This window comes from Camelus ferus, chromosome 10 (assembly GCF_009834535.1).
Source record: "Camelus ferus isolate YT-003-E chromosome 10, BCGSAC_Cfer_1.0, whole genome shotgun sequence".
NCBI lineage: Eukaryota > Metazoa > Chordata > Mammalia > Artiodactyla > Camelidae > Camelus > Camelus ferus.
The window spans coordinates 57830554-57934128 of record NC_045705.1 but is presented as its reverse complement, the minus strand read 5'-3'; the positions used below and the strand labels follow the sequence as shown (position 1 = coordinate 57934128).

The 103575-nt window shown below is 53.5% G+C and overlaps 2 protein-coding genes and 1 pseudogene across 13 annotated transcripts; 2 read left to right on the top strand and 1 right to left on the bottom strand.

The window, feature by feature from the left end:
• Positions 1 to 5869: 5869 nt before the first annotated feature.
• Positions 5870 to 37716, top strand: STARD10 (StAR related lipid transfer domain containing 10). 3 transcript variants are annotated; one of them, XM_032489320.1, is made up of 9 exons: positions 5870 to 6071; positions 8755 to 8835; positions 14721 to 14823; positions 15206 to 15516; positions 33457 to 33604; positions 34218 to 34321; positions 35022 to 35139; positions 36993 to 37045; positions 37297 to 37716. In XM_032489320.1, the coding sequence occupies exons 4-9, from the start codon at positions 15310 to 15312 to the stop codon at positions 37540 to 37542; spliced, it is 876 nt and encodes a 291-aa protein (XP_032345211.1). In that variant the 5' UTR covers positions 5870 to 6071; positions 8755 to 8835; positions 14721 to 14823; positions 15206 to 15309; the 3' UTR covers positions 37543 to 37716. The 3 variants fall into 3 exon arrangements, with proteins under 3 accessions (XP_032345211.1, XP_032345210.1, XP_032345209.1); XM_032489319.1 differs by lacking the exons at positions 5870 to 6071; positions 8755 to 8835 and adding an exon at positions 13928 to 14071 and having other exon boundaries at positions 37262 to 37438; XM_032489318.1 differs by lacking the exons at positions 5870 to 6071; positions 8755 to 8835 and adding an exon at positions 13930 to 14071.
• A 1759-nt stretch (positions 37717 to 39475) lies between these two features.
• On the top strand, positions 39476 to 101338 carry ARAP1 (ArfGAP with RhoGAP domain, ankyrin repeat and PH domain 1). 10 transcript variants are annotated; one of them, XM_032489295.1, is made up of 35 exons: positions 39476 to 39625; positions 57384 to 57465; positions 61773 to 62324; positions 73370 to 73530; positions 74117 to 74184; positions 74779 to 74909; positions 75095 to 75205; positions 75559 to 75628; positions 75942 to 76062; positions 76485 to 76687; positions 77290 to 77399; positions 79793 to 79992; positions 81725 to 81810; positions 83174 to 83356; positions 84447 to 84621; positions 85833 to 85967; positions 87649 to 87784; positions 88059 to 88161; positions 89026 to 89221; positions 89474 to 89525; positions 89635 to 89798; positions 89957 to 90190; positions 90554 to 90659; positions 91063 to 91210; positions 91300 to 91386; positions 91473 to 91541; positions 91829 to 91946; positions 93338 to 93451; positions 93654 to 93799; positions 94355 to 94387; positions 98022 to 98104; positions 98849 to 98899; positions 99070 to 99133; positions 100372 to 100521; positions 100750 to 101338. In XM_032489295.1, exons 3-35 carry the CDS (start codon positions 61816 to 61818, stop codon positions 100765 to 100767), a joined length of 4335 nt encoding a protein of 1444 aa, XP_032345186.1. In that variant the 5' UTR covers positions 39476 to 39625; positions 57384 to 57465; positions 61773 to 61815; the 3' UTR covers positions 100768 to 101338. The 10 variants fall into 10 exon arrangements, with proteins under 10 accessions (XP_032345186.1, XP_032345183.1, XP_032345182.1 ...); XM_032489292.1 differs by having other exon boundaries at positions 39477 to 39625; positions 75050 to 75205; positions 89978 to 90190; XM_032489291.1 differs by having other exon boundaries at positions 39477 to 39625; positions 75050 to 75205.
• Positions 78874 to 79500, bottom strand: LOC116666471 (annotated as a pseudogene).
• Positions 101339 to 103575: the final 2237 nt, after the last annotated feature.

The window sequence follows — 103575 nt, the reverse complement described above, 5'->3', positions numbered from 1 at the left end:
AAGTTTCTCAATGTTATTATTCATTAGGGAAATGCAATCAAAAACACAACGAGATACCAGCTTATGCCTACTAGGATGGCTATAACAAAAAAAAATTTTTTTTCAATGGAAAATAACAAGCATTGGCAAGGATGTGAAGAAACTGGAACCTTTGGGCATTGCTGGTGGGAATGTAAAATAGTGTAGCCACTGTGGAAAAGTTTGATGGTTTCTCAAAAAGTTAAACATAGAACCTACAATATAACCCAGAAACTCCACTCCTAGGTTTACTGAAGGCAGGGACTCAAAGAGATATTTGTACACCTAGGTTTATAGTAACATTATTCACAATAGCCAAAAGGTGGAAACAACTCCAGTGTCCATCAACAGATGAATGGATAAACAAAATGTGATTTATACCATACAATGCAATATCCTTCAGCCGAAAAAAGGAATAAAGTTCTAATACATGCTACCACCTGTATGAACGTTGAAAACTGATGCTACATGAAATAAGTCAGACACAAAAGGACAGATATTTTATGATTCCACTTATATAAGATATATAGGATAGGCAAATTCATGGAGACAGAAAGTAGATTAGAAATTACTGCGGCTAGAGGGAGGAAATGGGTAGTTATTGCTTAATGTTTACAGAATTTCTGTTTGAGATGATGAAACAGTTTTGGAAATAGTGGCAATGGTTGTACAACATTGTGAACATAATTAATGCCACTGAATTATTGCATACTTAAAAATAAGGTGGTAATTTTATGTTATACATATTTTCTCAGAAAAAAAGGACACTATATACAAAGTAAAAGAAGAGTCAGTAGATGAGGAGCAAATACTTTCAACATATTTAACAAATTTTTAAAATCCAGAAGATATATACAACTTCCTTAAGTCAACTAAAGAACAGAAAACCCAATATAAAAATGAGCAATGACTTTTATCAGAAGAAGAAAAATAAGTGGTTCACAAAAAATAAAACTCTGCACAACTAGGGAAATTTAAGTTAAAGTACGAATGAGACGTCATTTTTCATTCATCCAGTTGGCAAAAATTAAGAAATTAATTTTCAGATTTGGTGAGGGTGTGGGGAAATGGAACCATCATTCCTGCTGGTGGGCGTATAAGCAGGTCTAACCTCTCAGGAGGGCACTTTGGCCATGTTACACACACACACACCCATACACACATAGACACTCACACAAACATAACCTTGGCCCCAGCAGTTGCACTCCACAGTGTATGATAGGATGAATGCTTATATATAAGGTACATCCACAAGATGGGATTCAGTGCAATCCAGAGAAGGAACTGGGTGGGAGTGTATATAGCTCAGTGGTAGAGTGTGTGCCTAGCATGCATAAGGTCCTGGGTTCAATCCCCAGTACCTCCATTTAAAAATAAGTAAGACCTAATTACCTTCCCACCCCCCACCCCCACCTCAAATAGGTAAAACAAAGAAGGAGCTGGGTCTGTGTGTCCTAACATTGGAAACATATGTCTGAAATATTTCATACTTCTTAAAATCCTACAGGTTTATTTTTTGTTTCTAATGTTTATATTTTGTTTCTAAATGATGAGATTAAAGGTTCAAACTGCTGCTTACAAGCAGTTTTCACAAATGACACCTGTGAGAGTAGGCTGGCTTTATTCTCGATATATGAAAAGCCAAATGGGATATGATCCACTTTTTTTTTTTCCGTTTTTCTGGCTGTGACTTTGCAGTCTTAGCGGCATCTAGATATGCTATGTATGAATTTTGATTGGGTAAATGCAAGAATCTGCATCTTAGAACAATCATCTTAAAACAAAGGTTTATTTCTATGTTTTAAATAGTTGTTTATGTCTAATCGATGGCCCACCAAGGATTATAAATTAAATAATATAGAACTAAAAATAAAATGGTTTAAAAGTGTGAAATGGTCAAAACACTCAGGGTTTGAGGGAAGTAAGTTCATCTGTAGCTAATGGAGTCCTGAGACCCCTAACCTTCCCTACACCCCATATATGCACACTGTTGACTATTGCTTTAAAGGAAAAAAGAGACTATTGCATTTGGAATGGGGTAAAGTGAAACTATACCCACCAAGGAGAGAAACTTGTGATTTGGGCATCATTCAATATGGGTGAATATAAACAATGCTTTGAAATGGGCAGGAAAGGGAAGAATGACCCCTTTTTATCTTCTAAGAAGTTAGATCAAACTTCTTTGGTAGCTGAGATGTGGCAGAGGGGAGTGGGATGAAGGGTTCTTCACAAGGAAGTTAAGTCGCCAAGATGTTGAAATCTGTTTTGTTTTAGATGTGCTCAAGAGAAAACCAAGCACAGCCCAAGAAGAAGCTTCCTCCTACGGTTCTCAACCTCCCTCCCCGCAGCAGACAGGCCACACCTCACCCCTCTGTAGAGTGGGTCCAGGCTCAGTGAAGGCAGGTGGCTGTGAAATTCCCAAGGTACCAGTAGGGCCTGGATGGGCTGGGGATGACACTGGAAATGCTTCAAGGGAGGGGACCATGAGAGATGAGGAGGAAGAGACAGGATCCCTTCAGCAGCCTCCTTCTTGAGGCCCCACCCATTACCAAAGTCTCAGGGAAAAGGGGCAGAGTAATTCAGACCTGTATTCCACCTGCACCCCCATTCCCTCCCAACTTTCTAAGGTTTTAGGATGCTGGCCTATGTGAAAAGCAGCTGATCCAATGTGATGCAGTTTGAGGACAATGAGTGAAAAGGTACCTGACCCAGGTGAGGAGTGTCCCCACACATCTCACGGTGAGAGGTGGTCAGTACCCAGTTCTTACTTGGAACACAGCAGTGAAGAGTGGTCACCAAAACAAAACAAAACAAAACAAAACAAAAAAAACAAAACAAAAAAACCTATATTAAACACACTGAGTTTAAGGAACCTGAGCCAACCAGAAGCAGATGTCTCAGCAGTCAGAGAAAGGCCTGAGCCATAAATTGTGGAGCCATCAGCTTATAGATGGAAGGGAAAGAGGTCATCCAAAGAGAGTATGCAGAGTGAAGAGAGAGCCTGTGACAGAACTTGGAGGACCCCAGTATTTCAGGGTGTCCTAATCCAGTCAGCCAAAGACTACCAGAGACAAATCCATTGTCCAGCATAGTCAGATTTATTGACCCATTGCTATGAGAAAGACAACACACCAGAGGAACCATGCAGTGTCCTACCAACACAAAGGAAAAGAGAGTTCTTACAGGATTTGAGAGAGTGGTGGGATTAGGTGAAATTTAAATGAAGCAATATTTTGATGGCTCAAAGCAGAGCTGTGTGTAAAGGGGCCAACATCAGGTCTGGACTGCTCAGCAGACCCAGGGTCCTATTTCCTTGGAAACAGTGAAGTTAAGATAGATGTGGAATATGATGTTCAGAAATCCTTTATCTGAATCTCTGCACGTGGGTTGTAAATCCTGTCCATTTAGTGATTTAGCTCCTCTAGGCAAAAGTTTCATTCTTACTTATATAATTTCAAACAGCAAAGTTTCTGATAGTCTATTACTTTAGAAAACAAAGTTGTTCAGTGAGTAAGAAAGAAGTAGTCACTCAAAGGAGGGGGTTGTTATGACATTTTTATAGCTGCAGTTATGTCCCTGGGAAAAATATTATTTCCTATTAATTTTGCAGCTAGCTTTATCTGTGTCTCTTATTCCAGCCGGATGAATACCACAGTAGATTTTTACAGTCCGAACTATTTTTAGGTTTTCAAAGGACACACAATGGAGGAGGAATCTGCAAAGACTAAGTGTAGTGAGTAGGCAGTGTGGACAAAAAAATGTTGCCTTCCTCCTCAGTAAACAAAGAATGTTGCCTGCCATTGAGCCATCAGCCATTACAGTCACCCAACAGTGCACCCAGAGGGGAATTCAGGAAACTGGCCCTAGATATTTAAGATGCATATCAAAGCAATAATTTCAGTGAGCTCAGACTCTTGCATCTTCTCATACATAGAAAGGCACTAAAATCATTAACTTGAGATGTCTGGTTTTTGTTTGATAAGCAGTAACCTTTTGATGTTCAATTACATCAACTTGGTTGGTTGTTTTTTTCCAGAAAAACTCCTGCCTCCTCCCTTACCTCTTAGGAACAGTCCCCTCAGAGCTATCTGAGAGGCTGCCATTCCTGGCTATGGATCTTAGTACCGCTGAGAATAAAACATAATTCTCAACTTTTAGATTGTGTACTTTTTTTAGTTGGCAGTAGGAAGAAAACTAAAGTTTTAAGTCTCACAAAGCAGGAAGGTAATTGTTGGTACTGAACACTAAGAAGTCTAGTATACGGTGCCGCTGCCCAAAACGGTAGCCACTAGCTACAGATAGCTATTTAAAGTAATTGTTTTCAAAATATTTTAAAAATAAATTCAATTAAGTTTTTTCTTCCTCCACCGCACGTAGCCTCATGTAAATGTCCAGTAGCCACAAACTAGTCGCTACTGTATTGGACAGTGCAGATATAGAATATTTCCATCATCACAAACAGTTCTTTAGAACAGCAGTAAGAGAACTGAGAATCCCGGGCGACAGTGACTGCTGTAAGTGTAGTTTCCAAAGAGTGATGGGGTGGAAGCCGTGCGGGAGGTGAGGACAGGTAGTGAGTAGTATTCTTTCTAAAACTCAGCCCTAACAGCGCTACTTTTTTCCTGTGACAGCTACAGTGTAACTCATGCAGACCTGGAACCCACAGCCCAGGCTCAGAACGCTTGGCTCTACCGCTTCGCGACGTTTCCTGGCCGGTACAAACTCACTACGGTTCCCAAACTCCATCTCCCAACATGACCCGGGCACTTCTTCTGCAACTCTGGCTCTTGGACTTCTGGGAAATGTAGTTTTCACAGCGCTCCAACTCCACAGAGGTTCTAGCGGAGAACTAAGGCTCCCGTAAGGCAGTGCGTGGGCCGTTCGCTGCGGCCGCCATGTTTGCCCTGAAGGGTGCCAGAATCGGCCCTCGCGGGTTAGCGCAACCGTGACCAACTATAGCCACGGATATAGCCAACTATATCCGGGGAGAGGAGCATCGCGACCGTGCTGTGCCTCCCTCTGCCACTGCTTAGATCCCTGCTGCTCTGGGGTTGTGGAGACGTCTCAACAGAAGCGGAGCTGACAGGGCCCCGGGAAGCCATGGTGACAGAGCAGCCACAACCTCTGGGGGACTTGGGGTCAACATCAACCAGCCCGCTGCCCGAGGGCCATTGGGCGGGCCTGACGGGAAGCGCAGGCGCAAATGCAGGGCCTCGAGGCGTCTGTAAACACCCAAGAGCGCCTGCGCAAACGGAGTGTTTCGGGATGGCCACGTGGGGGCGCCCTAGCGAAGATAACAGTTAATAAATAGTAACGTAACGGCCCTGTTATCTTTCTGTTGTCTTTTCTCATGATTTGCAAAGCACAGCCCCCTTCATTGCCCCTCTTAATTTGATTCTCAGAGCAGTCATTTTACCTGTAGGGCAATGGGTCAGAGAACGTCACACAGCCAAAGTCCTAGCATCATAGAGTGTGAAGGACTACAAATGATTCAGGATTCAACGACTCTAGCAAGGACTCTAGTCCTGGTTCTGACTCTGACTTGCTTAGGACCCTGGGTAATTCTGTTCCACTGAGGACCTAAGCCTTCTCATTTATAAGTGGAAATAGATTATTGGAAAGATCAAATCAGATCCAGGAAACAAAATTCCCAAGCAATCTATAAAGGCAAAAGGTTATAGTTGGGCGATTGCAGATTGAGGGGCCAATTCCTCATTCTACAAATTGCAAAACTGAGGGCCCCAAGACGGGGAGGAGCTTGCCCCAGGTCTCAGAGTCTATGAATAAGGGCTAAAGCCCAGCCTTCCTGCCTTTGGGCCTGGAGCCCCTCCCTGCACCCTAAGGATTACTGTCTTTGGATACAGGCTTAGAGAGACCAACTGTACTCAGAGTCTGAGTCCCTAGTCCCAATCCTTCTCCTACCTACCTGGACCTAGTGGAGGAGGGCCCTGCTCTGTTGAGATGACTGCCAAAGGCAGGAAGCTAACGAGAAGCTGGAGAATCCTGGAGAAAGAGGACAGTGTTGCTGGAGCTGTACAGACCCTGCTTCTCAGGTGAGTGGCCCAGGTAAGGGAAGGAACCCAGGTGTGACAAATGAAGTGGTGATGTTAAGCAGACAGACCCTGAATGGAAAAGAGTGGGAGGGCATTGGGCTCTGTTTCTCAGCCTGGGAGGCAGTAGTGCTCAAGTGATTCCAGTTGGGGCCAGTGACAGCTGGAGGTGATACCTGGGCTGGCCTGGGTAATAAGGAGAAGAAGTGATGCTCACTGAGCTGAGGCTGTAGGAGCCACTCCCCCAGCCACATGGAGCAGGCAGGTGGCACTGTGGGCACACCATACCACCCCCTGAATTAGGCAGCTACCCACCAGGGAAGTGAACTTTCTCCGTCCCTTGGAGCTGGGCTCCACAGTTGTTACTCTCCAGAGTGCTCTGAGAGATCCTGGACATAGGTGTGGGACGGGGCTGAGAGACCCTAAGGTCCAGTTGCAGATGGGACTTCCTCAGGCAAGTCATGAAAGGCAGTGTTTGTAGAAATAGAAATTCAAGATCCTTCCCACCTCCAAGTATCTAATTCTCTGGACCTTCACTTACCATCTCTGTTTTCAGCCAGGGAAACTGAGGCCAAAGGAGGAAAGGACTCTTTTAAGGATACACAATGGGTTGGGGTAGACTAGACTAGGACAAAGATCTTTCCATTACATGGCAGTAATCAAACATCTTCATCAAACATTTATTGAGTGTCTAATGTATACTCTGAGAAGAGCTACCTTAGGGTAAAACAGAAGGCAGGCTTGCAGTCAGACCTACCATTTAATCAGCCTTCCCAGTGACTTAACGTCGTGACCGTCGGCAAGTCACTTCTCTAGTCTGAGCCTCATTGTCTGTAGAATCGGGGTGGTAAGCCTTATCCAGGGCTGTCTGGATGTATAACTATGAATTAAATGAGTTAAGGTCTGTTAAGTGCATAGAACAGCACCTGGCTTGTGGTATGCACTCAGTAAACATTAGCCACTGTTGTTACTCATGAACACAGGTGGAGGCTAGATGCGGATAGGTTCTCATAGAGCCCAGCAGGGGCAGAGATGCAGCAGTCCCACGTCTGTCCATCTCCCAGATACCTCTACTCTGTGCCCTGGGAGCCTGCATTTCTGAAAGTGGAGGGAGGCACTCACATATCCATTTCCTCCTCTGGCCCTGGGAACCTAGCAGGGAGCATTTTACACCTCTGCATGTGTGTGATTCGTTTCCCCACAGCCTGAGTCCAGAATTAAGGTGATTCTTGTCCAAAGCTGCACAATACAGCCCTGGGCAGTGAGACCAGAACCAGACCCTGGGCTCTCTCCAGCCCCTTCAGTGTGTGAGGTCATGCATGATCCTTTCCTCTCTTCAAGACAGAAGTCCAAAAAGGCTGTCAGCAGGGGCTTGTGTGTCCCTTGTACAGAGCAATTGCTGGGGACAGAGAGAAGCCTGGGTAGCAGGCAGGGCCCAACATCAGATAACCCTACCCCCAGCCCCCTCTGTTTGAAGGTAGAGGTCTGTGGCTCAGTGGCAATTCAGCTCTGGTCCAAGTCTCCGTAATGGAGATCTGGTTCAAACCCCTTATTTGTAGAGAAAGAAAGAGAAGCCCAGAGAAGCCAAGAACTCATGCAGAGCCCCACAGTCAGAGCCACTCCCCCAGCCACATGGAGCAGGCAGGTGGCACCGTGGGCACACCATACCACCCCCTGAATTAGGCAGCTACCCACCAGGGAAGTGAACTTTCTCCGTCCCTTGGAGCTGGGCTCCACAGTTGTTTCTCTGGAAGTGAGTCTGGGCCAGAACTCAGGTATCTTGATGTTAGGCCAGGGCTCTTCCCAGAAGCTGATTTGGAAGGGGCAAGGCTTGGCTCCACCTCTCCTTCCTCACTGACACCACTGACTGCTTGGAGTCAGCCTCAGGTGCAGTCACCTGCGTGGACAATGGTTGGAGAGTAGCAGGGTGGGCGTGGGTGCAGGGACAGGTAAAGGGAGGGGGAGCATAGGACCTGGTCAGAGAGACACCCAGAGCTGACCTGGGGGCGGGTGGACTGGGGAGCTCTCCTCGTGTGTGTGGCTGCTGCAAGATTCTAGGCCCTTATTAATCAGTCTGAGGCAGCAGAAGATAAAAATACCGTGGGAGCATACTCCTGGAGGAGGGGAGCAAAGCAGATTCAGGAATGAGTCACAGAGCCCAAGCCCTAAATTTAGAAGGTGCTGAAGGAGACAGCCTCCCCCGGGGGAGCACTGTGGAGATATCCTCTGACCGGGGGCACCAGGCCTCAGGTCAGGGGGCAGGGATTGGCAGGAGTCCCCTGCTCAGCAGAGCCTCGGGAAGCTGAGTGTGTTCTAGGCATGTTCCAGGTGTGGATTTTGCCCCCAGAATGAACCATGACCCAACGCAGAGCCTTCAGCCCCACTCTCTGACAGAGCCCATACTGAAAACCTTCCAGGGAACCAGCCCCTGGAGTGTGGACTCAGTACTATCCTGCCTGCTGCCTGGGAAGGACCAGGCTCCCCGGGGCCTGCTGCTGTCCCAGCATCCAGTTGTCAGTCACTGAGGAGGGGGCTCTGCTGATGCAAGGAGCTTATGCCATTAAGTGCAGGTCCCCCCAAGGGGACCCATCCAGGCCTTTGTAGCTGTGTTTGGAATTGGGGAGTGAGGGAGGGGGACAAGATGTCATCGTGCGTGCCCACTTCTGCTTTATTCTCCACCCTCCAGGCTCCAGGAGAACCCACTGTTTCCTTTCCTCCAGGTCAGAAGAGGGAGACACTGCCTCCAGGTCAAGGAGTAGAGACTTAGGTAAGAGGCCATGCCTTGGGGACAGCTGCCAGACCTGGGGGAAAGGGGCTCAGGAGACAAGAACTGATAGCAGCTGTGGTGCCTGTTGAGCATCATCGCTTGCCTGGCACTGTGCTAAGCACTCTATGTGCATTAATTCACTTCATCCTCATTGCAATGATACAAGTCCTACTAGCCTGTTCATTCTAGAAATAGGAGAACTGAGACCCAGAGAGGTTGAGTAACTTGTTCTAGATCACACAGTAATCGGTTCTCACCCAGGCATCCTGGCTCCCTAACCCAAGCTCTTAGCCATTAGGCTAGACTGCTGAGCAGGATATTTTACTCGTTCTGTCCCACCTCCTCTCCTGTCCTTCCCTCCTCATCCTCCAGTCCCTGTACTCAAGAGCCCTGGGAGCTTCCCTCTGGGCTTTGCAGGGTCTTACTGCCCTCAAGAGCACCCTCAGGCTTGGGGGAGAAAGGAGTCTAACACAGCTCCTTCCCACCTCCACTATGCCGGACTTCACAATTTACAGAGCCCTCCCACCTACCCCAGCCCAACGGAGAGGCATCTGGAGCACAACCTGAGAGGCATCTGGAGCACAACCACCTGGACAGGAAAACAGGCTAGAGAGAAGCAGGGTCTTGCCCAAGGTTGGCGCAGCCCAGTGTAGAACCGTGGAGACTCCTGTTTTGGGGGGCCCAGCCCAGATGGCCAGCACTGCCCTCTGCGTGCTGAGTCCTTCTGCTGATCATGTCTATTGGGCACTGCTGCCTGCAGGAATCCAGTTCGATTGCTGGGTCGATGCAACCTTCCGAAAGCCCTGGAGTTTCCTGTCAGAGGCTCCTAATCCATCTGTCTGACCCCAGGCCCTCCCCTCTGCTCTATGCTCAGGCTGGATGGCAGTGGGGGTATAGGCGTCTTTGTGTGTCTTTGTGTGTCCTCGGGGAGGACGAGGTTGTCTACGACGTTGTCTACCAAGGCAGGAACTCCAGCCCTGCAGCCACGGCCTCTTTTCTGGAAGCCCACACAAGTTCCTTCTTTTGGTTTCTTATTTTTTTAATATCAAAGCTGGGCCCTTGGCACCCTGACTCGGGACAGTTTCCACCCTCTGGGACTAGAGGGGAGTACTTAGGGTCACCCTTTGGATGGAGTGGGGTAGGGCGGAGGGTCTGCCCCCAAACTCCCTAGGCTATCATTCCTGAGGGGAGAGGCTCCTCTGAGAAGTCTGCTTGAGGAGCTCAGACCCACCCAAGGACACAGCCTGGCCCAGGTATAACGTGACTTCCCTCACACCCCCTCTGCCCCTACCAGGGGACCATTTGCTGGGCCTTATTTTCCTCATCTGTCAAATGGGGCTAATAGTCCCTGCATGACCTTCCACCTAAGGTTGTTTTGAAGGTTAGACAAAATGAGTATGGAAGACTCAGTCTGGCCCAGTGCCTCTTCACAGAGAGGATGTGTAGGTCCATGTGTCGGCGGGGAGGGGTGGGGGTGCAGCACATGCACACATGCGCTCAATACCTGTGAGTCATGTGCTGACTGCGCCTTCCCAGGGCAGGTGAGACTGAGGTCTGTGGGGGGCCTGGTGTAGCTCTTTGAGGTTTTGTGATGTGGACATGGCAGTGCCTCAGGTGTAAGGTTGCCAGATTTAACAAATATTCGGGACATATACTAAAAATGATTCTTTGCTAGTCTGAAAATCATATTGCACAAGGTGTCCTGTGTTTTATCTGGCAACTCTACTTGGGTGACCTGGTGTACCCAAGCCAGCGTACCTGTGTCGGGCACCCACTCAGGAGACTGAGATGGTGTGTGGCTGCGAGGGACTGTGACAGGACATCAGTGTGATGGTACACGGCTGTGACAGAGTCACCAGGAGGAGAGGGGATATGGGTGACTCTGTGTATACCTCTCTGTGACTCCCTCAGGCTCTAGCCACTCCCTCAGGGCAGTGTTTGGGCTGTTTGCTCAGTGAGGCCCAGCAGGGGTAGGAGACCCGCCCTGGGCAAACACTGAGATCCGGCTCCAGGTGGGACCGGGATGCCTATTGCCACCTGCCACCTAACTGTAAAGGATTTGTCTCTCTCAAGGCCAAGGCAGCCCTGGGGACTTTAGAGTGTTCCGTCATGTGCCCTTCCCGAGGGGCCTCTGGAATCACCTCTCTACTGCTTCCTGGTGACATCACACAGGTCATTGCCCAATCTTCTAGAATGGTGCCCCCAGGATACTGCCTCATTACCCTAGGCAACCTGGGAATTTTCTCCACCCAAACTGGCAGGCCCGGTGACTCCTGAGGAGGGGGGTGGGGGAAGTGGGGCCAAGTTGGGGGGCCTTCTTCTCATCTCCCAGAGGGGAGATTGAGGCAGCCATCCATCTGTCTGACTAGATGGTGAGTAGGAGGGAGCACCCAGGAGTAAGTCAAGACTTGCTGGCACTTCATTGTCCAACATCCTGGGCAGGGCGGGGGCCCTTGGGTGGAGGATGAATCTTGAAGCAGAGAGAGGGCACTGACTGTCCGAAGGTCACCCCCAGGAGAGTGAAAAGGATGGCATATAATGGGTGGCAGAGACAGAGACTTGGATTAGTAGCTGGGAGACCTAGGATCTTATCTCTGTCCCTATTGGCTGGGCGTTTGTTTCTCCATCTGAACAGTTCGAGGCTGGGGCCAGATGACACTAGTCTGAGGGTCTTCAGTTCTGAGGGGGGACTCAGGGAGGGCAGTTAAGGTGAGTGCTAGGGACCAGGTCATGAATGGCTCCGGGCAGGTACCCTGACCCTGTTCTACAGCTAGCAGGGGGCAGTGAGCAAAGTCTGGTGTGACTCTCTCCAAACGCCCCCTACCCCATTCCACAAGTCCTGAGGTACTAGAGGTCCCCAGATGGGCTCTGACTTGCTTTGACTCAGGGGTGTCCCTGTGCCTCCCACACCTCAGCTGCTCTCTCTGTGAGGGGCACATGTAAGACCCAGCACCTTCTCAGTGCCCTGGGTAATGATTCCTCACATTCTCATGACGCCTCTCAGTTTGCTAAGCACCTTCTCCTTGTACTCGCTCCTGCCTTCCACACCCACTCTGACTCCTGTTCAGTGATGCCCCGTTCTGAGGCTGGGGCCCAGAGAGGCACCTCGCCCAATCCACAGCCTATGGAAGGGCTGTGTGGCTGCGGCAGGGCTTGCAGGGGACAGAGCAGGGTCATGCCTTGCCAACGTTTTCCACTGTTTAATCTTTCGTGAGAATCTTAACAACCATCCTACCAAAATGTTACCTTACACTTTTTGTTGGAAGTGTGCCATTTTTGGACACTGTATTTATTCCTCCCTACCCTTCCCTCTCCAGTTATATTTTAGGTTACTTACTTGGGGGTGAAACTGACACTTGTACAACTCTTTTCTCTGCAGTAATTCTCAGAGAGTAGGCATTATTATTCTAGATGAAGAAACTAAGGCTGAGAGAGGACATGTCACTTGCCCTTGGTCACATATTTAGGAAATGGTGTGACCAGGATTTGAACCCAGATCCACAGGCCTTTTGCACTGCTAGGCTGTGGGAAGCAGGGGTGGCTGAGTCCTAGGACTCCTCTTCAGACTCCCTCCAAGTCCCCATCCCAGCCCTCCCAGGCTCACTCTTCTACCCTTGAGCAGACCGGACCCTTCCTCTGCTGCTCAGGGGTGTTTGAGGCAGGACATGAATCTGCTTTGGTCCAGGCATATTTGGGAGGCTGTCATGAACCCTTGAGTCAGAGATACCTAAATTCCTGGGGGTTGGGAGGCTTGCAAGAGCAAATTAATAGTGAGTAGGATGATGACTGATGCTCCAGATCCTGGCCTAAACCTAGGACCCAGGCAGGGATGAGCCCAGGACATGGCCATCTGAGCCCAGGGGTACCAGGTGACCCACCTTTTCTGCCCCAGGGCCCCAAAAGATTCATTCTTGGTTAATCTATATTTAGATTTGAGGGATGTTTTGGTTTCTGCCATCTGTACCTCTCTGAGTTTGTGTGTCTCCCTCAGACTGGCAGTGCTCTGGGGGTGGGGAAGTCCTGTCAGTCCACCCTCACTGCTATCTCCTGCTGTCACCCCAGCCTTATCTCTTCTACCCTGGACTGGGTGATGGGCTAAGAGATGTACTTCCCTGGTGCCTGCTGTCAGCTGACATGTGTGTCATTGGGGCCCTAAGAAGGCAGGAGCCACCAGGCCAGTGCTCATGGCAGATCCTACAGTTCACAGAGCAGTCTGTATACCCCTCTTTAGACACCAGCCTGAGTGTCTGTCAGATGAAACTGCTGAAGCCAGGGGAGGGGCAGTGAACTGCCTAGAGTTGGGGTGGGGGCTGAGGAGGTGCATAGCAGAGAGCTAGAGCCCTGGCCCCCTGAGCCCAGAGCCAGCCCCATGCCACCCATGTCCATACCCTTTAAGAATGAGTTAGAAGGGGCAAGGGTGATCTGGCCATGCCTCTCACTCTGGAGAGCTAAAGTCATCACACAGGCTTCATGGGTACCTGCAACTCATTTTATAGGATTTACTTTGCAGAATGCCTCTTAGGATTGCTTGCCATCACAGCTCCCTGCTCACCCCCTCTACTTTTAAAGTTGGGCCTGATTCACAAACATCTCAAAGCCCTAAGCACTTCAGGAAGAAACACCTCTATTTGTGAACCCACTGTGACAACTCCTCATCTTTCTCTAGTGCCTTTAGGAAAAGCTGTTTCATACCAGAGCCCTAAGATGGTGAGGCTAGAAGGTTGTACATTCTGATGCTCACATTCTACAGATGGGAAATGAAGACCCAGAGAGATGGGAAACCCTGGGGTGGGAGGAGGCTGAGACCTGGTTCTGGGCAGGATGGCCATGTACTCGCCATCTGACATGGGGCAAGTGGTGGGCACTTGTTGTGCCCTGTTGGCTGCCCATGCAGGGGAGCTCACCACGGGCCCTCCTCAGCCCTCTGTGGTCAAGGGCCAGTCACTGGGGTCAGTGAATGCTCAGCCTTGGGCCCATTGCCACACTCACATTGGCTTGGCTTCAGAGAAATTAAACTATTGGCCTCAGTTCACACAGAGCAGCTGGAGGTACAGCTGGCACTAGGACCCAGCGGGGCAGGTAGTAGCCTCCCAGGCTGGAAGGGGTGGCTGGAGTGCTGGTGGACATATCTTCCCTGTGGCTATGGAGCTGTGGCCAGCTCTGGCTGGGGAGGGACAGGGGAGCACCCAAGCTCTGGAGCCAGATGCTGTTGAGAGCCTTGTCTAATCCATGGGAGGTGTGGACACGTGCATGGGTGCTCAGGAGGGGTGGTAGTGGACAAGGGCCAGAGTCGGGGGCTGGAGGAGAGCCTGGTTAAAGCTCCCAGTTGGGAGTGAGTGGAGATTTTGCCTAAGCCCAGCTAGTCTGTGAATCTTGAGGCTAGGGTTGGTGAGGGATGCAAGCTGTGGGCATCTCTGAATTGTTCTTGATTGTGGTGGGGGGAGTATGCCCATCTTTGGGTCTCTGGGTGCTGCTGGGGACAGCGTGCTTGTGTGAAAGTATGTTGTTGCAGAGGTGCGTACCTGTGAGCATGGGAGGGGGGGTCGAGAGAAGGGATTTATAATTAACTTTCAGAATCCCTCTTCTAGTACCTCCTCGCCCCTCCTCTCAGATCCCGCTCTATTTTGATCCCTCCCCAACCCCTGCCTGAGGACCTGTCCCTCCCGCGCCAGGTCTCCTTCGGGGGCGGGCGGGGGAGGGCGCTAGGACCCTGCGGGGCGGGGCGGGGCTCCGAGCTCCGTCAGCTGTACCTCTGCAGCCTGGAAAATACCGAGCCCCAGCGAGCGGAGCCCCCGGAGCCCCCGAGCCTAGCCCCTGGAGAGGGAGGGGTGGGTGGGGGGCGCTGGGCGGGGCCGGGCGGCGGGACCCACTGCTCCTCCCCCCAGAGCCCCCGCGCGGCCCCGGTTTCCCGGGCAGCGGCAGCAGCGACAGCGGCAGAGGCGCTCGCACCCCCGGCCCTGGCGGGCCCCGGCGGAGAAGCGGGCACAGGTGAGCGACTCGGCCTGGCGGGCGCCCCCCCCCCCCCCACTGGCCCGGTGCGCTTCCCGCGCACGCTCTGCTGCGGAGTTAGTTGAGCCGGTCCGGCCAGCGCTGCGCGGGCCCCGCCGGACCGTCCGTCACCTCGGGTCTCGGCCTCCCACAGGTCCCGACGGGCTCCCTCTACCCGATACGCAGCCCCTACTCCGGCCCCCAAACCGGAGGTCTGGGGTCTTTCCTGGGGGGTGGCCCTCGTGACTGCCCTGTGCCGGCTGGTGCGTGCTCACCTGGGGACTAGCCCTTGCCTATCTCGAACTCAATACCCTCCAGGACCCCGGACAGTCGCACCCGCGCCCCCAGCGCACTGACTCTGGTTCCCAAACCGGTCTTGCAGGTCCCTGGAAGGTGGCGTCAGCATCTGCAGCCGCGTCGACGTTATTGGAGCCTCCGTGGAGGACCCAGGAGAGCCGGACTAGAACCAGGGCCCTGGGCCTCCCCATGGAGAAGTCAGCCGCCTCAACAGAACCCCAGGGGCCTCGGCCAGTCCTGGGCCGCGACAGCGTCCAGGTGCCCGACGACCAGGACTTCCGCAGCTTCCGGTCAGAGTGTGAGGCCGAGGCAGGCTGGAACCTGACCTACAGCAAGGCCGGAGTGTCTGTGTGGGTACAAGCTATGGAGATGGATCGGACTCTGCACAAGATCAAGGTAGGGTTGTCCTGTGGCACCTGCAGCCTGCACTGTGCCCTTGCTGCCTCTGACAGGGAGTCTCCTGGTCCTCCTGCAGGGATACGGGCACCTGGTTGTGCACCTCAGTCTTTTGCCAGAAACCAGAAGGAGGCACAGTTTGCTGTGCAAGCCCCCATCACACAGGTGGGCCAAATGAGGCCTGGAGAGGGGGTGTGACTCACTCTGGCTCACCTACCCAGAACCCAGGCTTCTGCATGCCCCTGCCTGCTCTGGGTAGGTGGGCTGCTGCCAGGCTCACCTAGGAGAGGGGTCTCCCTCAGGGAGCTCTCTGTCCATGGAAGCCTTCACTGGTTTCTGACTGGAGTCATCTCAGGTGGGAGACTGAGCCCTTCTCTCTCTAATTCCTGGTTCTCTTAGCCTGAGCTAGGTCTCTTCCCCTACTCTCTGCACCCTTGGGTGCCAGGGACCTGATTCTTTCCTGCTTGATGTGCTGCTCTTCCCTCTTCCCTCCCCAGCTGTTTCCTGAGTCTCTCTTGCAGGGACTCAGGATCATGGCTGGCAGACCCCAAAGGCAGGGCCCCTTACACAGGGCCAGGCTGAGGGTGGGGAGGAGGGGGCCAAGGGAGGTTAGCAGATGCAGGCACATCAGCCCCCCTCACAGCATCAACCTCACTCCTCATAGCCCTGTGACTTTCTTCTCGTTGCCATGGATGGCATGGCCAGCTTGGTGTTTGGGACCCCATGAGCCCGCCTACCCTGGGGAACTAGATGGGGAATAGGCTGGTGAAGACCGATTAGAAGCCTCAGTAGCTTCCTCCAACACAACACGTCTGGCATTGCTGCGAGGGTCCCTTTTCAAGGGGGCAGGTCTCCTTTTCCCTTGCCTCCCGCTTCCTGCTGTCCTTCTCAAACATGTGAAGAGTGTATTCCTGTGGCAAGGCGGGGGGATGGGCAGGGCAATGGACTCAGAGGGCACTCCTACCCTCCCCCTCTCCAGGCCTTCCTGCCTGGGACCTGCTCTTGGACTTGGACTTAGCTCTGGCATCATGGCCACACACCAGGACCAGAGATGTTTGACCTTCTGTCTCTGACCCTGTCTGTGCCTTTCTGCCTCACTTTATCTCAGTCATTTAGAGCTTTGTCCATCTATCCCTGGGCAGCCTTTTGGCTCACCCTTTCTGTTTTCCCTTCTCCCTTCTTTGACTCTGTCAGCACCCTGGCTATCTGGCTGTCTTTCTCTCTGGGCTTCCATGTGCATCTTCCACTCTGGGACTCTCTGCTCAGGCCTAAGAACCCTGGGCTGGGGGTGTCCTTGGGCCTGACCTATGTCTGAACCTCAGGAGCAGGAAAAAGAAGGGCAGCTGGTGTGTCCCAGCTTGGCTCTCTGAGGACAGGGACAGGTCCTATCCTTTGCCAGCCTCCAACACAGACCAGGGATGTTGGTTGAATGAAGGATGGAAGGAAGGAAGGAAGGAAGGAAGGAAGGAAGGAAGGAAGGAAGGAAGGAAGGAAGGAAGAAACAAATTAAATGAAAAAAGTGAGCTAGGTTGATATCAAGGTTGTTTTCCTGACTGTAACCTGGGAAAGGCTCAAGGCTGGGCTGTGCAGCGGGATGGGGAAACGTAGTTCTCCCACCGAGGTGGGTCTCCAGAAGGGAGGGAAGGGGAAGACCTGAACTGAGACCAGTACTCCCACCCTCTGTGTCAACAGGGCGGAGCTGCCACCTCTATCTGGCTTGGTTAATGAATAAACCCAGCCCGGTCTAGGACTGGATTTGGTGGGTCTGGGGGCCAGATCGCCACAAGGGACCAGATCAGATTTGTCCGGTGGGAGTGGAGGGGACTTGGAAAACCCAGGGTATTGTGGGCTTGTTGTCACCCTCCTAGGCAGCCAGGACCCTGCTCTTCCTTCCCTCTCAGACTGAGCAGAGATTACAGGTACCTTTGCAGTTCCAGTTTCACTGGAGTGCAGATATGGACTCTGAGATCCAGAGAGGAGCAGGGGCCAGCCCAGAGTCACACAGCCAAGTCCCAGCAGAGCCAGATTTAGAACCCAGATCTCCAGCCTTCCTGCCTAGTCCTCTCTGTTCTGCTCCCCACAGTGGATGGAGGCTGGAGGCAGGAGGTGAGCTGAGCTGGGGCCTAAGGAGAAGGCTGGGGCCTTGGTTATGGGCATCTCGAGATCTCTGATCCCCTCAGCACAGCCAGGTGGAACTCTGGGGGATGGGCAGAAGTCTCTGAGCTCCCCATCCCCAAGATTCTAGGAATCTCATTTCTGATAAGAGCCCCTGCTCTGAGTCAAGCATTTCTCTCCATCATCTGATTTACCCTTAGACCAGTCTTTGGCAGTAGTAGGCTTGTCTCCATGCTACAAAGAAAGAAACTGAGGCTGAGAGAGGTGATGTCACTTGTTTAAGGTCACACAGCAGCTGAGGCAGGAGTGGAACCCAGGCCATCCTGGCTCCAGAGTGCCTGTCCCTCTTCACTTGGGCATACATCTTAGTCAACATTGTGACCTTTGAATCCATCAATAACTCTTTGAAGGACTCAAGTGTTCTCATCATCCCATTCTTGTTTGATAAATGAGAAAGCTGAGGCCCAAAAAGGGGAGTGGCTTGCCAAGGTCACACAGCAGGTCTGAAACCAGAGTCCCCAGGGATGACTGGGTCACTCCAGGAGGCTGGGACTCAACCACAGGTGTTTGTTGAGCTTCCCCCTCCCCCCTTGATGAGGCATTCTGGGCCCGCCCCCTGAGCTGGGAAAGCCAGCTGTCCCTGGATTTGCCCTGTGGGCGTGATCCCAGGGTGGGGGAGAAGGTTCACCAATCTGCCTACCTGATTTATTTCCTCTGCCTCACCCCCTTCCCCCAGACTTACCTTCTCCCTGTCCCTATATCCAGAGGTTCCTGGAAGCCACTGTGGCTCTGGCATAGCATTTGGAGCCAGGACAAAGGCACAGGGCTGCTGGAGGCCACCTCTAACCTATCCCTCCCTCCTGGCCTCCAGCCTGGTTTGGTCCCTGGCCTGCACTATGCCTGGGGCACTGGAGAGGAGGCTGACACTGCCTCCTGAGAGGTCAGGCCTTGTCCCAGAGGCAGACACTGAACACGGATCCTGGGTGCCAAATGGAGAGCGGCTTGGAACCTGAACTCAGATCTCTCAATGCACAGGCTAGGCTTCTCCATGGTTCCTATAGTGGTAGAGAAATGGGAGGCCAGGGTGTCTGCACTCCTTCAAGCAGGGCCAGCTGGGGAAGAGGCTGGGGTCCAGTCACAGCTCTGGTAACCTCTTCCTGTGTGTGTATGACTCTGGGCTATTTCTCCATGCCATGGGGCTCTCCAGGCTCCATGACCTCTGAACTCAACGCCTGTGCTGGGGCCTGTGGAGAGGCATGGGGCACGGGGAACAGGAAGCAGGAGATGACATGGGCTGCCCAGCCCTGCCCTGGATGCTCCTGTGCTTGGGCTCTCTGATGCTGCTGTGTGCTGAGCTGTGTGAGAGGCAGAAGAGACCTTGCCCCTGTCCTCAGAGGTGTCCAGACCCTGGTGGAAGGAAGACTGACAATTTCAGGCAACCCCCTGCCCAATGCATGAGTCAGGTATTCTCAGGCAGACCAAAGAGGCAGGAGTGGGCCCGGTGGCCAGGGGCATTGAGGGGCTTGGCGGCTGGAGTATGGGTGCGAGGTCTCCTGTGGGAGAGCAGCTGAGAACCTGAGTTTCCTCTTGCCACAGGAAGCTGGGCGGTGGGGACCTATCTCCTCCGACTTCCTGTCCTACAACTTTTCTTCCCCTTTGGAGAAAGCTTCAGTGACCCACCCCTCCCTGACCTGTCTCACTGTCCACCTGCTTCCACATCACAGGTCCCCTGGGTTCCAAGCTCTGAAGCCAATGCTCAGGCCTGTCCCCTCTTAGCACCTCATTCTCTCCCTCTGTGAAATTTGGGATCATCTCAAGGATCTCCAGAGGTTCTTCTCACTCTTAACAGTCCGTGGGACTCAAAAGGGTCATGAGGAAGGTGGGGACAGTCAACAGGACCAGGTGTTTTCTTCATGCCTTCTCACTGAATCTTCACAACTGCCCTGTGGTGTGGGTCTTGTTAACTGCCTTGAACAGATGTGGAAGCCAAAGTTCAGGGCAGAATTCACTTGTGCAGTCAAACAGCTAGAAGGTGGCTGAGGCAGGATCAGAATCCAGGTCTTTGGGACTCCAAGACTGAAATCTCTTTACTCCCTTGGGCCTGCTTATTAGCACTGGGCCCTTCCATCCCCAGGACTCTGTGTCTCAGAACCTTCTCCCCTCTCCTGGCTTGGGTCTCCTTGTGCTGTGTCACTGTGGAAGGGCACCCTGGAGGGAACCCAGCTGGGCAAACACCTGATTCTAACTGTGTGACCTTAGGGGTCACTTCACCTTTTCAAGTCAGTCTTCCTAACTGTGGTGGCGGAGGCAGGAGTTAACTGGGTTTTAGGGGTTTGAATTCAGTAAGTTCAGGTTCAGTCTGGGCCTCTGTCCCCTCTGGGGCTCAGTTTATCTATCTCTACAGGAAGTTGCTGGGAGGTGGTTTGTAGAGGCTGTCCTGGTCTTAGATTAGTCACAGTAAGGGCATCTGCACTGCTAGACATGGAGTAAGGATGGAGGGGTAAGGCTGTGCCATCAGAGAGGTCCCTAGATGGGGCTCCTCATTCCAGGCTGAGGCCCTGAGAACCCTGTCCTGGCTGGCTCTTGCTCTGACTTGGTGTGGGGGCAGCTGGAAGAAGTAGTCCAGAGCTGTCCTCAGGGAACAGATTCCCAAAGAACATGACGCCAAGTAGTCAGGGTCTGGACCTCCAGGTGGGGTAGATCAGAGAAGGGAAAGGTCAGAGATGGCTGGAGGCTCTGGGGAAGATTTCCAGGAGGTGCCTAGGTTGGCCTGAGGCCATAGGGTCCAGAGTCCTGGCCGTGTGGCCTTGGGCAGCGAGGCTTTAGCTTTGTCATCTGTCACATGTGGATAGCAGTGCTGTCTTGCCTGCCTCTGGGCACTTCATTCATTCCTTTGCTCATTCAGTGAACATTCACTGATAGCCTCTCTGCCTGGCCCTGTGCTGGATGTTGGGGACAGAGAGGGGTATCAAACTCAAACCCCGCACTCAAAGGACTCCCAGCTGGATGCTGGGACAGACACTTGTCATCACAGGAGCTGTGGAGACCCAGAGGGGAGCCTGTGAACCAGGGTCAGGGAGAAATGCTCAAGTGATCCATTTGGAATTGGGTAGAGAATGAAGAATACAAGTTTGACAGCATTGGGAGCGTTCCACCCAGAGGAAAAACTGCGCAAAGGCCCAGAGGCAGGAAACAGGGCAGTGCATTAGGAGAACTGCTGGTGGTTCAGTTGGTGCCTGGAACTCAAGGGGCTGGAGGTGATTCGAGAGCTAGACTAGGGCCCTGCTGTATTTGTCTGGGAAGACATGCCAAGGCCTGCGCTAAAGCAGGGGCTGTGGGGAATGGAGCAAGGGACTGCATCCAGAGAGATTTAGGAGGTATAAAGGATGGGACATGGTGGTTATGGTATGCAGACTCTTGTGCAAGCTGGAATGTGAGATGATATGAATGCGCAGCCCCCTGGGGGCGATGAACCAGTGGGGTGGGGTATGTGCCTCCAGTTAGCCTCCATGCTAGGGCTAGAAGAGCCCTCAGCCCTTGGGCTGGCTCTGTGCCCCCATGACTAGCTCTCCAGGCTCTGGCTTTTAAACTTTAACAAGCCCCAGCTCAGTTTCCAGCTGAGAGAGTCTTTAAAGTTTTAGGAGATGACAGAAAGGAGGGAGTCCTGGAGACAGATGGGTTTTCTTTCTTCCCCTGCATCTCCATGCCTGACTGGGCCTCATGGAGCCAGGGCTATGGGCACCATGACCCCAGAAGCCTGAAACTCTTTAGGGATCTGGGACCTCAGCTTGGCCACTCCAGCCTGTTCCCGAGGGGCCAGCGGCCACCAAGATAGACGGGGATATTCCCGCCTTGCCCCTTCACCTTTGCCCCTGACCTGAGCAGGTGAGCATGCTCCAGCAACAGGTGGGAGTAAAGATGCTCAGACCAGACATTGAACTTGAGGTGTCTTTGTCCCTCCCTGTACCTCACTGTATTCCCTCAGGCTTGCTGGGCTGGCCTCAATGCTCCAGGACCCCTAGAGCGTCAGAAACATAGGCAGTGTAAGACAGCAGCAGGCCCAGAACTTAGTGGTGGGTCCCATGCCAAATACAGACTCCTTTCACCTGTCATTAAAGGGAGACTGTGCAGGTGGCACAGGGCAGCTGGAGCTGTTCTCTGGGGGCTTTAGCCTTTCTGCCTCTCAGCCTGGCTCCCTGAAGGCAGCTACTTGCTACCTCTGACCTCTCTCTAGAATCCTTATGTCTTGGGGCAGGGGAACAATGCCTGCATGTTTAACCCCCACTCACCCCCACCCTCTGCCATGGGAAATGGTGTAACTACCACCTTTGGTCTCCTGCAGTGCCTGGGCCATTTAATCTCTTACGTTAGGTTTCATGTCACAGCCTGCATCCACCCCTGGTTTCCTGAGAATCCCCTCTACCATCTCCTAGATGCCCCTTCTCTGTTTCTGGACCCTTCCTGGTTACCTGGGACCTGGTGCTGAACTAGGGAAGTGATGATTCTTAAGGCAGAGACCTGACAGAGGGGATGGAGTTCCCTTGTGTGTCTCCAACATTCATTCATTCAACATATATTTATTGTGCACATACTATATGCCAGGTATATCCAGGAATTTAGTGGCAAACCAGACTGATCAGACCCTGTTGTCATGGGTTTACGTCTTGCAAGGGAGACAAGCAAAACAGAAGCAAACAACTAAATAACATACCAGATGGTGGTTGTGTTATGAGGACAGGATGACATGGTAGGAGTTGTCTGGCCTTCTGTACTTGGGCCCTCTGTGTGTGGAGCTGGATTGTGAGTGACTGTGTGTGTCATCTGGTCCTTAGTTGGGTAGACTATGAGCCCTCAGGGGCGGGCACCTGACAAGGGTCATTAAATCCATATTGGGTGTGTGTGTATGTGTGTATGCACCTAAGGTTTTGTGTCTGTGCCTCTGAGTGTGAGACTCTGTGTGTGTTTCTGTGTCTGGCGTTACTCTGTGTGTGTGAGTCACACCCCCTCACTGCAGCAGAGTTGTCTCTGATCCAATTATGTCTCCTCAGCTGTCTCCTGGTGGCTCCCACCCCACTGCTCAACTCTGGCTCTGCCTCGGTTTTCCCATCCCTGCTTCCTGCTTCCCTCCAGCTTCCTGTCTTTGCCCCTGGGCCTGTCTCTGGGTCTCAGAGTCTCCCTTTAGGGTGTATTTTCTATCCCTGTCTCTGATGGTTACTGCCTCTGCCTTTATGTGTCCCTTTTTCTCCTTTTTTTTTTTTTTTTTCTGTCCTAGTTATTTATTCATTTGATGAACCTCTTCTCCTGCTTCCCATCCACTCTGCCAGCCACTGTGCTGGTGCTGGGGACCTGGAGATGGATCAGCCCCAGGCCTTGCTATTAAGGCCTAGCTGGGAAGACCAATGGAGACGTTGACAGCCCTTCGTGAGGACTCAGGACGAGGGAGGCCAGTGGCTGACAGCATGGTGGAGATGGGGGGAGTGGTATCTATGTGGGACCTGGGGGGCCCAACAGGAGTCAGGTGGCAGGCTGAGAAGGTCTTGGTGAGCCCCTCAGTGAGGTGCACTCCCAGGAGCAGGGTTATAGACAATGGGTGAGGAGGGAGTAGAGGCAGAGCCAGAGTGGGGAGGATGTTTTAAAGTTAGGATTTGATCCTGAAGGCAGAGACTGCAGTTTTTCAAGCTGGGCAGTACCGTCATCACTGGGTTTTACAAAGCTCCCTGGCTGCAGGCAACAGATTGGCCTGGGAGCCAGGAGACCAGTGATGAGGATGCGGCTGCAGTGTTCCAAGCAGGGATGGTAAGGCCTGCCTAGGGTTGGCAAAGAGGAGCTGTTGGGAAGGTCATGGCTGAGTGGACCAGGAGGGGAGTGGGTGTTGGGGGTGGATGATACAACAGTAGCAGACATGGTGAATGTGAGCCTGCAGGCTGTCCAGGGGCTGATGCCCAGGAGGCTGCTGAAGACACAATCTGGAGCTCATTAGAGAGTTTTGGGGGCATCAGGCCACTGGCAGTCCCCAAAGCCCTGGGAAGTGTTTATCCAATTTGTCTTTGTCTTGACATCTGTGTGTCAGCCCTGGCCCCTGTCTTATTTCACTGGTCTCCTTCACCCCCTTTCTTTTCTTGCCAGTCCACCCACTCTCTGCTATCTTTCTCAGCTCTACCTCCTCTGTCTGGCTCCCCCATCTCCCCCAGGGCTGGAGCAGAGTGGAGCTCCAGACCAGGAGGTCAGCTTCTGAGAGGTCAGAGCTGAATGTTCCTCATGGTTGCAGAGCTGGGGCCTGGAGGTGGGGGTGGGTCCAGGGAGGCCGCTGGAGACTGGAGGGAGGGGAGGGGGAAGGAGGCAGAGTAGGGATGAGTCACTCAGCCCTGGGTTGGGAGCAGCAGAGAGGCCTGGCTTGGTCTTCCTGAGCAGACTGGGGAAGCTGTGTCTGGGGGAGGCATGGCAGTACCTCCCCATACCACCAGTCTCAGGACGGCTTCACTTTTGGAGGGAAAATGGGTTGGGGGTATCTGCTGCCAGATCCCCTGGCACTGGGCTTGTCTGGTCATTTTGCAGGTAAGAACTCTGAGCCTGAAGGTGGGGGAAACAGACCCTGTGTTGGGCCCACACCACATTTGTTCTCTGTGTCTTTCCAGCTTCCCCAACTCCAGGCAGAGCCTCTCCAACAGCCCCAGCCCCTAGAATGGACCCTCCAGGGACAGTCCTTGTTTGGCCAAGTGCTGGCCCACCTGCAATTCCTTGGGTTCTTCACAGAGCAAAGCCTGGTTCTTAGGGAACAGCCTCAGGGGTGGACTCTGGGTCATACTGGGTTCCAGGATGGTTCTTCACTTCACTCTTTTTAGCCACCATTTACAAATGGGCATGGTCTTCCCTCCTCCTGGTGACTGAGAGGATGGAATTAGGTGAATTTACAAGGCCCCTAGCACAGAGCCTGGCACAGGGCTGACACACTGTTAACATTAGCTGAATGGATGAATGAATGAATGGTCTGAGGGACCCAAGGGACCACTCCATTTCCTCCTGCCTCTATCCTTGTCCACTCGGGTTACCTCGTGGAACTGCATGAGCTCTCTCCTTCCCCCAGCCAGGCCAGGCCATTTCTAGTCCCCAGGCTCAGGCCAGCGCCTCTGCCAGGAGCCTGTTCCCTGTCCTCACATCTGGGTGCCATCTACTCTTCTGTTCATCCTGTAGGACTCTGCATAGGTGCCCCTCCCTGTGCCTGTGTCCCCTACTTGCCTTGGTCCCTGCCCTGAGGCTCCAGGGTTTTCATGCCTGTGCCCTGGCCGAGGTTAGAAGGGCCCTGAGTCCCCTCTGGCTCCGCTCCCGGCATGGCTGCACCATGCAGAGTATTTCTGAGGTAACTTGGCATCAGCCTGGGCTGCCTCAGAGCCATCTCAGCTGATTCCAGACTTCCTGGTCCAGGGAACCGGGACCTTGGGACTCTGGACAACACTCAGAAAAAAAAGTATCGTTTCTTTATCTTGTATAAACTCTATTGTACCAACAGTAACAAGAATCTAAAAATGGTAAATAAATCACCCAGAGCTTCAATTTCTGAGTGAAACTCTTCCCTGGTTCCTTCCAGCTCTCATTCAAGGGTGTAGATAATTTATACACAGTTTAGACCATGGCACAGCTACAAGTTTGTGTCCTCTTTTGTTCATTTAACAGTGCATCTGTGGAAGTTTCTCCTATTGCTACAGAATTATTAATTCATGAACATTTCTGGCAGCTGCTCCCTGCCAGGCCTGTTCTGGGTTCTGAGGGGCCCCTGTCCCTAACCTGGGGGAGCCCACTGTCCTTAGTAGCTGGGTGATACTCAAGGTGATGTATTATTCTTAACCTAACCAGGCCCTGCTGTTGGTGATGTTCCAGGTTGTCCTCCAATATACTGTGCTAATTACAAATGCAATAATATAGTCATGAATATTGTAACAGAATGTTTTTTCTTTGTTTTGTATATTTTTTCCTGAGTATACATTTCTGGTCCTGGGGTTCCAGAAACTGAGTTGAAAGATACATTTTTATAATTTTAAAAATATTTGCCAAATTGCTTTTCAGAATAGGGGAACCAGTGTTTGCTGTCACTAACTGGGTAACAGTTTTATCACGTCCTCCCAAGCAGTGGGTATTTTATATGTTTTTGCTAATTTACCAATTATGAATTGGTACTTCAGTACAGCTCTAGTTTACTGTTCTTTATCAGAACTATTAAAGATCTTACAGCTGGTCCCAGAATCTGCCCTGAACCTGTCTCTGACCCCCTCTTACATTCCATTTTATAAGAGAGTGAAGGCAGTAGTAGTAATCAGCCTCAGGTGCCATAGAGAGTTTTACAAGAGTCCAAGAGGTTTTCATGACGACCCTTCCTTCTCCACAGGAGCACTGAGGACCACCGGCCACGGCCCCAGCACTCACACAGAGACATTCACACAGGCATGACCTGTTTGTTGGCTCACCTATCCATCCTTCCATTCAGGCAACAGTTCTTTGCTAAATTATGCCAGGCACTGGGGACGCCATGAACAAGGGACCATGGTGCCGCAGGCAAACTGATACACTGCAGTGTGTGCTGATGGAGGGAGGTGCATTGGTAGTAGGGGTCGGGGGTAGAGGAGTAGGCCCCCAGCCCAACCTGAAGAATTAAGGAGCAGGGTGGGCTGTCTGGACAGGGAACAGCCAAGCCAAAGTTTGAAGACAAAATAGCACAGGAGCCAGTGAGGGGAGGTCTTGGGAAAGCAGGACTTATCAGATCTCTCTCCTCCTGCACACCCTCTCACCACTTCCCCTGATCCCTTGTGTTAGTGCTGTTGAGCTGCTCTTAAGATCTGGGGGGGACATTGGGGAAGGCCTTAGGGGGCTCCATTCTGGGGGAAGCCCAGAAACCGAGAGGCAAGGGCAGGTGCTCAAGCAGCTTGGCTCCATGCTGGCCCTCTGAGGCCTTTGGGAGGGGCAGTGGAGGGCCCTGAAGCCAGCAAGCAGGTGGTGAGTGGCTCCAGGAGGAAGACCCGGAGCAGACAGGGCAGAGGAGCCACTGGAGCTGAGCCCCTCATCTGCTGTGTGTTCTGGGACAGTCTCTGTATGTCTCAGTGCTTGGACTGATATGGTGGGGGCAGTGCCTCGCTGTGGGTTTTGAGGTTGGAGCCGGTGGAGGGCCCTGGTATAAAAGGGTCACCCACCCCTCCCTGTCCATCTACCCTATGATGGGATCCAGGACATTTTCGTTGTTTTAAACTTTGTTCCTTGTCCCTGTATGTCGTGCCCGTTGGTATTACTAGGAAAGCACTCCCCTCGGCAGGGCCTGAGACGTCAGGGAAAGCTACTGGAGCCTAGGGCGGAAGGGAGGGCAGCTGCTCTGGGGGCTTTACGTACAAGTCTCAGTTAATCCTCACAGCTCCACTCTGAGGGAAGGATTATCCCTGTTTGACAGATGAAGATACTGGGACTCAGAGCTGAAGCCCTTTGCCCAAGCCACGGCCACACAGGCAGGATGTGGCAGGGTAGAGGCCTGTCTGACCAGACAGCCTGGAATTGCTGAGCCTGAGGGTGCCAAGCTGGGCCTGGTGGGCAATGCAATGGCCTGAGCCTTCTCAGAAGGGGCTTCTAGGTGCAGAGCTCCAGTGCTGGGCTTTGGAAAAGCACGACCTTGCCTTTGAGCCCAGTGGGGCCTGAGGATGGAGTCAGGAATTTTGTTTAGAGGAAGGCTCTCTGAGCTTCGCCTCCTTGGTCAGCAAGCCCTTCTGAATCCAGTGAATATTGCGTAATAACCATCAATTAACTAAGGCAGCCTCCATTGCCAGCGTGTTTATTTTAGCTGAGCCAGTCCTGCCCCTTGTTGGAGGAAACACAGTTCTGACACTTTGGAGTCTGTCATACCAGGCTCTGGTTCTCCACTGTACCTCTGTTAACTATGTGGCCTTGATCAATCACTTTACCTCTCTGGGACCTACTTTCTGCATCTGTAAAGTGAGATAATGATACCCATTAGGATTTTGGGTAAGGGTAAGAACCAATGTCCGTATAGAATGCAGCTTGGCACCCTTGACAGCTGGCGGAGGTGGGTTGACCTAAATTTCAGCCCCTGTGGGGTCCACGGTCCAGGTGCTGCTGTCTCCTTTGTAGGATGATGAATTAGTGATTTGGAGCATATGGTAATGGTTATTGAGGTTGTGGCTATTGTTTGAGGCTATGATTGATTTGATAGTTAGTGCCCCACCCCTGGCCAGGAGCGCTTTCTCTGTTTTAAATATAGTTCTTTTGGGAAAGGGTGATTTACTTAACAGTTACTCCTTTAACAAAACTGCTAAAATCAGCATGCTGAGAAGTCAGCACAGCCTGAGGGATGTTTCAGGCTCTTCTCTGGGCCTCAGGTTCCCCAGTGGTAACCTGAAGACTGGTGGTGGAAGAGATCATCCGCTGGTCCCTAGGACTTTGGGATATTCTGCATGCCCCACATATCCCATGGGCAAGGATATTGAAGACCCGTCCACTGTGTGAGGTCTTGGGGTGAGGGCCAGACTTGGGTCCACCTGTCTGTGTCTCAGTTTGCTTGTTACTGCCCTGGCCATTGGCCCTCAAAGCCACACCACAGCCCCATGGACGTGACCTGCCTTCTTTCGCCCTACTCAGGTCAGCCATCTCCCTGGGTCCTGGGAGATACTGCAGCCCCTCCCCCACCACTTCCCTCCTGTGGAGATTCCTCTTCTCTAACACGGAGCCTGGGAAGGGCCTCCCAAAGAAGCACAGGGCAAGGGGTGGGAGAGAGGAGAAGGGTAGAGTGAGACACAGCTGGGGCACTGGACCCTGCTCTATACTTATTTATTTAGCCTCCAGGCCTTTGCACCCTCCAGTCTCTGCCTGAAATGCCTTCTCTCTCCTTTTGGGCTCAGTTGCCCTCTGATCCCCTAGTTCCCATGCCCCACCTCCCTCAGTCCAGCTCATTCTCTAGGGGGATTTTGTGTCCCCATCACTCCCACCGCCCACTTGATGGGACCTCTTTTGGGAAGAGCCCAGGTCTGGTTTGCCTCTGGGTCCCTGCTGCCCAGTTGCAGGCCTGGCACACAGCAGACTCCAGAAAGTGGAGTGGATGGAAGGGCAGGTCTAGGTGAAGAAAGAGAGGCGCCTGGGGCCCAAAATATAAAGAGGCCCATGCTGCAAATGTGACCTGGTCCTGGCCCTGTGGAGAAGGGTGCATGGCTACTTGTGGAAACCTGCTAGAGTAATAACAGCTATTATTTTGCGGGTATTTGTGCCAGGTATGTTACACATATTATCTCATTTAATTTAATCACAACATCCCCATAAGATAGATACCTTTATTATCTCCATTTTTCATATGAGGAAACAAAGATTCAGGCAAGTTAAATCTTGTGCCTAAGGGGAGGAGCCGGGGTTAGAACCTGAAATTGCCAGACTCAAAGCCTCTAGGAGCTTCCCTGATAGCCTTTCTTGCTTCTGACCTTGGCTCTGTGGGGTTCTGGGCAATCCTAAGTCTCTACCTCATGGAGTTTGGAGAAAGTGGGGTGCAGGGGAATTTCAGTCTAATTTCTCTAGTGTCACCTGCTCCCTCTGGGCCTCAGTTTTCTCAGCTGTAAAATGGCTGCATGTCAGACTTCCTGCTGTAAACCAGGCCTTAAGGGTTTTGCAGTCAAGCATGGCTCACTCCTTGGCTAAGCAGTCCCAGCACTGCCACCCCTTAGGTTCTGGTTTTCAGGGGGGCTCCCAGGTGTCCAGCCAAAGTGACTGACTTGCCCAGGCCCCAGTGGCTGTGGGTTCCAGTCACAGCCCCGCCCACCAGGTGCTCTCCAGTGACTCACCCCTACCCCCACCGGTCCCTCCAGAAGTCTCTTAGAATTACCTTGCCCATGTGGCGGCTGCCACTGTGGACAGGAACAATGCTGGATGTAATTTACCTCTCTTGGTGCAGCCCCGCTGCCTCCTAGGGGCTGTGGAAAGAGCTGGGCCCAGAGCCAGGGCTGCAGCTGCTCCACACTGGCCACCCAGACCACCTCAGTTTCCTTATCTGCAGCGCCACGGCCACAACCTGGGTTCTCAGCTTCCCAGCAGGCCCCACAGCTGACCTTCCTCCCCAGGAGCCTGCTATGAGCTTGGGAAACCTTTGAAGTTTCTCTTTTTTTCTTAAAGATAAAATATTATGCAGAGTTTATGTTCCACTCAGTGTCGGTCTGTCTTATAGCTCAGTGTGCTCCTCCCACTGCCTGCTGTCTCAGAGGGAGACCTCTGGTCCTACCAGAAAAGCTCTGGCCGAGGAGTCCAGAAGAAGAATGGGCAGTCTGGACAATGTGGGCCCTTCTAGTGTGCCCCCAGCATGGGTGCATCTGGCACACCAAGGCTGACCCAAGGGAAGAGGCATTCCCAGGTTGGATTCTAACCTACAAAGCATAATTCTGTTGTCACTGCCCTTCCATACACTCACTGTCTGGGATAACACATTTGATTACTTGCAAAGCCAAACCAGCTTCCAAACTTGGATTTAGAGAAGTTCTGGTTTCCTCAGAAGCCACACTTGAGTGCTCCTTGATGGTTAAGAGTGTAAGAAGATCCGATTTTGAAGCTCTGCTGCTTTCTTGCCGTATGATTTGGGCAGGTTGCTTCCTCTCCTGAGCCTCAGTTTTCTGTTTTGCAGCACAGGAATGACCCAGCTCATAAGCTGGGGGTGAAGAGCGAGTGTGTGCTGAATGTCAGGTGCAGCACTCGGACCATCACATGGCTGCTCAGTGGAAGGTTGTTGGGATGCTCCTGATGATGCCAGATCTGGCCTCTGCCATTTCTCCATCCCATCCTTCTCATCACTTTGCCCAATCACGCATTCATTCATTCACTCATGTTTCAGTAGTCTCTTTCAGTCTGATATAATTCCTGAGTCTTTCCTTGACTTTCATGACCCTGACACTTAGAGGCCAGATATTTTGTAAAAGTCCTTCATTTTGGGTTTGTCTGAGTTTCCTTATGATTAGCTTCAGATCATGCATCTTTGGCAGAAATATCACTTAAGTGGTGCCTGTATTGTTTTCATTGCATTCTGTCAGGCAACACCCAGATGTAACTTGTCCCAGCACTAATGATGTTTACTTTGATCACTTGATTAAGGTAGTATCTGCCAGGCACTGTGAAGTTACTGGTTTTCCCTTTGTAATTAATAAGTATCTGATGGGCAGCTACTTTGAAACTATGTAAATACACTATTCCTCATCAAACATTCAATTTATTTATTCATACCTGTATATACTTTGGTTTCCTATTTTATTCAGTAGAATATAATCTGCTATTATCATTATTCACTTTAATACACGGGCTGGCCCAGCTTTAGCCCCTGATAGGTGACCAACTGTCCTAGTTTACCCACGACTGAGGGGTTTCCCAGAATGCAGGACTTTTAATGCTAAACTGGGAGAGCCTTGGGCAAACCCTGATGAGTTGGTTGTAGCTCCTGTGTCTGCTGGGCAAGGTCCCTATCATTCTGTGCGTACATCATCTTTCCTTTCTGGCACAGTAAGATGTTCTAGGCTCATCTTATACCTACTCCAACCCCACCTCAGAATCACGTGTTTCTCCAAGACAACCTGGAAGCAGGACCTTTTGAGTGTTAGGCTACAGCACACCCTGGGCTCATTCAGATCCCCTGCAGGCCACACTCTTACCTGCCCCTGCATCTGGGCCACTTGCTAGATGCCTACCTTCCAGCCTGAGCTTCTCCATGAACACTGACTACCCCATGCCCCACCCTGCAAAGCTGACCCCCTCCTCTCTGCTCTATTGGGCAGTCTGGGGCACCTCTTCATTTCCAAGTTGGTCTCCTTCCTCAACTGGAAGCCTCTGAAGGACAGGCCTCAGAGTCATCTCTGACTCTTCTGTGCTCCGCAGAGCTGGAACTGGTTAAGTGACTGGTTCTATCATACCCCCTCATGGAGCAGAAAAGCAAACACAACGCAGGGAGGGAGGATGACACAATGAGTCTTTGTGGGCTGGAGCTGTCCTTGAACTTTGGTTTTTGTAACTAAAATGGGGCTGATACCTGAGAGCATTGCTGTAGGAATAAAATGCTTAAGGTAATGTGTAGGACAGTACCTGGCATGTGGTGAGTGCACCTCTCAGTATCTCTGGGGGACTTTTTTAAAAAAAACTTTTTTTCATTATTGCAGAAGCAGTACTATATATTCTAGAAAATTAGAAATACAGACAGCAAAAGGAAAATAAAACCATCATATTCTCACCATTTAGAGATCGCCACTGTTAACACTTCAGCAGTTGTGCTTCCCAAGCTTTTTCTGTGCTGATATTTGCCCCCAAAATGAGATTAGACCATGAATTCCACTTTGTAACCTGCTTTTCTTCAGGCAGAAATCTCCACCATTTTGTATCAGGAAATTTTCAGCGTATCTTATTAATACTCAGATCATATTCATAGTTCTCCAGTTGTCCCAAATATGTCCTTTATAGCTGTTGTGTCCAAGCCACTGTGCAATCCAGGACCACACTTTCTATGTGGTGGTTGTATCCTATAAGTCTCAGTCTGGCCCAGTCCCTTCCTTATGACACTGACCTGTAGAAGAGGCTACATTTACCAGTAACCCTGCAGAATGTCTCACCATCTGGCTTTGCCTAGCTGTATGCTTGTGGTGATACTTGTTCCTCTGTCCTTTGTATTTCCTGTAAAGTGAAGCATATCCAGGGCTTGATGAGTGCACTGGTGCCCAGAATACCCAATAGGTAGTGTGATGAGTCCTTCCTGTGTCCTCTCATCACCATTCATGGTGCCAAGGCCTAACCCAAGATTAGGGGGAAGGCAGTATGGCCCCTCCCTCATATTGTTGCATGTATTTCCTTTTCAGTAGAAGGTAATATGTGTGGTTCCCTTGGCATCATCTGAACACCCTGTTCTGGGAAACCTTAAAACTACACAATAAAATTTGTCCATTCACTGAAGTGAATTTGATCCTGGGATTTGGGCTTTCGGGTGAAAAAAATCATAGAACAAGGATACGGACTGAGTTTCACCTTGCTGAGTGTAAATCTAGTGAAACCTGGTTATTTTTACTTGCTTTCCAGACATGTGATCTAGGTTAAATGCCAGCTCTGCTATTTACCAGCTGGGTGACTGTGGGAAAGTTCCTTAACATCTCTGAGCCTTAAGTCTCTCCTTGGATTTCTTGCCTGGCAGAGTTATTGTGGGGGTTAAATTATAAAAGGGTATCCTAAGCTCTTTGCTCCTCTACATGGAAAGCTCTTTGAGAACAGGCTAACAAATAGTAAGAAATCCAAAGATATTTGTTGGTAAAAAAAAAAAAAAAATAGGGGGACAAATGGTATAGCCAGGTAATACACATATCATGGAGGAAATAAATCATCCATTTAGGCATTTGTTTGTTCATTCAGATTTTCATTTCATTTAACGTATAGTCATGCCAGGCTCTGTGCTGAATCGACTGTGAGCCTCTGCCCATGAAGTTCAGGGGCCTGGAGGGCACAGATAAAGAGACTCAGTGTATGGGAGTCCAGAAGGTCTGGCTGGGTAATTCAGGAAGACTTCCGAGAGGAGGAGACTGGGACGAAGGGGTAGGTTTGGTAGGGGCTGGGATGGGGCGGATGGTTTCTGATACAGTGACTGTCTATCTCCCAGCACAGTTGGCTTCTGGGAGGGCTGGACAGGGCTCATGGCAAGAGGCGAGCCCATGCTGGCTTTAGAGGTCACTGCTCTTCCCTGTCCTCCTTCTCTTCCTACCCGCTTTGCCTGTCTGCCCTCCTATCCCCTGACCAGGGCTTTGAGCCCCATGTGGCCCTGACAACCCATGTGTCTGTCTGCAGTGCCGGATGGAGTGCCGCGATGTGCCAGCAGAGACGCTCTACGACGTCCTACATGACATTGAATACCGAAAGAAGTGGGACAGCAACGTCATTGAGACTTTCGACATTGCCCGCTTGACAGTCAACGCTGATGTGGGCTATTACTCTTGTGAGCAGGCGCAAGGACGCTGATCCCAGCCCCCTCCACCTCCATCCAGGCCTCCAGCCAAGGCTTCTCCTCCCACCTTCTCTCCTTGTGGTCCCTCCCATGGCCAGGCTGCTCAGAGACCGAAGATGTAGGGCCACTCTCCCTGACATCCCTGTCCACTCCCAGATACTTGGGCACATATACATGTATACTCACAAACACATATGCACTCCCGTGTTCATGTATACACACTCCATACAAAAACATGGACACAGAGTTGTGTACACAACCCACAGCCATCTGCCACATACAGTCACACATTTTCATGTCCACACTCACAATAATACCATTGTTTTCTCATACACTCACATTCACATATACAAATGGTCAGGCCAGCAAGGTAAGGGCTATGTGAGGTTGTGAGGAGCAGGGATGGCTGGAGATAGGAGGGGAGAGGATTCTGTTCTGTCTCTTTCCTACAGAAACTAGGTCTGGTGGGTGGGTGGGTGAACCTGTTTGGATCAGGGGGAGCTGGCAGTTAACCAGGCATCCCTGGGTCTCTGGGCTCTGCCACGCCCTCCCTTTCAGGCAAGCAGGCCCATGGTGTAGCTGAACTGACCCTTGCCCTCCACAGGGAGGTGTCCAAAGCCCCTGAAGAATCGTGATGTCATCACCCTCCGCTCCTGGCTCCCCATGGGCACTGATTACATCATTATGAACTACTCAGTCAAACATCCTGTGAGTCAACTTGCCTTCCCTGCTGGGTGAACAGGGGAAGGTACCAGGTAGGGCTGGGCCAGCAGGCCTAGCCCAGGGAGAGGGCCCTGGCTGCTACCATGACTTCCCTGTGACTTCAGGCCAGGCATGCCCTCTGGCTCTCAGTTTCCTTTGTAGGTAGTGAGAACAGTGGCTCCTATCTCCCTGCTGGGGCTTTCAAGCAGATAAGGAGAGAGCAGTGTGGGCCATCACTGTGGATAAGTGGGTGGGATGGGCTGGCCAGGAAAGGGGAGAGTAAGGGGTGAGAGGCAAGGGTCTCTGGCTTTCCCTAAGGATGGTCATCTTGATCTCCATGGCAGGCAGGACAGGCAGTACAGCTGGCCTGGGCAAGGATGAGTGTGTAGGTTTATGTGTATGTGTGTGTCTGTGTGCCCATGTGTATGCTCATGAATCCTGACCACAAACTGGGGTCTTTCTGGAGGGGAACAGGGAAATCTTAAGAGGGGCACAGGGAAATCTTAAGAGGGGCAAGGAGGACCTAGTCTCACTCCTCCCTTCCTCCTCACCCCAGCATCAGGCCTGGCCTGGAGTGGATGCCAGGGGATGTGAACCAACTCTAGTGTGTGTGTATGTGTGCGTGCACGCACGTGCGCATGTACTCACAAAGATGCCTCCTTTGCACCCACCCTGAGTCTCACCTCCCTGTGCCTTCCATCCCCAGAAATACCCACCTCGGAAAGACTTGGTCCGAGCTGTGTCCATCCAGACGGGCTACCTCATCCAGAGCACGGGGCCCAAGAACTGCGTCATCACCTACCTGGCCCAAGTGGACCCCAAAGGTGAGGGCTTGGTCTTGGAAGCCCATCATGGGATTCTTCCCTAAACCACAGGGGATGGGCCTTGATCAGCTGGGATCAAAAAAGGCTTCTGTTAGGAGGTGTTTTGTATTTGGGAGCATCTCCATCCAAATATTTGAACCAAAGTTTGAGTCTTTACAATGGTTTGAAAAGCAAGGGCCAGGGTGGTAGCCATTGCTCCATGGCGAAGCTTAGAGCCCTCTTCCTGGGCTCCTACACCCCCATGCTCTGACTTGCTCCCTGCTCACTGACTGCTCCCTCTCCGTTTGTCTCACTGGCCCCCATCCTCTGCCCATCCTGGAGGTCTGGGTTTTCCAGGCCCCAGTCCTCTTTTCCTTGGGAGGGCTCAGCTCCTCTCCAGGCTTCTGTAGCCAGGTGACCACATCTGTCTCTGTGGAGACCCAGATCCCTGTGGCCACTGGCCTCTGGGATGTGTCCCCTAGTATCACTGAAACTCACTGTGACCAATGCTGAACTCACTATCTCCCCTCCTAACTTGCCCCTTCTTCTAAGTCTCCGCCCTCCAGTCACTCATGCCAAGAACCTGGGGGTTGTCTGGGGCCCCCTCTTCTCAGCTCCCAAATCTAGTCACTGATTCTTATTGATTCTACCTCCTAAATAGCTCCTGAATCTGTCATTTGTCTTCATACTCAGCCACCTTGTCTGTGCATACAGCTACCAGAGGAATTTTTCCAGAAGATTTATTTCCTTGTGACTCTCTTCTGCTTAAAATTCTTTTGTGATGTGACTTTCCATTGCCTTCAGAGGGGAGTCTAAGTCCTCTCCTCAGGTTTCCCAGTCCCTCCACACAGCTTACATATTCCTACCTTCTTGTCTAGGCAGCCCTTTCCCTCAGCCTAGAAACACCTCTCCTCCCTTACGCATCCCTCTAGGGCTGCTTCAGATGTCACCTCCTCTATCCCTGATACTCATAGGAGTCACTGACTCCCTGCCCTGTGGGACTGTCCCCCTCTAGCAGAGCACTTGGCACATTATTGGGCCCCTCAATCTTGAGGGGCCCTCTCTCTAGGTCTCCAGGGCTGGTCGAGTGTGGGTATCACTGAATGGATGTGGAGTGAGCGAGGGAATGGATGAATGACTAGTGGGTGGGTAAATAAGTCCTGAGTATCTTTGCCTGGGTATACCCTCAGCATCACTGAGGGCCTAGTGGCCAGGGCCAGAGCTCCCCAGCACCTCTGGAGGAGTGAGTCTGGTGTTAGAGGCAGAGTAGACATTCGAGAATGAGACAGGGTGGAGAACTGGGCCATGAATTCCAGGTGAGTCCAGGCTGGCATGCTCAGCCCAGAGGCCTGTGTAGCAGCTAGGCTTCCTGGGGCAGGGGGCTTGGAAGAACAGGCAAAGGAGGGGCTGAGCATCAGGGCCACCGAAGGTAGAGGGGATGAGTATGAGAAAAGAAGTCAGTGTGAGTTGAAGGGCAGGCAGCAGGTGGGAGTTTGACTGGCCAGGATTTCAATCCATGTGTTGCCTTTGGTCACCTAGGACCCTGTGGTTTTCTTCCATGCAGCCGTCTGGGGCTTAGCAGAGAGCCTGGGGTGGGGACTGGGAGCTGGGTAGGGGGAGCAGGGGAGGAGAGGGGGTAACAAGAGTTGAGCCTGAGGACCTTGGTCCAAGGTAGAAAGAGGGAGTGAAGATGATGAAGTTTTAAAGAACTTGGCTTCACATCACCTTCCCACCCACCCATCCATGGAGAAGAAGGTGTCCTCCCTGGAAGCCCCAGGCTGGAGGGAGGGGGCTGGTATGTGTGTTTGGTGGGGGCTGGGTCCCTGATGCTGCTTTTTCCCTTTTCTCCTCACTACCCTTCCCTGACCTCGTAGGCTCCTTACCCAAGTGGGTGGTGAATAAATCTTCTCAGTTCCTGGCTCCCAAGGTGAGTGGCCTTGGGACTTTGGGGTTATGGATGTTGGGGTGAGGGTTCCGGGATGAGGAGGGGGAGTCAGGGTTGGAGACTGGGAGTCACGGTGGGGAGCTAGGGCTGAGGGGCGGAGTTTTGAAACTGGGGCAAGAAGCAGGATCCTGGGAGCTGCGGGCTGAGCCGCTGGAGGGCGCGGGAGAGGACTTGACCAAGATCTAGTCCCGCGCCTAGCTCACCCCTGATTCGGCGGTGCGGCGGGTCCGCAGGCCATGAAGAAGATGTACAAGGCATGCGTCAAGTACCCTGAGTGGAAGCAGAAGCATCAGCCGCACTTCAAACCGTGGCTACACCCAGAGCAGAGCCCATTGCCGAGCCTGGCGCTGTCGGAGCTGTCGGTGCAGCATGCGGACTCGCTGGAGAACATCGACGAGAGTGCGGTGACAGAGAGCCGGGAGGAGCGCACGGGCGGCGCGGGCGGCGAGGGCAGTGACGACGACACTTCGCTCACCTGAGCTCAGCACCAGGGCAGGCACCCAGACAAGATGGGGCGGAGCCCAGGGGCGGTGGATTCTCCCGCGTTTTCTCCCCTCCCCCAGCCTCTGCGTCTCCTGGGGATGCGAGCTTCTGGTCCAGGCTGGCTCTGCGGCCTGGCTGGACACAGCCCCAATAAACGATCTCACAGCCTCGGCCGGCTCATCCCTTCCCTGCTTCCCACCTGTTCAGGGCACAGCCGCTGCCCTTGGTCCTTTAGTTCTACAGTTCATTTTGTTAATTTCATTATTGATCACTTGGCGTTTGCCCCTTTAGGCATCCCCTCATTTCCCCATGTGTAGTTGGGGGGGGGGTCACACCCTCCTGTCCATGGTGTATTCATTCTCCTTGTGTCTATCCATTAGTTCACTCTTCATCCATCCACCTGTCCTTGTGTGTTCATTCTGCCATTCACTCCAGGCTATTTGGCTCCCTTTCACTGCTCTAAGAGAAGGAGCAGGTTAGGCCAGAGGCCCAGGGTCAGGGGTCAGAGAGTGGGGTTCAACTGAAAGAACTTTAGCCTAAGGCCCCCCCTGGGTCCAACCTGTAGACTGGGGGGTCTGACACTCTCCAGCTGTGACTGAAGGAGGAGAAGAAGTCCCTGGGTCTCAGACCACAGGGTTGTGGGCCTCAGAGCTTAGGTTGGGGCAGCATGTTCTGGAGGGAGTTTGGGGGTTGAGGTGACTGTCATCAGACTCCAGTGCAGTGAAGGACAAAACCCTGTGTTTTGAGCCCTCCCTAGGTCATTTAGAACACATCAGGCCTGTGTTAACAGAAGGGGTAGGGCCTCCAGCCCCTTGCCAGTGGTCAGAAGCCAGTCCCCTGATCCTGTGTTTCACTTGGCTGTTTGAAGTCTACAGGGATGCCTGAGCTTCTGTTCTCTGTGGTCTCCAAGTGCCCTCTGCTGCCCCAGGGACACCCCTGCTATCAGGTGGGGAGGAGGGGCCTGTGCTTTGCCCCTCTCCAGTGTTTTTGTACCCCATTTGAATTTGGGGCCTGAAGCTCTCCCCAAGGTCTGGTCCTGCCCTCCTTTCCCGGGAAGTGACTTACCTTTGCCTTGTCAGGAAGACTCTTAGTCTTCTTTTTCCTAGAGGGGCAGAGTGAACGTCCAGTGTGGGTAGGCAGGAGTTTCTATAACTCACCAGGACTTAACCAGCTTGTCCAACACGGGCTTTGTAACTTTGGGCAAGCCCTGGAACTTCTTGGAGCTTCATTTACTAATTCATAACCTGCGGTGATGATTTTTACCTTCAGGCAGATTAAGTAAAAGGAATAAGTTGCCCAGCACTGGGCTTGGCATGTAGTAGGTGCTCAAATTAATGACTCCCAATCTCAGCCCTGGACACAGGACCCAGGAATGCCTACCAGCCCCAAGGCCCTTATCTGTGTGTGTGCTGGCAGGATGGCTGGAAATCTCCCATTCTCTAGGCCAGGGAAGGTGTCTGGGTGCCAGGACCTCAGGCTACAGCCTTTAGCCAAGGGATCCTTGGGCCTTCTAATGCATCTTCCCCACTACTCTGCCACTGGAAGATGTGGGCCCAGGGAGAGAAGTAAGATATCCTCAAAGAATGAAGTGGGGAAGGACTTCCTGGAGGAGGAGGTCAGAGACTTTGGTCTTCCAGCCTCCAACTGCCCCTAACCGCCCTGAAGTAGGGGCGGTTTGTGGCTTGTCCCTACGAGGGGCAGAGTCACCAGGGAGAAGGGCGGCAATGACGAGTCAGGAAGACATGGAAACTCAGAGGGCGGTGGTGGTAAAAGTAGACTTGAGCCTCAGGAGACAGAAACGGACCTGTGAGTAGCGAGAGGATTGGAGACGCACAGACCAACCTGTCCGCAAGGCGGGCCAGGCTAACCCACTCAAAGACGGCGAATAGGCGTGGCCGGGAAGGGGGCGGGCCCCTACCCTTCCCCGCCCTCCCCCTCCCCGGGGCGTCACGTGGGGCGGGCGGAAGCGCCCGGCGGGGTGGGCGCGCCCGGCCTGTGGCCGCGAGTTAACTGCTGCGGCGTGAGTCAGTGGTGGTTCCTGGACCCTGGTTCCACGCGTGGAGTCTTCGCTCAGAACAGGTCAGTGCGGCTGCCGGGTCCTCCCCGTCCGCCGCCCCTTGGCCAGGTGTAGCCTGGAGTTCCCCATTCCGCAGAAGGGAACGCCGAGGCCGCTCGGCTACTCTGCGACCGGCGCCTACTTCCGCGGGCGTTTCTCTGGGTCACGGCGTCTATTCTGACTGCTGGTGCGTATGGGGGTCGGCTCCTGAGAATGCGAGGTCGGGCCTGAGGCGGTAGGGCGAAGGGCGAACCGGCAGGACAGTGGTCCTTCAACCCTTTAGCCTTTTGGCTTGAAGGCTCCCAGGATTCGGAGCTAACCTGCCCTCGTGCGCCTTGGTTTTCTCATCTGTAAAATGAAGGCTCCCACCTCGTTGACCGCGGAGACCCTTACAGGTCTGCACGTTCCTATGACCCTATTCGCTGAAACTGGGGCTCTAGTGATCTTGGGCAAACTACTTCCGGTCCCTGCACCTCAGTTCCCCACCGGTAAATGGGGCATGGCCTCCCAAGAGCCCCTACTTGGCCCAATTGCTGTAAAAAGAAGGTGTGTGTTCACTGAATGGGGTCAAGCGTGGAGTGGGTTATTGGGACTAGAGAGAGCAGACTTGGAGTGCAGCCTGGGGGCACGGGGTGGGTGTGTGGTCCCAGGTGGGTTTTGGTGCTGCGGAACTTTGGTTGGCATCTGGCATATGCATCCCTCTCCCCCAAAGCTCCCGTCCTGGGGAGCTTTCCCCCATACCCAGGCTTGGTGGGGAGAGGGCTGCGGGGTTGGAGAGATATATGGTGGTACTCAGGGAAGGATTTAGCTGTGTGCTGCGCATCGAGGTCCAGAGGCACCTAGCATGCCTAGCATAGAGAGCAGAACGTCCAGGCTAGGAGAGACCTCCCAGCAAGCTCATTACAGAGTAGAAAATGCCCAGCAGAGTCAGAAGACAGGTGCAGACAGGTACTGGGATGGAATCAGGGGCTGAGACTCTTGGAGGCTCAGGGAGGAGGAGGTGACTGGAATGGGCCTTGGCAGTTAAGTAGTAATTCACAAGGATAAGGACCTCAGAGGAGGGCATAGCTTGTGCAAAGGCAGCAGCTTGCATAATGTTGCAAGTTGAGGGATGGCAAGGAGATGGGTGTGGCTGGAATGGGTAACAGGGGTAGGGTGTAGAGAGTACTGATTCCCCAGTCCCATGGCTGGTTGACGATTGTCCAGACCTTGGCCTGGGAATCCTGTCTCCCCATTTGCCGCTTGCTCCCTGGAGCAGGGCAAGAGGAGGGTTGTCCCAGGCAGAGTCCTGACAGCTGTGATGTGGAAGTGGGCAGAAGACACCAGAGGCTTTGATTGTCCCCAGGCTTTGTTGGGGCATTCAGGCCGCCCTTATCAGCCCCAGCCTCACCCCCACCATCTCTTGGACTCCAGCCATACTTTCCCACACATTAAGCCTCAGCCCTTTGTGCAGGTTGCTTGTCTTCCCCCTATCCTCCAGAAGTTTTCTCCCCATCCAAACCTCCTAGGTCCTTTGGAACTTCAGAGGTGGGCTGCTTATTGCCTCCTCCTGTCTAGCCTTTCAGTCTTGTATAGTGGCACAGCTTGGGAAGGGCCTCCTTGGAGCTCTGTGGGGAAGGGGCTTGCAGAGTCATGGGGATGACTGGGACTTGGGACAGTCCCTGTGCAACCACCAAACACTATGTGACTCTGCAAGTTCCCAGACTTCTCCATTTCCCTGTCTGTAGGGTTGGTTGAGAAGCCCTGGTCTCACACTCCAAAGAGAGACTCTGCTGGGGCAAGAATTGGACCTATCTGAGTCTAAACCCTTCCCCCAGCAGTGAGTGTTTGAATGAAGACAAGGAGAACGTAGGGGGAAGGGGTCACTTCAGAGGGGTAAGAAGCCTCTGAGAGCCCTAAGGGCTAGTGGTGGACTAGCCTAGTACTAAGCCCTAGGGAATCAGCTGGAGAGAGGGGAGTCCCCTCCGCTTCTTCGGGGGCCCTCTCCCCTCCCCACCCTCTCTTTGGCCAAGCTCAAAGCCAGCCGGCTGATGCCCAAACAAGTGGCCTCTGTTCCCAGGGTGGGGGGAGGGGAGACAGGCCCTGGGCTGCAGGCCCGTCTGCCCAGTGCTGACCCTGGCCCCCCCACCGCCCTTCACTCTAGATCTTAACCCTTGGGGGCCTGGGATGGGCCCTGGGCTGCTTAAAGGCTGATACCCCTTGCCCACCAGCTGTTCCTTCCACTCTGCTTTAGGCTCCCAAAGGTTCTGTTGCAGCAGGAAGGGGTACAGTAGGACATGAATTGGAAATGGAGAAGGAAGGAGGGAACGGAGGTGGGAGGGAGGCTGGAGCAGATACAGCCACGGCCAGTCAGAGACCGCTCAGCCCTGAGGCTTTTTTCACAGGAGAGACTGAGACCAGGGGCCAGAGATCAGATCAGAGTCACACAGCAAGCCCTAGTGGAGGTCAGGACTGACCCTGCCTCCTATCTGGGCTCTTTTGTGAGGAGGGAGGGAGCTCTTCTAGATTTGAGTACCTACTGTGTACCTGGCACTGCACATTTGTTACTTTATTTAACTTTACATCATTCCACGAGACAAAAGTCACCCTCCAGTAACAATAGGGGAAGAAACAGCCTCAGAGAGAGCTGAGTAGTAACATCAGAGAGAATGATGCCAGCAAGTGTGCACACAGCACCTCTGTTTCATCCTCCCTAGAAGCCTAGAAGTTAGGTTCCATTCTACAGATAAGGAAACTGAGGCACAGAGAGGTTAAGTAACTTGCCCAAGATCACAGCAAATAAGGGGTATTGGCAGTATCAGGACTCAGGCGCTTGTTTGCCTCCTTTGGCCTGATTTCCCCTTCCCTAGCCTGACGTCACCCCTGAGCTCAGTCCAGGGTCCCACTCAGTGAGAGGCATTCTCATGGGCGGTAGCCAAGGCAGCCTTGAGTGGAGTGTGACCCCAACAAAGCAGACGTGGCCCAGTCCCTTGGATGGCCCCTGTCAGCCCTTCCTCTGGTCTCAGTCAAGCTGACTCGTCCCCCTCCACAGCTCTGCACAGAAGGGCATTTCATGTTTCAGAAAGGCGCTCTGCACCAATGGTCCAAACAGCAGGAGGCCCTTCATATAAGGGCCCTCAGAGATCCCTGACAAGTGCACTCCCCGCAAAGCTCAGGGCCTGCCACTGACTCAACACCAGCACCCCCAGCCCTGATCAGAGAGGACATCTTGTCCACTTAGCACCCCCATCAGGCCATCTTCCTATACATTCCAACTAGGGTTCTGGGGGCTCTGAGGAGGATAGTCCCAGCCCAAAAAGGCAGCTGACCCCAGGTTCAGGGGTGGCCTGGGGCTAGGGGTGGGCGGGCAGTGTGTGGCTGGTCTTCTGTCTGACTTTCCTGTGGAACTTCTCTCTGTCTCATCCTTTGAAACAGTTTAGACGGGGAAAAAAATTCTGTCCCATAATCAGGACATCTGTCCCAGACCATTGGGACAATCAGAGTCACTGGGAGGGGATGTAGAGTTAAGAGACCAATTCAATAACAAAATTACTATTTAATAGTAGTAATAATAATAGCAGTAGCTACTATTTCTTGGAAGTTTACTACATGCCAGGCACTATGCTAACTAAACGTTTTATGTACTGATTTTATTTAATTCTCAAGAAGTCTTATGGGGTAGGCACTGTTCTCATTTTAGAGATGAGGACTGAGGCCTAGAGAAGTTAAGTGATTTTTCTGAGATCATTTATTATATAGGAGAGCAAGGAGTCTGAATTTCTATTGCTTCACAGTGGGAACCCTGAGTACTGGGAGACACTACAAGCAGAGGAGTCCAACATCCTGTCCTACTCTGCAAACTCCTCACTGGGGTGGCAGGCAGGGACTGGAGGGCCACCTAGACAGGTGACATTACTGGTGACCAGCTGTGGGGATGGGATGCCTGCAAGGGCATCCTGCTTGCAGGCTGGACTGGCTGCTGTCAAAGTCCTAGGTGAGCAGCTCCTGGAGGTCTGCTTACTGCTCTGGTCCTGTCCTGTCCACCCTTGGCTTTGTTGAATACGGTAGTCCTCCTGGATCCCATTTTGCTAAGGAGGAAACAGATCAGTAGAAGTTAAGTGACTCAGCTACACTCTTTTAGCTGAAGGAAGGGAGAGCTGGGACTGGCAGCCAGGCAGGGAGCTCTGAGGCCTGTATTCTACCTGCCCACCTGGGGCCTGGTCAGGGCCTCCTGGGCCTCTGAAGCCCTGAGTTTCCTTCGGATACTGCCCACCCTCTGTTGTCACAGAGTCCAAGTCTTTCTCTCTGACCAAACCAGGAACCTGACTCCTCTCAGTGCCTGGGGTCTGGTACAGTCAGGTGTTTGTGACTAGATGAACAAACCTAGGGAACATGGTTCCAGAGCTAAAAGGCTAAAAAGTAGAGATCAGCTGCGGTCAAGAGTGTGATGCTTACGGCCAAAGGGGCCCAGAGGAGGATTCAGGGGTCAGATTTATCCCCACCGCACCCCAGGATAGAATGTGGCAAAATCTTCCTTCTCCTCATTGTCTTCATTGTTGTGAGAGCAAAAGATTGTGAGGGCAAGGGGGAGGGAGGGGAGGATTGGGCCCTCTTACGGACACTCCTCTGTCCCCATTCCCAGGGTAGGAAGCTGGAAGTCACACCTGGATTCTCAGCTGAGTGGAGCTCCTAGGGGAGCCTGGCCTGGCCCTGCCTCCTTCTGCCCAGGCCGGTGCTGGGGTGTGTCAGCCCCCAGGATAGGGGAGCAGTAGCAGGGCTGAGCTACCATTGCTTATTGCCCTCACCCCCACCTCCACCCCCAGGAGCCTGGGTCTCCTCTGCCATCTTCCCTCCTGCCCCAGAGGGCACTGCCCTGCACCTGGGCCTTCTCTTCTCCCTTCCCTTCCTTCCTACCATAATGCTCTGGCCAGAGCTCTGCCTGTAATCAGGCCTAGAGTCAGGAGCCTTTGGTCTGACCCCAGCATCTGATTCAATGAGAGGCCTTGGCCTGGTCATGGACTCAGGATCCCTGCAGCTTCAGGGAGGGAGCAGGAAGCAGCAGCTCCTGGGACATCCCAGGCTCAGCAGCCTCCAGATGTGGACATGTCAGGACAGGAACCAACCAAACAGGGCAGTGAAGGGTGAGATGGGTCAGGGGGAGGGCTTCTCTGTCCCTCTCTACTCCCACCCTCCCTCTCCCCATATTGGGCAGCTAGGATTTTAGGATTCTGAGTCTAAGCTTCTAGGCATTGGGGATCAAGGATTCTAGGGTTTTATGAGCTGATGATCCCCAGCTTCCAAATTTCCAAAATTCTTGGTTCCAGGAGCCTACCCATCCTTGAATTGGACTGAGTGGATCCTGAGTTGAGGCTGAGCCCTGTGTCACACGTTGGCCGGCTGGTATCAGACAGACAAGGCTTGGAGAGTTTATCAGAGCTGCTTGGGTCAGTGGCTCAGCTAGCCTCCAGGCTCTTTGCAACCACCACTCCCAGCAGGCACACCCAGCTAACACACACCTTTCAAGAGATCTGAGAACCAGATCCTAGAAGGGACTCAGTGGTAACAGAAGAGATAGCCATCTTGGTGAGGGGTACAGAGAGGACAGACAGTGGCCAGGCTTCCACTTCATTTGCTGGTGGTGTGGCTGTTCTCCTGGATACCAGGATGGGTTGAGAGGAGGCCCAGGGAGGGCTGACTGGGTCACAGTAGAGTCTGGACCACACTGCTGGGTGAACTAGGTCCTCCCAGGACCGGCATGGAATGTGGCTCAGCAGGACCAGATCTAGCTTTGGAATGTCAGAGCCAGGCTCAAGGACCCTGACTGGTTTGTGGACAGAGCCCTGAACCTGGGAGCCCAAGGGGAGGCCCTGACCCTCCTCAGGGGGCAAGGAGGCTGGGCCTTGGCTGAGGGCCTTGAGTAATTCACCATGCCTCTCCCAGTTCCTTCTCTTGCCCATGTGGGCCTGCGGGCACAGCAGCTGCCCTCAAAGGGTCCTGGGCATGGAGCTGCCCTGTGAGAAGGAGGGCTGTTCCCTCCCCGTGAGGAAAGTGCCCTCTTCCTGGAAGACTTCCTGGCTGGGTGAGCCCCTTTCTGCCACACATTCCTCTGAGGGGCACTGTGCGTGTTCCTGTGTGCACACTTGTGTGCTCTTGGGCCCAGACACATCCTTGGAGGACCCATGCTTTTCCTTTGTGTTGTGGGATCAGCATTCCATGTCCCAGTGGGTTGGTGTACAAGGTGCCTGGCTCTGCACCCATTGACAGGTGAGCTGGGTAAGTCTCTTACCCACTTGAGTGGGAATCTTCATTGTGTGGCCACTGTGTGGTTCTGCAGCTAAAATGTGGCAGTTTGTTCCCAGAGGCCACCGTAGCCTGGTGGGGAGAAAGGGCCTCGCTGAGGGCAAGACTGGGGACTGAGCTTTTCCATATGGCAACAGGACGGCTATGGGGTAGAGTCTCTCTTGTTTGGTGAAGGGGTGCCAGAGCCTCAGCTAAAGGCCTGCCTCTCCACTCAGACTGGGGCTGTTCTCCCTGCTGCCTCCATCTTACCTCTAAAGATGGATTGCTAAGTCTAGGGAGGCCAAAGATCTAGAGAGCGGCTAGTGGTTCTAGTGGTTCTGTTCCAGGACATGAACCAGAACTCTCATCTGCCTCTACTGCCTGTGGCCTGAAAACCCACATTTCTTAGAGCCTGGCTGGCCTAGCCCACTTGGAGATGGGGTGGAGGGGCGGTTACTCCAGTATCTCTGAAGCCACCCAAAGGGAACTATCCCTCCCAGTTCTTCCAAGGAATAGGCTAGAGGAAGGGGATGAGGTGCTAAGGCTGGGGTCCTGGGTCCTGGTCCTGACTTGTGTGGCCCTGGCTAGTTTCCTGTCCCTTTCTAGGGCTCACTTTCCCCTTCTGGAAGTGGGGAGGGTTGGATTAGGTGATTCCTGAATGCCTAAGGAGCAGGTGGTTGGGGATGTGGAGAGCTGAGAAGGCAGGGCAGGGGTCCGGCAGGCATGAGGCTGGAGCTATAACTGGCAGACATGAGCAGGCTGGGAGGCTGGAGGCCAGGTTCCAGCCACACTTCGGCCACTAATTGCAGTGTGACTGTGGGCAAGTCATCACTTGCCTGGGCTACTTGCTCTCCACGTGTAAAATTGGAAGATTTCATTCTATCAATAGATATTCAGTGTCTGCCAACCCTGGGCTGGGCTGGGGATACAGGAGAATCAGACCCTAGTCCTGAGCTTCCAGCCAAGGCTGGGATGAGAGAGAAAGAGAGAGAATATGTGACACAGTCACAGATAGTGACATCCCTGTGTGATCCAGGCTGTGACCATAGTAGTTAGAGACTGCTGCATGGAGCAGGTGACACTTGAACTTGAAGGTAAGGTAGAGAAAGATGTTCCAGGCAGAGAGGACAAGATAAGCAAAGTCCTGGAGGTCAAGTGTCCAGCAGTGAGAGTGGAGGGAAGAAGACTGGAGAGGAGGAAGAGGTGGCAGGAGCCAGATGATGGAGGCCCTTTGAGCCCTGCTGGCTAATGGGGAGTCATGGAAGGGGTAGGGGTTGGTCTTAGAGACTCCTGGAAGTCTGGGATGGTTCTGACCTGCTCCAGCGAACAGTTGAGGGGTAGGTGTCATGAAGGGGTCTGAGGGTCAGGACTTCCCCTGTGTGGGTGAGGGTTCCCCTAGCAGTGTTTATCAGATCAGCCCAGCAGGAAGTGGCCATGGCAACCTCAAAGGTGGGGGGGAAGGGGCAGGCCCAGCCACAGCCGGTTGCCAGGGAGCCTGAGTCGAATCTCTCACTCCTAGACCTCCGGACACGAACCTTGAATCTTGACACCTCATCCAGCCATCCCTCACCCTACCCGTGTCACGGCTCCTGTCCCAAGCTCCTGATTGGAATGAGCCAAAGCTTTGTAGATGTCCATTTATCTATTCCCCTAGGAGCCCAACACTTCTCACCACTGGGGATAGAGCTGTGAATCAGACAGACAGTGAACGAATAAATACCTAATATGGTGTCTGCTAGTAATAAGGGGGATGTTGAAAAATGATATGGGATCAGGAGAGAGGGACTGGTGGCACTTTTTTAGGTCGAGTGGTCAGGAAGGAAAGCTGTGCATTTGAGAAGGTGCTGGAAAAGTATGGAAGTGGGTCATGCAGATGTCTGGAAGAGCATTTCAGGCAGAGGGAGTTCCAGGGCCCAGCCCTGAGGTGGGAGCACATGGAGTGGGTTGAAATAACAGCAAGGCAGGGACAGACCTCACTGGCCTGGTGGGCCTTGTGCTGGCTTTGACCTTTTCTCTGAGTGAGGTGGGAAATCAATGGGGAGTGAGAATGGGTGAAGGGGTACATTCATTCCCCACACATCTGCAAGGTGGAGCCGTCCTAATCCACATTATACAGCTGATGAAACTGAGACTCAGGGAAGTTATGTAAATGCCAAGGTCTCCCAGCAGTAGGACCCCTGTCTGCCTGCCTGCCTGCTGCCCCGTGCTGCTGCCCCGAAGCACCCTGCTCCTCTTCGTGGCTTCCGGTTTGGACAGTAAGGCTGAGTGTCTTAGCATGACCTTCATTGCCCTTCTCAGCCTGCACTTATCCTCCTCCTCCTCCCTCTCCTGCCTGACTGCCTTGCTCCCTGTCCCTTCTGAGGAGATGGAGTGGAAAGAGGGGCTCCTGTGTGATCTTGGGCAAGTTACTTAACCTCTCTGAGGCTCAGTTTCTTCCTCATCTGTAAAGTCTGGCTAAAACCATCAACTTTCTTGACTGTCGTGAGGATTATATGAAACAATCCATGTAGCATGTTCAGCACAGCGCCCGGTGGATGGTAAGCACTCCATAACCATGACGTTTTGTTGTTTTAAGTTGGGATGACTGGTTCAGATAAGTGGGTTAGAATGTTCCCTGTGAGTGAGAGAGAAGAGTCCTGTCTGTTGTCTGATTATAGAGTGGGGGAGGCTGAGGACCCACATCAAATTGGAGGCCAGAGCCCATGGGGCTGTTCCCTGTCTCCCTCTCCCTTCCAGCGCCCACCCTGCCCATCTGGTCACCTCCACCCCGCAACCTAGGAGCTTCCCCTTTCAGGTGCCAGCAGCAAGGGGCCCGCTTATGGCCTGGCTTCTCCATTCTAGGGGCCCCCTAGGGAGAGGGCAGGGTGGGGGCCCCTGTTCCCCTGGGCTGCTTGTTCTGGTTGCAGAGGAGCCCCAGTCTCCCCTTCTGGGTGTGCAGGCCTCAGAGAGGATGGAGTCAAGCGACCTTCCCTTCCCCTCCCCCATCAGGCCAGGGTCAGCCTCAACCCCTCTGGCCTGTGCTGAGGGTGTGACATGACTCTGCTTCTGTCCACTCCTGCTGCCTGGGAGTCCCTTGTCAGCCCTGTTTCTTCCTGTTTCTGCCTCACTTTCGGTGCTAAGAGCTCCCCACCACTCCCCTACAGAGGAGGGGCAGTGGTCACAGAGGAGTGTCTTCCTGGAGTCACCCTGTGGCACCTCAGGCCTCCCCTCTGCCCAGCACCTTGGTGGGGGAGGCGCTCCCTGCCCTGGGAAGTCTCAGCCCCAGAGGGTGTGTTTGTGATGGGGAGGGCAAGGGGGTTGGAGGGGAGGTCTCCACAGATGCTGTGGGGCAGGTTGGGCCACCCTTAAGGCGAGAAGGGTCTGAGCTGGGGCATGAAGAGTGAAGGGTTGGGGGCAAATGGAAGGTGGATGTGGGTCAGGGCTGTGGTTTCAGGTTTGGAGCTCTGTCTTAGGTAGGGGGGTTAGAGGAGCAGGTAGAGGGTACTCTGGCCAAAGGTGAGGGAAGGGCAAGAGGCAGGGAAGAGGGCCCAGGGTCAAGCAGGCTGGGGAGGCCTGGGGTGCATGGGGCAGTGGGGAGGGAGAGGAGGAGGCAGTTAGGGGAAGGGGAAGGAGTGGGCCGGAGTGATTCTTTTGGAGTGTTGGTATATGCTAGGGCCGAGGGAGCTAATATGTCATAGACTTTTTGACGAGGCCTAAATTTCAAACCTTTTAACTTCCAGCTCCATTTATGGTGAGTGAGGTCCTTCAGACATCTACCCTGACTCCTCACCCTTACTCCCTATCTGACCCTCTCCAGGGTGGGGCTTGGGCATTACGGGGGCCTGGGTGAGATTGGGGAGAACGTGGGTGCGGGGCAGGGCTAGGGTGGGGTCAGATGCTCTCTAGAGGACAAACCACAGGGACCCTGGAGTCTCATGTTCATAATGGACCTCAGTCTGTTTCCTGTTTGAAAGTCCGTGGGCTACAGCCAGGTCCCTCGTGAGGGGGACATTATTCACTAAGCTGTGTCCTAGACCTTCGGGAGGGTCAGCGGTTGGGGGAGGTGAGCACTGGGGCTCGGTTTCTCGTCCTGCAGTCCAGATGGCCTAGGAAGTCAGCGGTTTTGTTTATGATAGTTCTATTGGTAGTCTATGCGTGTTATATTTAAAATCATAAAGCTACTTTATAATGATGGTTTAGGGGGAACAACCTGGGACAAGCGCAATTCTAATAGACTTAAAATACTTTTTATCATTTTTTCTTCTAATTATGAAAGTGATACGCAACTGTAAAAACTTTAAACAGTACATACATGGAGATTGTAGAAAGTGATAGTCTTTCAAGATTGGAGTGGGAATTAGGGCTAGGCCTGAAATTGAGGTCAGGGATGTCCACTGCCCCTTAGTCTTTAATGTCCATTGGTCATTGAAATTTTTTTATTTATTTTAAAATTTTATTTTATTATTATTGTTTTTTTAATAGAGGTACTGAGGATTGAACCCAGGACCTCGTGCATGCTAATAAGCACCATGCTCTACCACTGAGCTATAACCCACTTCCCCCTCCATTGGTCATTAATAAAACTAGTTTTACATTTTATTAGGGTGATACTGAGAGAGGCTGCCTTGAGGAGGTTGCTAAAATATCCTGCCCTCACCTGGTCCACTGGGTGCACATGTGCGTGCTGTACACTGCCCAAGGGTAGCTGGCTGGGGAGAGCCAGGAGAGGAGGACTGAAACCCAGCCTGTCCTCTCTGCTGCACTACATGCCCTGCTGTGGGGCTCCTGAAGCAAGAGGCATTTTTTCTGATTTGCTCAAAGACCCCACCTTGGTTGGAGGCAGCCCTGCTTTCCCCCGGAGAGGGGAGTGGGTGAGTTCATTGTTGGGTGGGGAATGTGTGGCGTCTGGAGCCACCCAGGAAGAGATCCAGGGGGCAGTGGGGTATCTAGTCGGGAGCCTTGCTGAGAGTTGTGGCTGGAAGCAGGGTGTGGGAGTCTTTGCTGTCTGGGGTAACTAGAACTCCAGGGTGCCGAGGGGTCCAGGCTAGAGCCTGGCTACAGGGCCAGCACCAAGGGCCCTCTGGTAGGCCCCACTGAGGCCTTGGTCATAGGAAGAGGAAGTGTCTGTCTTAGCAGCGGAGGAGTGATGTGGAGTGTGGCCTCTAGGACACACATGGTGGTGTGTCACGGTCATCTGGGTGACAGCACTGCTTTGTGGAGGGAGAAACTGAGGCTCAGAATGTGACCTGCCCTGCCCAGGGCTTCAGGCAAGAAATGATGGAACAAGTCCAGGAACCTGGACTTGCCTGCATCCTAGGGGGGACAGGGCTCTGGCCTGGAGCCAGTGGCCTCCAGCTCCCCACCAGATAGCTGAGGCAGCTCTTTAAACACCCAAGCCCTGGGGAGTTAAGACACAGTCCTCACTGCCCTGAGGATGGCTCCTTATCAGCCCCCACTACTTCTAGGACCCCAGAGGACAGGCCACATCATAGATGGGATGGGGCAGAAATCTCTTACCTGGGCAAGTGATAGGGCAGAGATTCGGGGCTGGGGTTAGAGCAGCCAGTGGCTACCAGTCCCTGAGAGACAGAAAATGGGCTTCTTGGTCCAGGGGTTAGTCAGCTGCCTGAGGGCCGCACCTGCAGCTTGGTCTGACAGGCCTGGAGGGAGCTGGCTTCTGCAGAGGGGCGGGGGCCACTTCTGCACCCTCCGGTCCCAGCCCCCACCCAGTTCCTCATATCTAAGGGAAGTGTCTCCAGGTCCTCTTGCCTGCGTTAGCAGAGTCCTGAGAACAACAGCCAGGAGGGCAGCAGAGGAAGGTGCCCCTGCCCACAGGTATCACATGGTGATTGGGGGGCACGTGGGGGTGGAGGGGTGGGCAGCATGGAGATCTGGGCAGTTGTACACAGTCAGGTTGTTGGTAGGGAGCGTGGGGACCGAAGGCTGTGTGTGTGTTGGGTGCAGATCTGCCCTTTGGCTGCTGAGTGGGGCGGGAGGTGTGTGTCCCCAGAGGCTGTGCGAGGTGCATGTCTGTGGTAGGGGTGGGATGTGGTTAGTGGAGCTGGGCCTGGCTGAAGCTAGACCTGTGCTGCTCCTACCTAGTTCCTGTATAGAGAGCTCTGAGGGCTTTCCTGAGGTCTGGGTGCGGCGGTCCCTGCCCAGCCTGCCTGGGGCAAGAGGATGTGAGGGGGAAGATTGGGGTGGGGGGGATGAGCACAGGCCTCAGGTCCAGACCCCTAGGCCTATCTTCCTCCCCTTCCACTCCCCCTTCCCCTCACCGGGCCTTCCCGTGAGTCCAGAGCACAGCTCTGTGAAGAGGGGGCTCTAAAGATGCTGTTGGGGAAGAAGGGTCCTGGTCAAGGGGACTCCCGAGCTGAGTGTGGAAGAAGTTAGGACCTTCAAGACCGCCTGATCCAGGCCTGACTCATTCATGCAAATCAGAATGCAAAGGCAGCTCACACCCCCATGGGCCACCTAAAGGCAGATCCCTAAACCTCTCTGGGTGTCTGTCACTGCTGTCCTTTCACATCCCACATTCCTGCCTCACTGAACTTTCCCCGTCTCTGGATCTGCCAGGTCCTTTCCCATCCCTGGGCCTTGCACTCAGTTCTCTTTGCTTGGAAGTGCAACCTCCTACTTATCCTTCAAGGCCCAGCTGAGGAAGTACCCTCCAGAAGCCTCGCTGACTCCATCAGACAGTCACGTCCTCGGAAGGCCCTGTTGGCTCTAGCAAGTGACATGGGCAAGTTTCCACCTCATACAGCTTCCATGAAATGGGGTAAAAATCCCAAGCATGCGGACCACTCAGGTGAAGGTGGACATCTAGAAGGGACTTGGGGTGTGGTGGATATTTAGAAAACGAAGGAAGTGGGAGCGTGCCTGTCCTTAGCTCAGGCTTGGGGCCACCTTCCTGTTGGACTGTCAGAAGTGGGCAGGGATGGCGTGAGAGAGATGCTAGGCTGGCATAGAGAAGGGGTAATGAGATTTAAACTCTGCCCTTGGGGGTTGGAATGGTAGTTAGTTAAGGAAGGGCAAAAACTTTGGCTTCAGCAAGAGGGACTCAGGCCAGACTTGAAGAAGGACTGGCTGGCAAGGATTAGAGGGATTCCAAACACCCCTTACTTACCCCTGGACTTGAGTGCCCTTGTGAGCCCAGCCAGGTCTGGGCTCTACTGTGGAGGGCAGGGGGACAAGAAAGGATACAGACTCTCAGGATACCCCAGGCCAGTTTAGGAATTGGGTGGAGATGGACTCCCATGAATGGGACAACCAGGGACAGAGCAGGAGCAGCGCTGAGCTGCGTGGCTCAGCCACTGAGGCCTAGGAGCCGAGGGGGTGGTCAGGGAGGACATTCTGGAGGAGGCAGCCTGGAATCAGTAACTGAATGTGGAAGGATGTGGTTCATTTACTCACTGTCAGCAGACAATTTCAGGGACTCCCATGTGTCAAGCTGGTGCCTGGTGCAAAAAGTGAAATGGAGGGAGTGGTGGGCCAGCCCAGCCTGGCCAGGTCTTGGGGCATGTCCTGACACTTGGGCAAGTCACTTCCTCCCTGTGGGTATTTCTTCATCTGTAAACAGCAGGGCTAGAGCAGGTCGAAGGACTGGTTGAGGAGCTGGACTTGAGGGCGCTGGGAACCATGAAAGGGCTTTGAGTAGAGAGGTGCTGGAGAGAGACAGGGGAGAAGCAAGGACAGGGTCAGGTGGTTAGGTGTTGAAGCCTGAGCTGAGCCCTGGGGGTCGGGTGGGAGGGAACCCTCCAACTTGTGGTCATGCTGTCGCAACAGGATGACACTCTCCTCTGCCTGGTCCCTGCTTCCCTGGGGGTGTAGACTCAGTGATGTGTGAAACCTCCAAACCAGGGCCAGGATTAGAGTGGAGCAAGTGAGGCACTTGCCTTGAGTGCAAAATATAAGGCAGACAGGGGGTGACCAAACGGCTCAGTAATCAAGGTAAATAATATTTTAAGCAATTTTAAAAAAAAATCAAAATTAATGAAAAAATCCAAGGTAAAAAAATCAAAAGTTTAAGTAAAGAGGTTTAATATTGCTGATTTTTTTCTTTGTCTCAGACTCTAGCATGGCTCAGCAGGGCACTGCTCCAAAATCCTTTTTTCAGGGAGTTGCTTCCTCCAGGAAGCCTTCCCTGGCCCCCAGCCTGGTAAGGGCCCCGTGGGCAGTTTTTGCTGGCTGGTTGGTATCCACTCCCTCAGCCAGATACTCCTGGAGGGAAGGTCCAGGTCTGAGGTCTGGCTCATGCTTCCGACACCTTGACTGAGGCTGTGCCAGTGCGGAGTCCCAGAGTCTGACTTTGGCCTGAAGCCTTTAGTGCAGGAATAGGAACTTGAGAGAGGCCAAGGAAGGGGCTAGACCCTCCTCAGGGACAGAGGTGGTTTCCTGTTTCCCAGCTCTGGTAATTCCAGTAGCACGATTGGGGCCGTCATCCATCAGCCCCTGTTAAACCCTGAGAACAGTGCCTGATCTGTCGCAGTTGCTTTGTGAGAGCTCGTTGTCACCTTCCAGAGGCAGTGAGCAGAGTGGTTAAGAGTCTGGAGCTGCACCATCCAGCAGAAATGTAATGCCAGGCAACAGATGCAGTTTAAAATTTTCTGGTAGTCACATTAGAAAGAAACAGGTGAAATTACTTTTAGTCATACATTTAATCCAAAATATCCAAAATACTATAATTTCATTATGTAATGAATAGAAAAAATTATTGAGGTATTTTATATTTTTGTCTTTTGTATTAAATCTTTTTATAAAACATTTTTTTTTGAGTTATAGTCATTTTACAATGTTGTGTCAAATTCCAGTGTAGAGCACAATTTTTCAATTATATATGAACATACATATATTCATTGTCACATTTTTTTCACTGTGAGCTACCACAAGATCTTGTATATATTTCCCTGTGCTATACAGTATAATCTTGTTTATCTAGTCTACGTATGCCTGTCAGTATCTACAGATTTTGAACTCCCAGTCTATCCCTTTCCACCCACCTCCCCCTTGGCAACCACAGGTTTGTATTCTATGTCTATGAGTCTGTTTCTGTTTTGTATATACCTTCTCCTCCTCCTCCTCCTCCTCCTCCTCCCCTCCCCCTCCCCCCCCCCTCCTCCTTCTTTTTAGATTCCACATATGAGCGATCTCATATGGTATTTTTCTTTCTCTTTCTGGCTTACTTCACTTAGAATGACATTCTCCACGGACATCCATGTTGCTGCAAATGGCATTATGTTGTCATTTTTATGGCTGAATAGTATTCCATTGTATAAATATATCACATCTTCTTTATCCAGTCATCTGTTGATGGACATTTAGGCTGTTTTCATGTCTTGGCTATTGTAAATAATGCTGCTATAAACATTGGGGTGCAGGTGTCTTTTTGAAGTAGGGTTCATTCTGGATATATGCCCAGGAGCAGGATTCCTGGGTCATATGGTAAGTCTATTCCTAGTCTTTTGAGGAATCTCCATACTGTTTTCCACAGTGGCTGCACCAAACTGCATTCCCAGCAGCAGTGTAGGAGGGTTCCCTTTTCTCCACAGCCTCTCCAGCATTTTTGTCTTTTGTATTAAATCTTGAAAATCCAGTGTGTATTGTATACAGGACACTTCATTAAGTAGCTGCATCTGGAGTGTTCATTAGCAACCAGATATGGCTACTACTGGTTACTGTATTGGACAAAGCAGGTCTAGACTATATTCAGATTGCCCCTTCCCAGCTGTGTGACTTTGGGCAAGTTACTTAACCTCTCTGTGCCTCAGTTTCTTCATCTTAAAGTATGAGATATGTCCCTCAGGGTTGCCATGAGGATTAAATAAGTTAATAAAAAGTGCTTTAGATACCTGGCATATAGTAAGGACTATTTATGTTGTCTTTTTTTTTTAAGTTTTATAAGTCATTTATTGAAGTAGAACTTACATTCAATAAAATTCACCCCAAAATTTGACACATGCAATCATCACCATAATCAAAGTGTACAACAGTTCTTCGAAACTCCCCCAAGCCCTTTGCAACAAACTCCTCCCTGACTCTTAGGAATCCATTGATCTGTTTTCTGTCAAAGAGATCAATTTTAATCATTAGAATGGTCTATTATAGAAAAAATTGTAAGCACACAAAACCAAGTATTTAAAAGGATACCTTGGAACATATAATCTTTAAAATAGTCAAAAGAATGGGGTTTAAAATTAAAGTGGTTGACAAAGTTGTTTTAAGATAGGCGTTACTGTGTCAAGCTTCAGGCTGGGTGGGGCTGGTTGGTAGAAAAACTATTTTAAATAAAAGAATTGAATTCTACAGAAATTTGTTATGGGGTAGATATATGTTCTTACAGATATTTGGTACCTTCCAAAAGTTCACTCCTTTTACCATCATGAAAGGGACAAAGAAAGCAAAAGCCTCTATTCCATATATATCAATCATCACATGTTCAAACACACCTTATCTTCTTGAAAAGCTTCTTTCAATCACGAGCCCTGAAGTTTGTCAGCATCTTGAACTGGACTGAGCTGAGTTGTGCACCGTGGCAAAAAGCTATTTAGGTTGTCTTATAAAATTCTTTTTTTAAGTCATTATTTGAGTAGCACTGCCATTTTTTGCCAGATCTTTCTGAAGTACTCATTACTTAAATTTTATTTTTAAAGAACTCACCTTTAAAACATACCTATTTTAGCCCCATCTTAAGAAGTAATTGTGGAGTCTACTTAAGATAAATACCTAACTGGTAAATTTTAAAAGTTCACCAGTACCCCTAAAGCCATCACACAGAGACCAGCAGTATGCAGTTGTCCCTGCCCTAGTGTCAGGAACTGTGGTTCTGCCCCAGACCTGCCCCTTCTACCCACCCTCTCCAACAGAGCCCAGGCCCTCTGAGCTTGCTGGTGGCCTGCCCTCAGGGATGGCCTCTTCTTTCTCCTTCTGCCTGGAAATACCTTCTTTTGGTCCCCTACACACGGTTAGGAGCAGAGCCCCTGAGGTCTCATGCCCCTGCCTCACCCATCCCACCCCATGGCTCCCAGGCTTAGTGGATAGGGTCCTGTCACCCCGGGTCTCCTCAGGGTTCCTCACCTCTCTGAGAGTCTCTGCATCATGGGGGCCCTGCCTCAGTCATGGAGGATGCCCAGTGTCCTGCCTAGGGGCAGTCCAGCCTCCTGGCAGGCCTGACAGCCCCTACCACAACCCACCCCCTACACGTCCCAGCACTGGTCCTAGAGGAGGGCCAGAGAGTGGGGAGTCTTGACTCTCTTTTTCCTCCAGCTCTGGACAGGTCATCTGTCTGCCTCCTCGCCCCGCTGGAGGGCCTTCCTCCTTCTAACCATCGCCTGGCTTCTGTTAGACTCCCTGAACTCTCCCCTCCTCTCCTTTCCTTTCTCTACCCTCTTCCCCAGCTCTCACTTTCTTCCTTCTCTTTCCTTTTCCGCATCCCTCTCCCCTTTCTGCTTCCCCCCTCCCCATTCCTCCCATCTCCTCTGCCTCCAGCATCCAGCTGCTCAAAGTGGCCTTGCCTCATGGACTTTCTCCTTTACCCTATCCTTGCAGCTTCCATCTCCAGCCAAGATGAGGAGCCATTCAGAGTAGCTGCTGCCTCTGGAGGACCCCAGCATCCTGGGCTGCCCAGCCGGTGAGTCAGAGGTGGGAAAGGGGGAGCCGGGCTGGGTAGGGTAGGCTAAACCCCAACATTGAGGTGGAGGAGGTTCGTGGAGGTGAGACCTGCGGTCCTTATTTTCTATTTTGAAAACTGCAGTTGAGAGACAGAGAGAGGGTGAGGCCAGAGATCTTGCAAAGAGCCTCCCAGGAAAGCACTGTAGGGGTGGGGCCGGGCTGGGACCAGTGGGTAGGGTGTCTGGTGTCTATCTGTTGACTTGATTCCCTTCCGTGCCTGTTCACTTACGGTCTTTTTCTCATCTTTTTTAGTCCCAGATGATCATGTTATCTTTCAAATTGTATTTATTTTTGGGAAAATTGCATAAGGATTTAAAGATTCAGGGGCTATAATGAAAGGTAACCCTTCCTCTCTTGTCCTCCCTGCTGCTGGATCTCCTCCCCAAAAACAGTTTCTTGTACACCCATCGAGTAGTCTGTGCTTCTGGGTGCATATGCACATACGTATGCGTTTTCTTTTTTCTTTAACCCAGATGTTTACATAATAAAACACTGTTCTGCACCTTGCTTTTCTACCCAGCATTACATCTTTAATAGCATTTAATATGAACTTTAGACTCTGCCTGTGGGTAATTTCAGTTGGGATTGTGTTAGTTATAGCTTAACCCTGGAAAAATCGATGTCTTTATAATGTTAAGACCCAGTTCATCCAAGAACATTGAATGTATTTCTGTTTGCTTGTGTCTTCCTTTGGGACACTCAGGAGCCTTTTTTAAAAATTCACGTAGTTAAAAAATTTAGGTGATAGAGAAAGATGTAGAGTGAGTAGTCTCTCTCTACCTGGAGGTGGGTTTCCTGGGAAGCTGAAGGGGCCCAGGGAGGGCCCGGGCAGCGTGTGCACGTGGTCGTGTGTTTCTGTAAATTTTTACAGAAGATACTCTTTTTGTTACATAAAAATAGTTGTAATTTATGTATGTAGTGTATGTTTAGCTAGATCGCTTTGCTGTACACCTAAAACTAATCTTGTAAATCGACTACAATGAAAAATAAGAATAAAAAAATTTTTTTTAATTAAAATAACAATTGACATATAACATTATATTAGTTTCAGGCATACAACATAATGATTCAGCATTTGTACATATTGGAGAATGATAAGTGAGATATTCTTGTATTCTTTTTCTGAACGAGGACAGTCAGATTGGGTTAGCTGCAGGCCCCAGGAAGTCTGGCAGTGTCTGCTCCCGCCTGTCCCCACAGCCCTCAGTTTTCCTCCTCTGAGGCAACAAGTGGCGCCTGTCTCCTGTGTATCTTTTCAGAGATATCTTATGCATTTACCAATAGACACATACTGATCTATTTTCTCCCTTCAGGGTTGTTGTGCTTTTTCCCCCACAGAAAAGGCAGAATGTTTTATAAACTGTTCTGTATTTTCTTTAGTCACTTAACACATGCGGAGGTCATCCCTCATCAACATGTAAGGAGTTTCATTCTTTTTTTAGAGTTTCCTCATTTTTCTGCAGTCACTTAGCAACACATTTTGGAGGTCATCCCACACCAGTACATAGGAATTTCCTCATTTTCTGTGGCTCAGTATTCTTCTATATGACTACACTGTAATTTAGTTAATCATTCCCCGACTCATGGATATTTTGGTTACTTCCAACCTTTTGTTATTATACAAACACTGTGGCCTATTACCAATGTACGTCACTTTGGACACACGTCAGGAAGACTGCAGGGTGAGTGCCCACGGATGGCTGGTTCAGAGGGCACAGAAGTATTGGGATTTTCAAAGCTCCCATGGCATTGTCCTTCCCAGAGGCGCTGCCCCTGCCAGGGAGGGGAGTGCCTCACTCTGTCACTGCTCAGTGTGGGGAGGTTAAGTTCCTTCTCATGTGTTTAAGAACTGTTTATATTTTCCTTTCTGTGAATTGCTCTGTTCATGTTCTGTGCCCACTGTTCTGTTAGGTTATTGATCTATTTCTTATTTATAGGTGCTTTTCAAGCTTTAGGAAAATTAGCCCTATGTTTTGTGTATAAGCGACAGCCCCCTAGTTTGTCATTTCTCTCTTAGCTTTACTTATATTGCCCTTTTTTTTTCCTATCATGAAAGAATGTTTGTTTTCTGTATAGTTGGATATTTTACTCTTTACTTTATCCTTCTGGATTTGTATCATTTCCAGAGGACTTTAAAAATCCTCTCATGGTTTTATTTTTATAGTGAAATCTTTGATCCATTTATAATTTATCCTGTTGTAAAGTGTAGGAGTCCCTGCGTAGATTGCCCCACAGCTGTCCCAATTTAATAATCCACCTTTTCCACCGTGAGTTTGAGATGCTACTTCTATTGTGTACTAAATTCTTAAATGTATTTGGGTCTATTTTTGAACTTTCTGTTTTGTTTAATCAATCTGTCTGTTCAAGTGCTAGTAACCTGTACTGTTTTAATTACCATAACTTCATATTTTAATATGTGGTAAGGCTGACTGTCACTCTTCCTTTCCCCGACTCCCCTATTTCCAGAAATTTCCTGGCTCTTCCTGCTTGTTTGTTTTTCCACATGAACTTTCACATCAGCTTGTCTAGTCACCACCCCCCCCAGCAATTCTGTGCGTTTATTTAATAGGATAGAGGATGTTTATGAATTAACTTAGACTATCTTTGTGATCTTCTCTATCCAAGAGCATATTGTGTCTATTTGTCCACCTCTTCTCTTTGCCTCTCAATAACATTCCACATTTTTCTTCCTATGGAGCCTGAATGTTTCTTATTAACTTTATTCTTGGTTTTTATTTTGTGATGCTGTAGTAAATGAGGTCTTTCATCCTGGTTTCTACCTGTTATTGCTTATAAATACTGATTCTGTTATATTAGTTTTGAACTGAGCTATCTTAGAAAATTCTTTTGTTTGTAATAGTTTCTCAGTTGAACTCCTTGGGTTTTCCAACTCAGAACTGATATTATTGTTAAATAGTAGATAATTTATCTCTTTCCCATTCTCCCCTTTTTTAAACTGAAGTGTAATTGAGTTACAGTGTTGTATTAGTTTCTGGTGTACAGCATGGTGATTCAGTTAGATGTATAAATATATATGTATTCTTTTTCACTACAGGTTACTACAAGCCATTGAATATAGTTCCCCGTACTATACAGTAGGAACTTGTTGTTTCTCTGTCTTGTACATAGTTGTTGTATCTGCTAATCCCAAACTCCTAATTTATCCCTTCCTCTCCCCTTCCCCCCTGGTGACCGTAAGTTTGTTTTCTATGTCTGTGAGTCTCTTTCTGTTTTGTATCTTCTTTCCCAATTTGTATACCTCTCACTTGTTTTTGTTGTCTGGAACTTGCAGAGTAGTGTGAATAATGACGATGGTGATGATAATGGAAGTTTTTCTATTGTTTTTCCATTAAGCAAGATGCTGGTTTTTATTTTAATGAAGTATCAGTCTATTTCTGTTTTACTAAAATTTTTGTTTACATGTGCTAGATATTGAGTTTTATCATATGCCTCTTTAGTATCTGTGGAGATGATCAGATGACTTTTTTCTTTTGATCTGTTAATCACTGCTTTGCACCGTCTGTTTCTTGACTCCTGCCAAGCCAGGATCTCTTGAGTATAGGAATGGGACCTGAGTCCCCATTGCCCTGTGCAAGGCTATTTCAAAAAAACAAACAAACAAATGAATGGCCTTTCCTATACCTTCCCTGCTTTCTCTTCTTGGTGATGGGAGGGGTTACTCATTCGCAGGGCCAGGACCCCAGAGGCTATGTGATGCTGACTTGACTCACCTCCTGGAGTATCCTGCTTCCTCCAGGGGCATGGAGATGGGGTGAGGCTCAACCCACAGCCTGGGCCTGCAGGGGGATCAGCAGTGGTGTCCCTCAGTGCCACTCATGCTCGTTAACTCTTGGGCCTGGCCCTCAGCTGGGAACTGGTACCTCGGAAGGAATTGGGTCCTTGCTGGGGTCTTGCAGAGGCAGGAGAGCATGTGTGTGCAGACACAGCCACAGCAATGGCCAAGGCTGTGGATGGGGCTTAGGGATGGTACCAACTCTGGAGGTCCTGGAGGGCTTCCTAGAGGAACTGGATTCTAGGAAGCCACAGGGGTGGGGTGAGGGTTGAGGTGGCAGGTTTCAGGCAGAAGAATAAGCCTGTGTGTTCAGAGACCTGGCAGTACCTGGCCTTGCCTGATACATGGGGCCCAGGGGAAAAAGCCCAAACACAGAGCTTACCCCATGGCACGAGAGTTCCATGGAGAGTTGCTGATCAGGACCTATGCCTGGGCAACCATGCCTCTGACCTGTGCCCATCTGTCTATTCCAGGTCTGGACAGAGCCCTGCTGGTTAGCCTCTGCTGGCTGGAACCATGGCAGAGGCCGGGGATGCAGCCCTGTCTGTGGCTGAGTGGCTGCGGGCACTGCACCTGGAGCAGTACACCAGGCTCTTCGAGCAGCATGGACTGGTGTGGGCCACAGAGTGCCAAGGCCTCAGCGATGCCCGCCTGATGGACATGGGCATGCTACTCCCCGGCCACCGCCGCCGCATCCTGGCTGGCCTGCTCCGTGCCCACACGCCCCCAGCCCCTGCACCCCGCCCTACCCCTCGGCCTGTGCCCATGAAGCGTCATGTCTTCCGCTCACCACCTGTGCCTGCCCCTCCACCGGAGCCACTGCCTACCACTGGAGAGGATGAGGGGCTCCCCACCGCCCCACCCATCCCACCCCGGAGGAGCTGCCTTCCGCCTGCTTGCTTCTCAGCCCCATCCACAGCTTCCCCAGACCCTGTGCTGCCCCCACTGCCCGCCAAGCGGCACTCGGCAGAGCTAAATGTTCCACCCGTGCCCCCCCGCACTGGGCCCTTCCGCCTGCTGGTGAGGTGAGTGGATGCCATCCAGGGCAGGAGGGACGTGGGCAGAGGACCTAGAAGGTGGAGGGGGAGTTTGTGACCTTTGGCACTGGGATAAGAAAGGCACCTTATTGGAGGGAACAGCATGTGCAAAGCTCAGATGTGGGAAGCACCATCCAGGGCACTCTGAGCAGACAACGTGGCTGAACTGCCATGTGAGTGAGGGTAAGGCTTGTGGACGATGCTGCTGGGGGATGCTGTGAAGGCTGGTGGGGAGCCAGGGAGATTTCAAGCAGTGATTGGATGAAAGCTGAGTACTGAAAGCATGGCCCTGGCTGCAGGTGAGGTTGACAGGGGAGGAGGCTGGGAGAACAATGAGAGGGCACTGGGCCAGGTTGGAAGTCCCCACCTAGGCTGTGTGAACAAGACTGGAAAGAAGTAGGCAGATTGGAATGAGAGATGGGCCCTAGAGTGCACAGAACTTGGGATGGCCTGGGCCTCAGCAGAGAGGGCACAGGGAGCCATGTGACACCCAGACTTCCATCTTGGGTAGATAGCGGTGCCATCCTGATCTGGGACCCAGGGACAGAAGGGAGTTTGGGAGGAAGTCTGTAGTTCAGTTTGGTGCCTAGTAAGTGTGAGATACTGGGAGACCAGAGTGCACTTCTCAAGTCAGGAGGTAGCATTGTGGCAGAAATGGAGAGCCTAGAATGAAGAACGGGCCCTGGTGGACGCAGCAACCACCCAGGGCTGGTGCCTGTGCCCATCTTCCTGTTCACATTGCTCCTGCCAGATGTCACCAGATCCTGGAGACACTTCTCAGGCCACATCCTACTCACCTTCCCTCTTCCTCAGAACTGTTTTCTCCCCTCCCAGCTCCTGGTACTCCTTGTTTTCTTGAGTTTCCTCCTACTTCTATGGATGTTCCATTTTAACCTCCTTCCATATGCCCCCCGCTTCCTGCCATTTGCTAGGGTTCCCAGCCAGTGGGAGCATCCCAGCTGTGGCTGACATGTATTCAGAAGTGTAATGAGCTTTACTGCAGCTCTTGGGCCAAGTCAGGCTAATCTCGGAAGGCTTCTTAGAGGAGGAAGGGATGTACAGAGAGAGTTCTCCTGGTCCCTATTATTGTTGGGCACTGTGCTCGGTGCTTTGCTTACATAATCTTGTTTGATCCCTGCTCAAGCCTTCTGGGGCACTTTGTGTCCTGTTTTCAAACAGAAATTAAGGCTCAGAGAAAGGAGGGGAGCACTGGCCAGATCTACGCTCGGGGAGCCCCTGTGGGAAGGGTCTGGGAGGCTTTCCTCATCCAGAGGGGCATTAAGTAAAGGGACCTTGAAGGCCAAGCTGCAGTGTTTTGAGGTTTGATTGGTGGAACACAAAAAGGGTTTGTTATTCCTTTCCTGGGTTCATACAATTGGGAGCTGTACTAGGGTCCCCTAGGAGCCTGGCTCATAGCCTAGACTGAGTTTCCTGGTGCCACTGCACCCTCTAGTGGCCACTCTGCTGCATGCAGAAGTAATTTCTGTTTCCTTTAACTCCATCATCTTAACTCCAAGATGGAGAGAGAGAGAGTGCACGTGTATGCACGCGCGTGTGCCTGTCTGCCTGCCTATCCATCTGTCTGCCTGTCTCTGAGGGTTGAGAGTGGATGAAAAAGGGCAGGAGGCAGGGCCCTGTCCATAAGAAGCTCATGAAGGCTAAAGAGGCAAAAACCCCAGTTGAGGATGGAGGCCTGCTTAGGAGGCAGGATAGCTGGGCATGCCCAGCTGGCTGTGACTCTGAGTAGAGCCTTTTTCCCCATCAGGTGTCCTCCTTAGCCAAGGAGGCCCTCCATGGCCCTTCTGATACTAACATCTGAGTTCAAGAGACTTTCTGGTTAGAGCAAGGGTCCTATCTACACCCCAAGGTGCCAGACCCTCCTCTTGGATCCTGTCTGAACTTAGCCAACATCTGGAAAAGACCAAACTCCTGACCATGGGAGGACCCAAAATTCATTCCACGTTGAGAGAATTTGTAGGCAATCATTCCTCACAATTTGGAGCTATTCCTTAGGGCAGAGTATGGTGGGAGGTGAGCTGGCAAGCCTGGCTTCCTGTGTCCTGGGGTTTTTGACATGTGGAATTGTGGGCATCTGCAGTCCTACCCCTCTGGGCTCCCCAGGCATGCAAATTCTATAAAGCCCAGTGGTAGGAAAACTGAAGGCGCTAGAGCCTCATGTATGTGTAACAGGCGAAGGCTGGGCAGGTTGGGGGCCAGGATGGAGCCTGACTGGTTACCCCGTCCCCTCACAGCCCCTTCCTGTGACCCCAGGGTCTGTGGTGCATAGTGGAAGACTGATCCACCTGGTCTGCTCCTACCCCCTCCTCCTTTGCAGGAGTCCCTTCTTCCTGATATGCTGGCCCTCCTGTCCTTGCCTGCACCCTCTAGTGACAGGGGTCTCACTTTCTCAATCTTGGGGCCTCTTACACCAGATCATTTGGTAACTGAGTGAGCATTTCTGCCTGGCTCCAGCCCATCACCAGGCTGCCCAAACCCCAGCAGCATTTGGGATTATCTACTGTGTGTGCACGTGTGTACTCTTGAGATAGTGACTCCACGTGAGGGTGCCTGGCCAGTTTGTGTGTGTGCACCCACAGGTGTGCGTGTGTTAGGGTAGTAGTGTGTCTGTGTATTTCCACATCCGAATATGTTTGAAGGGAGGTGACGTGTGATCCTAGAATGTGCACACGGGTGGGGATTTACATGGTTTCAGTGGTGACTTGCTGAGTATGTGTGCGAGTTTATCAGGGCCTGTGTGCACACATATGTGTACCCATGTGTACTGGTGCAGTGAGGACTCCAGTAGCGTGAGTGTGTTTGCGAGTGCCTGTGTGCACATGCTGTGATTGCATGTGCTGCCAAGAGGATGAGCCCCCTAAATTGCTAGCTCTGTTAGGGCCCAGATCTTTGTCAGTTTCACTTACTGCTGAATCCCCAACATCTGAAGCAGTGCCTGGTGCCTAATGGGCACTCAGAAAGTATTGGTTGTGTGAGTAAATAGACGAGGCTTGCGTGAGCTTTTATACTGCCAGGCACTGAGCACGTGTGCTGCCGATGCAGACTCAGCACAAGTGACTGCCCTTAGCACACATTGGACCCTATACTGTAGGGTTACAGGACACCCCAGATCCCTTCCCACTGCCCAACCTATGTCACTCCAGACATCTTGGAAAGCAAGAGACCTTTGGTGGGGGCAGGCTGAAAATGAGCAGGGATGGGGTCCCCTCCCCTCTGCCTTAGCTGGGTCGGCACTCTCAGAAACAGGTTTACACCCCCACCATCACTTAAGTCTGTATCAGGAACTAGCTGGGAAGTCCATAGACGCTGAGAAATTTATCCAGAGTCACAAAGCCCAGCCCAGGGAAAGCCGATACTCAGACCCTGCCTCTTGGCCTGATGCCCAGTCTGCTCAGTTCCAGGCATCATAGACATCAATCCTCAGAGCCAGCTTCTGTGCGAGTGGCAGAGGGGTCATTTCTGATCCAGGGTTCCAGGGTCACCCTGCAGAGCCCCTTCTAGGCTACGCTGGACCTCCGTTTCCTCCTCTGATACCTGGATGTCTGGAGGTACCTCTGGAAGAGGGAGTCTTTGCCTAGAGGGGCAGCTGCCAGCTGGAATCACACTGCAAGGCCTCCCACCTGTGCCTGCGACGCTCTGCAGCCCAACCAATCCCTGGTCTTCCTGAAGGCTGATCACTTGTTGCTGGGGCAGAACTTGCTTCCTTTGAAGAGCCTCTTTCCCAGCCTCTCTGGGGCTCCTTGTGGAGGAGGGGAGGGGCCAGCCATGGCCAGGGCCTCCTGGGTGTCCACTGTGTAAGGCTCTGCTAGACAGTACTGGGGTGGCTTGTCCCACTCCAGCTTGGGGTGGAGGGGGTGGCCTGGGGGTGGAGAGGAAGTGTCTGCCCCGGGGGATTCTGGGTGACTTTTCTCTCTGTCTCATTTGTGTTTTCAGGAAGTGTGTTTGTTGGCCAGGGCTGCAGGGGGTGGGGGAGGCGGAGAGCAGGAAGCTAGAGACCAGAGCTGGATGCAGACACAGGCACACACGTACACATACACACACTCACTCTCCTGGACAGATCCACATTTACACACACAAATAGACACTCAGACAAGTGATCATAGACACTTGGACACAAGTCACAGGCGAACAGAGCCATACCTGGACCCAGACGCGGCCTCAGACACACGCAGGGAGCGGGGCCAGGCTGTCTGTGAGACCAGCCCAGGTCGGACACAGGCTGCACAGGCAGGCACACAGCACACTGAGCACACGCGGCCTGCCTGGCTGGAGCCGTGGAATCCTGGGCCCAGAACCCAACGGGCGTCTGTGGGTGAGCGAGGGGCTGCCTTGGGCTGGGCTGTCGGCACACGGGAGGTGAGAAGGCTCCTCCTGCGGGCCTGGGAGGCCAGTAATCCCTGTCTGTTTGTCTGTCACCTCTCCACAGGCCCGGTTTTCTGTGGTGTTCTCCTCCCCCCTCCCTTTTTTACTCTCAGGATTTTCTCTCTTCTTTCACTTTCTTTACATTCTCTGTTTTTCTCCTGCCCTTTCCTTTTCTCCCTTCTCCCTTCCCTCCCTCTGCCCTGGACTTTCCAGGTCTCCATGTCCCCGTAAGCCTCTCTCTTGGGCTCGCTGGGAGCCCCCAGGGCCTGTCTTGTGAGCTGCATAGACTGCTCCTCTGTGTGAAGGTTGGGGGGAGGGGGTCTCTGCTCTTCAGGGACCCGGTGCTGATCTCCGCAATTCTGGCTCCATGCACCCCACTGAGGATTCCCTCAGGAGGCTTAGGTGTGACTTCTCTCAGGGTCAAGTTCAAGGGTGCTATGGCTCTGGGCAGCTCCTCCCAGAGCCCCCTTGCCCTCCCCCCAGTCCAGGTGAAGGAAGACCTGCGAGGGTGGGCACTTAGGAGTTGTCTTTCTACCCTTCTTTCCAGGGCTGGTAGTGTGGTGGGTGCCTCTGTCATTGGGGGTGCTGAGCTGGTCTCCCCTCCCCACAATTGCTGAGAATCCCTAATGAACTCAGTAACCCTGTGCTTGGGCCACTGGGGACACAAATTTATCTTACCAGGTCCTGTCCGTGCACTCAGCCCTGCCCTGTGCCCTCGGCTCATCTTTCCCTGGGGCCCAGCAGACACCTGTGGTGCCATCTCCTCCTGCCAGGCCAGCCCTGGGCTGGGTGCTCGGGATGGGAGAGAGGGGCTAGTACAGTCAAGAGCTCCCTGAGGGGTGAACTTCTTCTCCCTGCTGCCTTCACAAGCCAGTACAGGGCCAGGCCTGGAAGCATGAAGAGCTGCCATGGGAGACCTGGATCTCTGCACTCTCCTGCCCAGGGCAGCGGGGTGCCCAACAGGTTGTGCGAGCTTAGAGGACGGAGCAGTTGGGTGGACTTCCTGGAGGAGGAGGCTTGTCCTGAACACAGTGGAGTTGACAATCTAGGTCATCGTGGGGATTCAGTGAAAAAAGGCCCCCAGCAGAAAGTCTGGCACATAGCAGGTACTTAGCAAGTGGAAGCTATATTGTTCTAGGGAGAAGTGCTAAGTGGGTGAAGCCTTGGTTGTGAGGGTGGGTGCCTTTCCTCGGGTCTCCCTGTAGTCCAGGGAGTTAATCTGGGGCTGCTCTGTGGAGGGCTGGGGAGCTGTTGGCCTTCTCCAGTTATCAATATTCATTCACTCAACACATACTGACCAAAGCCCCCTCTGTGCTGGGTGATGTCATGGCATGGAGAGGGAGTGGCCTGAGGGGACTCACAGCATGTGCAGAAGCTGAGAGGTGGACTACAGGGAGACCCGAGGAAGGGCTTTCTCTTCTGTGGCTTGGGCAGAAGTGAATTGAACTGAACCTGGACAGTGCTGAAGAGGCTGAGCCTTGGATCTCATGATGGAGAAGGAGGGAGGGGGGCAGCCCCAGAGGAAGCAAGACGCATACGACTGAGGCCTGGGCCCCACGTAGGACGAGGAAGTGGCAGCTGGAAAGTTTGCCCCTGTGGGCAGAAGAGGTCAGGAGAGGAGGCAGATGTGTCCAAATCATAGCTGACCCCGCCTCTTGGCCCTGCTGGTAAAAGTCCAGGGGCTAGGATTGGGCTGCGTCACTCCAAGGCCTGCGTGACCCTTTAGGGGGAGGGTCCTGACTCCAGGACGGAGTAGGCCTGAGTCCTTGAGGTCAGTTCAGAGAAGCAGACATTGACAGACACAGCTATACTGAGTGATCAGGAGTGTGGAGGCTGGAGGAGTCCCACCCCAGCCTGGGGCATGAGGGGAGGCACCAAGTGGAGGTGGAAGATAAGTGGTTTGGATCTTTGGAAGGAGGAGTAGGAGGTGGCCAGACGGGGAAATGTGTTCCTGGTGGAAGGAGCAGCATATGCAGAAGCCTGGAAGTGTGCATTTATGGAATGCAGCTCAGTCAAGGATGGCTGGAATGTGAGTAGGGGATGAGTTCAAGGCCAGCCGGAGATTGCCTCACTCTGTGGCTCACCTGCCCTTATAGTGACTGATACAGACAGAAAAGTGGGAAGGCAGAGCCAGGGGCCACCCTGGAGGAAGAGGCTATGAAGCAGGTTCCTGGCTCAGCCTGTGAGGCCCGAGCCTCCTTCAGCCATAGCCAGTGTGAGAAAGTTGTGCTGGTGACGTGTGGAAGTGGCTCTCGGTACTGAATTATCAGTATGCCTGGAAGCAGATCAGAGAGGAAACTGAGGCTCACAGGTGAAGTGACCTGCTTTGTAAGGACGCAAACCAGTGCGTGGTTGAGCTGGGGTTGAAGCCCAGGTCTGCCTGGCTCCAAAGCTCTGTCTCTTTAACTAGAGTGACCACACATCTCATTTTGCCTGGGACAGGCCCTGTTTATACCTGTGGCCCTGACATAGTTATTAATAGTGCTTCTTTCAACTCTCAGAGCTGTTCTGGTTTATATGATTGATTATTTGGCCACCCTACTCTTACCTATTCTGGCTCGGGGCCCTCATGTGTCCCCCAACCCCCAGCTATACGATTGGCTGTGTGTATGTGCCTGAATCCAACAAAACAGACCTCTTTAGGCTGAGGGCTCAGGCTGGGGTGGGTCAGCCCTTGCCCTGCCCAGGAGTGCCCAGCCTTGCCATGGGCATAGTGGGGAGAGCAGACGGGTCCATATATCACTTGGACAGAGGAGAAAGGAGCTGAAGGAGTAGGGGAGCCAGGGGTGGGGGACAGGGGAGAGCAGTTCTACGTGGGCATCTCAGAGGCTGCTTGGAGGACAGGACCATTGAGCTGTGTTTTGAGGTGTAGATTGTCTCTCCATGGGCTGAGAAGTAAGGAGGAGGAAGTGGTGTGAGCGAACTCAGAGGCAGGCCCACTGAGGACATGCTCAGGGTTGGGCTGATTGTCTGGTCTGGTGGGTCAGAGGTCAGTGGGAAACATCCCAGCTGGGCCTCAGCTGCAGTTTGGAGCTGGGGCTGCTCTAAGGGGTGCAGGCACTACATGGCCAGCACTCCGGCTGGGGTGAGGGCACTCTGTGGCACTGCCCCTTCCCCTGGGATTTTCCCACATCTGTGCCTTCCTGATACCACTTCTCCTTTCCTGGGCCTGGCCCTGACTCAGCATAGCCCTGGTCCCCTGTGGTAGGCTGGCAGGCAGGGATCAGCTAGGAGGCTTCCTGGAGGAGGTGTCAGGAATGAGGTCAGAAGGTCCATGAGGGGCCCTCTTGCCCCCTTCTTCTTGGCACGTAGTCTTTTTCCTGCAAAGGCTTTGCTGGGACAGGAACCCTTAGCATCTGTTCCCCTCTCCCTTCTTACCACTGTCACACTGTTATCAGAGGTATGATCACATTTCCTCTTGGATGGAACATCAGCCCCAGAGCTGCCTGGATCCTGAGTTGCAGTGGCCAGTATGAGGAGGCGGGACTCAGAAGCCCTCTCATTCTGGCTGGGGCCTCATTTGCCTCTAGTGGTTGAGCCTGTAGTCTGTGGTGCTGGACTTCCTGGGTGCAAATCCCAGCCGTGGGATCAAAGACAAATGACTTCTTGTCTCTTTGCCTCAGTTTCTTCATCTGTAAAGTTGGGGTAGCAATAAGCCATACCTTGCAGGGCCTTTGTGATGAGTAAATGAATGAATCCACGTAAAGCACTTAAAATGCAGCTGCGGAAACACACACACACACACACACACACACACACACACACACACACACATCCTGAATAAGAATTAATTAATCCAGGTCTTCATTTATGTATTAATCCCTGCTGAGTGCTAGGTAGACAATGGTGAAGAAGGTGAGTGTGGTACTTGCCTCAGAGAACCCACGTGCTGGGGAGGCAGGCCTCAGGAAGGGCAGATGCCTCACAGACTGTCAGGACAGTGATGGGGGAGGACCAGGGGCCAGAGGTAGAAGGGCTGGTGCTGCTTGGGCTCTGAGGATACTCTGTTGCCATCACGTTCACCTCAGTACTGACTCTCAGTCCAGGGGGAGGCAGGGATCCAGCCCCACTCAGCCCTGCTGGGCATTGAAAGGGGAGAGCCTGTCCCCACCTCCTCTGAGCCAGTCTGACTGGTTCTGGTCCAACAACTTAGAGCTCTGCTTTTAGCTAATCTCAGACCAGGCCCCCAGGGCCCTTTCCTCTTGGAGTGTGGGAGGCTGTGTGTGACAGACTGCTTTGCCTGTCAAGTTTCCAACGACATTGCACTTGAGCAACTGGGGGCCGACACCCCACGTCTTGTCCTTGAGCCTGTGGGTACTCACTCAGCCTTTCCTTTGCTTCCCTCCCCACCCTAATGGCCAACCTGTCCACCTACCCATCCATCCACCCACCTATGTATCCATCCTTCTGTCTACCTGTTCTGTCCGTCCATCTACCTGTCCACCTGCCTGCCCACCCACGCATCCAACATGCTCTTGTTGCTGACTCAGCCAGGCCCTGTACTGGGCTATAGGGATAAAGAGTCGAGTCCAAAGCTGCCCCTGCCCTAAAGAGACTCAGGGTCAAGTGGGGAGACAGCCTGGTACAGAGCCCATCAGGGGGTCTTTGTATGTCCAGCTAAACTACTGCGAGAGGCCCACTTGGCATCAGATTCCCTGAGAAGCATATGGGGAGGGAACAGCTGTCCATCAGGACAGCTGCAGGTCTTCCTCTGCCATGGGATCCCTGGAGCAGTCAGTGCCACTGACCACACAGCTGTCCAGGAACCATTCTCTGTGGTTCTCCATGGGGCAGCTTGTGGGTGCAGGACTGAGAGTCACAGTGGACAGGTGTGGCAGCCCCTCTGGCTAAGACACCTCTTGCCCCAAGGGGCCAGTATGTCTCCTAACAACTGCACAGGTGTGGTTTCAGGTCCCTGCACAGGTTGTGCCCAGTTACAAGCCACCACACTCCAGGAATCCTAAAGCTCCAGCTTCCCCAGGATGAGAGACTCCTTACAGTTTCTCCCAGTCTAGGTGCAGTTCCTCACTCAGGCCATTTTAGCACAGGCAGTTTTGCCTAGGCACGTGGCTGGCATACCACCTTTAGCAGGTTTCTAAGGGAAAGGGTTTTGTTCATTCTTTACCTACAAAGAGGAAATAAGAGTACAGGGTGATATGGAAGTAGCTATGTGTCTTAAGAAGCACAGACTGTGGAGTCAGGATTCAGGTCTTGGCTTAGATGCTAGCACAGTGCCTGGCACAAAGGAGGAAGATCTTGGGGAAAAAAAAGTTACTTGGAATAATTCATCCAAGACTCAATTCCCAAGAGGGAAACATGGGCAGGACCTGGGGGAGCAGAAAGGAGGGGTCAGAAAGGACTTTCAGAGAAGGTACACTTGAGTTTGAAGTTAAAGGATAAGTAGATGTTCTCCAGTCAGAGACCAGGGAGCGGGCTATTCCTGGAGGAGGCATCAACGGGCGCAAAGGCCCAGCATCATGGTCATGCCCCAGCCCTTCCTTGCTTCTGCAGCAGTCACATGCTGTCAGTCACTGCCAGGCACGTTGGGGCAGTAGACCATGCTGAAATAATCAGTGGGGAAGGTTGCCCACTTGCTCTGATGCGCCGCCTCAGCCCCTGCCGGATGGATGCTAGCAGAGACAGCGGTTGAGGCCAGGCTTCTAGGGCTCCAGCTGGTGGTCCCTGTGCATCCTGTGTGCTGGCAAGTGATACGCCTTGTCTTGGTCAATCCTCCAACCACCTGCCATGGCAGTTTTGTAGTCCCCACTTTACAGAAGAGGAAACTGAGTCTCAGAGAGGCTAAGTGCTTGTCCCAGGACACACAGGAACTAAGACTGAGGCAAGGTTTAAACCCACATCTCTGATGCCAAAGGCCTTTGGGAAACATTCAGCCTGCAGGGAGCAGTGTGATCTGTGCTGAAACAGACAGCAGAACTGTGGCTGTGAGAGCCCACGGGGCCCCGGACCTGGCCTTGGAGTCAGAAAAGGCTTCCTGGGGGAGTGATAGCAGAGATGAGACATGTGGTGCATTCAGGTGAGCTTGAGGGGTCTGAGGGCCCTCGAGAGATGTGAATATCCGTATCTGGGACAAGAGAGAAGATGGTCCTGAGCCAGAGACCTGTGACTCAGGGCCTTAGGACTTGGTTTCTGAGGCTCTGGTCTGTGCCCTTGGCCTTGATGTCCATTTCAATCCTGCCCCATCCATTCGCCAACAAATGCCTTCTTATCCTTAAAAGCTCAGGTCCAGCCTTCCTTGACTCCCCAGGCTAGGATGCACAGCACCCCCTGCTCCATGCTGGCCTTCATCCCTCTTCTAGAGTGAAGTCCCAGTGGGGAACTTGTGGCTAAAAGCTAGAGTTTTGGGGACAGGTGACCCTGTCCCAGCAATGCAGGGCCAGCTCATGAAGCTGAGGAAGGTACCTGCTTCCTTTAGGCTTTGGGGAGCTTGAAGGGTTTGGGGCAGAGGAGTGAGGTGAGGAGGGAAGGGGAAGTGTGGAGGAGGCTCCTGTCTGAGTGTGTGGAACAAATGAGTTTTGCTGCACCTCAGGTGAGCTGGCTGCTCAGGGGGTTTGAGTCCTGGCTCTACTGCAGTGTCGCTAGCCCAGTGACTCAGCCATACTGGGCTTGATGCCCAACTTTTGGTCTGTTTCCAGCCTTCCCACCAAGGAGGAGGAGTTACTGTCCCCACCACTGTCATCCCCTCCCCAACTGGACTCTGAGGAGCCCCTGGCCACCTTTCCTCCCCAGCCCCCATCTCCACCTCCCAGCCCACCAGAGATTCCCCTGAAGCCTCTTCGCCTGCTCCCTGAGTTCGGTGAGTGCTGTAGTGAAGCATGGGGCACTGGGTGTGTGGCCTGGAATCAGGGCCCTGGAGAGTCTGCAAGGAGCAAGGATCACACTCCCCTTTCTGTTGGGTCCTGCCGCCGACCCACTGTGTGGCCCCAGACAGGTGAGCATCCTTCTCTTCATCCTCCAGGATGGAGACAGCACCCACCTATCTGACCTGCTGACTGTTAGGTGTGGGCAGATGGCAGACTTCTTGAGTTGCCCGTGGTTTAACATCTGGGACTCTTTTCCATGGTCGTGGGTGGGGTGCTTTTCCTTGCATTGTCTACTTTTCCTGAGCTTCAATTCTTGTTGCCTTATTTTAGCCTTTTTAAGACAGCCCCTGCCCCTAACCCCTAAGCTTGCTGCCTATTTGGGCATCACTGTGGTGGCTTAGCCTCTCCTTTGGCTGCCCCCTAGTGCTGTCCTGTGAGGCCCTGAGACCATAAATAGTACTTCCTGTCCCTCTTGCCTTTTTTCAAAAGCCAGGCCAAGGTGGGGGTTGGGGGTCTCTTAGACTGGTGGAGGCCAGGTTTCCTTGCTTCTGAGTCTCCCCAACCCCTCTCTCTCCCCAGATGACTCTGACTACGATGAGGCCCCAGAAGAGGGGCCGGGAGCCCCAGCTGCTGTGATGACCAAGAAGGTGGGGCAGGTGGTGGTTAGGGTTTGGGCTGTCTGCCTGTCAGCCTGCGGGGCGGGCTGCCCAGCTACCTTCCAGACCCAGCTAGAGAGTGGGCAGCCGGGTCCTGGGAGCATTCCCTTCCCCCTTTGCTGTCTTGAGGTGTCGGGGTCTGGGGGCTCTGGTTTGTGGCTCCAGCTCCAGTTTTCAGCTGCATCTGGGTGGCTGTATGTGGTCCTTTCTCTCCCTTGGTGTTTGGAGCACATCTGTCTTGGAGTCTCTGTCCCTCTGACTGTGTTTCACTTTCTGTGTCCCTGTGTCGACTTCTCTCTGAGTGTCTTAACTCTCCATCTATGCGTTTTTAATCTCTTTATCCTTCTGTCTTTGTCTCTGACTTGGGCCCATGCCTGCACTGATTTTTTCCATCCATGTGACCTCGTCTCCCTGGGTCCCTGTGCAGTCTTCCAGCAGAGGGAGAGGAGTATAAGGGAACAGAAGAAAACGTACTGAGTTGTATGGGTCTGGGATGGAGTGGACAGAGCGGGGTGTGGCAGCCCTGAGGTGGGTGTGATCTGGGGCTTGAAGGGAAGCATGACGCTGAATGGGTCTGGGGGTCAGGAGGAGCCCCCAGTGAGCCAAGTCCCACGGGCCGTGCGTGTGGCCAGTCTGCTGAGCGAGGGGGAGGAACTGTCTGGAGACGACCAAGGGGATGAAGATGAGGATGACCATGCCTACGAGGGCGTCCCCAAGTGAGTGTCCACTTCTCTCGGGTGATTCTCCCACCCAGCCACCTTCCTTCCCCAAGCCCAGCCCAGCTTTCCCCTCCCTTTAGTCCCTACCCTTTGGGAGCCCGCACTCTGGCCCCCTTATTCCCTCTCCTCCCCACCAGTGGTGATTGGCACACCAGCAGCCTGAGCTCATCCTTGACCAGCAGCCTGCTGATCCCTGAGCTCCCACCGTACCCCATGGACAAGCTGCCCGTTGGCCACACCCCCATCCCACCAGTCATCAAGGCTGGCTGGCTGGACAAGAACCCACCACAAGGGTGAGTGAGGCCTGTGGGGTCCTGCTGGTGCCCTGCATTGGGGTGGGCTCTAGTATACAGGTATCAGGGATCCAAAAACGAGAGGAGACAAGGTTATTTGAGCAGGTCTCACCCCCCCCCCCAGGGTATATTTCATTACCCTTAAAACTGGGAAGTCCTACTTTGAGTTTGATTTCAGTCACTCTTGCTGTAGATAAAGTCCATCTTCTCAGTGACCATTTGGAATCCTTCCTCTCTTGGACCTGGCTGTTTCTAGCTTTGTATGTGGCTGCCAAGGGAGCTAGGGTGACCCCAGAGCCGCTCACTAATTCCCAGTCCTTTGCTATGTTGTTCCCCTGCCTCTCCCTCTCCAGATCTTATATCTATCAGAAGCGATGGGTGAGACTGGATGCCGATCACTTGCGATACTTTGATAGTAACAAGGTGAGGCCTGTGTTAGTCCCTGACATGACCCTTCTCCAGCCTGGGCCTGGGCTGAACCTTGACACTGAACCCAGGCAGAGTCCCTCCCCAGATGAGTCCTCACAAGAGTTCCAATCTGATTCCTTGAATCATGTCCTTCTGGCCCAGCAGCTGGCCGTGGCCTTGGCCAAGGTCAGTGTGGGGGCTATTACTGACCACCTGTGGGAGGTGGGGCTGCAACCTTCATTTCAGTGGAGACTGAGGGAGTCAGAGAGGGGCTGGGCCTCTGCAGGCCCCACCCCCACTCCCACAGTACAGCTCCTCTCTTCCCCAGGATGCCTACTCGAAGCGCTTTGTCCCTGTGACCTGCATTTCCCGCGTGGCTGCCATTGGAGACCAGAAGTTCGAAGTGATCACAAACAACAGGACCTTTGCCTTCCGGGCAGAGAGTGATGGTGGGGAATGGGGCAGGGAGAAGACTGTCAGTTTGGCCTGGGGAGTAGGGGAGGCGAACCAGGGTACAGGGTACATCTGCTCCCACCACATCAAACCCCGAGAACAGTTGGCCCTCTGAGGTGAGGAAAGGGTGGGGCCCCCTCTGACTGGCTCTCAAGACACCATTGAGTCCTTAGAGGTGCACATCCCATGTGCAGGGGGAGACAGGCTTAGACAGGCAAAGTGCCTTGCCCAGCCTAAGTGTCACAGCTGGGATTGGAGCCTGAGCTTGTCCAAGTCAGAGAACTCAGATAGTCAGAGCTAGGCCGGCCAGGCTGGGTGGGCTTTCTGGCAGAAGTGCTGCCTGAGCCTGGAATGGGGAACACTTAAGGGGCTCCCTGCCAGGCTGAGCTCAGGCTTACCACTCCCCCTTTGCCCACAGCGGAGCGGAAGGAGTGGATGCAGGCCCTCCAGCAGGCAGTGGCGGAGCAGCGTGCTCGGTCCCGGCTGTCTGGGGCTTGTCCGTTGGGTATTCAAGGCTCAGAGCCCCCTGACCATGCTGGCAGCTTGGAGCTGCGTGGCTTCAAAAATAAACTGTATGTGGCTGTGGTCGGGGACAAAGTGCAGCTTTACAAGAATCTGGAGGTGCGACTGATTGGCCAGACTGCTAAACCTCTCCTCTGTCCCTTGCCCACCTGGTCCCTCAGGCCCCCCCACACACCTGGTTCCTTCAGACCTGCCCTCTGCCCTCCTCATTCTTCAGGCCCACCTCCACCTATCTGGTTCCCTCAGCCCCACCCCTTGCCCACATGGTTCTTTCAGCCCCACCTCATGCCCACTGGGTCCCTCAGTCCAAACCCATCCGATCCCTCAGCTCCGCCCACCTGGTTCCCTCAGCCCCATGACCCCATTCGCCTAGTCCCTCAGCCCTGCTCTTTCCCTTATACCCTTCCCCTGACTCAGCCCTTTGCCTACGTGCCTTTCTGCCCCTAGTTCTGCCCCCATCTCTTGCCTGGTCTCTGAGCATTACCCTCTCACCACCACCCTGGCTCCTGACCCCCTATTTATTGCTACATGGCCTCTAATCGAGGTCCATTTACCCATGCCCAGATTCCTGAGCCCTCCCTTATCTCTTTCCTGGTCACTTTCTAGTCCCTAAAGTACCTCTCCCTCCTCTCTGCCCCCTCCCTGGGCCTTGAGCCCCATCTGCCAGGCCTTGCCCTCACCCTTTCCTGCCTACCTGCCAGGAGTACCACCTGGGCATCGGCATCACCTTCATTGACATGAGTGTGGGCAACGTGAAGGAAACAGCGGATCGGCGCAGCTTCGACCTCACTACCCCCTACCGCATCTTCAGGTGAGCCTACCTCCCCTTGCTCACCTGCATCCTCACTCCCTCCCAGTATTTTCTTCTTGCATATAGAGAAAGCTGCCCCTCCTTCTGGGATGGATTTCTCCCCTCCCTTTTCAGCCCTGCCTACCGTGCTGGGCCTCTACCTTCACTTGCTAACCTGTTTTGATCTCTTCCTTCTAAGAAATCTCACTTTTACCCCCCTCCCTCTGTCTATCAGTGTCCCCTTTTCCCTGCCACACTGTTCCCGTAAGGACTCACCCTGCTGCCCCTCCAGCCTGCCCTGCTCCCTCGAAAGTGCTTGTCTGTCCTTAATGGTTGCTTGAGATCAAAGGCTGCTTTTCATTCCTTGTCTCATGTGCATCCTAGGTGCTCCTCCCTCAGCCTCTAAGCTTTACCGTCTTGGTTTCCTCTGAGCTCAGCCATCCCTCAGTGGTCTCTCTGTCTTCTCCCTGGACAGGCTTGCCCGCTCCCAGGCCTTCAGCTCCCACCTCTGAGGCACTGTACCGTGCCTGGGTTCAAATCCTGCATTAGTTTGGCTGCCGTGACAGAAAATCACAGACCGGGGGCGGGGGCGTCTTAAACAGCAGAACTTTATTTTCTCACAGTCCTGGAGACTGGAAGTCCAAGATCAAGGTGCTGTCGGGGTTAGTTTCTGGTGAGGTCTGTCTTCCTGGCTTGTAGGCGGCCACCTCCTCACTGTGTCCTCACATGGCCTTTCCTCTGTGTGCATGTGGAAAGAGAGAGAGAGAGCTGTCTGGTGTTCCTTCCTCTCTTTATAAAGAAACCAGTCTTGTCAGGTTAGAGCCCCACCCCTATGGCAGTGTTTAACCTAATTACTTCCCTAACGGCCCTATTTCTAGATGCAGTCACGTTGGGGTTTGAGGCTTCAGCCTTTGAATTTTAGGGGGACACAATTCAGTTCATAACATCTAGGGTCCATCACTTGGTCAGTGTATAACCTGGGAAAATCACTTGGCCTCTCTGGCCTCAGTTCCCTCCTGTGGGAATTGGAGCACTGCAAGCTCTGTGAAGCTGTTATCCGACACAGTGTGCAGTGACGGCTCAGTCAGCTCTGCATCGTCACCCCACCAGCATCATCTCTTTTGCCCTAAGCTCAGATCTCTGCCTCCAGCAGGGTCTTTCTCCTCGACTCTAGGCCTGCATGTCTAACCATTCTGTGGACATCTGCCCCGCACCTTATATTCCTCCTCAGCTTACTGTTCCTCCCAGGCCCTCATCTCCACCCATGGGGAGCCCGCCTCTCCTACTCACTCCTATGCAAACCCATCACCACCCCTGTCTTGCCTCTGTCACTGTCTCAACTTCTGGTCCCTCCTCTCCACACCTCACCATTTTGCCTTAGGCCTGTGGGCCCTTTGGCCTGGTGCCTCCCTCCTCACCCTTTGCCTGACTATCTGTGACCATCAGAGGGTTTTTTTTTCCTTTCCTTTTTGTTGAAAGCCAAGTTTTTATTTGTTCATTTCTTGCATTTGAAGTCATCTTTGACACGCATGACCTGAGATTCTTTGCCATCCTCCTTAACTACCACACAACTGTAACCAACCACTTTCTGAAATTTTCCTTCTCTCAGTTCTACAGAGACCTGCCCATTCCCCCTAATTCCTTATTGTCATCAGCTTTACTTAGGTTGATTTGGTGTTTGGCACCAGGGGCTTCCACCGGCCTGACATACGTGGGCTCGCACTGGTAGATGTGAGCACACAAAGACGGGCTTAGCACTTGGCTAAGGCCTTGGCAGATTCAGTATGCCAGGCCTTCGTGGATGAGGGTGGTCTTCAGCACTTCTCATAAAGCACTATTAATGTCCATCTCCAGTAATGGTGCCTTCCGGGCCATGGCAGTGGGTTCTGGGTGGAGTCAAATCTTGAATGCACACGTATGACTTGATGGCAGCAGGGAAGGAGCCAGAGGGGAAGACATCTCTGTACCCCTCCACCCCCACCCCCCGAAACCCTCTCCTGCTTCTCCTTTGTCCTCTGGGTGTACTTTGAACACCTCTGGCACAAGCTTGTCCCCTTCTGTCTCCCAACTTCCTTTCTGCCAGTACACCCCTCCTGCCTACAGGTCCTGGAATGCTGCTCCCTTCATCTAGATCACCCTTTCTCCTCTTCACCTGGCTAAGCCCTTCTCAGCTATCAAGGCTTATTAACTTAGGCATCATTTCTTCCCAGCAGCCTTTCCTACTCTGGGGTTGTGGGGCAGAGCAGAACACCCCCAGGCACCCCCAGCTCTCATTCACATCTCTCAGGTTTGTGGTGTCCTTGCCTTTGTCCATGTCCACTGTCCCACAGACCCTGGGTACCTCCCCCTTTTGATTGTGAGCTCTCGATACCTTGTCCCCCCACTTCATGCTGTGCCCACTCCTGTGTCCTCAGCTTCTCGGCCGAGTCAGAGCTGGAGAAGGAACAGTGGCTGGAGGCCATGCAAGGAGCCATTGCTGAGGCATTGTCTACCTCAGAGGTGGCCGAGCGCATCTGGGCCATGGCCCCCAACAGGTTCTGTGCCGACTGTGGGGCTGCCCAGCCTGACTGGGCCTCCATCAACCTCTGTGTCGTCATCTGCAAACGCTGCGCAGGTGTGTGGGGGTGGGCGCCAGGCCAAGGCAGACAGGGCTGTGGTGTCAGGAAGGCAGGTGGTCTGGCCAGAGGTGCTGGAGCGAAGGCAGAATCAGGGCGTCGTTCATGAAGTTGCACCTGTGTGCCAAGCCTTTCCCACTGTGATTAACCTGCAAGGCACGGATTCAACTTTTCATATCATGAGTACAGACACTGAGGTACAAGGAGGGAACACGGCTCCTTCAGGGTCACCTGGCAAGTAAATGAGTGGATGAGCCCAGGCCTCTTGGGTTCCAGCACTCCTGTCACATCAGAAGAGTGGAGGGAGGCCAGGTCGGGCAGGGCTTTGCAAACAGAAGGGGGATGGGAGGCAGGGGTGGGAGGGACATGGTCAGATTTGTGCATCAGACTCTGGCTGGTGGGTGGGACCTGAGTGGGAGCGCGCGAGGCTGGAGACTAGTGAGGAGACTGCTGCTGGATCCAGGAGAGAGAGGTTGGGGAGCCTGGTCTGGGAAAGCGAGCATTTGAGAGATATGTAGAAACCATGGTGGAAAAGTCCCAGATCAGATGAGGAGGATGAAGAAGAAAGAGAGTGGTACCCAAGATGCGTTCATCTGTTCAACCAGCCTTCACTGAGGGTCCATGTTGTGTTGAGTGCTGGGGATTTGGCCCTCTTGGGAACAGCTTTGGGCTGGGAGGTAGGGGTCCAGGGGGTGGAACAGTTCTGAGAAGTTGCTATGGGACAGCTAGGTCAGATGTCTGGCTCCAGAGACCAGATTAGGAAGGTATCAGCTCATGGAGGGGTAAGGGCAGCTGGAGTGGACGAGAGGCTCCATGGAAAGTTGCAGAGGGAGGTGAGGCCAAAGCCAGAGTCAGGCAGTGCCAGACGCTCCTGGTGCCCCCAGCCCCCTCCCTGCTTCAGGGATCCTTTGTGGGATCTGTAGCTGAGCAAGGCTGCATCCCTCCAGCCCCAGCTCCCCCCTCCCCTTTCATTTCACAGAGGTTTATTAAGTGCACACTATATGCCGGGCTTTGTTCTAGGCACCAAGGCTCTTGGGCAGCTTACATTCTAGTGGGGAGAGGCAGAAAATACAGCAACCGGTGGAAGTATCCAGTAATAACATGTACTAGGTGGAGAATGTGTTTGTCAGGAAGCCCTTTCTGAGGAGATGATCTGTCAGCTGAGATCTGAATGTCAGGAGGGATCCAACCCTAGGGAGATGGGGGAAGAGAGTCCAGGTAGAAAGAACAGTGAGTGCAAAGACCCTGAGGCAGGAATGAGCCTGGGTGATTAGAAGAGGGAAGAGACTGTGGCTGAGCAGGATGGGGGAAGGGGAGGCAGAGAGGCATGAGATAAGACTGGAGGAGAAGCATGTAAGGAATTTGGATCTAATTCTGGGGAGCCATTGGAGGGTCTAAAGCAGGGATTTGAAGTAAGAGGTTTGCATTTTAAAGAGGTCACTCTGGCTGGACTGTGTGGAGAGTGGCCTGAGAGGGCAAAGCATGGCTGTAGGGAGCCAGCTAGGCGGCTGCTGCCGGAGCCCATGTGTCAGTTACAGGGTACCGCCCGGGGCAGGGGTGTATAGCTGGATTCAAGAGCCCTGTGGCAGGTGGAGCTGCAGGCCTAGCCCCTGGGTCCTGCCCGTGGCCTCTTCCTGTCTGCCTCCTTGGGCTCTGGTGGGGAGGGGGAGGAGGGGAGTGCTCATAGAAGGGAGAGGGCCCAGATGACCCGTGTCTGGCGTCTGTCTACAGGAGAGCACCGCGGCCTGGGCGCTGGCATCTCCAAGGTGCGGAGTCTGAAAATGGACCGGAAGGTGTGGACGGAACCACTCATTGAGGTGAGGAGTCACCTGTATTTGGGGTCTGTCCCACTTAGTTGCTGCCTGGGTCTCCCAACTCCATCTCACTGACCCCAGCACGAGACCTTCGGGATCATCTAGTGGGTGGGGTCTTGGAAAAGTCAATTTTTGGCAAAGTCAGCAAACTGACTAGTGAGCTAAGAATTTTTAGGGTTGCTAAAATAGTAAAAAGAAGAAGAGAAAGAAGAAGAAGGAGAAGGAGGAGAAGAAGGAGAAGAAGGAGGAGAAGGAGAAGGAAGAAGGAGAAGAAGGAGAAGGAAGAAGGAGAAGAAAGAGGAGGAAGAGAAGAAGATGAAGATGAAGAAGATGATGATGATGATGATGATGATGATGATGATGATGATGATGATGATGATGATGGGTATACCACAGAGACTGTGTGTCCTGCAAAACCTAAAATGTTTACTTCGTTTCATCTGTATTCACATGCACTAGTGGGTATGAGTATGTCCATTTGGGGAACCCTCACGTGTACACTTGTGCCTGTGTACTTGGGGTTCCCAGGTACTGATGTGTGTGGTAGTCGCAGGGGAGAATCTGCAACAGGAGGCTGAACCAGGGCCTGACCACACACAGCCTTTCTGACAGCCCCAGCCAAGCCGCAGATTCTAAAGCAATCTGGGTGCCACACCCACTGTGAGTTAGGGTTAGAATCCCCAGTTTATACAGATGTGGACGTTGAGGCCCAGGGAAAGAAAATGACTTGCCCAAAGTCACAGAGTGAGTCTTTGGCAGCTGGGACTGTTTCCGCTTTGTTCTCTGCTCTGACACCAGCACCCCATGCATAACCTGACAGACAGGCAAGGTGGGGGACCCAGGAAATGGCTGTGGACTGGGTGATCAGCAGAATGAAAGAATGAATAAACTAGGCCCCTGAATGCCTGACCCCTGTGCACAATCTGCCCTCACCCCGTTTCCTCTGAGCCCAGAGTGGAATGTGAGGGACAGGAGATGTTTCCAGAATCCCTGCCCACCCAACTGACTGACAAGTTAGCCACCCCCTACCACCAGCCCAGCTGTGATAGTCTCAGGAATGCCGAGTCCCAGATGTGGGACTGGGTGGGGAAATAGCAAGGTCCCCAACCAGGTACCAGGCCTGGGGCCTCCGCCTGTCAAACTGTCTGCCTCTTGTGCCATCAATGAGCTGAGGAACTGGGCTCAGGCCTGGGTCTGGTGGGGGAGCACCTACAGCCACCAGCAGGCCAGGCTGCCCCTCAGCTTGCCCGATGGCAGGTGGCCTGGCTCTACCAGCCCCTCGCCTGACAACCTCAAAACCAAGATTTTGCTGGACGTGGGCCCCTGGCTGTAGGCTGCCCTTCTGACCTCTTGCCCACACCCACAGCTCTTCCTACAGCTGGGCAATGCTGCCGGGAACCACTTCTGGGCAGCAAATGTGCCCCCCAGTGAGGCCTTACAGCCCAACAGCAGCCCTGGTGCCCGGCGGTGCCACCTAGAGGCCAAATACCGAGAGGGCAAGTACCGTCGCTACCATCCGCTCTTTGGCAACCAGGAGGAGCTGGACAAGGTCAGGGCACTGGGCCTCTGAGGCCCCTTGAAACTACCCTCTTTCTTCCTCCCCCAGCCCCCCATTCTTCACTCTATCTCAGCCCATCATTTCTACTAGCTCAGAGTGAAGAGCTGGCCTGGGGGGAGACTGAGGCCCAGAGGGCAGAGGGGCCCTGCCTAGGCCATGGGGACAGTTGGGACAAAGCAAGGAGGACCTAGGCCTGACCCTTGGGCCAAGGCCACGTCCCCAGCATCTGTCTGCCTCCCTCCCCTCCTGATTCCTCTGTCTCCGCACCCCGTCCTGCTCCTTCTGAATCATGCCAAAAGGAGTGAACTTGATGGGGATGCTATTTCCTGTCAGGCTCATGAAAAACAGCTGGCTGCTCCGACCCACCCCCATCCACACCCCTCTCAAGATGAGGCCCTGTATGGGCCCCAGGCCCTGACAGGCCGGGAGCCAAGCCCTGTCCCTGGTCTGGTTGGGCCTGAGTGGGAGGTAGCCTGCTCCGAGGCAGGGGGATGCCACTTGTGACCGCTGGTCAACCTTCAGCCCTTCCCCCAAGCAGCCCCACCCAGTCAGGCTCAGTCCAGCTAGAAGCCCAGTGGGAGCCAGGCTTCTCCACCTCCCAGGAACCCAGGCGTTCAGCCCCCAGCCCAGCCCAGTCTAGCCCGCCAGCCAGGAGGGGCGGCAACTCCCATTGGTTGGGAGGGCTGGGCAGGCAGTGAGGAATTCAAATGTGGGAGGAATTAGCTACAAAGCACCCCCCTCTGCCCTTCCGCAAGGCAGAGGGAGCTTGAGATCCTCTAGAGAACAGGCTTGGCGGCTGTCAGGGTCCCACAGGACTGCCTGCAGGGGTGAGGCCTGGGCTGCTGGGATACCTGGCCCCTGTGGGGCAGCCTTTGCCCACTCTCACTCCTCTTGGCCCTTCTCCTCCTCCTCCTCTCCTCTGTCTTTCTTCCCTTCTCTTCTGTCTTCCACCCTGAGGGTGGGCCCCTGACCTGAGTGACTCCTTCCTCTTCCTCTGTCTCCTCCCTCACAGCCCTGGTCCCACTGGCCCCTCACTCTGGCTTGGGCTGACCCGCCCCTCCCTCCTCTCCCCTCCTCCCAGGCCCTGTGTGCCTCGGTCACCACCTCAGACCTGGCCGAGACCCAGGCGCTGCTGGGCTGTGGGGCTGGGGTCAACTGCTTCTCAGGGGACCCTGAGGCCCCCACGCCCCTGGCTCTTGCCGAGCAGGCGGGACAGACATTGCAGATGGAATTCCTTCGGAACAATCGGACCACAGGTGAGTGGCCGGTGGGACTGTCCACTTCGAGGAATGGGGCCTCCCTGCTGCCATAGTCTGGCTCCTTGGAAGCGATGCTGATTGCAGAGTGCCAGGAGCTGTGTATTGTCCTGTGAGGTTTGTTTTATATACCAACTCGAGCTGTAACTGCAGCTCCTCCAGGGGCCGTGGTGTAACAGTGTGTGTGACTTTGGGTGTGTTTTGGGTTTGCACATCAGTGTACATTTGTGCCTCTGTCTTCTCCTTCATATGTGTGTCCCTTTGAGTCTCCCTTGTGTCTCTGTCTTGGCATCTCTCTTTGTGTATTTGTGGGTCTCTCCCTGACCTGTGGCGTGGGCCCTCAGGGTGGCGTCCGCGTGCTGGTGTCTGTGCATCTCTGAGCTGTGGTGGCCTTGCTTTCTTGCACCTAGAGGGTGTCAAGGGCTTTGGAGATTGTGCGTGTGCAGAGTGTGTCTGTGCTGCTGTGTGGGGGTGGTGCCACATTTCCCCGTGTGCGGACGACCCACCATGGCAGCCTCGTCCACCACTCTGTCTGAGCAGGGCTCTGTCGCAGATGGGTTGGATCCTGTTTGGCTCCCACTCTTTGGTGGGTGAGGAGGGGGTGGTGGGGGTGAGCGCTGCTGGTCGTGGCCCAGTGCTGGCCTGTGGGGCCACATCCCAGAACTGAGGGTGGAGTTCGGCGGCCAGCGCTCTGGGCTCAGGGCCACGGGTGGGTGGGGTGCACTGGGCTGGAGAGAGCCCAGGTGTCCAGGGAGGCACAGGAGACCACCCAGCTGGCTTGGGCTTTGGGGCTGCTGAGAGCAGGGCTGGAGCCAGGCTGCTTCCTTCGGCTTCGCATTGTCTGAGATGGGGCTCCCTGTAGGAATCGTTAGTGAGTTGCTCAAGGCCTCCCTCTTTCTAGTGTGCTGGCCCTGTGCCCCCAACAGGAAGATCTGGGCTAGGGAGTCAGGGAAGCTGCCTGGAAGGAGAAGTACTGGAGCCGGGCCTTGCGAGTAGGGTGGAATTTACACAGGTGGGAAAGGTGGAGAATGGCTTAGGCATAATCCTTAATGTGGCAGTAAGAGCCCAAGGGTGCTAGGCAGGGAGCTGTGCTGGGGAGCGGGGCTGGTGACTTGAATGCCAGCTTAGATACCCAACCCAAGTAGAGTGAGGAGAACACCCTGGGATAGTGGGCATGACCAGCCATTCTTTCCTCCTTTCCTTCCCCAAAGAGATACCTCGACTGGATTCAATGAAGCCCCTGGAAAAGCACTACTCAGTTGTCCTGCCAACTGTGAACCACAGTGGCTTCCTCTACAAGACTGCTTCTGCCGGCAAGCCACTGCAGGACCGCCGGGCCCGGGAAGGTGGGTGCTGGGCCAGACCCCGCCCAGGGCATTCTGTTGGTGGCAAGGCCAGAGAAGCTAGAGATAGCTAGCTGGCCAGACTGGGGGACACATGAGGGTGCCAAGTGCAGAGTCACCCTGGAACACCTCCTGGGTATGGTCTTGGGCACACAGTAGGTGCTTAATAAATGGGCTGATCAGGGTGGGAGTGGGGCATGGAGCTGCAGAATGAGTCAGAGTTTCCTTTAGACCGAAGAAAACTTTATGGAACACCTACTAGGTATGGGCCCCGCTCTGGGCATCTGGTATTTGGAGCACATGGAGGCTGGGAAGTTTGAGGACTAGGCTTAAAGCTCTGTCCCTCCCTTCCATTTGCTCCCAAGTATAAGTAAAATCCATAGCCCTAATTACCACATCCCACAGGGACCTGCCCATCACCCGCCCCACCCTGTTACCTCTCTGACTCCTCTTCCCTCACTCACTGTGTTCTGGCTTTACTGGCCTCTGCTGTTTCTCAAACACGCACGTTTTTGAAAATGCTTTCCTCCAGATATCTACATGGTCAGTTCCTCACTTCAAACAGGTCACTGTTTAAATGTCACTCCTCAGAGACTTCATCCCCAATCACTTAATCCAAAATAGCAAGCCCTTTTTACCCTACTTTCACACCACTTATACTAATTTGTCTATTTATGGATATATTTACTGATTCTCTGTGCCTTACTGGAATATAAGCTCATCTTGGCCAGCACTGAAGCTCCCAGCACTAGAATGGTGCCTAAACACAGTGGGCCCTTGCAAATGTCACAGGATGAAGAGTGACTGAGGCCGGGCTGGTGCTCTTGAAGAAAGCCCAGCCTGGGAGGCAGGCTCTGGGACATACCACCCTCAGAGGGCAAAGTCATGCCCTCATTCATGGACAGGGTGAGACACAGTGTGTGCTATCCAAGCATTGTTGAGGCCGTTGCTCACTGCATCCCTCAGCACCCCGGATGAAGCCCTCCAACTCTCCAACAGATTTCTTTGGAACTCTGGGCTGTTTACCACCTCACTGCCCCTGGGGCAGTGCCCCTAGTCTACCTCCCTCTGCTGGATAATGTCATTTATGCAACTGTCTGAGTCATCCTTTTTTGCCCTGGGTGCCAGGAAGCTCTGAGCCAATGTGATGCTCAGTGCTGTGAACTGTAATGAGCCTGCATGACCTTGACATTCTGTTCTTTCTCCTACTTTCCTGCTCCAGATTTCCATTTCTGTTCCTTTATGGGATCTTGTCAGTCTTCTCAGAGCCATCATAGGAGGAAGCAGAGTGTAGAGTGATGGGTCCCGCTGGCAAAGGAGAGTGGGGCATGAGGTTGCAGGGTGCGATTTGGAAGGCTTCCTCTAGCATCTGGGCTGGCCTTGAAGGGTGGAGGGTGTGGGTGAAGAAGGAGCAAAAGCAGGGAGTGTGGGGTGTGTACCCAGAAGTGGTCAGAGAGGCAGTTGGCAAGGTGGGCAGGGGCAGACCCTGCAGGTCCAGGGATGACATGTGGGCTGGGCTGGGTTGTTGGAGTGACAGGGAGGAAGATGGATTGGGGAGAAGCTTGTGAGTTAGAATGAAGAGGACATGGGTCAGGTGGGAGTGGGGGCCTAGGGAGGATGCAGAGGTAGTGTTCAGGTGAGGGTGGAGGGCTCCCTCACGGTTCCCCGTCCAACTTCTCCCCAGAGTTCAGCCGACGCTGGTGTGTCCTTAGCGACGGGGTCCTGAGCTACTACGAGAATGAACGGGCAGTGACCCCCAACGGGGAGATTCGGGCCAGCGAGATTGTGTGTCTGGCAGTACCTGCTCCCGACACCCACGGGTGAGTGCACCTGGGCAGAATCACAGACTGTTACTGATTTGAGGTCCAACCCTCCATCAGGGAGACAGGAAAACAGGCCCAGAGAGGGGCAGGGCTTCCCCAGGGTCACACAGCAAGTTGGGGCTATGCAAGGCCTGAGCCAGGTTTCCTGAGGCCCCAGCCTAAGGCTTTTCCTTCACCTCTTAGGGGGCCAGTGGAAGGGCAGTCACGAGGGCAGTGGGGGCGGGCCAGGGCTGGGTAGAGTGGGCCTAAATCCTGGCCTGTGTATCTACAGTTTTGAGCACACCTTTGAGGTGTACACGGAGGGAGAGCGGCTGTACCTGTTTGGGCTGGAGAGCGCAGAGCTGGCTCGTGAGTGGGTCAAGTGCATTGCTAAGGTGGGCCTGGGTTAGCAGGTGGGTGTGGGGGGAGTCTGACAGGGCCCACGGTAGGACCTCCTGGCCCATCCCCTGTATCTCAGCTCTCCCACCTCATGGAGCAGGGGCTGGATGGAGGGCAGCAGACACGGGCAGGCTTCTCAGGCCAAGGGCCCGATATAATCTGCAGCACCCCTGGGGGAGAGGTCAGGAGACCTGTCTCAACTATGTGGAAGAAGGGCCATAAGCCTTGCACTCTAAGCTTAGGTGTTCAACAAGTGTTAAATAATCAATGACAGTCAGAACCATCCTAGGATGGACAGTGCTACCTCCAGGGGGAGTGAGATCCTTGTCCCAGAAGGAGGCAGGGAGGCTTTGCCCTGGAGACTAGAGCCAGGTGCCCTCTGGGGTCCTCTGTGCCGTGAGAGCCTGTGACTCTTACTCTCTTGTCCATTGATCAGCCATCTGTGAGTCTCCTGATGGTCAGCCCTCAGAGCCCTGGTGACCCAGACGAACCAGTCTTAGTCCTGAGTTTTCAGAGGCTCCCATGCTGGTAGAGAGACAGATGGGGTCCAGACAGCAAAAACAGTGTAATTGGTACTACAGCAGAGGGCAAGGATGCCAGGGGCTCCAGGGAAGGGACATCCCTAATGGTGTCTGGGAAGGTATTCTTGAGGAGGGCAAATCTGAGTGGGTATGAAGTGGGACATGATACCCAAGTTTGTTCACTGTGCTGGGCTCTGGCCTTGGGGAGAGGGAGGCGGCAGCTGGGTGGGAAATGAGCACATGCCCATAAGCCAAAATCCTAGGGTGTCCTGGGAGGGTAGGGCTGTTGGCTGATGCAGTCTCCCCGGCTGCCTCCCTTTTCCCCGGCCTCCCCACCAGGCGTTTGTGCCTCCCCTAGCTGAGGATCTGCTGGCACGGGATTTTGAGAGGCTTGGGCGCCTACCCTACAAAGCTGGCCTGAGCCTGCAGCAGGCCCAGGAGGGCTGGTTCTCCCTCATCGGCTCTGAGCTCCAAGCTGTCTTCCCAGAGGGGCCCTGTGAGGAGCCACTGCAACTTCGGAAACTGCAGGAGCTTTGTGCGTGGACCTGAACCTGGGCACCCAACCTCCAGGGCACCCTATCCTGGGCTCCCAAGCCCCTAACCTCTCCCTAGCCATTAGGAATCAGCCTGCCCTGTCATGTCCTCTCCTGCCCTTGGGGTGCATCTCAGCCACCCAGCGTGTTGGTGGGTGGGTCCCCGGGGTGTGTGGGCCCAGAGGGCCTCAGGAGGGAGCAGGTTGGGGACCATGAACAAGGCCTGGGCCTCACTTTGACTGGCCCCTCCACAGCCGTCCAAGGAGACAGCGAGAACCAGGTGCTGGTGCTGGTGGAGCGAAGGAGGTGAGCCCTGGCCTCCTTAAGGGGCTCTGAGAAGCCTGTGGTAGGCAGACAGGCCTGGGAGGGGTTGAGTAAGGTTAAGCCCCCAAGTGACTGACTATCCCCGGCCCAGGACGCTGTACATCCAGGGGGAACGGCGTCTGGACTTCACGGGCTGGCTGGGAGCCATCCAGAAAGCAGCAGCTAGCTCAGGGGACACACTGTCGGAGCAGCAGCTTGGAGACTCGGATATCCCGGTGATTGTGTACCGCTGTGTGGACTACATCACCCAGTGCGGTGAGCCCCGCCCCCGTGGCACAGGCCCCGCCCCGCCAAAGAGACTTTCACCTACCCCAGAGGCCAAGCCTCGCCTTCCCCAGATCCCTCTGAAAGTAGCTGTGAGGCACACCCCAGGACCAATACCCTCCCCGCCTCATGTTTGGCCCCGCCCCCAGCTCAGCCCCACCCCTCTCCAGGCCTGACCTCTGAGGGCATCTACCGCAAGTGTGGGCAGACATCGAAGACACAGCGGCTGCTGGAGAGCCTGAGGCAGGACGCTCGCTCTGTGCGCCTCAAGGAGGGCGAACAGCACGTGGACGATGTCTCCTCGGCACTCAAGCGCTTCCTGCGAGACCTGCCTGATGGGCTCTTCACCCGAGTCCAGCGCCTAGCCTGGCTGGAGGCCTCAGGTGGGCCCTGCAGCCAGTGTCTAGCCTGAGACCCAGGCCAGGGCTGCTGACTTGTCCATTCTGATCTCAGTTTTCTCTCCCCTCCCCCTCATGCACTTGGACTAGGCATGCCCCAGTGGTGGACTCCAGTCCCCTCCCTCCTTTCCTCTCATTCCTATTGTCACTCTATACAGAGCCATTCTCTGTATACAGAGAATTCTCTATACAGAATTCCTAATCGTTGCTGTGTGCCTGGCCTGATTTGACTTGGAAGGGGACAAGGGAGTGCTGTCACCTAGGATGAGATGCAGAGCAGCCAGAGGAGTAGGACAGGGTGGGTGGTTACAGAGGGGTTCCTGACCTGATCTGTCTCTCCTGACCCAGAGATTGAGGATGAAGAGGAGAAGGTCTCCAGGTACAGAGAGCTCCTGGCACGTCTGCCTCCAGTCAACCGGGCCACAGTGAAGGCCCTTATCAGCCACCTGTACTGGTGAGGAGTGATGGGGGGGGAGGGTGGAAAAGACTCTTCTACTCCCAACCTGGCTGATTGCACTCCCCTGGGAACCAGGTAGGCCTTGGAACTGAGCGTTGACTTACGACGTGCCCTGGTCTTGGACACTTTGTCTCCCAGCTTACTTTGTGCTGGGTAGGAGAGTAGAGGAGGTTTCAGCTAGAGGCCAGATCTCAGCTTCCCAGCCCTATTGCTTGCCAGGACCCAAGACATGGCCAGAAAGACTGTATCCTCTTTTCCTTAACTAGTGGTCCGCTCTGACCGGGACTTTCCTTGGCCTCACTCCAAGGGCCATTCATGGACCTGTCAGGAATAGGGAAGGTGAGGCAGGGAAGTTCTGGGCTGGACTCTTCACTCAAGGCTTCCATCCTTCTCTGTCCAGTGTCCAGTGCTTCTCAGACACAAACCAGATGAACACGCACAACCTGGCTATTGTGTTTGGGCCCACGCTCTTCCAGACAGATGGGCAGGACTACAAGGCTGGCCGTGTGGTGGAAGACCTCATCAACCACTATGTAGTGGTGTTTAGTGTGCGTCCCCAGCCAGTGGGTGGTGGGGGTAGGACTGAGCCTCCTGGGTGGCAGTGACCGTCTGTCCCTGTCCCTCCCCACTTTCCCAGGTGGATGAGGAGGAGCTGAGGAAGCAGCGGGAGGAGATCACCGCCATTGTGAAGATGCGTGTGGCAGGCACTGCCAGCGGGACCCAGGTAAAGGACAAGGCCTGGGGTGAGGGGCTCAAGCCAGCCTCCTGCACCCGCTCCCAGGCCTCCAGCTGAGCCCTGTCTCCCCACAGCATGCCGGTGACTTCATCTGCACGGTATACCTGGAGGAGAAGAAGGCAGAGATGGAGCAGCATATCAAGGTGAGAGTTGGGGACCTAGAAGCCAAGGGGCCAGGCACAGGCTTAGATGACCAGAGGAGCAGGGCTTCCGTCCCAAAGGGAGCCCTAGTTTGGGACCTGTAGCTGGCTAGTGCCAGGGCCTGTCTCTTCCCCTCCTCCCAACCCAGCTCATCAGGACCACTCAGAGACACCCTCCTTCATCCCAGGACTCCAGAGGACCCTGAGAGGGATGGGCTAGGCCCCGAGATCACACAGCAAGGGCCAGGGTTGGGGTAGGCTGATGTCTTGCTCCTGCTCGCTCACTGCAGATCCCGGCATCCATGACAGCTGAGGAGCTTACCCTGGAGATCTTAGATCGCAGGAATGTGGGCATCAGGGAGAAGGACTATTGGACGTGCTTCGAGGTCAACGAGAGAGAGGAGGCAGGTGGGTGTGCACTAGGATAGGTGCAGGAAATGGGGCAGCCTGTCCTTGTCTGGGCTGCAGCCCCAGTCTATCCTCCCCTGCCCTGCAGTGTGGCGACAGTGGTGGTAAAGGGGGTTTTAGAATGCAAATGTTGTCATGCTGTGATCTCAGTGGTGGTGGTGACAGTGTGCTGATGGGGGTTCAGGTGACAGCTATAATATGGCTGATGGGATGGACTGTGAAGGAGTAGATGGTGTCGGCTATGATGATGCTTTCTCAGTGGGGAGTGAGAATGGTGTTGCTTGCAAGGGTGGTGATGCTGAATTTGGTAATGGGATTGTGGGTGACAGCGTTGGTGGCAATGACCATGCACAAGGAGTGGGGGGGGCAGTGTATATAAGGGTGGTTGTGATGGTGTTGTGAAAAGGCCATGATGGTGAACGGGGGTGATAAAGTCATTTTAGGGTGAAGGGCAGTCTCAGTGGCAGTGGAGGATAAGGGTGTTTTACTACCATTTGTTGAGTGCCAGGCACTGGGCTGGGGAGCCAGGCACATTCCCTGCCCTCACAGGGGTTAAGTCTGATCTGGAATAGAGATGCTAATCCCGTGATCACACCGATAAACATACAACTCCAGCTGTGTTAACTGCTGTGACGGAAAGGGCCACAGTGCCACCAGAGCTTATAACAGGGTCTCTGGCTTTGGAGTCCCTGGGCTAGGAGGTGAAGGAAGAGTAGGGGTTACTTGGTGAAGAGGGAGAAAGTACTTCCAGGCAGAGGGAACAGCATGGGCAGAGGCCCTGTGGTGGCCAGGGACACCACCCTTCTAGGGAGCCTGAGAGAAGGACAGTGAGTGGTCATGGCACAGGGTGGGACTGGAGATAGAGGCAGAGGCAGCCATCAGGGCCTGATAACAATTCAAGGTCATTGAAGCATTAGTGGTTGGGAGTGCGAAAAGATTGCTGCTTGCTGCTGGGTGGAGAGACATGGGGAGAGGGGGTGACAGCACATGGTAGAGACCACTTCAGAGACCATAGTATTGGTCCAAGGAGAAGGTGTCTCATGGGCCAGAGTGGCTGCAAGGAAAAGGACAGAAGCAGAGAGATTCAACACATGGAGGCTGAGAGGGAGGCTTGAGAGGCCTGGTTGGTAGTGCTGTTTTCCCTGATGAGAACACACAGGGAAGAGCACTGGCTTGGTTTTGGATGCATTGGGTTGGAGCAGGTTTGGTCCCGGCCAGGTGTGTCGGGCCTGAAGCTCAGGTATGAGAGGTGGTCATGGTGGTGATGTGTTGTGCCAGAGGCGGAGGGAGTGGACCATGCCGTTGGACACAGGTGATGTGTGTCCATGGGCCAGCCCTCAGTGCTATCAGGCCATGTGGCCCTTGTGACAGCGGATCTGACCTCTCCCCAGAGCGCCCCCTGCACTTTACGGAGAAGGTGCTGCCCATCCTGCATGGGCTGGGCACAGACAGCTACCTGGTGGTGAAGAAGCACCAGTCCATGGAGGCCATGCTGCTGTACTTGGGTAGGTGGTAGCCCTGGTGGTGGGTCCTGCTACCCAGAGTCGGGGTGGGACCTGGTGGCACCAGGTAGGAGTAGTGCCAGGCGCGCAGGCCTCTTTGGAGGCTGGGGCAGAATGGGGCAGTTTCTTTCATTCTGGGATCCTGCCCTGGGTGTCTGCTGGCAGAGGATTGACGCAACCTGTGCCCACTCCTCTCCTCCCCCAGCCAGCCATGTGGGCGAAACCAAGCACGGCATGATGAAGTTCCGAGAGGACCGCAGCCTCCTGGGCCTGGGCCTGCCCTCAGGTGGCTTCCACGATCGCTACTTCATCCTCAACAGCAGCTGCCTGCGGCTCTACAAGGAGGTCCGGGTACGTGATCCTGCTGGGTCCTGCTCTGCCATGGGCACTTGTAACCGAGTGTGCTCAGACACCCACACACAGACGTTTCCTGGGGCCAATGATGGGAGCATCCCCATCTCGGGGTCTTGGGATGGTACAGCGGTGGGGGAGAGCTGTAGACTCTCAGAGACCCTCCTGCTGTGGCTCTGGGTGGTCACTCTGCTGTGCCCTGGAGCCCCACTAGGCCCTGGTACCTGGATGCCATCACATCAGGTGTGTGCTGTCTCACCTGTGCCTGGTCATGGCACCCACAAGGACATGCTACATGGTGACAGCTCCAAGTTGTGGCCCATATGTGCCTTGTCACTTCACAGACCATACCCTCTCCCGGCCCTCTCCATGCCCACTCTGTCCACATGTTTGGTGTCCTCCCAGACCAGACTCCATCTCCATCCTAGCCCTGCCCCTGCCACCCCAACATCTTTTGCACATACTTGCCACAGCCCACCATGCACCACCATACACACTGTCCTAGCTCTAGAGCTGGGCCTCCTTCTTCCATAACCCTGATCCTCTATCAAACAGAGCCAGAGGCCATGGAGCGGGGCCCCTGAGACCGTGAGTAGCTGTGGGCCAAATGCCAGCTGCCTTACACCACCTGGGGGCCAGGCGAGCCTGGTGGGAGCACGGGAACACAGCCAGAGCTCCTGGCTGTCTCCAGGCATGGTTTCCTGCCTTCTTGCCATTAGCACTGGCCTCCACTCTGGGGCTCGTAGCCTAGGCTCCTGCTGTTCATCCCCAACCCTGCCCCAGAGTCCTTCCTCCAAGGTAAGATTCGCCCATCAGTGCTATGCTCTAGAATTTTCCAAAGGACTCAGTATGGAAGCTGTGGAGCCAGCTAATGGAGGCCCTTAGGTTTGGATTAGAGCTCTGATCTTCATCTCCTGTCACCCCGGAGCCACCCCCTTTCCAATCCTGGAGAGAATTCCAGGGCTATTAGAGTGGTCCTTGCTACTGCCCTTATCCTGAAATGCAGGAGCAGGATGACAGAGACTTGTGGCATATCCCCTACCTGTGGTAGGAGCTCCTTCTCAGCCTCCCTAGCTGGTTGCCAGCCTTTGCTTGCACAGCCCTGGGAGAGGGGAGCTCATCCTTTCCTCCCTTGGGGCTGCCCTATCCCTAAAATGACACTTTTGCCTGGGAGAAAGCTCTTGCTCAGGTTCAGCTGAGATCTGCCTCCCATGATACCCCTATGGGTCCCATGTGTCTTGGGGGCCACAGAGTATAGACGCTGTGCAGAGGCAGGTAGCAGAAACATGTTTCCAAGCCCAGGGGTCCAACCTGAGCTCCCACAGCTGCCCCCATCAGTGTCTGCAGCCCTTTCTGCCCCTTGCATCTCCTGAGGACATCTGGACAGGTTTGGCTGGCATGGAGGAGGCAGAGCAGAGTAGGATCCTCACATCCCTCTCTGCACATTATACCTCTATTAATGCAGCCTGGGCTCCTGCTGACCCTTGTGGGGAATGCCTCCTCTTCTCTCCTTTGCCTCCTTCTGTGATCACATCCTTACTTCTGGGCCTGTCCACCCCTCCAGTCAGCCCCGTTGGTTCTGAGATGTTATGTCCCTGGCCCCCTCCCTCTAGGGGGCCTTGGAGTAGAAAAAGATCATCAGTGTGGGCAGAGAGGAGGGAGGATGGCTGAGGCACCTGGAAAAGCACCTGATCCCTTTACATGGAGGAGAGAAGGCAGGAGAGCTAGAAAAAGGAAACAGGGCAATGTTTATTGAGCCAGGCTTGGTGCCCAGCCTTTCACATACCGGGATGTGTAATCTCACTGCTGTCCTGTGGGGAGGGAGTATTGTCCCCTTTTCATGGGGGAGAAAGCAGGCTTCAAGTGACTTGCCCAAGGCCATCTCTTGGTGGTAGACTGGGATTCCAGCCCAAATTTGTTAGCCTCAAAGCTCAAGCTCTTCATTCCCTGAAGTGTAGGAGGAGTCCAGGACTCCTGATCAGTGCAGTGCTAAGTGGTGCTCGCCCCAGTGGCTGCAGGCACCTGGTCTCACCGCAGCCCCAGGAACATGTGTTTTGGTTACTGAGGTGTTGGTAATTCTGGCACTTGCTGATTTATGGGGCAACAGGACAGAAGATTTGAAATTGGGACAATCCCTGGCAGTTCCAGTTCAGGATATGTGAACACCCAAGCCTCTTCCTAGGGGTACCCCATTGTTAAGACTCTGAGACACCTGGGAAAGGCACATTCTAGAAAGATCTTGGTTCCAGCAGAGGTCTTTGAGTATCAAGGGGTGAACTTCATTCCCTGCCGGTGACCTAATACTAAGAGATGGCTGCAGACATGATCTGTTTGATCAGAAATGAAGGTTACATTGACTGACCTCCCCCAAATCCCCTCCCCCCCCAAATCCCCTTTAGCCTTCCTATCTCGGCCATGCTCACATCATACACCTGCCACGCATGCATACACCACGCACACTGGTGCCTGCCTGAGGAAGCAGAGGCCTGAGGGTTGTCTTCTCAGATTTTCAAGGAGCTGCAGCAGTCCTTTCCACACCCTGACTGCAACCACCATACCTATCACTCCCACTGGCCGGCTGTGTCCACGTGTGGTTCACGTTACTCCTTGCTTCTAGTTCTCTTCCCCTCACACTCACAGCCTGATGTCTTCCGAACCTGCAGCCTGCTTTTCATTCCCTCAGCCTGATCCTCCTGTACCTGCAGCCCAGTTTACCCCACCTCTTTCCTTCTATCATGCCCAGAGCTGGATGTTTTCCATGCCTGCTACCTAATTTCTTTTATGACCTCTGTCTCAGTCTTTCCATTCCTGCTGCCTGGTTTCTTCCAACCTGCAGTCTGATTTCTTCAGTGTTCTCAACCTTGTGTCTTCCCTGCTTACATGTAGGTTTCTTCTTTATTGTATTCTTCCCAACCTTGTTTCTCCCATGTCCACAGCCTAATTTCCCTTACTACTGCCCAGTTTCCTCCCTGCCTGCAGCCCAGCTTGTTCCTGGCCCCCTTGGGCACGTGGCCATTATCAGGTCAGGTGCTCTGTGCAGGAGACGTGGGGCTCCCCCATCAGGGGCTTGGTCATTAGGGAGGATGGGGTGAAAGCAGGTGAAGTTTCTTAGTAAGCCTCTCTTACACCACACCCCTGGTAACAGCACTGAAATTTCCACTGATCCCTAGGCAGCCCATCCTTTTGTGACTTCACAAGGAGGTTCACCAATTCCCCAAACTCTCCACCTCCCCGGCCATCCCCTAGTCCCCTTTTTGTTCCTGCTGAGAAGCCATGCCTGGGGGTGGTGGGAGCAATGGTGGGAAACAGGGTAGAGGTGGCTCAAACTTTGACCCCCAGTTTTGGTTGTAAGTGAGTCCCTTTCCCCTGCCATCCACCCTGGTACCCCTGCTGGCAGCAGGGGTGCCTGGTGTGGGCAGGGCTTTGAGCAGGTGGCTCGCAGAGCAGGAGGAAGGATCATTAGTTTGACCTCCAACCAGCGTCTTCCCTGGGGGTCTTTGCTCCCATCCTCCTGCCTCGGAGCCAGCCTGTTCCTTCCTAGCCCAGACCCAAATGCAGAGGTGGGGGCCAGAGGTGAGCATGTCAGTGATCTGGTGCCCCTCCCCAGTACATTGGTCTTTAGCTACCTGACCTAGACCATTGGGAAGTTCTTCCTGTGGTCTACCAAACAGCCATCCTGCTTCAGCTTGAGTCATTAGCCTTCCTTTTGTGGAACCAAAGAGCCAGTGACTGCTCACCTCACAAGCCTTCTGTTCACACAGTCAATCCTGGAGCCTCTGTAGGGCAGGGAGGGGTGAGGAATAAATAACCTGAGACAGACAGCCAGCCACAGCTCCCAGCTCGCGCACATTCATTCAGTTTGGTGCCAGAGGGTGATGTGCGATGTGCAGACTTCTTCCTCATCAGACGATCTGGTTCAGCCAATGCTGCGAGTCAGTTCTCAATTTGCAGGGCAGCAGGGAGGAACTGGGAATCACTGCTCTGGATGCCTGGCTGCCTCGGGGACTGAGGGTTGACTGTCTGATGCTGCTTTAGGGAGAGAGGCCTGGGGGCTCTGTCGGGCTGGATTGTGAGCAGGGAGGGCTTTGTTACAAAGCCTTCCTGGAGGAGGTCCCCTGGGCTGGGATGGAGAGGGGGCAGGGAGGCACCCAGTTGGAAGATCAGCCCCAGCACCCACCCTGACTGACTGAAGTGCCCGCTCCCTTTGTCCTCCCCAACCCAGAGTCACCGGCCTGAGAAGGAGTGGCCCATCAGAAGTCTCAAAGTCTACCTGGGAGTGAAGAAGAAACTCCGGCCGCCCACCTGGTGAGCTGAGGCTAGAGAGATGGGTCCTTGGCTGGGGTTTGCGGGGCTCAGAACCGATGGGGGAGGCACAGCTGAGGGCTGTGAACTTGACACGGGTAGGTTCAGTGGTTCTGAAGGTGTGGCTGCCCAGGCCAGCAGCATTAGCATCAGCTGGAAACACTTTAGAAACCCAGCTTCTCAGGTACCACCCCAGACTGGCTAAATCCTGGATTCTGGGGGTGGGACCAGAGTCTGCGTTCACAAGCCATCTAAGGAACTCTGATGCTTGCTCATGTTTGAGAACCACTGGCCTGGACTGAAGGCCAGTTAGTTACTGACTAACTCTGGGCCCTTTCCATGCCTCGTGTCCCATACCTGTAGAGTGGGGAAAATAATGATACACCTGTTTCAAAGCATGGTTGTGTGTTCTAAAAGTTGGAAAGTGATGCGTAGCCACTGTTTCAATTGCAGTCACTGGACTTGGGTTTCTGACTTTCTCTTCTCACCCCCTGGCTGTGCCTCCTTGTCTCTGGGGAACTAGGACAGGCCTGGGGTGGGATAGGGCTGAGGGATGGGGGAGCCAAGGGCCTGGGAGGCTGGCAGGGGCTGTGAGAGGAAGAGGCAGCAGCCGGGATGTGCTGTGCCAACAGAAGGCCCTGAACTCTGCCCCAGGCTCTGGCCCAGGCTTCTAAGCTCTATCCTGGGCACGTGGGCTGTGAGGCCTCTGCAGACTGTCAAGTAACCCCACCTGCCCCTTCTCTGCAGCTGGGGCTTCACAGTGGTGCACGAGACAGAGAAACATGAGAAGCAGCAGTGGTGAGCAAGGGCCCCAGGCCAAGGAGAGATGGTAGCACATCCCCCTTGATTGGATCCCCTCACTGTCCAGATCTGTGCCCTGCCCCCTGAGACCCTGGTTGTGGGGGCTGGCAGGGTGTCCCTGCTTAGCGGGGCTTTGGTGGTGTCCAGACCTGTGCCCCACCCTTCAGGTACCTGTGCTGTGAGACGCAAATGGAGCTCCGGGAGTGGTTCGCCACCTTCCTCTTTGTGCAGGTACCAGACTTGGGGTATTGTGGCAGGGGGGTCCCAGGAGGCTTCTTTTATGGAGAGTTTGCTTCTTCACTACTCAGGCCACCAATTGCGTCAAGATTTTGAATTGCTTTTAAATCATTTGTTTGTTCATTCACTCGTAAACCCTTCCTGGTACCTGCTCTGGTCCAGCTGTGAGCCAGTCATGCTAGAGACAGAAGGTGCAGAACCCTGCCCTTGGGTACTCACTGCCCACGTGGAAAGGAAAACAGACCCAGAGGTGGCCTGTTAGAGCCCAGTGCTGTGCAGAGGGAAGTCAGAGATCCTACTTTATGGAAGTGGTGGGTGGGGTGGGGAAGGCAGCAGGGAGAGGGTGTCTTGGAAGCTGAATCTTTGGGGATGAGGGAGCACTCGCAAAGAAAGGTGGGGGCGAGATGGCTTCTAGGCGGAGGCAACAGTTTGTGCACAGGTGTGGCAGGATTGTCTGAGAAGGTGTAAAGGGAGAAGCCAGGCATGCTAGAAGTTGGCAGTAGAAAGGGAGTTGGAACAAAAAGTCTGGAAGACCATGCCAGGGAAGCTGAACTTGACCTAACTGGCAGTTTAAAGGGAGAGTTATAAGCAAGACTGGTGTGCAGGGTTGAGTCTCAGAGGGTTTGTTCTGGCTACGGTGTGCAGGGAAGGGTGGGCTGAAGGGCTGAGCCTGGAGGTGAGGAGGCCAGTGAGGTGACTGCTACAGTGGGCCAGGTGGGAACAGACAGGGGAGGACTTGGAGCCAGAGCGGGGCCAGCCAGGTGGGTTGGACTTAAAACAGAAGTTTTTAAATGAGAGCTCAGAATTGTTTAGGGAGAAGGGAGACAACACTGTACCAGGGTCCTGGGCTGAGTTCTTTTAGCCCTGAGCTTCCTGGTAGTTAAGGTCTAAAGGGAAACAGTGGATTCTGTAGTTTCCCTGGTTCCTGGTGAAAGGAGGCATATATGTTCCTCCAGAACTGTTTTCTGGCCGCTGCATTCTTAGAGCAGCTTGTTTGTGAACCTGGAAATGAGAGTTGTTGAGTAACATAATTGGCTGGGTTTTGCCAGGGATACAGTCATGTTCTTCTTAACAGCTGCTTCTCATATCAGCTGGGATCAAAGCTGAGGGTGTCACCTCAGATCATTGCTGGAGGCATTTTTTGGGAAGGGTGGGTGGATCCGGAGCTGAGTGCCTGGGCCAGCAGAAGCCGAGCCCAGGCCCTAGCGCCCCTCCTCTCCCCTGCTCCCCAGCACAACGGCCTCGTGTGGCCCTCGGAGCCCTCACGCGTGTCCCGGGCGGCGCCTGAGGTCCGGCTGGGCAGCATATCGCTGATTCCCCTGCGCGGCAGTGAGAATGAGATGCGCCGGAGTGTGGCTGCCTTTTCTGCGGACCCTGTTTCTGTGAGTGGCTCGCCATCCCTGTGGGCAGGGGCTGGGGACCTGACTGGAGCCCCCCTTCCACCTGACTCACCTCTGCTTCTCCTGAGTGCCCTCTGTCCCGTCTTCCATCCTTGGTGGGAGGCCTGCCTCCCTTTGGTTCACCTAGTTCATGGGAACCCCCACTCTGCCTGGCCCTTGTGAGCCTTCACAAAGTGCTTATGGACTCTTGGCTTATGTGCCTTCCCACAGCTCCTCCGAAACGTCTGAGTGCAGGTGGGACTCTGCCGCCACGAAGCCTTTCCCTGCAGACACCCTCATGCCCTGCGTGCCTGGTGTGAGCCAGAGGGGGCACATGAGGAAGCCGCACACCCCACATCCTGACTGCAGCACGGGGTTCCCTGGCTGAGACATGGCGGGCAGGCAGCAGGGTCTGTCAGAGGAGGAATCCCTTGCCTGTTCCATCCAGGTGCTCAGTCCTCCTGGCCTGCTCCCCAACAGGGTCACCCACCCGGAGTGTGAGGGGTTGGAGAGATGGGCATCAGGCCAGAACTCTGCAGGATTGCCATCCTTTCAGAGGCTCAAGGCCCCGGGGCCCCCGCTGGAAGGGAGCCAACCCCCTTGCCATAAACTCCAGAGCAGCAAAAAGTGGATGCGCTAAAGGAACACTTAGCTGGTAGGGGGAGGGAGCTCTTGGGCAAGTTTCTACAGGACTGAGAACTGGACTTGGGGGACTTCATCCCACCTTATTGTCTGGGCTTACTGGGAGGGTCCAGGCTGCCTGGTGCCCCTTCCCCACTTTGGGGACCTTTTGATAATATAAATACATCTGTATATTTTATCCTCTGGTGCTGAAGTCTGTGATTGGTTGGGGGTTTCAGGTGTCCCAGGGTAAGTGGGGACAGCAGGTCAGGAGGCCCAGAGGTGAGTGCTTAGTGTCCTGAAGCTGGGGACCTGGCCCTGCTCTCTCCAGGCCCTGAGCTGTTCAGACACCCTCCCTCACTACAGGCAGAGCCCGGGCCTGGCTCCACACCATCCACATTGTATTACTGTGCAGCCACGCTGGGGTTTGGTCCTAACTCTGGCCAGGATGGACCCCAGCTGGACCGAGCCCCTCTCCCTGCTACAGTCTGATTCTGAACCGGGGCCTGGGTATGTGGCCTGTGAGTGACTCAGGGTAGCCTGTCATCAGCCCCTCTGAGGACACAAGATCACAGAGTTACAGGAGCTTTACTAAATTAAATTAGGAAGAAGGGCCTCAGGTTACCCTTGGCTCCTGTGCACACCCCTCCAGAAGTGGGCCTTGGACTGCCCCCTCTGTGTACTGCCTGGCCATTTGCTCCAAGAAGACAAGGCCCTGGCGAGTGGGGGAGATAACGAGCTGTTCAGAGATGGATTTGGGACTCCCTGGGAAGGTGCCAGACACAACGTTCCCGCCTCTGCCTAGAGCCTCATTACCAGCCTCTCTCCAGGGGCCCAGCGGACAGATAGGCTGACCTCCCAGCCTCAGCCTCAGCCAGTGTAGCTGGGCAAAAAGGGGTGAGGGGTAGGTCGCATGACTTCTGACTTTGTGATTCAGCTCAGTGGGAAGGCCTGGATGCAGATGGGGTCTTGAGGGTCTGGACTCCAGATTCCTTGTTCCTGTCTCTGAGGAAGGGGAGGTAGATGCTAGACTGGAACGAGTTCTCTGGCTGGTTTCACAGGCTAGGACTTAAGTCGTTTGAGTCTCCCACTGTTGTCCCGCCCTAGGTGGGCTACTCCAGGCCAGGTTGACTGTTCCACCTGCAGCCAGGACAAGACCATTGTCCAAGTGCTCAGGGGCTGGATTTCTTCCCTGGATCTGACCTTGGACTAACCAGCTAGCCCTGAGGCCCAGAGAGAGGGTGGGTGAGACTGAAGGCGCTCCCTGATTAAGCTGCCAAATGTCACTTGCCTCGGCTCAGGGACTGAATGCAGTGACTGCATTTGGCCACCAGGGGGCAGCCACAGACAACTCAACATTGCTGATCCCAGAACAGGTGCTGGAGGGCCCCATTGTGGCCATCCTGGCCCAGGCCTTACTCTGTTGAAGTGTAGGGTAGAACCTGGCCCTGCCTTTGACCCCAAGGCTACTTATATTCTGGAAGGCAGCAGAGTGCAGGATGAGCTTTGGATTCCCGGGGCTCTAGAAGCCCAGAAGACAGAGGGAAGACCTTTTACTCAGCACCCATTGTGTATGAGTGCCTGTGTACTCTATGTGCTGTCTCCTCCTGGGAGAGGAAGAGAGTTGGGCCCAGAGAAGGGAAGTGATTTGCCCAAGGTCACATAGCTGTCCTGAATCAGTGTTGAGATTCATTTCCACTGCCCCACTTTCTCCTTCCACCACTCCCTTCCTGACTCCAACTCTGCCGTCTCCTCTTATAAGTGGCCCCATTTGTCCCCTGGGGAAGGGGATCTGAACTGTCAGGAGTTAATGATAGCTTAAAGTGCTTTTCATTGGGATCAGGGATGACATCCCGACAGGAGCCTTCAGTGCCTCGACCTTAGAATTATGGCAGTGATAACAGTGTTGGGTGGAATAGGGCAGGAGGCTCTGCTGGTGTTTATCACTAGAAATGGGGCCTCTTGGGACCCTGGGTGGCTTGTTCACATACTATTTGAGGTTGGGTTGGGGGATATGGGAGGAGCCTGGAGCCAGACCTGATGAGTGGTAGAGAGCAGTTCTTGAAGAGGGAGGGGACTTCTTGAAGGAGGAGGTTCCCCTGAGTTGGTCTTGAAGACTGGAAGCCTTGCCAGTTGCAGATGGGTGCAGGCTGAGGTGAGGGCAGGTTGGAATTTGGAGGGAGGACAGGGCTTCAAGGGTCAACCCAAGTCTGGGCTTAATGGCATGGGGACCACAGGGAGCCTTGGGAGAGAAGGCTGTGGCAAGTCAGAGCCCAAGGGCGAAGGCATTGTGGATAGAAAGGAGGCTGAGCAGAGAGGGAGGGAAGGGGGGCGGGGGGTAAGGGATGGGAGTGGGAGTTGAGAGGTGGGGTGGAATGTCTGTCTCTCTTCCCCCTCCTTCTTGCTCACCTTGCTCACCCTGCAAAGCATTTACCA

Coding starts and splice junctions, on each gene's coding strand:
- ARAP1 (XM_032489291.1), top strand. CDS start 61,816: ATGGCAGAGGCCGGGGATGCAGCCCTGTCTGTGGCTGAGTGGCTGCGG. Junction 89,222..89,473: donor TCGGAAACTGCAGGAGCTTT/GTGCGTGGACCT, acceptor GCCCCTCCACAG/CCGTCCAAGGAGACAGCGAG. Junction 91,211..91,299: donor ACTATGTAGTGGTGTTTAGT/GTGCGTCCCCAG, acceptor CCACTTTCCCAG/GTGGATGAGGAGGAGCTGAG.
- STARD10 (XM_032489318.1), top strand. CDS start 14,039: ATGCTGTTGAGAGCCTTGTCTAATCCATGGGAG. Junction 15,517..33,456: donor GGACTCTGCACAAGATCAAG/GTAGGGTTGTCC, acceptor GTCTGTCTGCAG/TGCCGGATGGAGTGCCGCGA. Junction 33,605..34,217: donor TGATGTGGGCTATTACTCTT/GTGAGCAGGCGC, acceptor TGCCCTCCACAG/GGAGGTGTCCAAAGCCCCTG.